Source organism: Mesoplodon bidens (assembly GCF_964165515.1).
Source record: "Mesoplodon bidens genome assembly, chromosome: 19".
Classification (NCBI taxonomy): Eukaryota; Metazoa; Chordata; class Mammalia; order Artiodactyla; family Ziphiidae; genus Mesoplodon; species Mesoplodon bidens.
In genome coordinates this window covers 20754660-20880140 of record NC_138179.1, presented here as the reverse complement: position 1 = coordinate 20880140, position 125481 = coordinate 20754660, and the positions used below count along the sequence as shown (strand labels likewise).

At 51.0% G+C, this 125481-nt stretch overlaps 9 protein-coding genes across 18 annotated transcripts; 4 read left to right on the top strand and 5 right to left on the bottom strand.

The window, feature by feature from the left end:
- Positions 1-20798: 20798 nt before the first annotated feature.
- GP1BA (glycoprotein Ib platelet subunit alpha) lies at positions 20799-22745 on the top strand (the record flags this gene model as incomplete). The annotated part of the gene is made up of 1 exon (XM_081220555.1): positions 20799-22745. One exon carries the CDS (start codon positions 20799-20801, stop codon positions 22743-22745), a length of 1947 nt encoding a protein of 648 aa, XP_081076681.1.
- Positions 22746-24882: 2137 nt separating this feature from the next.
- Positions 24883-27817, bottom strand: SLC25A11 (solute carrier family 25 member 11). Its single transcript, XM_081218740.1, has 8 exons — positions 27580-27817; positions 26827-26979; positions 26537-26743; positions 26261-26351; positions 26092-26182; positions 25906-26005; positions 25774-25825; positions 24883-25637 (listed from the first exon to the last, which is right to left on the bottom strand). Exons 1-8 carry the CDS (start codon positions 27672-27674, stop codon positions 25482-25484), a joined length of 945 nt encoding a protein of 314 aa, XP_081074866.1. The 5' UTR covers positions 27675-27817; the 3' UTR covers positions 24883-25481.
- A 198-nt stretch (positions 27818-28015) lies between these two features.
- RNF167 (ring finger protein 167) lies at positions 28016-32653 on the top strand. Of its 2 annotated transcripts, XM_081218738.1 has the most exons (10): positions 28016-28113; positions 28250-28752; positions 28838-28918; positions 30169-30294; positions 30400-30487; positions 30676-30766; positions 30996-31101; positions 31244-31337; positions 31982-32062; positions 32140-32653. In XM_081218738.1, exons 2-10 carry the CDS (start codon positions 28669-28671, stop codon positions 32436-32438), a joined length of 1050 nt encoding a protein of 349 aa, XP_081074864.1. In that variant the 5' UTR covers positions 28016-28113; positions 28250-28668; the 3' UTR covers positions 32439-32653. The 2 variants fall into 2 exon arrangements, with proteins under 2 accessions (XP_081074864.1, XP_081074865.1); XM_081218739.1 differs by lacking the exon at positions 28016-28113 and having other exon boundaries at positions 28549-28752; positions 30169-30242.
- Positions 32654-33120: 467 nt separating this feature from the next.
- PFN1 (profilin 1) lies at positions 33121-36003 on the bottom strand. The gene is made up of 3 exons (XM_081218752.1): positions 35715-36003; positions 34065-34257; positions 33121-33449 (listed from the first exon to the last, which is right to left on the bottom strand). Exons 1-3 carry the CDS (start codon positions 35844-35846, stop codon positions 33352-33354), a joined length of 423 nt encoding a protein of 140 aa, XP_081074878.1. The 5' UTR covers positions 35847-36003; the 3' UTR covers positions 33121-33351.
- A 126-nt stretch (positions 36004-36129) lies between these two features.
- Positions 36130-43789, top strand: ENO3 (enolase 3). Of its 2 annotated transcripts, none has more exons than XM_081218736.1 (12): positions 36130-37057; positions 39589-39675; positions 39919-40014; positions 40165-40223; positions 40395-40464; positions 40858-40991; positions 41880-42102; positions 42194-42391; positions 42593-42794; positions 43225-43333; positions 43493-43551; positions 43638-43789. In XM_081218736.1, the coding sequence occupies exons 2-12, from the start codon at positions 39591-39593 to the stop codon at positions 43705-43707; spliced, it is 1305 nt and encodes a 434-aa protein (XP_081074862.1). In that variant the 5' UTR covers positions 36130-37057; positions 39589-39590; the 3' UTR covers positions 43708-43789. The 2 variants fall into 2 exon arrangements, with proteins under 2 accessions (XP_081074862.1, XP_081074863.1); XM_081218737.1 differs by lacking the exon at positions 36130-37057 and adding an exon at positions 38601-38736.
- An 800-nt stretch (positions 43790-44589) lies between these two features.
- SPAG7 (sperm associated antigen 7) lies at positions 44590-49497 on the bottom strand. Its single transcript, XM_081218751.1, has 7 exons — positions 48785-49497; positions 46243-46310; positions 45918-46006; positions 45713-45797; positions 45372-45461; positions 45116-45272; positions 44590-45001 (listed from the first exon to the last, which is right to left on the bottom strand). The coding sequence occupies exons 1-7, from the start codon at positions 48867-48869 to the stop codon at positions 44892-44894; spliced, it is 684 nt and encodes a 227-aa protein (XP_081074877.1). The 5' UTR covers positions 48870-49497; the 3' UTR covers positions 44590-44891.
- A 61-nt stretch (positions 49498-49558) lies between these two features.
- CAMTA2 (calmodulin binding transcription activator 2) lies at positions 49559-64740 on the bottom strand. Of its 4 annotated transcripts, none has more exons than XM_081218726.1 (22): positions 64608-64740; positions 63228-63322; positions 62906-63009; positions 62459-62526; positions 62241-62376; positions 61570-61656; positions 61156-61309; positions 60674-60808; positions 59195-60135; positions 58342-58468; positions 56514-56648; positions 54739-54854; positions 53952-54136; positions 53572-53650; positions 53208-53430; positions 52724-53025; positions 51467-51663; positions 51030-51213; positions 50753-50824; positions 50264-50451; positions 50005-50079; positions 49559-49905 (listed from the first exon to the last, which is right to left on the bottom strand). In XM_081218726.1, exons 2-22 carry the CDS (start codon positions 63256-63258, stop codon positions 49842-49844), a joined length of 3603 nt encoding a protein of 1200 aa, XP_081074852.1. In that variant the 5' UTR covers positions 63259-63322; positions 64608-64740; the 3' UTR covers positions 49559-49841. The 4 variants fall into 4 exon arrangements, with proteins under 4 accessions (XP_081074852.1, XP_081074853.1, XP_081074854.1 ...); XM_081218727.1 differs by having other exon boundaries at positions 61570-61641; XM_081218728.1 differs by lacking the exon at positions 61570-61656.
- Positions 64741-64922: 182 nt separating this feature from the next.
- On the bottom strand, positions 64923-72354 carry INCA1 (inhibitor of CDK, cyclin A1 interacting protein 1). Of its 4 annotated transcripts, XM_081218741.1 has the most exons (8): positions 71369-71596; positions 71151-71193; positions 69671-69758; positions 67152-67265; positions 66876-66915; positions 66407-66600; positions 65789-65954; positions 64923-65554 (listed from the first exon to the last, which is right to left on the bottom strand). In XM_081218741.1, exons 1-8 carry the CDS (start codon positions 71501-71503, stop codon positions 65408-65410), a joined length of 927 nt encoding a protein of 308 aa, XP_081074867.1. In that variant the 5' UTR covers positions 71504-71596; the 3' UTR covers positions 64923-65407. The 4 variants fall into 4 exon arrangements, with proteins under 4 accessions (XP_081074867.1, XP_081074868.1, XP_081074869.1 ...); XM_081218742.1 differs by lacking the exons at positions 71151-71193; positions 71369-71596 and adding an exon at positions 72207-72354; XM_081218743.1 differs by lacking the exon at positions 71151-71193 and having other exon boundaries at positions 71465-71596.
- KIF1C (kinesin family member 1C) lies at positions 71634-94076 on the top strand. 2 transcript variants are annotated; one of them, XM_081218730.1, is made up of 23 exons: positions 71635-71828; positions 73528-73648; positions 73910-74042; positions 74452-74528; positions 74868-75047; positions 75676-75741; positions 76499-76677; positions 76779-76890; positions 77341-77418; positions 77569-77634; positions 77725-77800; positions 78299-78377; positions 78577-78722; positions 79721-79890; positions 80005-80084; positions 80213-80288; positions 84620-84699; positions 85433-85527; positions 88928-89011; positions 89434-89620; positions 89767-89839; positions 90642-91256; positions 92843-94076. In XM_081218730.1, exons 3-23 carry the CDS (start codon positions 73937-73939, stop codon positions 93524-93526), a joined length of 3309 nt encoding a protein of 1102 aa, XP_081074856.1. In that variant the 5' UTR covers positions 71635-71828; positions 73528-73648; positions 73910-73936; the 3' UTR covers positions 93527-94076. The 2 variants fall into 2 exon arrangements, with proteins under 2 accessions (XP_081074857.1, XP_081074856.1); XM_081218731.1 differs by lacking the exon at positions 75676-75741 and having other exon boundaries at positions 71634-71828.
- Positions 94077-125481: the final 31405 nt, after the last annotated feature.

The following is a 125481-nucleotide window of genomic DNA, read 5'->3' as shown; positions in this document are numbered from 1 at the left end:
TCCTTTGTTCCAACTGCCAAGAGCTGGGGCAGCCAGTGCACCTTCAGGGAACTTTAAAAGGAATATCCTCAGGACAAGCGGTCCCAGCAGCTGCTAGGGCCTTACCCCAAAATTCCCCAAGCAGAGCTGGCTGGCCACGAGCAGCAAGAGCCCTGGCTGGCTTACACTGCTTGCCGTACGACAGGCCAACAGATGGAGTAACAAGTTGCTGGGGCAGGGAATCGTGACTTTTTTCAGAAAGCCGGCAGACTGAGAAGATGGTGGCCCAGCGTCCCACTAAACCATCTTCCCTGAGTTAGAACTCAGGCTTCTTTTATGCTAAAAGAGGAGGGGTTAAAGTCCTGGTTCTGGCCAGACTCCAGAAGGGATTTCTCCCTTGCTGAAGCTATTCACAGGTGGGCCTGGTCAGGAAGTTTCCTTGTTAGCTAAACAAAGGTATTTTAGCTTCATGCTCATTATGTGGGAGGCAGGGTTCACAGAGGTAGGCCATTATGTCTAATTTAAATTTATAGGCAACATTCCTTTAGTGATTAACTTGTAAGAGAATACAAAGTTTCTTCTCCCTATTACAGTCACACAAGTAGATTGGCAACAATGCATGAGACTTACTAATAAGCACCTACTGTATAGCGCAGGGAACTCTACTCAGTACTCTGTAATGACCTATATGGGAAAAGAATCTTAAAAAGAGCGGATATATGTATATGTATAACTGATTCGCTTTGCTGTACACCTGAAACTAACACAACATTGTAAATCAACTATACTCTGATAAAAATTTAAAAAAAAAGAAAGCACGGGCTTCCCTGGTGGCGCAATGGTTGAGAGTCCGCCTGCCGATGCAGGGGACACGGGTTCGTGCCCCGGTCTGGGAAGATCCCACATGCCGCAGAGCGGCTGGTCACGTGAGCCATGGCCGCTGAGCCTGCGCGTCCGGAGCCTGTGCTCCGCAACGGGAGAGGCCACAACGGTGAGAGGCCCGCGTACTGGAAAAAAAAAAAAAAAAAAAAAGTAATAAAAGAAAGAAAGCATAGAGATTATACCTGATGATATTTACACTGAAAAAATAAAAACAAGAAACAAAAACAAAAAATGCATGAGAATTATAATCAGCTTTTTTTTCTTTCTTTCTTTCTTTTTTCTTTTTCTGGCCATGCCTCGCGGCTTGTGAGATCTCAGTTCGCCAACGGCAGTGAAAGCCTGGAATCCTAACCACTAGACCACCGGAGAACTCCCTATAATCAGCTTTACTGATCATGGATACCTGTGTTCATTTCACAGGTTGCAAAACGCTTTCATGTCCACCATTTTGGGATCTCCTTCTTCTACTTCTGAGCTCCTTCATAACCGCCCCCGTTACAAGCAAGAACACTGAATGTCCACACAGCTTGTCCATTTCGCCACATGTCCTTGAAGCCTTGGCTCCCACTGTTAACTGTCTTTTCATTGCTTGTTTTCCACTTCAGACGCCCAGAAAGAATCTCCTTGGCCCAGCTCACCTCCTTGCACATGGCTGATACGGGTACTGAATCTAAAATCTGTGCTGCTGCTTATTCCACAGCCTCTCGGTAAGGGCTGGGCCAAGGCTTATTGTGATAAGTACAGTTATTTATTTAAACATTAATAGGCACCTACAAGTTCCCTGCACAGGGCCAGATGCTCTGATTAAACAGATGAATAAGCCATGGTCCCAAGGAGGAGGGAGAGACCTCACAGGGTGAAAAGCAGAAACCATGGAGGCTGTAGGTAGGGTCCTTAGCTTCTTTGCATTGCAAGAGTCAGATCCACCAGCTAGGTTTCCTGTAGGTTTCCACATGGACTGGGACAACATGGACCAATGTCAGAGGCCAAGGCAGCCCTGGGGACCCGCCAGTCCTGCCTCTGCTCTGTCTGCTCTGGGCTCCTCTCACACCTGCCTTTCCTCTCTCCTTTGTATATCCTCTTTCTACTGTGTGGTCTATGCTTTCTCGTGGCTTCTGCATCATTTCATCTAAGGTCTTGGCCACAAATTGACCTCGGCTTTTCTCTTCAGGTGCAGCCAATTCAGCCTTTGCTGCCCAACACCATGAGGCTTCGGGTGCAGGCATGGAAGGGTGCTGGGGTGGGCCTAAGACACCCTGTTTACCGAGGGTGGTGTGTGTGGCCACTTGACCAGTGCCTTCCATCCCTTACCAACCCAGCCCGCCTCCTACACATTTAGCTCCCAAAACACCCTGTCATGATTCCATTCTCGCTGCCACAACTGAAGATGCACTGCATCCTTCCTGGCAGGATTGATACGTGATATCTTGCTGCCAAAAGTGATGGTGGCAGGGGCCCTTCCAAAAAGCTCTCAACCTCAGAGTCCAGTGTCCTCAGATTTACATACAGTCTCCTCCAGGTGTGATTTCTGTCCATTCCCCAAACTATGGGCTAAATCCTCAGTTTATTCACCATCACTACATCATGTGTAAATGATACACCACACACACACACACACACACACACATCACATCATATAAGATACGATAGTGGGACAAAACCACGCTTGGACCAACAACCTGCATGTCAGAGTAGTCTGGGGTGGAGGGACAGTGAGTAGAAATCCTAGCCCCTGATGCCCAAACCCAGGTACTGCAGCCTGGGTCGCTGGCCCCAGGCATCTATCACGTTCTACAGGAGAGTGCTTTGCTGCAGTCCTTGGCCAGGTCTGTAACTCGTGGGTGGAGGTCTTGCTCAGACCAGTGAATCCTATGGGCATTTCTTGCAGAGTCAGCACATCAGAAAATCTGGGGAGTCTCCAGGAGGGGCTCTGACCTACCGTGCCCCTCCCCTCCCCCACCCCACAGTGGTCCCTTCCTGCCAGTGCTGGGCCCAGAGCTGAGCCAGCATCTTTCCCGTGTTTGCTCAGGATGACCATTGTCTGAGGGCCTGAGACGCCGACACTGGTGGAATCAAGCACCTGATCTAGGCCTGGGTTCTGTGCGTTATAATGAAAATTCCACAGAACCTCAGTGGGCTGCCTGGCACTTTTGTTTCTGGGGACGCCTTGACTTCCAAGCTGGAGCCAAAGATCTCAGCTCAACAGGAAGCCACTCCCTTCACCTCCCGGCTCTTGGCTGGCAACTCGGAACAGCTGCGCTGCCCCCGGCTGCCAGCTGGGTTCCTTAGCCATCAGCACCTCACAGGGGAAACATCCCCAAGCTGGCCTGCCGAGGCCCCACCACAGGCAACAGAGGGGCTCCTCTTTCTTTCATGAACAGGGAGAGTGGGTCTGGCTGAGCCAGGACAGGGCAGTGATTTCTAGGCCGTCTCCCTCACTGGGACCTAAGCTCTTGGATCGCTGAGACTTTGCTAGGTTCCTGTGTTCACGGCACATAGCACAGAGCCTAGGACATAACAGGCTCCATAAACGTTTACTAGATAAAAGAGTAAGAATAAATGAATGTGTAATCTTCCCAGCACCCTCCCTTCTACTGAGAAGTGTTCTTCTCAAACCATGTGACCCCAGAGGAACTGCCAGGTACTTAGAGACACCGCCCGGCCCGAGTCACGGGTCCAGGGCAGGACACCTGACCCCAGCCAGACTAAAGAAAGTCTTTCCTGGGAATTTTGTTAAACAGGAACTCAGGAAGTCAGTCTCTCCCTGCTGTAGGAGATGCAAGATGTGAAATTCAGATGCATGAGGCAGCCACGTTCATTCCTTGCAGTTTACGTGGAGTAAGAGAGAATGTGGCCGATACTCAAAGACGAGTAGAGACAAGAAAGCGCCTCCAGCATCCCAGCCCCTGGTTCCAGAAATTCCTGAGGCCCAGCTGTGCTTCTCTCCTCCTGCAGGCTGGTTGCCCAACGATTCCTTTGATTGAATGAGGTACCTCAGTATCTTTCCAGTAAATCCCCCTTTTCTTGGCTTAAAAATATTAAGATTTAAGAAAAATAAACTGAGGGACTTCCCCGGTGGTGCAGCGGTAAAGACTCCACACTCCCAATGCAGGGGGCCCGGGTTCAATCCCTGGTCAGGGAACTAGGTCCCACATGCCTACAGATTCTGCATGCCACAACTAAAAAAGACCCTGCATTCCACAACGAAGATCCCGCACGCAGAAACAAAGATCCCGTGTGCCACAACTAAGACCCAGCGCAGCCAAATAAATAAATAAATAAATAAATAAATAAATAAATATTTTAAAAAATTTATTTAAAAAAGAAAGCGAAACAGGTATAAAAGAAAACAAAAATGCCCAGGAAAAACCTCTCTGACAATAAAAAAGCAATACATGCCAATGCTAGAAAAATGGAAGAGTCCAGAAAGAAGCAGTGAAAATCAAAAACTTTCCTCTTCCCAAAGGTTAATAGCTTCCTGTAAATCAAATTCTCCTAGACCAAAGTCCAGCATATGTGTGTGAATATATGTATGTATATATACATACATACATGTTTACTTATTTATTTCACGTATACAAGAAGCATCAGAGTATGTTTACTATTTTGTAGCTTTTTCTCACTCAGCGTATTGTAGAGATTGGCTTGTATCATCACACACAAGTCTTCCCCATTCTCCTTAACCGCTGCAGTGTTCTACTGCATGCATGTACCATAGATAATTTATGCAGTTCCCAATGGATAGACATTTAAGAAGCTAACCATTTTGGGTTTTGCAATCACATACTATGCAACCATATGCATGCATTTCTCTTTGGCAGACCTTTATCCATAGCGTAAATTTCTAGCAGTGAAATTACTAGGGCAAAGAGTTCATGCATTAGAAAAAAGCAACTATTGATGCCTTTTCCCATGTTGTTCTCCAAAAAGCATGCACATACTTACATTCACACCGACATAACATGAGGATACCTGTTTCCTCATACCCTCCCCAGGACAGCCTATTGCCAAACTTAAAATTTTTTGCCAAACCAGCAGGTGAACATTGCTGTCTCATTATTTTGATTTACATGTCTTGATTAAGAAAACAGAGGGTTTTTTCAGCAGTTATCTTGGTCATCTATATGTATATATTTTTTAAAAACTGCTCATTCATATCAATGAACAAAATAATATTTATTCTAATATATGAGAATCTGAAATATAATGAAGATAAAATATTACACCAATGTTGAAAACTAGGGGACTTCCCTGGAGGTCCAGTGGTTAAGACTCCATGCGTCCACTGCAGGGGGAGCAGGTTCGATCCCTGGTTGGGGAACTAAGATCCCACATGCCATGGTGTGGCCCCCCAAAAAAATTTTTTTTTTGAAAACTAGGTTAATCAAATAAATGCTTTGGGACAACTGGAGAACCAGTCATCAAAATAGCCACCAGACCCTCATCTCTTCCACCAGGTGGATCAGATATTTGAATGTAAATTGAAGCCAAGAAAGTCCTAGAATGAAACAAGGATTAATGTATTCGTCATCCTGGAGAGAAGGTATTTCTTCCCTTCCCTGGAGCCCAAAATCAGAGGCCATAAAGAAGAAGAAAAAAAATGCAGAAAGCTTCTGTAGGGTCAAAAAATCAAAGGCAAGCAAATAACAAAGTGGGAGAAAATACCTGCAACCAGTGACATCTCCTTTATTAATAAAGTGCTCATAGAAGCCCTAAAAAGCTGACAAGGTGGTGAACTCACTTGGGCTGTTGGCTCTGTCCTCAAATGTAGACGCTCTGCTATAAAACTGTGAGAAACCCCTGGGGAGAGAGGAGGTGGTTGGTCTTGGTGTCGGAGGGAACTGGCAGCCAGAGTGGAAGGGTGGCTGGCTCCATTGGAAAGAGATGAAAAGGGTAAAGAGTCATAATAAATACCTTCAAAAAGGGAGGGCGGATATGAAGGGGTAGGGGAAGGAGAGGGAGAGAGAGAGCAAGAGGAGGGAGGCAGCACAGCTGTCCCCTTGGGGGACCCTTGAGAAGCCGGGGACACTGAGCGCACCCAGGGCGCCCGGAGGCCCGGGGTGAAGGGTTCGCTCTCCCAGGGCAGCGCTCTCTGTACCGACTTGGGTAAAGAAGAAAAAAGTCCTTGGGACTTGGTACAGGAAAGAAAGTTCATACTCGTCATCTTGTTAAATGAGATCTCCAATCAACTTTTTTAAAATTAATTAATTAATTAATTAATTAATTAATTCATGTTTGGCTGCATTGGGTCTTCGTTGCTGTGCGTGGGCTTTCTCTAGTTGCATTGAGCCGGGGACTCTTCATTGCGGTGCGCGGGCTTCTCATCACGGTGGCTTCTCTTGTTGCAGAGCATGGGCTCTAGGCGCGCAGGCTTCAGTATCTGTGGCACATGGGCTTCAGTAGTTGTGGCTCATGGGCTCTAGAGCGCAGGCTCAGTAGTTGTGGCGCACGGGCTTAGTTGCTCCGCGGCAAGTGGGATCTTCCCAGACCAGGGCTCGAACCGGTGTCCCCTGCATTGGCAGGCGGATTCCTAACCACTGCGCCACCAGGGAAGTCCCTCCAATCAACTTTTCACTTCAGGACAGAAGACAAGAAAATCAATCAGGAAGGAAAGTCTCAGTATCAGCCAAGAACCGAGAGCACCTTCACGGGAAGTTTCTACACCTTGTGGGCCTGGCTTCAGAGGTGATGCCACTGTAGATGCGTAGATGCACCACCAGGATTCCGCCAATTTTGAAGGCCCAGGAGAAAATGATTCAAAGTCAGAGAAAAACCACTAAGAACTCCCAGTTCCTGACAGCCTGATGAAATGGGACTCCTCAAGCCAAGAGGATGCAAAAGGCAATTATAAATGAAGTGTGTTAGATCCAGTGGTCCATACTCCTAAACTCTCACTATTAACACTCTTAGTATTTATACTATTAATATTAAAAGTAGTGGCGGGACTTCCCTGGTGGCGCAGTGGTTAAGAATCCTCCTGCCAATGCAGGGGACATGGGTTCGAGCCTTGGTCGGGGAAGATACCACGTGCCAAGGAGCAACTAAGCCCATGCACCACAACTACTGAGCCTGTGTGCCTAGAGCCGGTGCTCCACAGCAAGAGATGCCACTGCAATGAGAAGCCTGTGCACCACAACAGAGTAGCCTCAAATCGCGGCAACTAGAGAAAGCCTGTGCGCAGCAACAAGACCCAACGCTGCCAAAAATAAATAAATTTATGAAAGCATGCATTTCCTACCTGACCCAGGAATTCCATTCCTAGGACTTTATCTGAGAGAGAGAAAAGCTTATGTCTGCCAAAGATTTGCACACAAACCAGATCAAGCGTTGCTTGGCTGCAAGGACCGATAGGAAGGGGCACAAGGGAATAGATGAAAATGTTGTCTATCTTGATGAGGTGGTGATTACACGGATGGACACATTTGTCAAAACTCATGGAACTGTACACCTCAGATCTGTGTATTTCTCTGCATATATAAATTACTTCTCAAATTTAAAAGGTTATTAGGGAATTCCCTAGCAGTCCAGTGGTTAGGACTCCGCGCCTTCACCACCAAGGGCCTGGGGAACTAAGATTCCACAAGCCACGTGGTGTAGCCAAAAAAAATTTAAAAGGTTATTAGTTTAAAAAATTAAAGTAAGACATTGTTTAAATGCACAACAGAGGACTACTTACAGAGCATTTATAGAGCACAGACCTTGGTATTATAATTCTAAAAGGCCATTTTAAATACAGTCAGCCCTCTGTATACATGGACACAGAACCTGTGGATACAGAGGGCTGACTGTATATACCCCAAAAAAGGGGGAAATATCAGTAAACTGAAGCAGAACGAAGAAGTGATAAAGAATAGCTAGTGATGAAATGGTGAAAGATCGCTTCTCCCAGCGAACCCACACCCAGGTAGCTTTATGGATGAATTCTACCAAACTTTCAAGGAACAGATCATCTGTATTTTATATAATTTGTTCCAGAAAATAGAAAAATAAGGCAAGCCAACCAGTTTTATGAGATTTTTACTCCAGCTAAGGACAGACAAGAAAATAAAAATATAGGCTTCACTCACTTAGGAACATAAATGTGAAAATCCTATATAAAATATGGGCCAACCAAATCCAAAGTTTATTGGAAAAGAAATTATCCAATCCGATTAAGTCAAGTTTGCCCTGGGAATGCCAGGATGATGTGCCACCCCACATTCTTCCTCCCTGACAGAACCCCATCTTTCTGGGAATAGCGTGTGTGCCCCAGACCCAAGGGCTGAGTCACCATTAGTCACAGCCATTCCCTGCTCCCCTGCCAGACACTCAGAATGCAAACCTCTCTTGCAGCCAGAGGCACCGTGATCCGTTTCTGACTAATGACACCAGGACAAGTCAGCTGGGGGAGGAGGCGTCTGGGAAACTTTAACCTTTCTGGTGAAAGGAGAGTCACTTATGGTTAAGCAGTTTTGTGCTTCTTTTCCTGCTCTTTCCCTTTCACCACCAGATTTATGCCTTTGAATGTGGTAGCCAGCTTGCACTCATGAGGTGACTAGCATGAGGACAAAAAGCCAGTGTGCTGAGGATGGCAAAATAGAAAGATGGACCCCTTCTACTGGATGACACCATCAAGCTGCTGGACCAACCTGAGATGGTCCATCTCCAGGCTGCTTGTTAAGAAGTTACTGCCCTTTGGGAATTCCCTGGCAGTCCAGTGGTTACGACTCCGCACTTTCACTGCCAAGGGCCCGGGTTCAATCCTGGTCGGGAACTAAGAACCCTCAAGCCACAATGAGCGGCCAAAATAAAGAAATAAAATTTTAAAAAAATTAGAAGAAGTTACTGCCCTTAGGTTTTAAGATACAATTGCTGGTATTCTGTTACATGCAGCTGAGACCATTTCTACCAATTCAAATGGTTTATCCTCAGAAAATCTACTACTATTATTAATTACATTAGTGGAATAAAGGAGAAAGAGCACGATTGCATAATTTGAAATAGGAAAAGCTCAGAGTGCAATGCCTAATTTTTTTTTTTTTTTTTTTGCAGTACCCAGGCCTCTCACTGTTGTGGCCTCTCCCGCTGCTGAGCACAGGCTCCTGTGTGGTATTGCTCAGTAACTGACAAGAGGAGGAAACTGACCAGAGTGCAGAAACAGCCCATGTGCCTATAGAAGCTTGATATAGGATAAAGGTCGGATGATGTCAGTGGGATCAGGTAGATTAGCAGATAGGGTACATAGCCACCTCATGCTATGGAGGAAAAAAGAAAAAAAAAAAGCTGTATCCCTACCTCATACCATATACAAAAGTAAACTCCAGAGAGATTAAGGACTTTAAAACATACAGTAAAACTACAGAGCTAACAGAAGAAAATGTAGGAGAGTATTTTTGTGACCTTGAGGCGGAATCTTCTTAAACAAGATACCAAACCCACAAACCATAAAGGGAAACATTGATGGATTTGAATACATTAAAATTAAGAATCTCTGTTCAGGAGCTTGGGGTTTCTTTGGGCCTGAGCCACTCATCTCCTTGCATGGTCCTGCAATAAACCTTTCTCTGCTCCAAAAAGTAATAATTTCTGTTCAGACACACAGACATAGAGAACAGACTTGTGGTTGCAGGTGGTGGGGGGAATGGATGGATTGGGAGTTTGGGATTAGCAGACGCAAACTGTTGTATAGAGAATGGATGAACAACAAGGTCCTACTGGGGACTTTCCTGGAGGTCCAGTTCTTAAGAATCCACATTCTACTGCAGGGGACACAGGTTCGATCCCTGGTGGAAGAACTAAGATCCCACATGCCTCGGGACAACTAAGCCCATGTGCCGCAACTACTGAGCCCGTGCAATCTGGAGCCCAGGTGCCACAACTAGAGAGAAGTCCACACGCTGCAACAAAGAGCCCACTAGCCGCAACAAAAGATCCTGCATGATGCAACTAAGACCCAACACAGCCAAACAAACAAACAAACAAACAAATAAAAGAGGTCCTACTGTATAGCACAGGGAACTATATTTAATATCCTGTGATAAACCACAATGGAAAAGAATATGAAAAAGAATGCATATATATAGATACAAAACTGAATTACTTTGCTGTACAGAAATTAACACAACATCCTATATCAACTATACTTGAATAAAATAAATTTTTTAAATAAATAAATAAGAAAAGAGTTTCTGTTCAACAAAGGACATCACAGACCTTACCACTGTTGTCTGCCTCCTCTGCTTACATTCATTCACTATTCGATAAATATTTATTAAACACTATGCCAGGCACTGGCGCTACAACAGTGAACAAAATACACAACAGTGAACATGATCCCTGCAGAAATGTGGCTGGACTGGCGTTGTTGAGTGACAGAGCAGGGCGAGTACATTCTCCAAAAATGGCCTCTTTTTGCTGAAATGTGTAGGTAGTATTTTGGCAGGATTGTTGTTAAGACTATAATAAAAAGACACTAGAGGAAGCATATAAAAGTGAGGTATGAGACACAGAGAGACAAGCCAAGGAGGTGTCTTATTTGATGTGGTCATTCCCTTCAATCCATGCAGCAGTTTCTACCCCTTAGAGCACAGGCCATGTTTCTGAGTGCCTGCTGTCCCAAAGCTTGCCGTCTAGAGGGGTAGACAGACATTAAAACAAAGTATCATCATAGCTTTGGCAGAGTTGTAGGGAACTTACATGCAGTAACAAATCCAGTCTAGGGAGCTCAAAGAACAATTACCCACCCCTCCCAGAAATGATCCAGAGCTAGAGCCACCAAACCATCATAGCCCTCCCTGACGGAGCACTCACACTTAGAGTCCGAGAGGCCGCAGGGGCTGGCCCAGCTAGTGGCTTTACCGTACAAACACTGGATAGAAATATTCCATTCCACCTGCTGACACTCAGGTTCAGTTCCATGAAACCCCACTTCTTTCTTCCTTCCTTCCCTCCTTCCTTCCTTCCTTCTCTCCCTCCCTCCTTCCTTCCTTTCTTTCGGCTGAGCCAGGTCTTAGTTGCAGCACACGGGATCTTCGTTGAGGCATGTGGACTACTTAGTTGCAGCATGTGGACTCCTTAGTTGTAACATGCAAACTCTTAACTTGCAGCATGCATGTGGGATCTAGTTCCCCAACCAGGGATCGAACTGGGCCCCGTGCAGTGGGAGTGCAGAGTCTTACCCACTGGACCACCAGGGAAGTCCCGAAACCACACTTCTGATTCTAATTTTTGTTTTAGTTGGGTTCTTTTTTTTTTTTTTTTTTTTGCGGTACGTGGGCCTCTCACTGTTGTGGCCTCTCCCGTTGCGGAGCACAGGCTCCGGACACACAGGCTCAGCGGCCATGGCTCACGGGCCTAGCCGCTCTGCGGCATGTGGGATCTTCTCGGACCAGGGCACAAACCCGTGTCCCCTGCATCGGCAGGCAGACTCTCAACCACTGCGCCACCAGGGAAGCCCTTAGTTGGGTTCTTTTGGTTACAAGGAAAAGGAATGAAGTTAAATCACCTAAAAAAAGTTTCTCAACCTTCACAGCCATAATTGATTCGTGCAATGGATGATCCTGGCTAAAGTTTGATTAGGAACCCAATATTTACATGCTATCAAAGTGTCTCCCCCAAAAAGAGCTTCTCAGTTACAAAAGGAAAAATAGTATCTTGATAATGGAGACTGGGTGGATTCCCCTTAACCAAGCTCTCAAGGTTTTAACATCACCAGTAATGGGTCAAATTGATATAACATATCTCCTGAAATAATGCAATGAGAAAGACACACCACTCTTGTAATATTCCTGACAGAAAAACAACCCAAATCCAATCGTGAGAAGCATCAGATAGATTGAGGGCAACTCTACATAACTGAGGGATATTCTGTGTAAGTACTGGATGATAGTTTTCAAAAATGCCAAAGTCATGAAAAATAAAAACAGGTTAAGGAACTAAAGGAAAATAAGAGATATCGTCCTGGACTGGGGAAGAAAGCTATAAAGGACGTATTTCAGACAATTGGCAAGATGGGAAAATGAACTATGTATTGGATAATAGTATTGTATCAATATTAAATTTCTTGAAATTAATAACTATACTGCAGTTATGTAAGGAAATGTCCTTGTTTTTAGGAAGTATGTTAAAATATTAGTCGTAAAGGACATGATGTCTCCAACTTACTCTCAAATGGTTCAGGAAAAAACACGTAAGAGAGAAAAAGTGATAAAGTGAACGAGACAAAATGTTAACAAATGGTGAGTCCCAGCCAAGTTGATACATAAAATTAACCACCACAATATACATGTGATGTTTATTGTCAACTACAATAAATTTAGAAGTTTGCAATAAAAAGTTAGCCAAATCCACCTGAGAGCTTTCTGCTCCTGGGATGATGGAATAGATTTACTTTTTCCTATTCCACCTGCTAAGTACAACTAGACATTATATATAAAGCAAACATCAAGAGATGAAGATGGAGAGAAGAAGGCAGAAAGGCTAGGGACCTCAGGATCCAAGGAATAGCATGAAGATGGTGAGTTCCCTGGGTTTTCTTTTTCCCTTGAATGTCCCAGACTTGGAGGTAAAGAAATCAGCAACCTGGAAACACCACAGACACAGCCCCAACAAAAGTCTGCTCTCTCTAGCCAAAGGGGCAGGAAAGGGGCAGCCTGATAAGACAGAAAACTTTGAAAATAACTACTCGATTCCAGCCAAATATTACAGAAAAACTTCGGCCTCACCCACACCCATACCAGCAAAGACCAAGTGATGAGCATAGATTTCCACCCTCCCCAGGCTTGCCATGAGGCACCCCAAGATCTCTGCCAGGGTGGTTTCTAAGAAGGCCAAGGAGGGTGAGGGGACTTTCACCCCAGCCCGCTGGTAATGAGGCCTCTCACACTTAGGGTCCATGGAGACTACGTGGGAGCCTGGACTTCATCCAGACTGGCAGTCGCAAGGCATCCCTGCTGGGGTGGTGTCTGAGGAGCCCTCCTGGAGAGAAAACTTTCACTCATTTCTGCAGTACTGAGGCCATTCTCACCCAAGGGGCAATGGAGACCACATGGGGAACTAGAACTCCCACCTTCATCCATGAGATGTCAAGAGGCTGAATGGGAAACTTGAACTTCTGCCTCCACCTGGCAGTAAAAGTAAAAAGGCAGCAACACGCTTTTCCCTGCTAGAGCAGTGGCAGAAAAAGCCAGCTGAAACAGAAGGGTTAAATAAGATCCAGAGTCTCATAAAATAACTTTAAGATGTCCATGTTTCATTAAAAATTAGTCATCATGGGGCTTCCCTGGTGGTGCAGTGGTTAGGAGTCCGCCTGCCAATGCAGAGGACGCGGGTTTGAGCCCTGGTCCGGGAAGATCCCACATGCCGCGGAGCAACTAAGCCCGTGCGCCACAACTACTGAGCCTGCGCTCTAGAGCCCGTGAGCCACAACTACTGAAGCCCGAGTACCTAGAGCCCGTGCTCCGCAGCAAGAGAAGCCACCGCATTGAGAAGCCCGCGCACTGCAACGAAGAGTAGTCCCCACTCGCTGCAACTAGAGAAGGCCTGCATGCAGCAACGAAGACCCAACACAGTCAAAAATAAATAAATAAAATTTTATTTTAAAAAAATTTAGTCATCATACCAAAAACTGGGAAAAGCTCAAACTGAATGAAAAAACCCAATTCGTAGCTGCCACCACACAAAGGACAGAGATGTTAGGACTATCTGAAAAATATTTTAAAGCAGCTACGATAAAATGCTTTAACAAGAAATTATGCATATGCTTGAAACAAATGAAAAAATAGAAAGCTTCAGCAAAGAAATAGAAGATCTAGAGAAGAACCGAATAGAAATTTTAGAGCTGAAAAATATAATAACTGAAATGAAAGGTCAGGGAACAGGCTCAACAATAGAATGGAGGGGACAGAGAAAAGAATCAGTGAGCTGAAAGATTTAATAATAGAAATCACCCATTCTGAATAACAGAGAGAAACAAGACTAAAAAAACATAGTCTCCCATGGGAGCTGTGGGACTATAACAAAAGATCTACTATTGTGTCAACAGAGCCCCAGAAACAGAGGAGAAAGAGGATGAGGCTGAAACAGAGGAGAAAGAGGATGAGGCTGAAACAGCTGTCAAAGAAATAATAGCTGAAAACTACCCAAATTTGGCAAGAGACATAAACTTACACATGTAAGAAGCTGAGCAACCTCAAACAGGATAAAGTCAAAGAATAACCCAAAGATAAAGCCCCCCCAAATAAACATGCAACTACCATATGACCCAGAAATTGCATTCCTGAGCAATTTTTCCCAGGGAAATGAAGACTTCTGTTCACACCCAAATCTGCACATTAATGTTTACAGCAGATCTATTTGTAATAAGCCAACAGCTGGAATCGGTCCACATGTCCTTCCATTGGTAAACAGATAAACTGTAGAACATACATACTAGGGAAGACTACTCAGAAATAAAAAGAAATGAACTCCTGACGCACACAACAACCTGTACGAATCTCCAGAGAATTATGCTGAGTGGAAAAAAAAGTTCCAAAAGGTTATATACTGTATGATCCCATTTATATAACATTCTTGAAACGACAAGATTATAGCAATGAAGAACAGATTAGTAGCTGTCAGGGGGTAAGGAGGGGTGGGGAGGTAGGAAGGAAGAGGGTGAGGCTATCAAAGGGCAAAAGGAGGGAGCCTTATGGTGACGGAAATGTTCTGACAGAACAATGTCAGTATCATGGTTGTGATATTGTATGTACTACAGTTTTAAAAAAATATTTATTTGGCTGTGCCAGGTCTTAGTCGCGGCATGCAGAATCTTTAGTTGCAGCATGTAGGATCTAGTTCCCTGAAGGGGGATCGAACCGGGGTCCCCTGCCTTGGGAGCACAGAGTATTAGCCACTGGACCACCAGGGAAGTCCCTGTACTACAGTTTTGCAAGATATTACCATTGGGGAAAATTGGGTAACGAGTACATGGAATCTCTGTCTTATTTCTTACAACTGCATGTGAATCAATAATTATCTCAAAATAAAAAGTTTAATTTTTAAAAGTCTACCTGAAATTTAAAAAAATATCTTTGCAAGTAATTCTACTTTTAAAAAAAGAAAAGAAAAAATAGAAAATACAATCTTTAAGCCCATTATGTTGCAAGTAACAATTCCAATACCAATCAGTTTAAGAAATAAATAAGAGGATTTTTGGCTCACTGAACTTCAAAATTGGTTTGATACAACATTTCAATGATACCAAGGAAATTTTTTTTTCATTATACCTCTCCTGACATTAGCTTCATCCTAAGGCCAGATCCCCTTGTGATAACAAGATGGGTGCCAACAGCTCACCTGGGGTTACATATTTCCTTGTCTACAGCCAAAGAAAGTATGTATACCTCAAGCATCCAACAGAAGTCTTGGGCTTCGTTATGAAAGGACCAACTTACTTCCTGTGACTGTGCTTGGACCAATCACTCTGACCATGGAATACCCTGACCAGCTGTATCAGGGTACTTGTCAAAGGGGAGGAAGTCTAGTGGCTGACTTAGGTTCACTCATGCAGCTGGGATAGAGTCATTCGCACGAAAAATTCTAAGGATGGGGTAGGAGTAATTTCTCAAAAGAAAAAAAAGAGGAAAAGCTGAATAGGTCTTGAGTAGACCTCCAACTAACGACTTCTGCTCAAACTCTTTAAAAATGAACCACAACCAGAGCCCTGAATTGGATTTCTTTGGATGCATGCAACAGAAATCAACTCTACCTACCTTAATCCAAAACAGACTTCTTGGAAAGATGCAGAAGCTCATGGGGTACAAGTGAACACTGGAAATCCAGGACTGCTCAGGGATTAGGTAGGCTGAGGAGTTAGTAGCAGGAACTATTCTACAGCTTTTCCTGAGCACTTTGTTGAAATGAATCAAGTCCAGTTCTATTTTCTCTTCTTTTGTCCCCTCATTCACCATTTGAAATCCTAGGAGAGGGAGTATGGTTGTCCATGATTAGGTCACATCTCTGGGCTGAACTCAGGTGGTAACAGGAAGGATCTAGTGGAAGGAACTTCCAAAGACATTTTGGTTTCCAAAGCAAGAGGCCAGAATACCTACTGCCATCAAGTTTGCACTAATCTGGGGAGGTGTAATCTCTTAAAAGGAAATGGGGGTCCTCTTATTTTAGAGGAACAGATGCTGGATATATAAATTGCAAATATTCATCTTAGGTATTAGATGATAAAAAATGTGAGATGGCACAAAGCAGCATTCAAATGAAAAGTATAAAGTGAATTTCCCTGAAAAGCAAGAAAGATTGAAAATAAGTAAAAGAAGATTTCAACTCAAGAAGGTAGAAAGGGGACATGAAAATAAGCTCATCAGAAAATAAAAAATGTTGTAAATCAACTATACTTCAATAAAATAAATTTTAGGGACTTCCCTGGTAGTCCAGTGGTTAGGACTCTGTGCTCCCAATGCAGGGGGCCCGGGTTCCATCCCTGGTCGGGGAACTATATCCCACACGCCGCAACTAAGAGCCCGCATGCTGCAACTAAAAAAACAGGTCCCACATTCCCGCATGCCACAACGAAGATCCCGTGTGCTGCAGCTAAGACCCGGTGCAGCCAAGTAAATAAAGAAATAAACAAAAAATTTTTTTTAAAGACAATGCTTTAAAAATAAATTAGTTAAAAAAAGAAAATAAGCTCAAAGTATGAGAAATTATTAAAGATAAAGGTAGACATCTGTCATCAAATAAAAAACCCCAACAATTGACTAGTAAAAATAATAAATCTGGTTCTTTAGTCCAATAAAATAGACCAATCTTTGGCAAGTCTGCTGAATAAAGAAAGAAGGGCAGGGAGGAAGACAGAAAAGAGAAAGAGCAAAAATACAAATAAACAACATTAGGGGTCATAACTACAGATATGGAGATTTTAACAAATGATAAAAGTATAAAATGCTCAAACTTGCAATAATAAATTGAACTGCCACATGAAATAGATATTTCATTAGAAAAATATCAGTTACCAAAATTGACTCAAGATGTAGAAACTGCAATAGACAAACAATTAGAGTAGGAATTGGAAAGGTATTCAAGGAGCTTTCCCCCAAATGTCATCAGGTCCAGACGGTTTCATAGGTGAATTCCACCAAAACTGCATGGAAAATCCCTATGATCTCTAACTTTTCCAGAGGCTCTAAAAATTTCCAACTTATTTTACAAGGCCAGTATAACTCTGACAACAAAACAAAAGAACAGAATAAGACAGTCCCCTCAGAAGAAATCTATGGGCCACTCCTATCTTCTAACTTCGATGTAAAAGTTCTAAATAAAATGTGAGCAAACCAACCTATAATTTTATTTATTTATTTATTTATCTATTTTTGCGGTACGCGGGCCTCTCACTGTTGTGGCCTCTACCGTTGCGGAGGAGCACAGGCTCCAGACGCCCAGGCTCAGCGGCCATGGCTCACAGGCCCAGCCGCTCCGCGGCATGTGGGATCTTCCCGGACCGGGGCACGAACCCGTGTCCCCTGCATCGGCAGGTGGACTCTCAACCACTGCACCACCAGGGAAGCCCTATAATTATATTTAAAGAATAATTCATAATGGCCAAGTAGGATTAATCCCAAACATTTAAAGATGCAAAATTAGAAAGAATTCAGGACGTCGACATGTGAAGAAAATAAAACATTAGGACCATTTCAGTAGGTGCCAAAGTATATGAATCTCTTCTCTATGTCTGCAAAATCCTTCAACTTAGAAATCTTTGGAGAAGCAGAACCTGCTTCCTATTACAGAAGCTGAAAATGCCAGATACTTGCTTTCCCAGACTCCCTTGCAGCTGGGTCACAGGTACAAGACCAATCAGACTCACACCCAGACTCTGAATCAGGAGCGAGTATCACAAAGGGGTAGGGATGATGCAGGATTCTCTCTCTGCAGCTGGGAGGTTGTGGTAACACTGAGTTCCTGGCTCAGCAGCTGCAGTGGAGCAAGCTTCAGCGAACTGGTCTTGCAGCAGGAGCAGAGATTTGCTCACCAGACTGGTTCTGCAGCCTGGTTCTGGGCACTGCTCCTAGCTACATAGTCCCACGTCTGGTTCTGTAGCCCTCACTGAGAAGTCTGTGAAGTAGCCAACATATTTTTATTTTTATTTTGGCCGCACCATGCGGCATGCAGGATCTTAGTTCCCCGACCACTGTCCCCCACAGTGGAAGCGTGGAGTCTTAACCACTGGACTGCCAGGGAAGACCAAAATGTATTTTTAATAAATTCCTTTTCAACCTAAATTAGGCAGAACATTTCCTGTTACTTACAACTAAAAATCCTAATTGGTGCCAGAGTGGCAAAAAACCCAACTGCCTTAGGGGCCTTACTCCAGGTCAGGGCTTCTGTCTACGCAGCTCTCCCCCTCACTTCTTGCTGCTCAGTGCCTCATTTCCTCCATGTTTTCAAGTACTTTTTGCAGCCGGCAAATTATATAAATGGCAAGTCTATGGATTAACTGCATCTGGCTCAAGTGTCCACCCCTTGTCCAGTCACCAGTCAGCAGATAGGGGCAGGCTCATGCGCCTGCATGGTTCCCCTTCTAGGGACAGTTGATAGGACATTTTCATCATTGGAAGGGGCCATGGACCAACAGATATGATGCCTGACTTTCTGAAACAGGCACCTAACCTGGTCTTGGGAAATCCTAAAAGGCTTTCCAGAGGAAGAAATTCTGGGCTGGAACTTTCCAGATAAGTAAGAGTTAGGCAGAAGGGGATAAGGGGTGAGAAGAAGGGTCCAGGCACAAGAAAGAGAATAACCTAGAGTGAAAGGTGGAGTGTAAGAGATGGGTCTGGACAGGTGAGCAAGGGTCAGATCACGTAGGACCCTGTAGGCCATGTTAGGGACGTTAGACTCCCTCCTGAGGGCTACAAGGAGCCATTGGTGACTTTCAGGCAGTGGAAGGATATGAGCAAATCTGCATTTCTGAACGACCACTTGGGTGGGGAGAAGGAGGGGAGTTAGAAAGTTGGGAGAGTATCGGGAAGGCTGCTGCAGTGAAGCAGTGGAGAGAACATGGCACCCTGGACAAGGAATGGTGGCAGGGGGGATGGGAAGGGGTGGGTTTGAGGGGCATTAGGAGGTAAAATCAGAGACTTCCCTGGTGGTCCAGTGGTTAAGACTCCACGCTCCCAATGCAGGGGGCCTGGGTTCAATCCCTGGACAGAACTAGATCCCGCATGCCACCGTGAAGATCCCACATGAGGCAACGAAGATCCCGTGTGCTGCAACTAAGACCCAGCGTAGCCAAATAAATAAACTAATTAGTTAATTAAAAAAAAAGAATTCTTAAAAAAAAAAGGAGGTAAAATCAGCTGGACTTGGTAGCAGGTTGCATGTGGGAATGGAGGGGTGGAGTTAAAGATGACTATCAGGGAGTTTGTTTGTACTGGCTGAAAGGCTAGATAAACGAGTGGATGACAGAACCGCTCACCAGGTTGGACAACTGCAGGAGGATTAGCTGTTTGGAGACACATGATGAGCTCAGTTTTGAACATATTGCTTCAGGGCCTTTGGGAGAGCCAAGAAATCCAAAAGGCAGTGGGACATATGTGTTCAGGTCTCAGGAGAGGGGTCTGGGCTAGAGACAAAGATTTGAGAGTCACTGGGGGACAGGTGGTGGTCGAAGGCAAGGGAATGGATGAGGAGACTCTCAGGTGTTTATGTAGCATAAGAGAAGAGGAGGGCCAAAGACCGAATAATTTTAACTTATTAATTTTTCATGAAGGGCAGGGGAAGAAGAATCCACAAAGGACACTGAGAAGGGTCAGCCAGAGAGGCAAGACGAAAACCAAGAAAAAATTACTCTCAGATAAACAACAGGGTCTTACTGTGTAGCACAAGGAACTGTATTCAACACCCTGGGATAAACCATAATGGAAAAGAATATGAAAAAGAATGTGTATATGTGTATAACTGAGTCACTTTGCTGTAACAGCAGAAATTAACACAACATTGTAAATCAGTTATACTTCAATAAAAAATAAGCTTAAAAATAAATTTAAAAAGAAAAATCTAAAAAAGGAAAAATTACTGTCATGAGTCCCAAAGTGGGAGTGGCCACAGGTGTTCAGGCTTCGGAAAACAAGATCATGTGGAGGAGTGCCCAGTGGATGGAGAGGCTTGGGGGTCAATGGTGACCATGGTAAGAACTGAGTCCGTGGATTGGGGGTGGGGGAGAAACAGCCTAGAGTGGGATGAGGAGGGAGAGGGAGGTGAGGGTAAAAGTTAGGCAGTTTGAAGAATGCCGCTGTGGGACTTCCCTGGCGGTCCAGTGGTTAAGACTGCACTCCCAGTGCAGAGGGCATGGGTTCGGGGAAGATCCCGCATGCCCTGTGGTGTGGCCAAAACAAAGAAAAAAAAGAAGAAAAAAGAACGCGGCTGTGAAGCGGAAATGAGAGGGGCAGCTGGAGAGGTTTTTTTTAAAGCTGGAAGAGAGTGGTGGTTGGAGTCCACTCCCAATCTCCTGGTGTAGAAGGACAGTAGGCAAAAGCAGGACCAAAGGAGGGCTTGGGGAAAGCTGTGGAAGGAGGTGATAAAGGCCTGTGTCCGGGAGCGAGACCGTTCCCCGGGTCCCAGGAGCCCCTATCAGGCTGGCATTTCCTCCCCATCTCCACCCCCTTCCTGCCACTGACCAGGCCCTCCCTGGAGCTGGAAGAGAGAAGGACCAAGTCACACCCTGGAAGAAGCTCTGTGGCTCCGGAGGTCTTTCTGCTGGCCTGTAAGCTGGGGCCGGGGGAGGAGGGAGCCTGAGGGATGGATACCAGCCAAAGACCTGGAGCTAGCAGTTTAGGCTTTGGGGGGCAAGGGGAGGAGAGGGGAGTGGATGGGGGGAGGTGTGGAAGCTGAGTTTCTGGAAGGGATCCTGGAGGAGTACTGCCGGGGGGCGGAGGGGTGCCCACTCAAGCCCCCCTTGCCCACAGGTCCCCATGCCTCTCTTCCTCTTGCTGCTCCTGCTGCCAAGCCCTTCACACTCCCACCCCATCTGTGGCATCAGCAAAGTGGCCAGCGAGGTGGAAATGAACTGTGAAAATAAGGGGCTGAAGGTACCACCTCCAGATCTGCAAGCAGAAACCAACATCCTCCGCCTGGGTGGGAACCCCCTGGGCACCTTCTCCATGGTGTCCATGGTGAATCTGACTCACCTCACTCAGCTGCACCTGGAGAAGAGCCAGCTGACCAGCCTGCTGACTGACGCGACGCTGCCCCGGCTGGAGACCCTGATTATATCCCACAATACGCTGAGAAGCCTGCCCTTGTTGGGACGGGCGCTGCCAGCACTCTATACCCTGGACGTCTCCTTCAACGAGCTGGCCTCATTGTCTCCTGATGCCCTGAATGGCCTGAGCCACCTCCATGAGCTCTACTTGCGTGGCAACGAGCTGAAGACTCTGCCCCCTGGACTCCTGCAGCCCACACCCAAGCTGAAGAAGCTCAACCTGGCTGAAAACGGGTTGAGTGAGCTGCCCCCTGGGTTCCTGGATGGGTTGGACGAACTTGACACCCTCTACCTCCAGCGGAACTTGCTGCGCACGATACCAAAGGGCTTCTTTGGGGACCTCCTCCTGCCTTTTGCTTTTTTCCACGACAACACCTGGTTCTGTGACTGTGGGATCCTCTATTTCAGCCACTGGCTGCAGGACAATGCCAACAATGTGTACATATGGAAGGAGGGTGTGGACGCCAAGGCCATGACCCCCAACGTGACGAGCGTGGGGTGTGTCAATTTGCCCAACACATTTGTCTACACCTACTCAGGAGAGGGCTGCCACACCCCTGGCGACAGGGACAGCATAGACTACGATGTCTACGAAGAGGATGACAAGGTGCCTACCACAAGGGCTGCGGGCAGCTCCTCTACCCACACCAGTGCCCACACCACCCACTGGGGCCTGCTTTACTCAGTGCCACCTGCTCTGCTAGGCCCCCAAGTGTCCTCCTTGCCTCCAACTAAGGAACAGACCATGTTCCGAATTTCTACAGGACCCATCACATTCTCCAAAACTCTCAAACCCACCCCAGAGCCCACAAGCCCAAGCACCCCAGAGCCCACAAGCCCAAGCACCCCAGAGCCCACAGCCCCGAGCACCCCAGAGCCCACAGCCCCGAGCACCCCAGAGCCCACAAGCCCGAGCACCCCAGATCCCACAGCCCCGAGCACCCCAGAGCCCACAAGCCCGAGCACCCCAGAGCCCACAGCCCCGAGCACCCCAGAGCCCACAAGCCCGAGCACCCCAGAGCCCACAAGCCCGAGCACCCCAGAGCCCACAGCCCCGAGCACCCCAGAGCTCACAAGCCCGAGCACCCCAGAGCCCACAGCCCCGAGCACCCCAGAGCCCACAAGCGAGACCTCAGAACCCACCATATCCTTAACCTCCACAAAACCCACTTCACTTCCCACTATCTTAGAGTCCGCCACAGCCACCATCTCTGAATTTGGTAACCTCCTGAAGGCCCAGGGGGTGGCTCAGTGGAATGCGGAGAGTTCCAGAAACGACCCTTTTCTCAACTCTGACTTTTGCTGCCTCTTCCTGGGCTTCTATATCTTGGGTCTCCTCTGGCTCCTGTTTGCCTCTGTGGTCCTCATCCTGCTGCTGTTCTGGGTCCAGCACGTGAAACCACAGGCCCTGGCCACAGTCACGCACACCTCACATCTAGAGCTGCAGAGGGGAAGGCAAGTGACAGTGGCCCGGGCCTGGCTGCTTTTCCTCCAAGGCTCGCTCCCCACTTTCCGCTCTAGCCTCTTCCTGTGGGTGCGGCCTAATGGCCGTGTGGGGCCCCTGCTGGCAGGACGGCGGCCCTCAGCCCTGAGCATGGGTCGTGGTCAGGACCTGCTGGGGACAGTGGCTGTTAGGTACTCCGGCCACAGCCTCTGAGGGGGGGTGGTTTGGGGACCTCGAGAGAGACTCTGATGGGCTTTCCTATTGGGATCTAGCTGGGGGCGGGTGGGTACAGAGTACAGGGTCGGGCGAGGGCTTCGTTACTGCTTCTTTGTCAGGAGCCTCCTCTGCACACCCCGGGCATACAATCCCAGACCCAGCATATCTGGAGAGGTAGTGAGATGGAGAAGTTGGGTGGGTCACAGAACAAAGAGAGCTCCTGATGCTGCATGGACGGCGGGGTTCCCAGACCACTAGGTTGTTACCATCACTTTGGGGAGGTTTTAGGAAAAAGCAAACAACAAACAACATAGCACGGTTCCCACATGTATCCATGTATTGAAGGAAACTTGGGAAGAGATGTCAAGATATGAGCCCTGATTGTCTCTGGGTGGTATAAATATGGGTGGTTTTATTTTCTATTCCTCTGCTTAGCATTTTCTGGTTTTCCACCATCATATATTATTTGTATCATAAAAATAATTTTAAAGTAGAATGTTCGTTCTTTTGAAGAGGGAAACGAGGCTAGGGCACCGTCACCAGCATTCCCAAGGCCCCAGGTGCCCCACCCTGGTTGCACTGCTCACCCCCAAAAGCTCTAGTCTTGGCCTGCACTTCCCCTGCCTGGGCTGCCTTTTCCCTCCTCCAGGGGTAACCACCCACCAGGCCAACCACAAGCAAGTTCCAGCTCAAGATCCAGAAGTTTCCTGGGAGCTCAGTGGTACTACTGAGGCTATCTGCCTGCCACCTGCAGTACTAGGACGGGTGGGTGCCTCCCGGCACCTGTGGCCTCAGAAACACAGCTCTCCTGCTTTGCCCAGGGCAGCAGGACAGGGGAGGGGAGGGCCTGGCAGTGAGTGCCATCTTGGTGGGTTTTACTGAACTACTCTCGGTTTCCTGCTGTCAAGCCTGCAGGTAGGCAGATGGAGCCCAGTTCTCTCCCCTGGTGCCATGGATTCTGCCATTCACCTGACCACCTTGGGTAGGGCTTTCTCTCCTGCCTCCAGCCCAAGCCAACACTTAGGGCCCAGAGAATGGGAGTGAGGGCTGAGCCTTTCTGGCTCCATGGAGACCCCTTCCTCCAGATGGTGCAGGAAGAATCCTCCTAATCTGAAACCCTGACCGCATCTTTCTCCTGCTCTGAACTCTTCCCGATATAGAGGACAACTCCCGAGCTTGGCGATCGAGGACTTCCGTGCACCAACCCATCTAACAGTGTAGCTTCCCCTCCCACAGCAGACACTTCACAGCCTGTGCTCCAGCTATTACAAACTTTGCAGAGATCACCTGCTCCCCCGCGTTTCTCCTCTAAGCCTTTGCTCTCAGTGGGCCAGTAGTGCTGCCCCGCCCCACTTCCCTGGCCAGTCGGGTACTGTGCACCGTCTCCCCTCGCCCAGGCTGGCCCGGGTGCCCCACATCACCCTGCAGCGGTCTGTTGCTGACTCCCAGTTTCCCTGTGTCATCCTCCCCTCTGGACTTGGCACTCCTTAAGGACAAGGTCCAGGCTTCAGGTGGCTCAAAGCGGGCCCTGTGGCCCAGGCCAGCATGTGCACGGAGAGGGTAAGAAAAGAGGCAGAGGTGGGAAGGCCCGGCTGCACCGCCAGGCTGCTGAGCTCAACTTCTTCTACTGACGAGGTTCTGCCAAGGCGACAGTTCCCACCTGCCGTCTGCCTGTCCCCTGGCCTACCTGTCCCCTGGCCTGGCTCGGGAGAAGCCTTCGGGCCTCGTGCTGCCCAGCCCTCCTTCCCATTGACCTTCCTATGCCCTTTTATGCCCCAAGAGGTTCCTAAGCTCCTTGAGGGCAGGGCCTGGGAGTCACACATCTCCTAAAGAAATGGAGAAGGCAGTCACTCTCCCCAGCTTACAGCCCACATCAAGCCTCCAGGCTCTGGGGGCCCGGCTCCGTGCCCACTCTGCCCCTGACAGGTCAGCCTTCCCCTCTCAGACTCTATTCCCTCCCTCTTCAGGCCGCAGAAACAGTCACCAGACCCCAGAGGTTTTTCCTGGGGATTACATGAGATGACCTGGGCGTCTGTTGCATTCTTGAGCGAGGGGCTGGGAAGCAACACACAGGGCCTGGAGTTTGGGTTTTTCTCACCCTTCAGCTGCTGCAACATGACTGATTTACATAACATTTGCATAAAAACAGCGGGAACTTTTTCTTTAATAATTTTTCTTAAAAACTCCAGTTCCTGTTCTCCAGGGGCATCCGCTTCTTTGTCCAGTCTCCTCCCCCTCCTGCGCCCACAGCTCTCCAGATTTGGGGGTGGTGTCATCAATCCAATTTATTGATTACGTCCTCAGTGAGGTGGAGGAAGGAAGGGCCATGTCCTCCCACTGCAGACCTTTGATCATCTTGACAGCTTCGGCTCTCTCCTGTCCCCTCAGCTCTGCCTTGGTTTCCCCACTGAGAAGGGGGACCTTCTGCTGTACTATGTGCCCTGAAACTAATACCCAAGAGGAGGCCAGAAATCTGCAGGGAGCTTCCCACCTCCGTGCAGGGCACAGGCAGGGACAGAGAGATCATTATGATTAGGACAAGGAGGGCAAGCTAGAGCAGGGGCAGGACAGACCAAAAGTCCTTTATCACAGAGGAGGGAACCATACTGTGGAGGGAAAATAAATAGAGGGGCCCAGGGCAGCAGAGTCTAGGTCCGCTGGGGGGCACACTGACTGTAGGAGCAGCGGGCGAGTGGGAGCCCCGGCACAGCGGCTCCAGGCCCCTCACTCGCCTCAGCCACTGAGGAAGAGACGCTTGTAGGCCTTGTTCATCTGCTCCAAGAAGATGAAAGTGAGGACAGTGTGGGGACCCAGGCGGGCATAGTATGGTGTAAAGCCCTTCCACAGACTGAAGAAGCCCTCGTAGCGGACGACCTTCACCAGCACATCCTAGACAGCCAGGCAGGCACAGCACTGAGGCTGGGACCTGGCCTCTGGGACCCTCTTCCTCTTACCCAGCTATCCCCCACCCCCACTCCCAGGACATCCAATCCGGCAGCCCAAGACCCTAGCCCTGCTTCCTCACCAGCCCGTTCTTGTATTCTGGCTTCCCGTCAATCATTCGCATGTTCTGGATCCTGAAGGAGAGGAGGCAGGGGCATGAGAGACATAAGGAGGGCTCTCCCGTCCTTCTCCAGGCCCAGGTCTGCATACTCACCGGGTCTTGGCAATGTCCACAGGCATAGAGGCAGCAGTGGTGACCAGGCCGCTGATCATGCTGGCACAGAAGTGGCACAGGATGTTGTCAGAGAAGTAGCCTGGAGGAGGCGGAGCAGGGGGTGGCAGTCAGCTCAGAGCTGGCCCAGGCTAGGCTGGGAGCTGAGGGCCCAGCTCTGGGTCTCACCTGAGTCCAGTAAAAACTGCTTGGACTGGGAGTAGGAGGCGAGCTGGGCGGCATTGACGACGACGGCCCGAGCCATGGTAGGGATGCAGCCCTGGGGTGGGGGGGATGGAGAAGTCAGAAATGCCCAAGACCTGACCCCACATCCCCAGTCTCCAGCCCCTTCACTCACCCTCCATAGTGTAGGAACGCCCTCTTCCCGGGTAATTCGAATCAGGGCATTAAACACGTTTTTGTAGCCACGGCGCTGGTCAGCTGGAAGCCTGGTGGGAAGGTAGGGAGAGGCCAAGTTTGGGATAGACCACCCTGCCCCCACAGGAGCAAAGAAAGGGAGGCCAGAATGCTGTGAACAGGTGAATGTTGTGCTCTAAATCTAGAATAAGAAATCAGTTCTTTCATTCTAGATTCCAGGGAATGGGGCTGGGGCAGGCTCAGACCTGGAACTCACCGGCCATCAGCTGTCATGCGGATAAGAGCCACCTCAGCTGGTGTTCCCACAAAGGCACCAGTTGCACCTGCAGTCATGCCAATCAGGGCCTTCAGCAGAAAGCCAGGGGGTGTACCATCAGCCCCAGTCAGGCGCTCAAATAGCACGGTATAGATACCAAGGCGAGTAGTGGTATAGGTGGCCTGGCGCAGCAGGCCAGCTGACAGCCTGGGAAGTGAAGGAGTCAATGCATCAAGCCGAAGTCTAGAGCTGTCAACCCACACCCTACCCCCATCCTTTGGCCCCAGTACCCGGTGTAGATGCCCCTCAGCCCTTCTGCCCTCAGAATGCTGGTGAGGGCATGGAAGCTGGTTTTGTACTCTCGTGTCTTGGCTCCTTCCCCACTCAGCTGCATCCGGTTCTTCACCAGGTCCAGGGGCTGCACAAAAACTGTAGCTCCCATCCTGGGGGAAGACAGGGGTGGAGTCAAGAGCTAGGTGTCCCAGATCTACCAAAGCCCCCTGGAGCCCAGCAACAAGAGATCACAAAGGGCAGGGCCTGCCATGCGATTGACTACATGTTCAGGAGGCTGCTGGGCATGTGTACAAGAGTCTCTGCGTGTACCAAGAGCAATGGGTCTGAAAAGTCCAGCGGTCCAGTAGAGGCCATGCAATGAAAGTGTTCCATACAGCTCCCAGGATGTCAAGCAGTGACCCAGAGATTGCATGCAGTCCGACCCAAGGAGGAGAGGTGGGCATTCATGACCTGGGACTCCACGTAGTCCAGCAGGAGCCATGCAATGACCTGAAACCTCAAACAGCCCCGCAGAGCCAAGCAATGGGTTGGAAAACTCTGGTGGCCCGGTGGGGGCCGTGTATGCAGCCCAGAAGGGGCCCTGCGATGGGTGAAAAGATCCTAGCAGCCTATCAAGGACCTCGTAATACGATGGGGACAGCAATGACCCCGTGTCACCTCGGTTCACTGCAACACACCCAAAGAACAGGGCCCGGTTCCTGGCACCCGTCCCTGAATCCTCCTGTCCCATCCCTGGGGCCTGAGCTTACCCGGCCAGGCCCCCAAACAGGAACTTGACGGACTTAGGGGAGGTACGGGGCTTCCCGTTCACCCCACTAGCCCCGGGACTCGCCGTCGCCGCCATCGCCACTCAATGGCCCTCAGCTCCCGGACCCGTGCGCGCGCGGCCCCGCTCGCGCCCAAGGTGACACCGCGCGCGCAACAGAGGAGAGGGCGCGCGCGCACGCCCCGGCGCTCAGGTCCAGCGCCAGCTGGAAGTTGGCGCAGGCGCAGGCGCGAGCGCAAAGGCGTCCGGGAGTAAGGCGGAGCTGAAGGAGGAGCTTCAAGAATGGGTGAGGGGATGGGGTGCAGCATAGGCGCAATTTTTATCGAATTGGAGTCGCGGGAAAATAGAGAGGAGGGTATTTGAAGATCTCGCGAGATCGAGTGAGTTAGACTGGCCAGAGTTAGGCGGTCTCTCGCGATAGATACAGGAAGCTGTCAGCAGGTGGGAGGGAGTGTGGTGAGGACTCTCGCGAGAGTTGAAGGTACGGCGGCGGCGGCGGCCAGAGAGAGGAGGAGAGGTTTGTAAACCGGGCAGCTGAGGGATCCCGGGTACTAGCGGAGAAGCGGCTGAGTCGTCTTCTGGGGCCTCGGTGCTCCTTTCATCTCCACAGGCACTCCCTCCACCTCTAACCCTTCTTTTAATCGGCCTTTTAGGACCGGAAGTCCTTCGTCTTGAGCGTCCATTGCTGGAAGCGGCCTGACTTTCTTTGCCGGAAATCCTCTTCCAGGGGATGGAAAGACGGCCCACCTGGCCGGAAGTCCCACCTTCTTGAGCTCCCCCACCCTTCCAGAAGTTTTTCTGTCACCTGTGCTTGCCTCCGTTCCCCTTCCTCGTATTATTCCTGTACCAGAAAGGGGTATTTTTGGTGTCTCCCTCCCAGCTCCATTAAACGGGTTGGCTGTCTCACTCCCCGAGTCGGGGGTCCTTCCCCGCGCCCCCATGTAGCTGGGAAGTGGGACCTGGGGGTGGTTGGACCCCTGGGATCCTGAAGGAGGGCAAGAGAGGGCGCAGAACTCCGTTTCTGCTCCTGTTATCGGGACGCGGCCTCCTCCGCCTCTCCCCTCCCGCTGCCATGCACCCTGCGGCCTTCCCGCTTCCTGTGGTTGTGGCCACTGTGCTGTGGGGAGCAGCCCCCACCCGGGGGCTCATTCGAGCGGTGAGTCTGAGGGGACGTTAGGGGAAGGGCGCTGAAGGGAGAGCTTGCAGGCTGAAGGGCAAACATGGACTATTTTTGTCCGCAGATCTCGGACCACAATGCCAGCATGGACTTTGCAGACCTCCCAGCTCTCTTTGGGGCTGCCTTGAGCCAGGAGGGACTTCAGGTGATTTTCTTCCCTCTTTCCTGTTTCCCTGAATTCTCTCTGCTGGGTAGGGGTTGAGGAGCCTTTCTTGGGGGAAGCCGGAGGTAGGAAGAGAGTCAAGTTAGGAACTAAGTGCAAGAACACATCTAGTGTGGTGGAATCCAGAATCTGGAGGGAGAATACAAAGTCTCCTCTTAGAACTCTGAGCCTTAGAAGGGAGACTGAAAGTGGACTAAGATAAAAGGCAGGACGAGTGGTGCATATCAATAGGGTCTCTAGAGCCAGTTACTGGTTTTATGACCTTGGACAAATTATCTCTCAACCTTAGTTTGTTTTACTGTAAAATGGGATAATAATAGAAATTATCACATGTATTATTGTGAGAATTAGATAAGCAATTTTGTAGTTTTTCACAAAGACTGCCACATAGCAAGAACTCAGTTGGGCCATAGATGTCAGTATAGTTGTTTGTGAAATGGGTAATTGGAAAATTAAAGGGAGGTGTTAAAAAAATTCAACTGAGTAAATTTCAAAGCTCTTACTGGCTTTTATTTAATGACCCATGAATCAGGCAGCATTCCACCTAGCAGATAGAAAGGATCTCTGAAGAACTATACAAAATGAAAGACTTATAGCCAGAAGGGGGTGGGGCAAGGAAGTTATACTAGCAAAGATTTGATTGTCTTTGCTAGTGGCAAAGATTTCCTTTCTTTAGGGGACTGCAGGGGTCTACCAGGCAGATTACCTCACTAGTGCTGACCAAGTAATTCCAGATAGAGTGGTTTAAGATTCCATTCCTGGGGGAGGCTAAAATTATAATGAAGTATTGAGTTGGGTGACATGGGGGTCACAAATAACTCCATTTGGGTTTGGTCTTGTGTTTTTTTTAAACAGGGGAATATGTTCCCTAAGACTATGTATTAGAGCAGGGAATGTGAAACAACTTGAGAAAGTGACATGGATGAATGGAGAATTGAATTACAATCAGTGGGAACCTGGAAGGCACAATAATTAGCTAGGAGTGTGGAGTATATATCAGCTCATCTGGGAAAGGGAGAGGGATGATGGGAGGGTCTGGTAAAGGGATGTTGTTTGATGTGATTGCATCTTCAGGAGGCTAAGAGAAGAGGTAGACGTCTGACTGGTGGGATGCTCGGACCCCAGTGGGCTCAGACCCCACTGACCTGTGGGGGCCACTGTGCTTGGTGGGACCTGTGGGGAGCAGCACCTAGGGAGATGAAATCCAGCTGTTGTTTGCTTCTCTTCTTCAGGGCTTCCTTGTGGAGGCTCACCCAGACAATGCCTGCAGCCCCATTGCCCCACCACCCCCAGCCCCGGTCAACGGGTCAGTCTTTATTGCACTGCTTCGAAGATTCGACTGCAACTTTGACCTCAAGGTTGCTGAATGTGGAGTGGGAGCTGGGAGGCTGAGGGTAAAAAAGGCACCAGGAATGAAAGGTGGCAAGGCCCATGATGGCTCCTTATCTGCCTTGTCTCCCTAGGTCCTAAATGCTCAGAAGGCTGGGTATGGTGCAGCTGTGGTACACAATGTGAATTCCAATGAACTTCTGAATATGGTGTGGAATAGTGGTAAGGTTGGAGGATCTGGACAGCTGGGTTTTCAGTAGAGCTTAGACTGAGAGGTGGCGGGAGGGCTGAAGCCTTAGGGAAAAGAAATCGGTCCTTTAGGTGGAATGGGGCAAGAAAGCCAAATGCCAGGGTTACCAAGGATTCGTATGGAAGGTTGGGTCCCCAGTGTAATGCCCTAATCCCTGCAGAGGAAATCCAGCAGCAGATCTGGATCCCGTCTGTGTTTATTGGGGAGAGAAGCTCCGAGTACCTGCGTGCCCTCTTTGTCTACGAGAAGGGGTAGGACGTGTCCCTCCTTCCCACTCTTCCCTCAGCACTTCCATGCCACCCTGGAGTCCGAGCCCATGCCCCAACCATTCAGCCTCAGGCCCATCACGCTCTGCCTCTTGGTACTTGCTTCCCATCCCCTTCCCCCTCTGTGGGCCCTGTCCAGAGCCAGTTACTTTGTCCCTCTTCCTCTGTCCCTTTGCCTTTCCTGCCCCTCTGATATTCGTCTTCCTTTTCCCAGGGCTCGGGTGCTTCTGGTCCCAGACAATAGCTTCCCCTTGGGCTATTACCTCATCCCTTTCACAGGGATTGTGGGACTGCTGGTTTTGGCCATGGGAGCAGTGATGGTGAGTAGCTCAGGGACCAAGATGGGAAGAGCTGAGGCCTTTAAAGCCACACTGGCTCTGGGGTTGCAAGATAGGGCTGGTTTGTACGGGATTGTCCAGATTTGTTCTCTAAGACTGACCCATCCACTCCCCCTTTCACCAGATAGTTCGTTGTATCCAGCACAGGAAACGGCTCCAGAGGAATCGACTGACCAAAGAGCAACTGAAACAGATTCCTACACATGATTATCAGAAGGGTGAGGAGGGTGGAGGAGAGAAGGCCTTTCCCACTATTTCCCTGGTTCTGAAGGAGTTGGAGCCCAGGAGAAGAGGCAGAGATGGCAGGGAGGTGTCAGCTTGAGATGCCACCTCTGCTCCTCTTTTTACGCATACATACAATGAGGACAGGACAGGATTAGAGCAGGAAACGGAAAGCAAAAATGATTAAATGTAGTAGTTGCGGGGGGCGGGGGGAGATGGAGGACCTTGCTCATAAGAGAGAAGGTGGAGAAAGCAGAAAAATGGAAGGCGTGGGGAAGATTCCTCCAGAGAAGGCAGACACAGGTAAGGAGGGGCTGGGTCTTAGGCGCTGGAGCCTCCAGTGCCCATATAAGGCTATGGCAGAAGCCCTGCCCCGTTTCTGCTCCTCCCACCCTCTCTCTCTCCAGCCGCACACCTCCCCCCAAAAAACCCACTTCCCTTCTTACCTGTTTCTCTTTACTTGTTCTAACCCCGGATTCCTCATGTTCTACCCTGCTCCAGTCTCAGCTCTTCCACTGGCTCTGTAGAACCAGAGAAAATAACTTTTGCAGGGCTTAGCTCCACCACAGGCCTCCCAGAGTGAGTTCTTGTGGGCCCTGGTCCAGGATGGCTCAGTAAAAGAACTTTCTTCTTTCACCAGGAGACCAGTATGATGTGTGTGCCATCTGTCTGGATGAATATGAGGATGGGGACAAGCTGAGGGTGCTCCCCTGCGCTCACGGTGAGGCCCTCACTTCCTGTGCCCGTGCCCCCACCCCCCGGCAGGCAGCACGCGCTTCACCTCATTCCTCTTGGCAGCTTATCACATCCGCTGTGTGGACCCCTGGCTCACTCAGACCCGGAAGACCTGCCCCATCTGCAAGCAGCCTGTTCATCGGGGTCCTGGGGATGAGGAGCAGGAGGAAGAAACCCAGGGGCAAGAGGGTGATGAGGAAGGGGAGCCTAGGGACCACCCTGCTTCCGAACGTACCCCACTTCTGGGCTCCACCCCCACCCCTCCCACCTCCTTTGGCTCTCTAGCCCCAGCTCCCCTCGTTCTTCCTGGGTCTTCCACAGATCCCTCACCCTCTACCTCTGCAGCTGCCATCCTGGTCTAGTAGTCCCCTTTCCCCTCTCCCCTCCACCTCTGATGACCTATTTGCACAGCTCCTCTTCCTCTCTACTGTCTTCTACATTGAGGGATAGGAGACGAGGAATAGGAGTCGTTTCCACCCCAGGTTTCTCCCTTACCCAACTCTATCCTCTTGAAGGGGTTGGGGGTACAAAGGGATGGGGTTTTCATTTATTGGGTTAATAAAATTGTTTTTGTGGACTAAGGGTGAGATCATTCTCACACAGGTAAACTTCTTATCCTTTTGGGGCATTGTCCCTTTCTGCCATACATGGGCAAGGGAGTGCTGGGAGGCTAACCTGTAGTCTACAGGGCAGCCCCAATAGGCATCTGTTGTGACTCCGAGAGGGGGAGCCCCACCCACATGTGAGGATGACTCAACTGGCCTCTGCCTTGCCCGCAGGCCTGGACCCATTCTCTTGGTCTGGATGGCTCTATCCCATTATCCACCAATTCAGTTAGCACATTGAGGACCTAGGTAGGGCTGGCCCACCTGGCCAGGTAGGCCGGAAGCAGGTGTTTAATCCTGGACATGAAAGCAAGCTCAAAATCCTAGACTTTGTAGTGCCTCAACCCTTCTGCTGCTTCTGACCCCAAGCCAGGATGAAGGAGGCAGATCACAGTGGCTGTCCTCCATCCTGACACCCAGGCTAAAACCACACAGCACCTTGTCAGTATAATCTTTTTTATTCAGGAAAAAAAACCAAAAAAAGTTTTCCAACCACACACAGGAGGGGTATGGGTTGGGGGAAGGGTGTCTGTCCATCCAGCCCAGGCCCCCAGCCCATGTGGTTTTGGCAGCAATAAGGGGTGTGGGGTAATGGCCCAAAAAATAAAAATGGTGTATGTGTGTGTGGGAAGGAGAGGGGTGCAAAAGCAGTGGGGAGTGACAGACGAGGTCAGTACTGGGAACGCCGCAGGTGGCAGGCCATTTCATGACATTTCTTGTTGATCGTACCACCGTGGATACCTTCTTTGCCCATCAGCAGGACTAGCGCTGGAGGAAAGAGAAAGGAGGCTAGGACCCAGGTGTCACAATCCCACCCCCGGCCAGCTGTTCAGCAGCTGTCCAGGCCTGGGGGCTGTAACCCAACCTCATCTCTCCCACCCCCACCCCCCCCACACAGGCAGGCTGTCAGTCACCCTGAAACAATAGGGCTTTTCAAAAGAGGAAAATCAAGCTTAAAGGCTGGAAAGGAACACAGTAAAATTTAGGGATCAAAGGCTTGTGGACAGTTGACCTCGTGTTCAGGCTAGAAATGGCTGTGGATGAGTCTGCCACCTCCGTTTTAAGAAAAGAGCTCAAAACACAAGAGCTAAGTTCTGGCTTATGACTAACAGTCTACCTCCTCCAAGAAAATAAGTTTCTCATCTGAAAAGGCTCAAGACAAAAAGGAACTTAAGAGGTAATACAGTTCAACTTCTTTACATTGTAAAATGAGGAACTGAGAACTGAAGGGACAATCCAATGTCCCAGCTTCCAGCAGGCTGGGAGTAGAAACTGGTCTGGTCCCTTCATACTGGGTGATCCACACAGAAGAACCCAAAAAATTAATAGAAGGAAGTACATTAGAGATTTTGGAACTAGAGAAAGGGTAAGACTCAAACTCACTCTTGGAAGTCAGGGTGACAGTGATATTGAAGGTGGGGGCTCCGGAGGTGCTCTTGGTACGAAGATCCATGGTAAATTCCCCTTCCTGCATCAGTGAGTCCCGGATCACAGAACATTTCTGGCCCCCAAGCGTTAGCCCATTCACGAAAAAACTTGACCGGTCTTTGCCAACCAGGGTACCAACCTCAGCTGGCTGGAAGGGGAATCAAGCACCCATCAAGTTAGTCAGTACACCAAGGTTCCCACCTTCTTCTCCAAGGACCCACCTGCCTTCCATTTCTCCGGGAAGCTAAACCCCCTGGGGGGGAGATGTGTATGTTATCTGCTTTGTACACACCCGTGAAATTTGAAAGACTCAGGACTGTTGGAAGTTAGTACACAAAAAGATCATGATCTTCAAACCTAGAGAACGGTAATAAGAAGGGACAACATGTTCCTCTGGAAACTTAGATGTCGTTTAATAGGGAAAGCAAACCCAGGAAATAAAGGGGGCCAAAAAGCAGTTAAGAGAATGGAGTGGGGAGCCTTTGGATGCTCAGAACTCCTTCAGGAAAAGCAGAAGCGAAGAGGGGAAGGGAGGGGGCGGGCAAAGCAGGCGAACCAACTTTGCCCTTATTTGGTCAAAGGTTCTGCAGGAGTTGTTAGGGGCCCGGACGCCTGGGTCTCCAAGTAACCTAGAGTTTAGGTCCAGGTATTTATGCTCTAAGATGAGCAAGCAGATGCCTGGGGGCTTTCCGGGAAAGTTGAAAACTTTTGGAGGGGACCTGGGACTAGACCCGGCAAGCCAGCTCTCGGGTCCAGATACCCCAGGGAACGTATCTCCCCCTCCCCCTTAACACCCCAAATCCCCACATCCGGTCCCCTCCCGCCCGGAAATCCCCTTCCCCCCCATTTCGAACTTCCGCTCCCCCTCCCCACTTCCGGGCAGTGTGGACAGAGGAGGTGGTGATGGGGACAGCAGTAGTCGTCCCATATTCCTTCACTTATATACTGTCCTAGAACTTCTCACAAAGTTCCCCTGCTCCAGGCCCCGCCGAATGGCGGGAAGGGAGGGCGAGGGGACTTCCGGGGCTGGCCTCACAGGAATGTTGAGTCCAACGTGCCGACTTGGGGTTGGGGGAGGTCGTGTGGCGGCCTAGCCCTCTCTTACGGAGTTGGGAGGGGCAGGGAGCCCACGGAGGACGGGCATGGGACCCAGGCCATGCGACTGGGGCTACCTCCCCCATAAGGAGGAACAATGGTGGAGGGGGCGCGAGCTGGCGGCCGGAAGTAGAGCTAGGGGTCCAGGGGTCCCCAAGTCCCTTCTCAATCACAATCCCGAGCGGAAATTGCGGTGCGTGCCCGACCCACCCTGGAGGAGGCGGAAGTGGGCCGCCGCACCGGGCGGTGCGCCCCTCCCCGCCCTGTGTCCCGGATGTAACGCCCCGTCGCGGAAAGCGGAGCGGCGGGCTGGCTGGGCGCCGCCGCCCGGGGCGTAGGACTCAGGGGGCCACGGAGGGACCCGCTCACGTGCAGCCGCCATTCGCGCCACTTCCAGGGCAAGGACCGGGTCACGGCCTTTCGCTGCCCTCCCCAGACCGCGCCCGCCACCACCCAAGTCCCTCCCTCAGGGTGCAAGCCCGGCCAGTCTCCGCGCAGGCCTCGCAGTACCGTGATGTTGACGAAGGTCTTCCCGGGGACGGCGGCCCAGACGGAGGGCGAGTCCTTATAGCCCACGATGGCCGCGTCCTGACACACCCCGTCCGCCATGAGGTTTTCGATGTAGGCGTTCCAGCCGGCCATGGCGCTGCTACTGGGGTGCTCTCGGGGCTGCTGCTGGGGCCACGGGCTGGGCTCGGGCTGCCTCGGGCTGGCGGGCGGGGGAAGGCGGAGAGCTTGGGGCACGCGCTGCTGTCCGGACCGCGGCTCTGCTAGCAGTGCAGCAGCCCTCGCACCGCCACTTCCTGCTCCTCCCCACCCCCCTAGATTTTTATTTGCAAAGGGCGGTGGGGGCGGGGCCTGCTCCCCATTCCCTCCCTCCCTCTCTTCGCCTGCCCAGATAGCGAACTTTGCAAGTGCAATTTAAAAAATCCCTCCCCCTACTGCAAAATTTGCAGAGTTCGATGGAAAGCGACGCAAAAAGGATGGGGGGCGGGGGTGGGTTAGGGTTTAGGGCTCCCTCCACTTCGCATAGAATATCAGACTTTGGTGTACGGAGAGGGAGTGAGCCAGAGGGAGGAAGGAAAGTGAAAAGAGAATTAGCAAACTGCAAATTTAGCAAATTAAAGAGGATTCGGGTAACTCAGGGTTAAACGGAATGACTCCCCCTTCCCCCACCTCTGCCGGGGGGGGGCATGTTGGGGGAAAGGAACGGCGGGCGGCGGCGGCGCCTGCGCCCGCGCCTGCGCCCGGGCCGGGAGGGAAAGCGCGTGGCGCGGTTGGGGTTGGCGGCTGGCTTCGCGGGCGCACGCCCGGGCGCACCGGATTTGGACCCCCTGCGAAGGAAGGCCGGCCGGGGACGTGTCTCCCGCCGGGCGGAAGGGGCGGGGGCGAGGCGTGCGCATGGCCGCTTCTGCCCCCCCCCTTGATTTTATTTATTCAAGAAATAAGGGAGTAAAGGGAAATTTGACAAAATACCCCGGCCGTTTTCAGAGTTGAAGGCATCCACCAGGGACACTTCTGTCCCCAGCATCTACCCGGGCGGCACAAGTGGCACTGGCTGGAGCCCACCTCGACTCCAGGGGATTATCCCTCGCGCTGGATCAACTCCAGCCTCAGGCCTCACCTCCACGTCCCAGCTCCGCCCGTCCCCCGGTCAGCAGTTTGGGTCACCGGCCGTGCCCCTTGGCCCGTCTCTGCAGAGGTCACTGAGGGACCGTGGGGCGAGACGGGCGGGCTTATTTTTCAAGGCGGAAGAATACTAAGCGGTTTCAAGATTGCAACTTTTTCAAGAGGGGAAAGTCCCTTCTACGTTGGCCCGTTAAGGTTTTTCTTCTTTTTCAGTTAAACTTATGGTAAGAACTTGTGTGCGATTAGTTCACTCACCGCCCACCGGGAAGAGGGTGGGGCAGGACCCGGCGGCCTGCTTAGGTGAACTAGCCCTTGCTGGCCGCCCGGGCAGCTGAGGGGCTTGGCCACTTCCGGTCCCTCGGGGGAGGGGCACCTCCCGGGCGGGAAGGGGCTCCGCTCCTCTCCGGTCCTCGCCAGCGGACGCGGTGCCCTCGCGGCTACTCCGAACCCCAGGGGCATCCACGGTCCCCGAACCCGTGTTCCTCGACAGCCGCGGTGGCTGAGTCACTGGCCGGCTCGGGCGGGGCCGCATGCGGGCACGTGGCGGCGCTCCCCGCTCGCCGTCTCCTGACCCTTGGCCTGCCGCACCCCCTTCCCCAGGGTGGAAATCTCCGGAGAGGGAGCGGCCAGAGATAAGGGGGGGAGGGCGAGATGGAAGACCGGGGGTAGGGATCCTGAGGTGGGGGCTGGGAGACACACCGCGGGGCAGGCAGGGCAGGGAGGGGAGCTCGGGAGAGAGCCCGGGGCTGAGTCACTGGGCGCCGGCTGCTGCGGCGCCGGCGGGAAGGTCTTCCGAGTCGGGGGCGACGAGCAGGGAAGCCGATGCTCTTCGTTCGCCGGCCGGCCGACCGGAGCCCGGGCGTGCCCTCAGCTCCCGGCAGGGGCTGCAGCCAAAGTCGGGGCAGACCTCACTCCCGCCAGGCCCGCCGAGGCGGAGAGAGTCACCGAGTGCAGAGACCCACTTCCCTGCAATGCTGCTAGCCGACCACCCGACTGGCCCCCGGCGGTCAGACGCTCGGAAAGGGCCACCCCCTCCTCTCGTCCATTCATTTTCTTCACTTTTGATTCAGCATCATTCACTGATGGGCTGGGATCACGACCTGAAGCGCCCGCGGTTGGTGGGGAAAGGGCTCCTGACTGTCTCCACGCAGGGCAATAAGTGCTGTCCTAGCGCTATCAGTAGGGCGCCGCGCCAACTCTGAGGGCCTGTCTAAATTCGTCAGCCTGTCCCCTCCCCCACTGCCCTTGCGGGCCGAGAGAGGGTAGGATGGGGTGGAGCCGAGGGAGGCCGCAATAGGGACCCTGAGAGGTGAGACTCTCTCACCTTCTGAGTGGGGAGTTCAATTTTAGAGCTCAGAGCTTGCCCAGAACCCCCTGCCCCTGCCCCCATTGAGGACAGAGGCAGTCCCCCGCCCTCCAAGTGAGCTGAGCACGTGTGGATGTCGTTCCTGCAGCCCCTCTTCCAGGCCCCCTCCCCAGCCCTGCAGGACTCAGGTTACCCCTGGCCTTTCCTAAAGGGCAATAGTTCCTCTTTAACCTTTGCAAAAGAGGAATATAATCCTGGGGAGAGGAGAAACACCCCCGCCCCATTCTGAAGCCCCTCCCCTGTTTCTCCCCAGGAGTGGAATTAAAAATAAGGACTTTTATTGGGGAACAGAGAGAAAGGAGGGGGTAGTCATTGATCTTTTGGGAAGGAGGCAGGTGTCTAGGGCCAAAGGCTTCTGTTTTAGGCTATAGTGGGCACTTGGCTGCCAGCCGGGCTGGAGGGGGAAGCTGGAGAGGGTGAGAGGCGGGGCTGGCTGGGGTACAGGGTGGCTGGAGGATAAATGCCCAGCCTGAGAGGGGGTGAGCTGACACTGTCCCAGCTGCCACCTAGACTCGGAGCCCAGCGAAGAAATCCCAGGTCTGGTGAATCTTTCAGCCCCGGGGGATAGGGGTGGTAAAAGGTGAGGGTGGTGCCGCTTGGAGAAGGGGGGCGGGGAATAGCATTCTTTTCCTTCTGGGACTGGGGGTGCTTGAGAAGCCTGGAGGGGTTGGAGCAAGCAGGATGGGGGTGCCCAAGGACAGGGAAACAAATGAGACTGTGAAGAGAGGCAGGCAGAGACGATGGAGAAGCGTGGTTAGAGTTGGAGCCAGGTGGGGGAATCTGGGGCCCCTGAGGATTTGGTGAAGGCTGAGGAGCAGGAAAATGAGGTAGACTAACAGGAGAGCATCCGAGGGCTAGGAATCCGTGGAGAATAGAGTACTTGGCCAGAGGGTGGAGGGAGAAGGCAGAAGTGCATCTTTGCAGGAGGTGGGGTTGAGCAAGTAGTGGTTTTAAGAGAGGCCTCCAGGGCTTCCCTGGTGGCGCAGTGGTTGAGAGTCCGCCTGCTGATGCAGGGGACACGGGTTCATGCCCCAGTCTGGGAAGATCCCCACATGCCACGGAGCGGCTGGGCCCGTGAGCCATGGCCGCCCATCCTGCGCGTCCGGAGCCTGTGCTCCGCAATGGGAGAGGCCACAACAGAGAGAGGCCCGCATACCGCAAAAAAAAAAAAAAGAGAGGCCTCCAGATTCTTAAGACGGGAGAGTGGAATAGGAGCTGTTCTGAGTGGGGGAGGGGCTGCGCCTGCCACTTTGGTCTGTGACCTTTTTGTGGGATATTTTTAGCTCCAGCACCTGCCTTCTTGGGGCGGGAAGACTCTTAAAAGGGCAAGGGATTTCGGGTTCCTTAAGGGGTCACCGTCCGCACTCACTCACACTTCTCGCCCTGCAGCCATGGCCATGCAGAAAATCTTTGCCCGAGAAATCCTGGACTCCAGAGGCAACCCCACAGTGGAGGTGGACCTGCACACGGCCAAGGGTAACACAGGCCCATTGAATGGGTTTACCTGGGAAGACCCCAGCTCCATCTGCCTTTGCCCTCCAACTCTATGCCACATCCACTCCTTTCTCTGGGATCCCCTCTCCCAGCCTGCTCCCCAGCAGGGAGCAGCGCAACTCCCTCTACACTGCCTCCTGCCCCTGGGCTCAGAGAGGAGACAATCAGTCCTTTGGGGGTGAATGGGACTGACTCTCTGTGATCTTCCAATTCCTCCCACCTCAGGCCGATTCCGAGCAGCTGTGCCCAGTGGAGCTTCCACAGGTATCTATGAAGCTCTGGAACTAAGAGATGGAGACAAATCTCGCTACCTGGGGAAAGGTGAGGAAAGACCAAGGGGGTGGTTTCAGGATGTGGTATGCGATGTTTGCACAGGGTAGAGGACGGGAACCCAAAGCTCTTGAGGAGCTGGGGGCCACGGGAAGAGACCTAATTGAGTAGAAGATCTGAACCCCCTGCTTCGGCCTCTAGGGGTCCTGAAGGCCGTGGAACACATCAATAAGACTCTAGGCCCCGCACTGCTGGAAAAGGCAAGTGGAGGACCCTCTCTCCCCATCACCTGCTACCTGGTCCCAGGCAGCTCAGGCTTGGCCAACCATCCCATCTGCTCCAAATACCTGCACTTCTCTTTCCTCCAGCACATACCCTGACTCCTGAGAAATCTAACCTCTGTTCTCCCCTCCTCAAACCTGCCCTTCCAGAAACTAAGCGTGGTGGATCAAGAAAAAGTTGACAAATTTATGATTGAGCTGGACGGGACAGAGAATAAGTGTGAGTGAAGGGCTAGGGACAGGGGACGGGATGGGCTGTGGGAGGGGCAGGGGAGAGACCGCAGACCGAGGTCTGGTTAGGATTATTTCTGTGTCTCGCATTTTGGGGCACACCGTAACTGGCTGGATTTGTATTCATCGCACAGGCATTTCCTGATGCCTGCCCTGTGCCAGGCTTGGGCCAGGCTGTGGACACAACCGTGAAGCCAACACATTCCCCTGGGCTGGGTGTTCCCAGAGCACCTCAGGCTGTTGGGGAGAGATCTGTTAACAAACTCAGTGCCCAGTGGTTTGGAGTTCTGGATTCCTTCTGGGGTGACCAGAAGGGACGTTCTAGGAGCTGACCCTAAACCCTGTGCGAGGGGCTTTCACTCTTTGTATTTGCTTCCTCCAGCCAAGTTTGGGGCCAATGCCATCCTGGGTGTGTCCCTGGCCGTGTGCAAGGCCGGAGCAGCTGAGAAGGGGGTCCCGCTCTACCGACACATTGCAGATCTCGCCGGGAACCCAGACCTGATCCTCCCGGTCCCTGTGAGTGCAGCTGCCCCGGCGCATCCCACAGTGACCCCACCCAGCAGGGAGAGCATAAGCAGCCCCTGGAAAGTCCACCTTTCAGACCCAGCTCCAAAGAAATGGTTTCCTGAAATGGAACCCCTCCTGCTGCAGTCCAGCCCTCCCCCTTTCTCACAATCCAAACCTTCCCTTTAACCTCTCTCTGCCTCTTTCCCTTGATGTAACCGGCTTCCTTCACATTGCAATCCCAGGCTCAGTAACTCCAATTCCTCCTTCTGCCCTGTGCCCCAACCCCAAATCAGATCGAGAGCTTCTTCATGGCAAAGATCTTGGCATTTTATTTTCGTATCTTCTTTAATACTTATCAAACCAAATTTGCTCTTTATGGAAATCCTTTGAATTTCATTGCAATAATAATGTTACCATTTATTGTTACTTACTAACTAGATTGTATAAGAGCCTGAGCTCTGGAGACAAGCTGCTGGGTTCGATGCTGGTTTTGTCCCTTTACTAGTTGTGTGATTTTAGGCAAGTTTATTTAATCTCTCTATGCCTCAGTTTCCTTATCTGTAAAGTGAGGGATAATAAATTGTACCTAGTTACAGGGTAGTTTTGAGAATGAAATTAGCCAATAAAATATATGTAAAGCACATAGAGCAGTGCCTGGCCTGTAGTAAGTGCCCTATCAGTGTTAGCTGCTACACCAGGCACAGGCTAAGAACTTTACATCCAGTTGCTCTAATTTAACACATAAGATTCTGCAGGCAAGCAGGTGGTGTCCCCATGTTATGGAAATGAGGAAAGAGTCTCTGAGGAGTAAAATTATTCATCCTAGACCATTCAGTAAGTAGGGGATCCAGGATTCCACATCGATGCCCAGGTCTAAGCACCCTCTCCCCATCTCAGGCCTTCAATGTGATCAACGGGGGCTCCCATGCTGGAAACAAGCTGGCCATGCAGGAGTTCATGATCCTGCCCGTGGGAGCCAGATCCTTCAGGGAAGCCATGCGCATCGGAGCCGAGGTCTACCACCACCTCAAGGGGGTCATCAAGGCCAAGTATGGGAAGGACGCCACCAATGTGGGTGATGAGGGCGGCTTTGCACCCAACATCCTGGAGAACAATGAAGGTCAGTGTGAGCACTCAGAGGGGCAGAACCCCTGGGTCCCCATGGAAACGGGGTGCACCAGAGCCTCAGGTCCTCTCTTTCCCTCCCCCAGCCCTGGAGCTGCTGAAGACCGCCATCCAGGCGGCTGGTTACCCCGACAAGGTGGTGATTGGCATGGACGTGGCAGCGTCTGAGTTCTATCGCCATGGGAAGTATAATCTCGACTTCAAGTCAGCTGATGACCCCGCACGGCACATCACTGGGGAGAAGCTGGGGGAGCTGTATAAGAGCTTCATCAAGAACTATCCTGGTGAGACCCTGGGTGTTCCATCACTCCTGCTTGAGTCTCCAGCAGCTGCCCTACATGCTGGCTTCGGCATCTCCACTGCCACCAACTCAGTCCTTCCAATCCTTAGCGCCATTGCAGTCTCCACCCAAACTCTTCTGACCTGTCACTCCTCTGTGAGGCCCTTCTGACCTTTAACCCGAATCTGCTCCCCTTTCCCACCAGTGGTCTCCATCGAGGACCCTTTTGACCAGGATGACTGGGCTACCTGGACCTCATTCCTCACGGGGGTCAGCATCCAGATCGTGGGGGACGACCTCACAGTCACCAACCCCAAGAGGATTGCCCAGGCCATTGAGAAGAAGGCCTGCAACTGCCTGCTGCTGAAGGTCAACCAGATCGGCTCAGTGACCGAATCCATCCAGGCGTGAGTGCCTCTGGCCCTGGGGCGTCACGGCCTCCCTCCACCCATACCCAGTCCAGCTACAGTATTGCCCACTAACTCCAAGTCTGACTTTCCCTTGGCTCCTGACCCACCCCACCCTTTCGACCTCAAAGCTTTGATTAACTCTTGACCTCACCCCAAGAGCTTTGCCATTGTTGCCTTGCCATGCCTCGTCCCCACCCCGACCCTATGACATCCCTGTCTCCCAGATTCTGCTTCTTCCCACCAGCATTCAGGAGCCCAAATTCAAGATCAAGAATCTCCCCTTCTCTCCTGCTTCCCAAAGAACTTAGTCACCACCCTCCCCTCAAATCTCCCACTCCCCAAAACAGAAGGGAAAAGCCCCACCTAGCCCCTGGCTTTCCCACTGAGGAGGTCCCACCGGACCTTATTGAGTGTCCTCTCCACCTAGCTGCAAACTGGCTCAGTCTAACGGCTGGGGGGTGATGGTGAGCCACCGCTCCGGGGAAACCGAGGACACATTCATCGCTGACCTCGTGGTTGGGCTCTGCACGGGACAGGTACTCGTGGTCCCCCCTCTGCCGACTGTCTGAGTTTTCTTGGGATCCCTGGCCTCCTGCCCTGGAGTTGAATGCCACCACAGGGTGCTCCCTCACGGCCAGGCCCAATCCCTCGTCCCTAGTCTCATGCAACTCCTGGAATTCCTCTTCCCTCTTCAGATCAAGACTGGTGCCCCCTGCCGCTCAGAGCGTCTGGCCAAATACAATCAGCTCATGAGGTACAGTGGGTGCAGTAGGCCTGGGTGTAAAGAGCTGAGGGCTCTTGGGTTGGAATATCACAGCCCTGACTTTGTCTGCCTTCCAGGATTGAGGAGGCTCTCGGGGACAAGGCTGTTTTTGCTGGACACAAGTTCCGTAACCCAAAGGCCAAGTGAGAAGCTGGAGGCCCCAGGATCCCACAGGACAGATCTAGGCCTTCAAGCCCTTCCCCCTGAAATAAACACTGGTGCCAACCAAGGCAGTGGCCTGCTCATTTGTGGGAGGGAGGGAGGAGACGCTGGTCTCTGGGCTGCATGAGACAGGACGTGGAGAAATAGGGGCAGGATGGGAAAACGGACATGGAACCTGCTGGGACAAGGAGGAAGTGAGGGACTGGCCAGAAAGTTGGGCTGGATCTAGAACCACACAGCTCACATTATGGAAGGAGGCTGGGGGAAGCAGGTGTATTATGTGAAATGAAGCTGAAGAGGAACTGGCAGAACACTGAACCAGCTCTGGAGAAGGGGAGCAGGGTGGGGGGCCAAGGCCTGACATCACCCTGAGGGGGCAGCGGGATCAGACCTGCCCATGAGTTGAAGTGCACGGTCTGCAGAGGGCACCGCAGTGTGAAGTCTGAGTGCTCATCCTTATGAAATCGAAGTGCTTGGTGAGGATGAGAGTGTAACCAGAGCAGCTACCATTTCCATGGAGCTTGTAGAATGTGAAACCATTCTAAATATTTGACATATACCAGCCTGTGTAATCTTTGAAACAGTCCTATCAGTTACATTATCCCCATTTTACTGGTGAGGAAACCGAGGCACAAAAAGGTAAAATACTTTAACCAAGGTAACAGTAACTGGCAGAGCCAGGATCCAAACCTAGGCCATTTGGCTGTGGTGACTGTGCTCTTAAAATACTATCTCTTATAAATTTCTACAAAAGTGCCAATATTTCACCATCTTTGGCCCACAAAAACAATCTTATACTGTTCAATCTATAATTGTTTCTCTTCCTCTCCAGGACCCACCTTTCTCTGTTCAAACAAACCAAGACATTGGGTCAAACAGTGTTTACTGAATGTAAAGTAACCCCAGCCCCATGGGGAAGAAAATTCCAGGGAGAACAGAGAATAATACAGATTAAATACCCACCTGTACATTCACGCACGCGTGCGCGCACACACACACACACACACACACACATCCAAGCTCCAACAGTGACAAATCAAACACCTGCTTCCCCCAGCCTGAGTGACAGCTGTTAGGAGGTGCTTCAGAGGTGGGGCTCCAGGATGGGTTCTAATAGCAGCAGCCTCGTCCCTCCCTGCCCTCTGCCCTGCCCCAGGGAGCTGGGGTGTCTAGGAGGTAGGTGGCAACTCTTCCCCGCTCTGCCGCAGACGCTTCTTGGCCCGGATCTCATTCATGGCCTCTTCAATAGAGCGTGTGTCCCTCTTGTTGGCCACAGGCACTGGGGGCAGAGGGGAGGGTGGGAGGGCCTAGGAGCCCTGTGCTTCGGCTTCCCTCCCCTCCCCCCATCCTGTGCTCCTCTCCCCTGCCCTCCCAGCCCCCACTGTGGCCTCACCACAGCCGTAGGTCTTGTTGGCCTGTAGCATGTGGGCCGCATCCTTGGCTGCCCCCTTCCCAATGAGGTGGCTGTACTTGTCCTTGTAGTCGCTGGCAGGGCTCACCACCACAGGTCCCTGCCGGGCTGCCTCCTCCTCCTGCCGCTGGGCCAGCTCCTAGGGGTGCCAAGGTGGGGCACCAGAGCTCAGGGCCTGACCCCAACCCCTCCCAGGTGGGGGGCTGCAGGACCCCAGGGACTGCCAAGCATAACTCACCTTCAGCCTCCGTTTCTCCTCTGCCTTCTGGGGGTCCCACTCCTCGCCACGACGGTAGGAGTCCAGCTCTTCATCTGAGGGTGCAAACTCCTGGGAAAGAAGGAGATGATGGGGTCAAGGTTCCACATACATGTTTCATCTCATTCCTCTCCCCCAGCGTGGGGCACAGGCTGAAAAGGAGAGAGGAGACAGCGGGGAACTCAGGCCTTTTACCTTTTTTTGGGGGGCAGTGCGGCGTGGCACACAGGATCTTAGTTCCCCGACCAGGGTCGAACCCGTGCCCCCTGCAGTGGAAGCTCAGAGTCCTAACCACTGGACCACCAGGGAGGTCCCCCTTTTACCTTTTTGAAGATCATGACATAGCGACATTCGTCATCTTCCCCAAAGGAGAAGGATGTCAGGCCAGCCACTTCCACCACATCGTGTCTGGGAAGGGGGAGCAAAGGGGAAAGACTATGTAGAGCCACGAAGGGGCCCAGCGCCCTCCTCTGGAGGGTTCTCCCGTCTGGCCCTTTCATGCCTCCTTGGCCACCCAGAGACACTCACAGTATGCTCCTCTCTATCTTGTTCATCGGCTGAAACTTTTTCTTGATCTGCCCACTGTCTTGGATGAAATCTGACACCTCTTTCTCCATCTTGGTAAAGGAAAAAGGGAAGAAGGTATGAGATGATGGCCCCACGCCAATATCCCTCTCCCCTGCCGGGCCAACAGGCCTTGGCCTCCCACGCCTTTCCCAGCCACCGTGCCACTGGCTTCCGGGTTTCACCTCTCTCAAGACAGTTTCCAAACAAACTGACTCTTCAACCTTCCAATTCTAACTTATTGGAAGTCCTTTCTGAGGCTGTCTTTGATCTCTCCAGTTGTTCTCACCCTTTTACGAAACTCCACTTTCTGCTGTTTCTCTTGCTCCTGTAGTTTCTTCAGGCGGGCTGCCTGCTCTGGGGGTGAGAAATGGCAGCATGAGGCCGAGGTGGAAGCATGGGTGGGGAGAGTTTGTAAGGCTTCAAAAGGGATCTCATTTCCACTGGGAGGGTATCAGGCTAGGAAGGTAGGATTACTGTTTATTTGCCAAGCATTTATTGATAGTTCCTCTATACCTGGCACTGTGCTAGGACCTGGAGTACAAAGAGGATTAAGACATAGGTTTGCCCTTTAGGAGCTCACAGTTTAGTGGGAGCACCAAAGATTAGAATCATGCTCAACCCTGTTTCCCAACCTACTGGGGAAACCAACTAACAAACATTTATTTAATGCCTGCGACATACCAAGAACTATAAAGCACTTGGGGAGGTAACGAGAACAAACCAAGCCCTGGTCTCAAGGAGCTTATCATCTCAGTGTCTGCATAGGGAAGGGGAAATTATTTAACTTCCTATATTGTGTAACACCCCCACTTCTTACTTCTACAGCCAAGATGAAGCTGAAATGGCCAGTCTGACACTCTTCTCCTTTGGGGGTGTAGCTGTCTGAGGTGAGCTGTAAAGGGAACTCCCTACCCTTGGGTCTCACTGTCCCCTCTTCTCTCTTCCGCCATTTCAAATTCTTTATATCCTTAAGGCCCACTTCTTCCACAGGATTGGAATTCCTTCAGCTGCACTGAACCTCTTCCCATTTTCTTAATCACTTCACGTCTTTGCACATGTTGTTCCTACTGCTTGAAATGCTCTTCCTCCTCTTGCAAACTTTGAGATCCACCATGAGTCAGAGTTACTCACTTCTTCCTCTGGGGCCCAAGCACATTCGGTTCAGACACCCACTACGGCATGTGCTGAGAGCTAACCGAGTGTGACTTTTGTCCTCCCTACCCCACTATGGGCTCCTAGAAGCTACAGACCCTGTTCATCTCCTGTCCAGTTACTCTCTGTGGCCCCAGGGCCCCGACAGCTCAGGAGCTCTCCTCTCTCCCACCCCAAGGGCTCTGACCATCAGCACACCCCATACTGGCCACTGACTGTTCTCGAACTGGCTTATGAGTCATCTCTCTGCATCTGAGGAGGTGGCATAAGACTATGGTTAAGAACGTAGCCTTAAAAGTCACACATGGGTTTGAAACCCCACCACTTAGTAACAGTGTAACGGCAGGCAACTGACTAAACTCTGAACTTCAGCTTCCTAGTCTGTCAACGGTCGCTGGTGAACCCACCTAGTCAGTCATGGTGTTAAATAATTCCCGTTCCCAGGTCCCATTATGCTCCCTCCTTCCTCAGAGCTTTCAAATCTCTGTCTGGAGCACTGTGCTCCCCTCTCACTTACTGACTTACCTATTCTTCACATCTCAGCCCACTGCAGACTAGGTTAGGACCCCTAGGTAGCCCCTCTCATAACAGTTATTTTTCTTTCAGAGCACTTATAAAGTTGGTTATTAAACTCCTGTGTGATCGTTTCATCAATGCGCATTTCATCGATGCTCCAGACTGTGGGCTCCTTGAGGGTACCCTGGCCCCTAGCAACCATTCAGTAAATATGGATGTTAGTACGATATTAAGCAGCTTGAGCCCTTTGAGCCCTTTGAAGGCACCCAGGCAGCCCTGGCCTCCCTCGGACGGGTGGGGAGCCGGTGTCCTCCCCAAGGTAGTCAGTCATTCTGTCAGACTCATTCACACTCCGCAAAGCGAGCAAGAGAGGCCTGTACCACCCGGCGGGCCGCGCCCTAAGCTTGCAGCCCAACTTGAGCCGCCTGCTGGGAAGTTACTCGGAGAACACAGGCGGGGAGACCATGGCCAATCGGACCGGGTAAGGGCATTCTCATCCCTCCAATCAACATTCACGACCCGCCCGGGGAGCTCGGAAATTTAAGGGGACAGATGAGAGAAAGGTTGGAGGGCGGCCCCAAGTAGGAGGGGCATAAGAGCGCCGAAAGGACCCAGTTAGAGGTGCTGAGGGTAGGGTGGGCTAGAGGAAGGTCGAACAAAACTTAATAGGTAGACCTTTAAGTTGAGGTGGCCAATAGGGGAGAAAGGACTGCGGATGGGTGTGTCCTGAATCCAATCGGAAGGGCACGAGGCTCAGGGACTCGCGCGCCAGGAGGTGGGCGGGGCCGAGCGGTCGAACTCAACCCCCCCTCCGATCCGAAGGCGGGCCGAGGAAAACCAAGGGGTTGGGTGGGGTTGAAGGCAGCCTACCAATCAGAGCACGCCACCGGCGGACAGGCGGGCCCATCGGCGAATTGAAAACAAGGACTGCGGAAGGCCAAGGTAGAGCGAGCCAGGGGCCTGGCGCTGGGCTTCAGGTAGCCAATCATCGTCCGCTAACAACAGCGGGCGGTTTGGCACCCCTTTTAGGGACTCGGGGGGTCTCTGAAGGGGCCCGTGAGGGGTCTTTCAAGGTTGAGAAGGCGGGGTCGTCCAAAAGGGTAGGAGTGCGGTCCTGAGAACCGGGCGAAGAAAGCCGGTTGTGAATTTGGGATCCTCACCTCGGGCCTTGCGCCGAGTCTCCTGGTCACCGAGGCTGGGTGGCTTCTCCATGGAGCTCAGGATGGAGCCCAGTAGGTCCGCCATCTTGGGAGTGACTGAGAGGGGGGCGGCGCGTCTTAAAGGGAAGGGCAAAATGCCTTTAAGGCCGGAAACACGTCGGAGGCGGAAAACCACGCACCCGCCCCGGCGCGGCTTAGATCCCTGCCCAGCGCGCCCGCAGCCTCCCGCCGGCCGAGGCCCCGCCCCCCGCAGACAGAGGCCGGAGGCTGGCTGGTGCAGCGATGTTTAATGGCAATTCGTAGAAACCAAGCCCATGCACAAGTAGAAAGTGCTCGTGGAGCCGGCAGGAGGCCCCCGCCGCGCCTGGAGCCACAAGCCCGGCCGTGCAGCCCTCCCTGCGGCGCCTTAAATAGATTCTTCACTATACTCTGTATGTTACATTATGTACAAGCCCCCTCCCCTCGGGGACGGGGCGGGACTCCGCAACGCGTTCCTATATACACCCCCCTTTGGCCCGGAGGTTGGTGGCCAGAGTCGGTCGGGGTGACTGGGGAAGACAGGGCCAGAAAGGGAGGAGACAGACGCAGACATGCGGAGTCGGGGTGGGGGCACGGTCAGCCCTGAAACACAAGGGGCGTGCGCGTAGCGAAGGCAGAGGTGGGACCGAGGCGGATACATTCAGAGACGCATCGAACAAATAAATAAGGCAAGTCAGGAAGGGGCCGAGGTGGGTACAGGCAGGGAGGGGGTTGTGGAGAAGGGGCAGGCAGGGCTCCGGAGGTCACAGCTGAAGATGCAGGTATGTGGGGCGTGGGTCTTCTGGAGCCAGGGACTAAAAGAGGGGGGGCACGACCCGGAGGGAAGAGGAGAAGGAGCCGGGGGTGGGAAAGGGAGTTCAGCACTTCGGAGGGGGAGGGGGTGGAGACCGAGGACGGGCTCCAAGAGAAGTGACGGGAAAGCTGCCGACAGGGGGGGCTCCCCCTCCCCCAGAGAGCCCTGTCCCTGTTAAGACTGCAAGAAGCGGCCCCCAGGGTGATGAGAAAGGCAGTGGAGAGGTCAGGTGGCCAGTCCGGGCTGGGGAAGCCCTTCCAGCTCCTGGTTCTGCTTCAATTCCCTCATCCTGCGGAGAAACAAGGAAGGAGTCAGAGGAGACCCGCAGATCGGGGAGATGGGGTGGGGGAGGGGGCAGGCCCAAATCCAGTGAGGGAAAGGGCAGCACCTGTGCCGGCAGCGCCGCAGGAATCTCATGATCTTCCGGGCTGCCTGGTCCTGCTTCTTGGTGAGAAAGGAGCCTCTGGTGGAAGAAAGAAAAGATGAGACCTCACACGACACTCAGGCATCCCCTGCCGTCCGCCCCTTAGGGACCCTGGCAAGTAAAGGCAGGGGGGCAGGCTGATGAGTCGGGAGTCCACGGACAGTGGGCATGGACACAGTGGGTGGGCAGAGAGGGCCGAAGGGCCGGAGGGCTAGCGCCGTACTTGTTGCGGGCAGGCAGGGTGCCCGTGGGCCGGTGGGGAGGCCCTGGCCGGCGGCGGTAGGAACGGTAGTGCTGCTGGATGAGCACCGCCGCCCTGCGGCTCTGCTGAAACCGCTTCTGTTCATAGTAGCTTCGGAACTTGCTCTGGATCAGGATGGCCGCCTGGGTCATCTTCTTATAGAGTGCAAACTGCAGGAGTGGGGAGGAGGGGCAGGGGCTGAAGTGGACAGAGACCCAAACCCCTGAGGGTCACCCCCAAGTTCAGTTGATGCAAGTCTATTTCTCTAATCCACACGCTCATGGAAAGGCTGAATCATCACAGACAACCTCACACCCAGGTCTCACGCCTAATACCTTAAGTGCAATCCAGGTCAGCTTGTGGAGAGAGAAGGGGAGTTAGGGCTCCGGCAGCATTCTGGATGCTCTGGGCTGGAATGGGTGTGTGTGGGTGTGGGTTGGCGGGTATGCTTTCAAGAGAGGACCGTCTCACCTGCTTGTACTTCCGGTAACAGCGCTGGATCACAGCTGCTGCTACCTCCTGCTGCTCCTTCAGCCGCCGGCCCTAAGGGGAGAGAAGGAGGTCTCAGCACTTAACTGCCCACCTAACGGGCATCTGACCTAACCTTCCGACTTGCCTGGGATCCCCGACCCTTCACCCCATCCCAGGCCTGTGTGGATGACTGTTGTCCCTCCCAAAGTCCTGGGAACCCATAATCTCCCTGTCCAAGATTGTGTAATTCATCCCCTGAAACACCCAGCCCCCTGACCTTGTACTTTCGGAAGGCCGTCTGGATGACTCGGGCTGCCTCGTACAGTTCCCGCTGCTCGTGATCCGATAGGGTCAGCAGGGCAAAATCACTCTCCATCTTGCCACTGGCAGACGCAGAGAGAAACTCTGCCCAGGAAGGTGCCGGAGGGATAGCCAGGCGACCCCGCTCAAAGGGCAGTTCGCTGCAGGGACAGGGAGAAGAGAGGCCATGGGGCATCTGCAGTCCCTCTTCTCCCACCTGGAGACTGCTGTGAAGGCACAGCCCCAGCAGCAGAGCCTGCAGAGTGACTTCAGAACTCAGCAGCCAGTGCCAATCCCCTTTTCAAAGGCTCTGGGGCCTGAGCCAGGATGGAGCCCTGGCCATGAGGAAGCTTCCTCCCTCCCTCCCATGTTCCTCTGAAGAAGGATCTGGAGGCTTTGTCCTGAGCTGGTCACCTGGGAGGGGCTGAGCTGGGGAAATGGTCCACATTCTCCAGGTAGCTGGCCAACCAGGACATGGTCTCGCTGAGCCCTGCAGCCCCCGTCCGCTCCCGCATTGGGGCTCCGGCCTCAGGCAGCCCGACAAAGTCCTCCCGTTTAATCCGCTCTGGTGTGGCTTCAATGATCTGCTTGGCCAGTGAGATCATGTCCACCTGGATGGAGGAGAAGCTGGGTGAGCCTCGAGGAGCCCCGACTGCCAGCTGTTCCGGCCTGTTCCGGCCAAGGCCGTAGCGTCAGTCCACTTCCTATCTTGTTCCTCCTCTCAGCACCAGACGATGAGGCCTCAGGGACGGCTGTCCCTGCTAACCCTGTCTTTCTCCGCCAGTGTTCCAGACTCATTTATACTTCTTGAGGTCCCACTCAGGAGTACAGCCCTCTGTGTTGAGGCATGGAAAACATAGGCTAGGAAGGACATATACCACATGGGGATTCAGGAGCTGGGCAAATGAAGGGCTTACCCTTCCAGGCTGACTGCCCCATGCCAGCTCCCACAGACCTGGCCATGCCCGCCACCCCATCCCACTCTCCAAGAATCAGCTCAGAGCCTGCCAATCACATGACACCTTATAATGGCTCCAGCCTTGCCTTTGCTCCAGGCCTGAAGCCTGCAGCACTTCCTGCTGGCCACACATAAAGCAGCCTACCTTGTGGAGCTGTCTACATTTTTTGTACTCCAGTGCTACCCAGTTAATCCATTAGCCTCTCTAAAGCGGATATGTCCCCAGTCCTAGTGGAGGAGTATGCTGCTGCACTTGAAGATTCACTCTCTCATGTGTTCATTCATTCCACAAGACTCTCTTAGCTCTTACCCTGTGCAAGCATTCCCCCCCCCGCCCCCTTGCCCCAGGTCATTGCCAGGTGCTTCCACCTTGCCAACCTCTCTGCTCCTCACTCCTCCCCACTCCCTGCCATTGCTCTCGTTCCCAAAGAACCGTGTCCCTTCGTGGATCAACAAGTAACCCCTACAACCCGACTCTAACTGAAGATATTCCCCAGAATTTTTAACCCCCGATGCCTCATGACTCCTGAGTCACAAGCTCTGACAGGAGCTAAGCAGAGGATAAACCTGCCTGTCCCTAAATGAGAGTAAATGGCCCCTTCTTCCCAAACTGCAGCCAGACTCTGATTCTGTTTCATGGAATGGTCGGCATCACCCCACCCCGCGCCCCACTCTACTTCTAGCCCTCATAATTCCATCAGCATAAGTGGTACCGGGATCACATCCACAGCTGGTGGGCTGTCAGTTTCCGCTGGAGCAGCCCCACCATCTGGGGCCGGTGGGAGAGGAGGCGGTGAGGGTGGGGGCCCTTTGGGGTTGGTGGCTTCATAGTCCATGAGGAGTAGGGGGGCCTCTGGGGCACCAGAGGAGAGCTGGCCTGGGACCATCTCCATAGTAATCTCAGAGGTTGGCAGAGGAGCAGGGGGAGGACTCCCATCCGGGGCACTAGAATAGGCTGATGTGACGGAGAAAGTGCCATCTGATAGCTCCGAAGGCGAGGAGACACTGCTCAGACCTGCGAGGTGAGGGAAGGGGGTGAGGGCAGAAGGCGCCACCTGCCCCCTTGCTGCTCTCAAACTCCCTGGCCTTGCTGCTCTTACCTTCCCATCCCCGCCGCCTCTTCTCGCACTCTGTCTCCCACCCTCTGGCTTTCCCCTGGCCTGTCCTCCCACCCACGGTCCCCTCTTAAACCCTCACCAGTGTCTGGGCTGGAGGAGGGCGGCGACAGGGCAAGCGGGGGCTCAGCTGAAGCTTCCTGTCTCTGCAGTTCCTCAAGGCAGCGGGCGAGGCGCACGTGACCCCGGGAATGAGCCACGGACAGGGGCAGGCGGCCCAGAGAGTCGGGAATGCTCAGTGCCTGTCTGTTCCAACGGAAAAGGAGCACGGCAGCCTCCAGGTGGCCCAGGGCACAAGCCCACATCTGAGGAGAAGAGGGTGGAGGTGGAGGTGAGGCCTGGGGCCCGTCCTCACTCCTTCCCTGTATCCCTCAGAGGATCTTCCCTTTGAAGAACCGTTCCTGTTTCCCGTTGCCCACGTGCACTCAGGAACCCAGCATCCTCACCAGAGGAGTGCAAGAGAAATGGTCCACGTTGAGTGGGTCAACCTCTTGCTCTAAGTCCAAGCTTCCGGTCTCCACACTCCTGGAGGGTTTGGGAAAGGGACAACAGGGTCCAGTCAGGGAGAAAGGGCGCCCGGTAGGAACTTCAGAATCGAAGGGACTGGGAAGCACTAAGGTCAGTGGGATAAGCAGTCAAAGAGATTAATGAATGTAAGGAGGTCAAGAGGTCAGCGTTGTAAGTCAGGGGACATTAAAACTCCCCCAAGTGCAAACCCTCTTCCAGCCCCTCTTCCTTTCCACAGTGACCCCAGCTCCCATGGCAGGACTCCAGTTCCTCCTCAGTCCCTGGGCACCCCCGCCCTGCACCCACGGCCCCGGCTCACCGCCACTGGCTCAGGGTCTCGATGAGGCGGGCGTAGCCCTGGGCAGCAGCCAGGTGCAGCAGGCTCATGCCCCGGAAGGGGCTTCCATGGGCCAGACGTTCAGGACCCCTCCAGGTGGAGCGTGGGATCATGCTCTCTACCAAGACTACCACCCGTGCCTCGAACCCGGGCCCCTGGCCTTCATCCTGTGGTGCACACAACCTTAGGTAGAGACCTTAGCCACCCCACGCCTGTCCTCTCAGCTTCCAGTTCTGCCCTCTCCCCACACGTCCCAGTCTAGGTTCCCACCACTTGGATCTCTGATGGCCCATCAGTCCTCCCAGTTCAAGTTCCTGGGTGTCCCCCACCCCCACCCACAGGCAGCTTCCTTCAGGTGCCAGACCTCACACCCACTTGCCCATGTTGTGCCTTCACTTTGGCTCAGATCAGTGCCATATCCACAGATGACTTCTCCCCCTCAGAACTCAGAGTCCTCTCCCAGCCTTCTTCCCTCCCGAGACCTGGGACCCCCAGAGCACTGAGCCCCAACTCCCTGGATCCCCTCCCCCACCCTCTCCCTCACCTCCACCCTCCTTCAGGCCAGAAATAGTCTGAAGCCTGTCATGCCAAGAGGGTGCCCAGAATAGCCAGTCTTGCCGTGGGGCGGGGGTGGGAGCAGGATGGCGTCAGGGACAGGGAGGAGGGCTGGCTGGGGCTGGAGAGTGAGGGGAGTCACACACTAGAGCCTATTTCTAAGGAAGACCCTCCCCCTGCTCCCTACCGTCGAGTGCCCTCCTCGTGGAGGTACCTGAATCGGAGGGGCATCAGGACCCCGGTAGGGGGCCTGCCCAGCTGCTGCAATCTCTGCCATCCGCTTCTCCATCTGCTCCAGTCGCTCCAGGATGGACATCCGGAACTGGTTGTCTGAGAGGGAGTGGACATGGGGGGCTTAGTGGGCAGAGTCTAGGGGATGCCCTGGACACCAAAACTGGACCCTGTTCCAGAGTCTGGGTGGTGAAGACACAAGCATATCCTTTCTTCCTCTCCAAACAACGGCCCTTTACCCACCCACCTGAATACAGCCCCCCAGGACCAGTCCTCAAACTAGGGGTCTTCATACTATCCATCGACCTAGGACCTGAATCCAGAACCAAGACTGTGTCCTTCAAGACACACGGACAGTAGGACTCCCCACAGAGAATCCAGCCCTAGCTGCCCCAGATCTCTCTCTCTCTCTCTCTCTCTCTCACACACACACACACACACACACACACACACACGCGCGCGCGCGCGCGCGCGCGCGCGCGCTCCCAGCCTTCTCCCAGGTGACGGTTCTGTCCCTTCTTGCCCCAGACACTACCTCTGTAGTGGGCTGGGGCTCAAGGCCTCCAGGGTCCCTCCTCTCTGTTAACCACTGCCCCAAAGAGCTCAGAGACTGTGATTTGAGAAGCACCACCCCCTCCTCCTGGCCCCCCGCAGCTGTCCACAAAGAGAATGGCGGGGAGGGGAGGTGACAGAGAGGGATGGCCACGTCCATTCCTCCTCCTCCCCCCACCACCCCATGCACAAACGCACACGCACACATGCACACGTCCCAAGCTATATCTGTTCCCTCCTGCGATCACACAAGGACAAGGAGAGGAGGCAGGAGGGGGTCAGAGCCATGGGGAAACAGAGAAACCGGTGCAGGCTGGGTATGTTCTGAGATGCCAGGACAGAAGGGCATGAAGGTAGAGAGGGGACAGTGGGGAGGAGGTGGAGAGGGATGAGCAGAGACTCAGGTGTGACAGGAGAGTGTGGAAGAGATAAACAAGGAGAGGAGAGAAAGCGCAAAGGAGATCTGGGGGACATACCGAACAGGCGATAAGGTAGACGGGAAGTGAAGACAAGGGTCCAAGGAGAAATGGAAAGAAGAGGGAGGCAGGAGACCCACAGGAGAGACGGTAAAGCACAGATTAGATAGGGACAGGAGGAGACGGAGACAAGCAAACCTTGAGAAAGAAGCAGATGCGGAGAGAAACAATTCTGAAAGCCACAGGAGGGATAGCCAGTAAAAGGGACAGACACAGTTCTGGATTTAAACAAATACATACACGTACACACATACACATGTATGTATGTGCACCTCTGTATAAGAAAATATGTTAAAGGTGCTGTATGTTACTGAGCAATGTTATAGTCAATGTTCATTTTCTACTTTGTGCTTTTCTGTAATTTCAAAATTTCCTATAATAAATGCTTATCTTTATGATTAGAGGAAAAAATGATAAGAAAGTTTAAATACGTGTTTAGGTACATATATACACTCATGTTTATCCCACGTATGTTGCTCTACACCCTGTCGCTGCCCCCCCCCCATCCTTTGAGATGCAGAGGACAGGACAAGCACTGGGACAAAGCTGGCTCCAAGATTTACAGGGAAGAGGAGATGAAGGAAGTTTGCTGCCTCATTCAGAAATGACTAATGAAGCAGGAGCTGGGAAGAGTAGTAAAATAGGGGCAAGGCAGTGGCTGCCTGAGTCCTGAGGGGTCTAGGAGCATGACATGCTCAAAGGTTGTGGGGTCAGAGGGCTAGGTACTCACCGTCCAGTGACAACCAGTCAAGCTGAGTACTAGGCAGTGACAGGAATCGGCGGGCTCGATACTCAAAGAGAACAGAAGCAGAAAGGGGTCCCTCCCGCCCTGCCACCTGCAAAGACACCAGCCCAACCTCATGGGCTGGGGAGGGCAAGGATCAGGGAGGGGGCTCTCTTTCCTGGGCTCTTTCTCTGACCGCCTGTGTCAGGGTCACAGGTGATCATTTCACATCTACCTCCCCTACTCCCCCTGCTGTGGGCCCCAGAGGCTCCTGGCTTCAGTGGCCTTGGCACTAACTGGGGAGGGGTTCCCTTCATCTGAGAACTTAATACCTACTATAGGCCAGAGACCCCTTGGACTCTAGACCCTGTACTTAAGGATGCTGTTGTTCAGCACCAAGGTATAGAAGCAGAGGATCCAGAAACACCTATACTTAGAAACAACTTGATGGTGGTGAAATCTCTTGATTCCCCAAGATCAAGGTCCAGAGGTCATAACCCTGTTACTAAGATGCAGGAAAGGAATTATCTGCTCACCAACAGGGTCTAATAAGAGCTCTTTCCCAGGGTCTCAATGTCTATAGCCTGGAGAATGAAACCACCAGGCCCTGGCCCCAAGACCAGAAGCTGAGACTCCCAATTCCTAGCTTCTCTGGTCTCAGCCCCTCTCCTGAAATCCACCATTGAACAGGGCTGTTGAGACTGGGGGAGGACACACTCATAGACAGCAAAGCTGTCAACCTGTCACTCTAGTGGTCCTTAGGGTCCCACAGCAACATTGCTGAGTGCCGGGTAAGGGGCAAAGTTGGTGGCAAAAGGGCAGAGATGAGCCTTGGCAATGACATCTAGACCGGGGCTGTCCAAAAGAACTTTTCCTCAGTGACAGAAACATTCTGCATCTGCACTGTCCAATAGGGTAGCACTAGCACATGTGGCCACTGAGCACCCAAAATGTGGTTAGTGTGATGGAAGAAGTGAATTTTAGGGCTTCCCTGGTGGCACAGTGGTTAAAAATCTACCTACCAACGCAAGGGACAGAGGTTCGAGCCCTGGCCCAGGAAGGGCATCCTACATGCCACGGAGCAACTAAGCCCGTGAGCCACAACTACCGAGCCTGAGCTCTAGAGCCCGCAAGCCACAACTACTGAGCCCGTGCACCACAACTACTGAAGCCTGTGCACCTAGAGCCCGTGTTCCACAACAAGGGAAAGCCATGACAGTGAGAAGCCTGTGCACCACAACGAAGAGTAGCCCCCTCTCACCGCAACTAGAGAAAGCCCCCGCACACAACGCAGACCCAACACAGCCAAAGGAAAAAAGAATTAATTAATTTAAAAAAAAGAGAAGTGAATTTTATATTTAATTTAATTTTAATTCATTTCAATAGGCACTTGTGGCTAATGGCCACCATATTGGACAGCACAGGTCTAGAAGCCAATGTCCTTCAGTCCCAAGACTGGTTGGAGGAGACCAACATCTCTCCCTTCTCATTCTCCCAAGAACTCCCTGGATTGGGGCCAGAGGGCCTGGACAGACATTAGAGACTTGGGTCAAATGCCTAACCTTACAGGAGGGGAGGCCAAGGACCTAAAAAAGGAACAGACTTACCCAAGGTCACCAGTCAGCTAAAAAGTAGATTTCTTAGGCCAGAACTAGACCTTCTGACACCTAAGCCCAGAGTCATCTGCCTGCTGGCGGACTACAGGGCTCAGCCCCCGGACTGGATGAGGTCCTTCCACTCTCAGGAACAACCCAACACATTTGTTTCCAGTGCTTCCTGGAAGTCCTAACTGTCCTATCTTAGTCCCTTCCCCTACCATTCCCAGTCCCCATACCAGGACAGTAGCAGCGTAAGACACCAGGCTGGACAAGTGAGGCTGGCACTGCGATGTGATCGAAGACACAGGAGTAATGCTCGGCGGCCTCTGTCCAAGGTCCTGTGATGAGCACCTTGACCCCACCCTGCAGACGGAAGTCAGAGAGCAGTGTGACTGGAGCTCTCTCTGTTGAATATCCCTTCACTCACTCACTCATTCATTCATTCAGACCCTGAGAGAGTATCTACTGTCCTCTGTACACTCCTGGGTCTGGGGTGCAGGGATTGGACAGGACCCAGTAGAGGGAACTCAACCCACTGTCCCTTCTTCCCACACTCCTGTCCTCTACCTGAATCTGCCAGAAATGGGGAACTCGTTGCCTCCCCCAAGGCTACCAACCCATTCGCAGATAGCTGTCACTGGAAGGAAGTCCTTTTCTCAGGCTCCCTCTGGACCCCCACTGTAGTTCCTGCTTTCCCTCTCTGGAGCAGCAAAAAGCAGAACTTCTCCACTGCTGAACACAGGCTTTCAGCTTCCCAAAGTTTGTGATCACATCCTAGTTGTATTTTCTCTTCTCCAGGCTGAGTCGTCCCAGTCCCTCCCCGGCCCCACCCCACCCCGTGAAACAGTCACCAAGGAATGAAGTCCCCTGGGACACTTGAGGGACTCACACAATCACAATTCACAGGTAGAAGGAGGAGGGAGGGAGAAAGGGTTAGTCAGAGGGCCTATGAAAACAGAAAAGGAGCTACACTCTACGAAAAACAGAGGTTGGGAAGAGAACTAAGCAGCCGTGGGAACTGAGGGAAACTAGGTCACAGACCACGGGGTAAGAGGGATGCAGGAGGGAGGAGAGAAGCCTGAGACTCACCTCAGGGTAGGACCACTCTGGGGAGAAGTCTGTGATGGTGCTAAGAGCAGGAGAGAGCTGGGGGGCTGGGGCAGGGCCACTCGGAGCTTCGTCACTGATGAGCTCTCCCATGAGGTCAGGGAATGATGAAAGACTGAAGGGCTCCAGTTCACTGGCCCCGCCAGCTCCTCCAAACAAGGCCTCCCCTCTTCCTACTCTGCCTGATGGCTCCAAGGGGGCAGGCGAGGGTGCGGGTGAAGGAGGGGGTGAAGGTACAGGTGGGGCAGCCCCCTGGGCCTTGAGCTCCTCCCCACCGTTGTCATCTTGAATGAAGAAGCAGTTTCCTCTTCTCCCGCCTGCTCTGGGCTGTGGAGGGAGACCCCGAGCAGCTGCCTGGGGCTCCAGGGCAGCAGCGGGCTCTAGGGCAGGACAGGGGGTATGGGCGGCCTCTGTCTCAGGGAAGTCTGGGCTTACCCCCTGCCCTCCTCCATATGTCTGGCCCCTCTGTGGGCTGTTGAGAAAACGATCCGGGTCAAAGGCAGGGCTGGGAGGAGCTGGCGGGGCAGAGGGCTCAGAGCCTACGACTACAGCCAAGCTCATGGAAGGCCTAGGATCGGCCTGGGAAGCCAAGTGCCTGGTGGGCGTCAAGCCCCCAGTTCGCTGCTCCAGTCCCCTCAGGAGGAGGATAGCGGTGCCTCCTGTCGAAGAACCCCCTCGGGAAGTGGGAGGGCTAGGTCTGATCTCTAGGGGTTCCGCAAAGCCGGAGGAAGAGGAGGAAGAGGAAGAAGAAGATGGGGAGGTATGTGCCTTGGGGAGCTCTGGGGGAAGTGGGGCTATCAGTGGAGGGGGTTCAGGGGGATGGGGATGGGGGACAGAGGTCAGGGTTAAAGCTCGGGGCTCCACTTTGGGAGAGATGATGCGGTGTTTCGTGCTGCTGCATTTGTGGGTAAGGCTCCCAGAACCTGCAGTGGAAGGGGTGGTGGGGAGAGAAGGGATACGACACATCTTTCTCCAGCCTTCCCTTACTGGAAAGCTTTCATGCATTTCCTGAGATGTCACTAAATACCAGAGGTGTCATACTGATTATGGCCACTGGGAGGCGGCAGAAATATTTCTCCTCCCCCTGGAGAAGCACCACAGGAGAGGATTGAGGGCTTGGGGGAATAGCTCAGAGAAATAGGTAAAGGCACAGAAAAAGGACAAGAGAACAGAACCAAGTGGGTACCAACTAAGAATAAAGCTAAGCCTGTGTGTAAGTGGTGGTGCTAGGGTGGCCAGGAGCCGCTATATGAAGAAAGCAAATAAAGAGCCTGGGCTTCCAGGAATCAAGTAAAAGGAACTGGGCAGTGTGCAGATGGGAAGGCCTCTGCTCATCTGGCCCATCTTTCTGGAACATGCAAAAGACATGCAAATAAGCATGCAAATCCCAGCCATCCCCCTGGTGTGAGAAAGAGCAGCACACTAGGAGGGAGGAGGGTTCCAAGGTCAGGGGTCACTAACCAAGGCCTCCACTGCAGAGACAGGCGTGAGTTCGGGGTGCAGGCTTGGTTGGGTGGGTGTCCAGGATCTGCTGCACCAGCTGCTCTACAGAGAACTCCTCTGTCCCGTTCCCACAGCTCCACTTGATGCCATGAACTAGAGGAGAGTTGGGGGGAAGTGCTGTGGGACCCCCACAAAATAGTCACCAGGGAACCTTGATGGCTCTTCCAAGCACCTGAGATGCTCTAAGACTTCTGGCCAGGTGAACAGAGGCCAGCAGCCTCAAGACAGCTCCGACCTGTAGCTCACAGCTGCCCTCCATATTCCAACACCTTAGATCACACCAGGGACCCTGGTACCCACCCACCCACCCAGGAAAGACCCCTCCTGGCTTGGGGGGAAATGGTCACCCCACAGACTCCTGAGTATAGAACCCTGGCCCCTTTGGGAGCTCCCTATGTCCACTCTCCCCATTGACAGCTGTCCTAGCCCTGCTGCCTTACACATGGGCTTCAGCTGTCCCAACAGCTCCTCCCGGGACCACTTGAGCCACTCTCGACGGTCGCTGCTGATGGAACAAAAGATGGGGCTGCAGCCCTTTCCACAATCCTCCAGGGCTGGGACGTTCAGGTAGTGCACAAGGACGATGTCAGGGTTCTGAGAGCACAAAGGTACACGCAGAGTGCTATGGGGTCCTGCCGCCCAGGGGTTCAGCCTCCTAGTCCTCACTTTCTTCCCAGGCACCCCCAACCTCACCCCCCAAGTTCTGGCTCTCTCCATCCCCAAACCCCTTTCTCTTCTTCCCAGTCTCCTTTTCCCACTCAGTACCTAGTCATCCTTCCACTTCATTCTTGCAGGCCCCCACCTCCCTCCAAGAGCCAGGTAGACTCTGTCTCCCTGAGCTCTTCCATCCTCACCTGGAGCAGCCAGTAGCAGCGCCGATGGAATGTGGGGACGATGGAAGAGTGAACGTAGCAGCCATAGAGACACTGCCAGGAGACAGGCTGGGGTGGGGGGAGGGCTAGTCTGCTCCCCAACTCTTCCTCTGTTCAGTCCCTTTGCAGGAATCCCAATCTTTCCACCAGTTCCTCTTTCACCCTCACCCACCCCCACCTATTCCCCACACCTTTCAAATCCCAGCACCCCAAGTCACCCTGGGACGGAGAGGAGGGAACAGTGGGGCCAGGGCCTTACAACAAGGACCAGATTTGCCATATGGAACTATCCAAAAATCAGAGGGCATGGCAACAACGCATCCAAGATGAGGAGCAATGATTTGAGGGAAGAGAAACCTGTGCTTAGAGGGTCAGTACTCGGACCCCTGCAGGAAATGCAAGAGAAGTAAGGGGGTTGGGCATCTGTGTCCTCCAGAGGGAGGTGTGGCCTAAGTCCTGGAGAATTGGGTCATGGAGGGAAATGGGAAGCAGAGAGTAGGCTAAGCAACCACCTAGCAGATCCAAAGTGAGTGAGAAGGGAAGAGTGACTGGGAGGGTGGTAGACAGAGAATGTCACCAAGCCCTGGCAGGGCTGGAACCCAGCTAGTGGGGAGAAGGAGGACCAGGGCAGGTGAGCTGGAGGCCTCGCTTACCTCCATGCCCTGGACCTTCAGCTTCATGTGGTCCTCTCGGGTGGTCTTCCCGTCCTTCCGCTTCTTCCAGAGGTAACCATCCTTCCGGTATTTCACCTTCTTGCGGTTGTAGAGGATAATAGAGCCATTCTGAGGCCTGAGGAGGGAAGGATTGGCCTCGAGTTCTGTGTACAGAACCCAGGACCCCTGCCACACCTCACCTTCACAAAATTTCTCACCTTGTCTTGGGTGCACAGGATAGCCACTCATCATGCTTCTCGAAGGTGATCAAGTAGGATGCAATCTCCTGCAGGAGAAGAGGCACTCAGGTGGGTGTCCCCTTTCCAAAGTCTCAGGCTGGCCTCTTGGTCTTTCCCATCTATACCTCGGGGATAACAACAGCGTCTGTTCTACAGCGTCCTTGGAGGACTGAATGAGATAATGCAGGACAAGTACTGAGCACAGTGCTTGGTTTGTAGGAAATACTTTGTAAGTGGTAGATAGTATCTTCACACAGGTGGATATGCCAAGGAGAAGCGAGCTACTACAAGATGCAGGGCTTTATACCTCTCCTATGATCCTCAAAGAGCCTAGAGAATGTCGACAGGCACAGCAAGACCCCCATTCACACTCCTCCAGCCCACCAGGCCCTGCTACGCCCTAATCCCCCAGGCGCCCTAGACAACCTCGTTTGTATTCCACCGGAGCCGCTCTGGAGGCAGCAGCGCACAGCGAGGAAGACACTCCAGCAGCTTCCTGGGTAGAAAGATCTTCAGGTGGTGGCTGTTCTCTAGAGGGGATGAGAAGGGAGGACTTAGGGTGCTGCTCCTGATATCCCTGTGATAATCCAGGGGAAAAGGGCCAAATCCAGAGCATGGGGCGGGGCGGGGTGGGAGGGTGGGATGAAATGATGACAAGGAGAGCAGGGATCCAAGAATTAGAAGGTCACCACCACTTGGGGAGAAAAAAAGGCTGTGCCCAAACTGGGAACCTGGATTGTGAACTCACCAGCAACCTCGGTGGTGTCCTTGGTATTCATGGTGAGGGCTCCAGGGGGCAAGGTCACCCCCGGCCTGAGGGGCCGGGGGGAGGGGGAGTCTGTGCTGGGATGGGAGAGAACAAGGTCATGGCAGAAGCCTGCACACTATCCAGGATGAGGAGGATGAGGTGGGAGACCAGGTACAGAACTGGGTCGTGATATCTAAGAAAGATGAGGAAGCGAGAGGAAGGGGCTGGACTATGATGTCAGAGTACAGCCAGGGAATGGAGGATTGGGAGAACCCAGACATGGTGCCAGGAACCAACACGAGTGGGAGACACAACAGAACAGAGTAATCAGGAAGAGACCGGCAGGGTGGGGGAGGGGAGAAGGCCAGCTGGGCTGGCGTTGGGCTCTTGCGGGTCTGGGGCTACGGTGAGGTCAGGTCCTGGGGCTGGGACTCAGAGCATCCGGTTCTTGGAGGATGCTTTGGCAAATGAGAGCCTGGATGCTGGGGGGAGGGCAGGAGATCTAAGTCCGGGTGGAGAGCTAGGCCTTAGAAGACACACCCTGAGTTACTTCTCTATTTGATTTTTTCGAAGGTGAAGGGCAGATCTGACAACTGATCTTAACCTACACCCTTCCCTCCAGATTGGTCAGGGCCTGGTTGAATCTGGGCTAGACGCCAGGACCCAGCAACCCACCTTCAGGACAACCCATCCTCCACCCTGAGGCTGACCGCCCTGTGCACCCCGCCGCACCTCTCTCCCCAAAGCCTCTGCCTCCCTCGGCCTCCAGGCCTATTCTAGCCCATCTACCACTCTGGCTCCAGCCTGAGCCCCCACCCTCCTGGGGGAACAGATGGAGGCTGGAGGATGCTCTCAGCGCAGGCTCCACCAGGTGTCCGGGGATGGGGAGGGGAAAGAGGCCCGTCCGAGCTCGGCTGTGAGCACTGGAGCCTGGGGTGGGGTAAGGACTCCGCCCTAGGGCGCAGGTGCGCAGTTCGGGATGGGGAGCCGGCCAGGGTGCGAAGCGGGCCCGGGGGCGGCCCCCCCACGGCGGGGCGGTGGTCCCCGGAGACGCTCCGAGGTGGGAGGGTCCCGCCTCCCTCCCGCACGGAGGGATGTCCTGCAGGAGATGCGGAGCAAAGTCCGCGGACGCGTGGCGGGCAAGGAGCAGTGCGGGTGCCGGGGTGCGGGGGTCCCCGGGACGGTACTGCCCGGCAGGTCCGCCGTGGGGCCCTGCGCCGAGCTGCGCCCCCTGGCGCGGGGAAGGAGGACGGAAGCGGGGAGTGGGGGCGAACCGGGAGAGGGCCGGTGGTCCCCGGCGCGGCGCGCAACGTCCGGGCCGGTGGAGCTGCGCCCCCTGGCGCGGGGGCGGAGAGGCAGGCGAGAGGCCCCGGCTCTTACCTCCCGGGGTCCCGCGGGTGACGGCGGCAGCGGCCATTCTACCCCACACCGACCCCCCCCAGCGCCGGCTGACAGCGGCGTCCGACGTCACTGCGCACGGGGCGGGGCCTCCCAATTAAGGGGATGGGGGTCGGGACGGGAACCTGGGGTCAGCACACGTAGGGCGCTGGGTGGGGCGCTGGCTGGAGGGACTTGGCTTCCAGGGCCCCGAGCCAGGCGGAGGGACGGACTGCCGGGAAGTCCCGGAAGGGGCAGCAGCGCTGAGGGGCAGGATGCGGGGTCCCGGAGGCGGAAGCTGGGCCGGTTGACGTGACCTCGGCCGGGGGAGTGGGGCGCGGGCGGCGGGCAGCGGTGGGCGGGGGACGCTGGAGCCGGCAGGACTTTTTTCAGGCACAACTCCTTGAATTTGGGGGACACAGCCCGACTTCATTTAGCGGGGTCCTCACGAAGGTGAAAGGAGCCCTCCCGCCCCACGAGCCTCTCCATCACTACTTCGCGGAGAGAAAGACAACTCCGGACTCAACTTGCTTGCTTTTTAATAACAGAACAAGAAGAGAACACAGTGGCAGGGAGCCGGCCTGCGGGACGACAGGCCTTGGGGAGCTCCTGTGAGACGGGCGGGTAGAGATGGGAGGCCAAGGGAGCCCCGTTCGTGCCTAGTTCAGAGAATGGGAGAGGAAAGTGAGAAAGGTCAGGGAAAAGGGGAATGCCTTGATGTCAGAAATGCTGGAGATTCCAGCGCCCAGAGCTAGTCGTGGGCCCTGGAGCACGTTAGCACCTTGGGCGTGGGCGGTTTCTCCTTACTCCTCAGACTGCCACTCCACCCCCCAGGGATTGTAAAGGGGGTCCCTACTGACTGTGACAGTGCTGAAGGAGGCCAGAGAGCTCGGCCGCCCGGAGAGACAAGACCCCTCCTGGCCCAGGGGACTCCAGGGAGACCAAAGCAGCTGTAAGGATGAGAAATTGAAGGGAAAAAAAGGAAGAATCAAAAAATAGGTCTCTCTCCAGATTTCCTAGTCCCCAAACCCAGGCACTCCCAAGTCTCTGGCTCTCGTCTACTTTGTTTTTGTTCCTCTCAAATCCAGCTATCCAACGTGCCTCTTGGCTCCCGCTGTCTCTCCATGCAAGACCACGCATCCACATCACCCTCCACCGCCCATCGAGTTCCTGTTCAACCATACCTGGGCCCTGCCAGGAGCGAGGAAGTGCTCCTCTTCGCGTGGAGAGTTTGCCCTCTCCTCTTCCAGACCAGGGTGTTCGGTGGTGTTGGGGAGTCCACAGCCGTCGTCGCCAAGCACCAGGGGCTCAGGCGCAGCCCTAGAGCTGCCCCACTGGGCCTTCTTCAGTCTGTGGAGACTTCCGACTTAGGAAAGAGGTGCCTGGAGGCCAGGCTTCCTTTCTCTCCATTCTTCACCTTTCTGCCCTGAAATACTTCCTGCTGGGACCCAGGAGTGTTGTCATCTGACTTCCAACTCTCCACCCCCAACTTTCTGCTTCCCTCAGACTGAAGTATTTTCAGTTCAGGGGCTCAAGAGGTGACCTCTAGCTCTGCACTATCCTCCAGTTGTATGGAGTGCTTTCCTGTCTTCAGTGACCTGGTTTCCACTCCTTTCGGCTCATGTGGCTCATCCCCCATCCCTCCTTCCCATATTATAGAAATTTTGCTTCAATCTCACCAAGACCATGCCACATTCCCAAACAACCTCCAATTCCTTCAAAGCTCTCCACTTCTTCTTTAGTTCAAACCGTCCTATCCCCATACCCTGTTTCGCTCCCAGAGCCCAAATGTCTCTCCTTACTCATTGATGATTCTCTGTCGCCTCCTTAGATCCTCCAGGTGATAAGTGACAGCCCTTACCCGGGCTGGGATGCCCCCAGATCCCTGCTGCATTCCCACCAAATGTGGCCTCCTTCTCTTTCTTCTGCAGAGCACCTCAGGGGGTGGGAGCCCCCCAGGGGGGTACAGGCCAGGCTGGGAGCAACCAGCGGCTCTCTGTGCCAGAGAATGGGGAAAAGGAGCTAGAAGGCAGAACTGAGTCTCTCAGGGGAGCTGGGACTGAAATAGGGAGTCAGGGGTCTTGGGAAGCCCAGATCACAAAAACATAGCTGTGATCTGGAAAACATGATGACTGGACTAGGAAGGAGGGCCTTGTCAGTGCACTGGCTGGAGGACACCAGAGGGAAAGGGTAATAAGGAGAGCTGGGGCTAGGATAGCAGTGGGTGCAACTTTAACCGAGAGGTGTCAAAGGGCAGAAAGTTTGTCATACCAGCAGGGGTGGGATGTACTGCTCCTCCATCCAGGTGGGGCTGTGAAGCACAAAAAGGGGGCTAAGTACAGAGAGAACACCCCCATCCATACTGTTTCTCTAACAACCTCTCCCAACCACCTATTTGGCATTAGGAGCTAAAATGTCCATCAGCTGGTGGGGCAATTATCCCCAGGCTAAAGCTTATTGCTACCATAAGGCTTTATGGTAGTTTAAAATTGTAGAGCTTCCCCTCCCTCCCCCCAGTTAATCCCCATTTTCTCCATTTCTACCCACCTGGGCCTTTGACTAAGGTTCTCCCAGAAGGTGTCTCCATAGCACTGGGTCGTCAGTCTGAGGCTCCGGGAAGGCAAGCTGGGTGGTGGAGATCGGCTGACCACACTGGAACACCTGAGGTGAGGACAAGGTAGGCTCAGGTCTGGCTCTTCCCTTACAGCATTTACTCACTCCAAGAATTTAGGAGTCTTATCTTACTACGGGACCATACAGCTGCCCAGGCTCCCTCAGACCTTGTCCTCCCTTATCCATTTTAGCTGAGGAAGGTGGTAAGGCCTTTGATTTGAAAGGAGATTGGAGCTGGAGTGAGCATGGCGATTAGCAACTGTTTGAGCTTCAGATCTCACTGAATCTCAAACGAGTACACCTCACAACCAGGGAACATCATATTGAGCAAGCAGGGCTGTCAAAGACGAAGGCCCCCACTACTCAAGTGATGCGACAGGTTCCTTTTAGTCAATGCAAGTATCCAGGAGAGCAGGGCCCCTGTTCACCCCTGCTTTATCTCCCCATCTCAGAAATACTAATATCCTTTAGGTAGGGAGGGGTGTGCAAAGCTGTTTGAGAACAGTTCTCATCACTCCTAAAGCCCCCAGACTGATGTCTGCTCTCCTGCTCTCTAGAAGAGTGTCCTAGGGCTTCGTCCATCACTTTATCTTCTTTATCTCCATTCCTCAGGTGATCTCACCCAGGCCATGACTTTATTTATTATCATCTTTTTTAATTGAAGTATAATTGATTTACAATGCTGTGCCAATCTCTGCTGCACAGCAAAGTGACTCAGTTATACACATTCTCTTTTTTAAATATTCTTTTCCATTATGGTTTATCACAGGATATTGAATATAGTTCTCTGTGCTACACAGTAGGACCTTGTTGTTTCAGGCCATGATTTTAAACCACCAATGCGCTTACGACTCCCAAATCTGCATTTCTTGCTCTGGCTCCTCCCCTGGACTCCAGACTTGCAGGTTCAACTGCCCACTCAACATCTCCTCCCTAGCCTTCCCCCATCTCGCTGAAAGGCACCCCAAATGCCCAGCTGCTAGAGCCAAAAATCTGGTATGCCTTACCTCCCTCACCTCCCATATCCAATCTATCAGCAAGTTCTGTGAGTTCTACATCTAAAATACACTAAAAAAAAAAAAAAGAAAAAAAACCATTTTTTCTTTTGGCTGCCCCACACGGCTTGTGGGATCTCAGTTCCCCAACCAGGGATCAAACCCAGGCCCTTGGCAGTGAAAGCACGGAGTCCTAACCACTGGACTGCCCAGGAATTCCCCCCTAAAATACACTCAAATTTGACTACTCCTCACTATTTCCATTCCCACCATCATATTCCAGCTCATCTTCCCCTCTCTGGACTACAGAGATAGCCTCCTCCTCCATTCCCTGCTTCCATCTGAATCCCTCAATAATCTATTCTGCACAGAATAATCTTTTTTTAAATTTATTTATATTGGCTGCACCAGATCTTAGTTGCAGCATGCGGGATCTTTAGTTGCAGCATGCATGCAGGATCTAGTTCCCCCACCAGGGATCAAAATCGGGCCCCCTGCATTGGGAGCACGGAGTCTTACCCACTGGACCACCAGGGAAGTCCCAAGAATAATCTTTTTAAAATGCCTATGTGAAATGATATATGGTTTAAGATTTGCTTCAATATAGTCTGAGTAGCAGGAGGCTGAATGGGTGTATCAATAAAAAGATTATGTAATGATAATTACTGAAGCTGACTAAAAGGGATACTCCAGGTTCATGATTACTATTTTCTCTACTTCTGCAGTTGTTTGAAATTTTCCATAATAAAAAAGTTGAAGAAAAAAAAAGGTCTGCTTATGTCATTACCTTACTAAGAACCTTTCTACTGTCCTTAGAATAAAATTCAAACTCTTTTCAATGGCCTATAAGATCCTATAGATCCTATATGATCTGGCCTCTGCCTGTCTGACTTTACTCCACTTTTCCCTTAATCACTAAGTTTCAGTTACGCTAACCTGCTTCTTGGTCCTAGAAGGCAGCAAGCTAGTTTCTTTCTTGGGCTTTTTTTTTTAAACCTACTATTCCTTCTTTTGCTCCCTGGTTCTTATCAGACTGGCTCCTTCTTATTTTTCAGATCTCAATTCAAACTCACTTCCTCCTCCTCTTCCACAATCACCCTATATAAACTTGTGTCTCCAAGACAGTCTGTTTTACATTATGTTGTACGTCTATTTTATTTTTCTCGTGTACTTATTACTATTTGGAATTATATTTATTTGTATGCACATTCTATCTCCTCCCCCTAGAATGTAAGCTCTATGAGCAGGACCCCTATGTTCTAATTGCTGAATTCCCAATGCCTAATATACAGTGCCTAGAACATTGTAGTGTTCAAAAGCAATTTGCTGAATAAATTAATAAATCACCAATCCCCTGAGACCAGGCACTGAGCTTCTTGTTCCTTATTTCCTACTCCTCTTAGGGAAGAACCCAGGCATGCAGTCTTCCCTCCTCCCCACTGGGTGGGGAGGACTCACGTGACAAAAGGGATAAGGTTGTCTCCATCTTCCTGCGCTTGCATGACTGGACTGGGCTGGGTGGCTGGACTGAGTCTCCTCATTGGTGCTGGTGGGATAATGGAAAATGAATTATTCACTCATGTAATGGCTGTAGGAATGAACCTGTAGCAGGTCTAGAGATTGGAAAGAAGATGTATGGGGTCAGAAAAAAAGAAAGAGAGCTGAAAAGGTATTTCAAGTACTGAACATTTCTATTAGTTGAACATACAAGTTCAAGATGGCAGACACAGGAAATGTGGATGTGGTAAAAGAGAAAAGAGAAAATAAATGTTCTGAAGCCAAACATACAGAGTAAGTGAAATTTACAGATGGCAGTGGAGTGAATTAACTGGCAACATGGGATAATGAAATGAAAAAGGGTGACAGGTGGACTAGATAGGGCAGAGGCATTTGGGGATAGTTGGTACAGAACTGGTGGCTGGGGTCAGTTAGAGAATTCAGGGTTGGTAAATAAACCAGGTATGAGGGGTTAATAAAAGGTAAGTGTGGACACAGTGGTCAGTTGGTGACAAGGAAGGAGGAGGCAGTTGGGAATGTCTATAGGTGAAGGTGAGCAGAGAGGTCAGTTACACAGAGCCAGAATTCGGGACAGCCAAAGGTGACCTGACAGCCAGTGGGGGGTTGGCAGAAAAGGCAGATAAGAATGTTAGATGAGTTAGGAGAGTGCCTGCAGGCAGCATAAATGTCAGAAAGTTGGAAACTGTTGCAGGTGAATAAGTATCCAAAGGCAACTGAGGATGGGCTGAGAAAGGAGTTAGGCGAAGTGAAGAATGGAGAGAGGAGTATTTAGAGCTGAGGTGGCAAATGCCGTAGTTAAAATCTGGCTGAAAGGGCAGATGGGGTCTAAATTGGATGTCTTGGGCCAGAGCACGGGAAGCTGGACTAGAGGGCAGGTGGAAGCTGAGGGGCATTCAGACCTCAGGTAATTGGGTCTACGTGGGTGACCCAGATCTATGAGGAGAATGGGCCTAAGGAAGCTAGAAAGAGGACTGAACAGTTGGCCCGGGAGCAGCCAAGTCTGTGAGGGCAGCCTGAGCCTGACGAGGCAGCTGAGGACCTGAGCGGTCCGGCTGGTCTGAGGAGCTGGTCAGAGCCTGGGGTTCTTGGGGGGGTAGGTCCCTGCCTGGAGGGAAGGCCAGGCCTTAGTGGGCTCAGGGGACCCTTGGTAGGTGGACTGGGGCGTGGGGAACAGCTAAGCCTGAAGGCACAATTGGGGGCCTGAGGAGTCGATGTGGCCCCCAGGTGGTGGGCCCGCGCCTGAAGGACTGCCTGAGGCCCGCGGGGGCCAGGCTGGGTAGGCAGGGGTGGCCTGGGCCTGAGAAGGCACCCAAGCCTGAGGGGACGACCCGGGCCTGCGGGGCCTGTCGAACGTGAGGGCCAGACAGGGACCCAGCGCCTGGGTGGCCGTGCCGCCGCCGACTGCATTTGGTCAGGGTACCTGCGGCAGCTGCGCGGCGAGTTCTAGAACTATACGCCGGGCGCTGAGGAGGAGCGAGGCAGCGTCGGGAGCCGAGGGCGGAGCCGGCCGGCGCCGCGCGCCTGGGGGCGGGGCCTGCGCCGAGCCACCTCCTGGGCGGGGCCCTGCGGGCGGGTCCGCCCCCTAAGCGCGCCTCGGACGGCGGCGACGTGCGCGGGTCCGGGTCCTGGGTCTCCTACCGGGGTCGGCCTCCACTTTTCCCGGCTCTCTGGGCGCTGACCACCCTCCTGAGTGCCTGCGTCCTGCTCGCCCTCCCGTGTCCGCAGCTCGGTTACCCCGTCTCCGCCCAGTGGGCCCCGCAGTCCTGAGGACATGGCCCCTTTAACAGTTGACCGGGTCACTGCCTAGCCCTTCTCGGGACGGCGCGCGCCCGCCCGCCCAACCGCGCGCGCGCGCCCGCCGGTCCCCCGCCCCTCGCTCCCGCCCCAGCTCGTGCTGCCCGGGCGGGCGCCGGCCGCTGGCGCCGCTACTGCTGCCGCCCCCGGGGCGCGAGTCCGCCGCCCGCCGCCCGGGGACCCGGCGAGGGGCGGGGGCAGCCCCGAACCGGCCCCGGATTGCCCCCGCTCCCGTCTCACGCTTCCCGGAAAATTTGTCCCTTTGCACTCTGCCCAGCCGCTCCGGGAGCCCCGCCGCGACGAGGTGAGAGCTGTGGGAGAGGGGGGGTGAGGGAGGGGACGCCCGCGGAGGAATGTGCCGGGCTGGGGGGCGGGGAGCCGGGGTCCCGGTTTGCACCACCCGGCGGGGGCCGGCTGGCCGCGGGAGCCGGGATCATGTGCTATTTGTCCCGCGGAGGCGCAGAGAGGTGCCAGGCCCGGGGCGGCCGTCGGTTGGCTGGACCGGAGGACACTGTCCGCATGGCCGCCCAGAAAGGCCGGGACGGGGGCCTGTGTGAAAACTGCTAGGTGAGCAAGGTGCAGGTGGCCCTAGGCCCCCTTTCGGGTCGCTCGGCCTCACCCCAGCCGCGGCTACTCCCTGTACCCCACTGACCCATTACGCTGCACCAGCCGACCCCTGTACCTCTCTCCTGGTCCATTACCCCGCCATCCACCAGCAGTGCCACCTCATTCCCTGCCCTGTTAGCCACAACGGCGTTACAATTGTGTGTCTCCATCAGTGTCCTTTCCCTCCCCTGATCAGGGTCTGGGGGTCAGGGCTGTTCTTCCTGAGACAGCCTCTGTGGTTTCAGCTACTCCCTTCCTGTCCTGGGACAGACCAGCCCTCTCACCCCTCCCATGCCCTGGCCAGAAAGGCTGGTGAGGTGAGGCCCAGCAGGACAGGGGTTTGAGGCCCTTTGGGGCCACAGAAGGGGGCTCAGCATCTCTGATCTCTCTTCACAACCCTCCCACCCTGTTGTCCGTGGGTGTGGGCTGCTCAGCCTCTCCTCCCAGGGTGTGGGCACCGGATCACCCACATTCCTGGGCTCCAGACTGGCACTTTCCCCAGGGCAGTGGATGCCATAGCACTAGCCCCAGGCTGGAGCTGGGACCTGCCTGCTTCCTTTCCCTTCTCTCCCTCTTCAGGGGGACCCTACTGCTATCCTCCCTTCCCATAAACACAGGTATTCTGGATCCTCCAACAGAGGACCCTGGTGGTTGGTAGGATGGTTACAGGATGACCCCACCCTCTCCTGCCCATTGTCCTGGATCCTAAGGAGGAAGTGCTGGGGGCTGGTCAAGGGATTTGGGGCTTATAGGCAGGCCCTGTGGATCCCAGTTCTGGGCTGTACCTCCAGCCATTGGACTTTGCTCATCAGCAGTCCCTCCCTCTGTGTGGAGGTTATGGACCCTAGGTGGGAGCTGGTTTCTACTTCTCCCTGGCTGACCCTGTGGGGGAATTTTAGGGCAGGTCTTATGTTTGGGATTTTCTCGCATCTTGTTTCTCTTCTGGGCTTCCAATTTGTGCTTTTCCCCTACCTGTTTAGCGTTTCTGTGTTTGCTGTCCTCTGTGTGTCCCCTTACTTTTCTTCCGTTATTTCCTTCGTAACGTGACCTCAGTCTTCTTTTCTCTCTCATTTTTTTGGTGTTTGGGACTTTCTGCCTCTCCTCTCCCCGCCTCCCACCACGCTCAGTGTCTCTGCCCGTGTGTCCCTCTCTCTGAATTGCTCTGTCCAGCCTCTTTCTCTCTTCTGTCTCTGAATGTTCAGTTCACTTGTGAGTGACGAGGAATAAAAATATCACCGTCCCTGCCCTTGGATTCACATTGCGTTGGACCACTCCAGAGGAACAGCCATCCTCACCTTTCCTAGCATTACCCCCCACCCCTTGTCCTTCAACCCTGGAACCCCAGACACACGTCTGGAGCCACGGGTGCCTCCTAACCACTCTTCCCCCTCAACCAGGGTTTCCCCTACAGCCCCAGCTGGCGTGGCCAGGCCCCCAGTGTAGGATGGGGCTCCTCCTACGAGGGCCGGTGGCAGCTAGAACTGATACAGCCCCCCTGGTCTGGGGCCAGGACACCAGGTAACTCTGGGGTGACATCCCAGGTCCCTGCCTGCTGGGAAAAGGCTGGGGAGAGAGGCAGGACCACCTCCAGAGTCCCTGAGCAGAGTGCCATTGGGGAGGAAGGCCAAGGAAACGGAAACTGGGTCCTTCAGGGGCTGGGTAGCCGGGGAAGGGGGTGTGGAGAGACTGGTTCCTGGGAGAAGTTGGGAGGCAATGTCTGGGTAACCCAGACATTGCCTCCCAACAGCTCTGACCTCCTCTTCTATCTCTGTCCTCCAGCTGAGGAGGGTGGGAGTATCTGGAGCCATGGCTGGCGCCTCGGTGAAAGTGGCAGTGAGGGTTCGGCCCTTCAACGCCCGTGAGACCAGCCAGGATGCCAAGTGTGTGGTCAGCATGCAGGGCAGCACCACCTGTGAGTGAGTCCCAGGGGCCTGTCTGGGCACAGGCAGGGCAGCCCGGGCCCACTGTACGGGCCAGCCCTGGCGGGCCGAACCAAGAGGAGGGCTGTGCTGGGCACGGAGCAGGTGCTAATTGTAAGGAAGGAGGCTGGGACAGGCTGGCCTTTCCGTGCTCCCAGTCCCTGGGAGGGGGAATGTTGGCCTGGAGCCCTCCATTGCCCAATCCAGGGAGGCAGCCGGGAGGGGGGCGGGTCCTGGGAAGCCAAAATTAGCTTTGGTGGCTGGAGGGGGTGGGGAGTATTAAAGGGGAGAGATGAACTAGGATAGAGGTGGGGGGTGGGATGCCCGGCTTCTGAGGGCTTGTGGGGAGTGGGCAGCGGCCAGGAGTACCTGACCTTGGTCTTCGTTCCTTTGCTTTCTCAGCCATCATCAATCCCAGACAGAGCAAGGATGCCCCCAAAAGCTTCACTTTCGATTACTCCTACTGGTCACACACTTCGGTGAGGTTGTTAGGTTGGGGGAAGAGCTAAGCAAAGAGGGACGGGGGATTTAGGTCCTGGGGAGGGGGCATTGCTGGGAAATAGGACCTCCAGGGAATTGGTTGGGAAGACCAGGACCCTTGGGTGGGGGTGGGTAGGACCCTGAACTTGTGACTAGGACCAGGATGGGGGAGGCAGAATCCCTGGGATAATTTAGGGCTGGCAGGAGACTAGATAGGATCCTCAGGGATGATTAGGACCGTGATCGGGGTGGGGGCACACAAGACCTTTGGGCACCTAGATACCGAGGACAAAGTCATCTAGGGTTCCTGCTGTCCTTCTTGCCCCCCTTTTATCTAGGCCGAGGACCCCCAGTTTGCATCTCAGCAACAGGTGTATCGGGATATTGGAGAAGAGATGCTGCTCCATGCCTTTGAAGGCTACAACGTGTGCATCTTTGCCTATGGGCAGACGGGGGCTGGGAAATCCTACACCATGATGGGGCGGCAGGAGCCAGGGCAGCAGGGCATCGTGCCCCAGGTATACTCAGGGCCTGGCAGGGCGGCCAGGGCTGAAGCATCTTCAGCTGCCCCCAGGGGAGTAGGCTGGGTTCTAAGCGTTGTGGAGCAGAGACCTGGCTCTCTGAGGTTGTTAGTACTAGGGAAGGTGATGGGGGATGAGGTTGGCTCCAACCTGGACATCAGGGCCAAGAAGGCTCAGTGAGAACAGCCACACCTTTGGCGGCAGAGCGCCCAGGGTTTGAACCTTGTTTCTACCACTTGCTGCTGTCTTACCTTGTCTCGTAATTACTTGTGACTGTAGTTCTCATGTAGGCTTGTGTACCGTAGTCAAGGTGTTTACTGTAGGAAAAGCCAGTTGTGGCTAACTGAAAGTTGACCATAATCTCTCTGACTGCAGCATAGTGACCTTGCATACAGGCTCCAGGCTTGCATTTTGGCTCACTGAATACTAGCCTGTGACCCTGGGCAAGTGTGAACCTCTCAGAGGTTGCTTTCCCATCTGTAAAATGGGAACGATCCCATCCCTCCCTTGGGGCTGTGGTAAGGGTTAAACAGGTTCACTTGAGACCTGGCCTGGCCTGGGTGCTGGGTGCCACAGGTGTGCCATGAACAGCAGCATCTTTGTGCTTCTCTGTGTCCCCCTCCAGCTCTGTGAGGACCTCTTCTCTCGTGTTAGTAAGAACCAGAGCGCTCAGCTATCCTATTCTGTGGAGGTAAGCCCAGGTCTTGGGAGGGGGCTGGGAGGGGAGCCACAGTGTCCCCTGGGTAGGGAGGAGGTGAGCAGAGCGATTAAGACCAAGTGCAGTCTCTGGAGTCAGGCAGCCCAGGATCTGCTCTAGGCTTTACCAGTTAGTAACTGTGGCTTTGGGCAGACGATCTCTCTCTCGGCTCCTGAGCGTGTTTATCTGAAATGATAATGATCAGGGGTCCCGTCCTAGGGTTGTTGGAAGGCTCAGTGAGCTTGCACATGTAAAATGCTTAGCAACACATAGTAAACACTCAGTGTAGGTTACCTGTATTGTATCCAGTGGAGTCCAGGTTAAGTTTCACATTGGGTATGGTTGTTAGCTTTTTTACTTTTTAAAAAAATTTATTTATTTATTATTTATCTTTGGCTGCATTGGGTCTTTGTTGCTGCACACGGCTTTCTCTAGTTGCATCGAGCGGGTGTTATTCTTCATTGCGGTGCACGGGCTTCTCGTTGCGGTGGCTTCTCTTGTTGAGGAGCTCGGGCTCTAGGCGTGCGGGCTTCAGTAGTTGTGGCACGCGGGCTTCAGTAGTTGTGGCCCGTGGGCTCCAGAGCGCAGGCTCAGTAGTTGTGGCGCACGGGCTTAGTTTGCTCCGCGGCATGTGGGATCTTCCTGGACCAGGGCTCGAACCCGTGTCCCCTGCATTGGCAGGTGGATTCTTAACCACTGCGCCACCAGGGAAGCCCACCTTTATTGCTTTTTATTTGCTTCTCCCACTCAGGTGAGCTACATGGAGATCTACTGTGAGAGGGTACGAGACCTCTTGAACCCCAAGAGTCGGGGCTCTCTGAGGGTCCGAGAGCACCCCATCCTGGGCCCCTACGTGCAGGACCTGTCTAAATTGGCTGTGACCTGTTACGCAGACATTGCTGACCTCATGGACTGTGGAAATAAAGCGCGGTGAGGCAGGCGCTGATGGGGCGGAGGGCAAGGGAGACGGGGTTAGGAAGATGAGGGGCCGGCCCCACTGACCATTCCCTCCCCCCCGCCCCCCCCGCCAGGACTGTGGCCGCCACCAACATGAATGAGACCAGCAGCCGTTCCCACGCCGTCTTCACCATTGTCTTCACACAGCGCTGCCACGATCAGCTCACTGGACTGGACTCAGAGAAAGTAGGCCCCCCCCACCCGCTGCCACCCCATCCCACCTGGTAACAGAGACAGAGATGTGATCAGCGGGCCTTGCGTCCTCCCTCCCCGTCCAGGCTTGGTTGAGTGCCTCCTCTGAGCTTCCACAGCCCCCCGTGCTTCCCCTGTCAGATCAGTGGGATAGTCTCCTTTTGCATGTTTGTTCTTCTAGCTAGCCTCCTTGGGGCAGGTCTTGGAGCCCACTGTGTGCCTTGTGCCGGCACACAGTGGGCATGTGAATATCTGTGATTGAATAAATGAAGAAACAGACAAGTAACCAAACCCTCACTGTCATCTTATGTATCCCCCTTCCGTCCCCCACTTCTGGCTTTCTCCATCCCTTACCAACTACCTAGTCCCCTTGCTGGGTGTTCCCTTGATATGCCTGCCCCACACTGACCCAGTCACCTCCTGTCTCTTTCCTCTCTGACCCAGGTCAGTAAGATCAGTTTGGTGGACCTTGCTGGCAGTGAGCGGGCTGACTCCTCAGGGGCCCGGGGCATGCGCCTGAAGGTGAGGGGCTTGGGAGGGTCGGACAGGGCAGTGTTGGGGGCTGTGTGCAGTGGTCTCAAATTATAATGTGGGACTCTGGCTGTGGGGGGAGCGGGGGAAGGGGATCGGAGTGGGAGAAGAAGGCCTCATTCCCCATGTTCCTCTTGCCAGGAAGGTGCCAACATCAATAAGTCCCTGACCACTCTAGGGAAGGTGATCTCGGCCCTTGCGGATATGGTAAGACCTGGGCGTGGGAAGAGAAGGGGCTCTGGGAAAGCGGACAAAGCGGGTGGCCCACCATAACCCCCTTCCCCTTCCGTCCCTCAGCAATCAAAGAAGCGGAAGTCGGATTTTATCCCTTACAGGGACTCTGTGCTCACCTGGCTGCTCAAGGAGAATCTGGGTGAGGGGCTTCTCCTCTCTGTCTCTCTCTGCCGACCTGCCACCAGTCCTGCCAACCCCCTTTTGATACCAGTCCCATTGACACCCCTGGAACCTCAAATCCTCCAGTGGTCCGTTGACTCTCCCCCTGATCCCCAGGGGCATCCTTTGAAGGTGTCCTGATGCTGAGATCAAGGCCACACCCTCCCTGCCAAGCCAAGGGCCTCACTGACTTGGCTACCCATGACTGCTCTCTGACCTCACACCCACCTTTGACTTCATCCTCCGCCCACTGATCTCTGACTGTCCCACAGATGTCTGATGTCTCCCTGACCTCACCCCCACTTCCTCTGACCACCAGACTTCACGATTAGCTCCACAACTCTTAGCTTTACCCTACCTTGGACAGTGACCCTATTGGACCCCTGCCTGAGCAATGAGGCCCCCTGACCCTGTGACCCAGTCTGACTTTTCTTAGGACCCTGCCCAGCTCAAGCTTTCCCCTCCTTTCCATTCATAGGTGGGAATTCACGCACAGCAATGATTGCGGCCCTGAGCCCCGCGGACATCAATTACGAGGAGACTCTTAGCACCCTGAGGTGGGGCTCTAATAGGGGCGGGGTGGGACACGAAAAGTGCCAGGAGCTCAGTGGCTGGTAGCTCAGGACCCTCCCCATGAGATAGGGTTGACCCTCAGCTCTACTGCACTATGATGAAACCTGGGAGGGAGAGGGAATTGGGCAGCAGACCAAGGTCACCCATGTCTGGGCCTCACCGGTCCCGCTCCTCCTCATCCAGGTACGCCGACCGCACCAAGCAGATTCGCTGCAATGCCATCATCAATGAGGACCCTAATGCCCGGCTGATCCGGGAGCTGCAGGAGGAGGTGGCCCGGCTGAGGGAACTGCTGATGGCCCAGGGGCTCTCCGCCTCTGCCCTGGGAGGTGGGACTCCGGGAGGGGCAGCTCAGGGAGGCTCCTTGGCCCAGCTCATCCCTCCTCATTTGCCTTTGCCCAGGCCTGGAACCAGGGAGGGACCACTGCCCAGAAAGCCCAGCAAGTGCCCCTTGACTTAGATGCAGATGTGGAGAGGGGACAGGTCACGCCTTTAGGTGTTACAGAGCTGGGAGGGACTGATCCTCCTGGGGAGAGGCAGGCAGGATTCAGAGGGACCTTGACAGGCTCCTGGAACTGCTGAAACGACAGGAGCAGGAGTAAATGGCAAGTCATGCGTTTATGGTGTGAATAGTAAGTCATTAAGCATAGGCTGCTGGGCACCTGCCTTGACAGAAGTTCTTATGAAACATTGGGAACTAAATTGACCGTAAGCTTAATAATAGTCAACAGTGGACTAATTTCTGAAACGTAAGGCTCAGCCTCCTTACTGTGAAGTGGCATCTGTATTAGAGAGTCTATGATCCATGTTGGCTGTGTCCAGTGTGGACTCTGCATTCAGACTTGGGGTCCATCCCATTGAGGAGTTGGGGTGCTAAGGGGAACGGTGGGGAGAATAAGGGTTCTTGGGAAGAGAAGGTAGACACAATGTTCGCCTCTGTACATTTGAAGGGTAGTCTTGCAAAAGAAAAAACTAGTGTAGTCTTTCTCATCCCAGAGGGCAGAACTAGAAACAGAGCTACATGTAACATGGGGCAGATTTCAGCTAAGAAAAGTTGTCAGCTAAGAACTTTCTGATGGTACGAGTCATCCTGCAATGGAAGGAACTGGCTACCTTGTTCAGTAATGAGCTTTCCATCCCTGGAGGGGAACAAGCAGAGACTTGGTGTCCATTTGTCAAGGCTGCAGTAGGAGGGCTCCCTGTTTTGTGGAGGTGGACCATGGGTCTTCTGCAGTCCTTCCAGGCTGGTCCCCTGTGAGACCTTCTCTGTTTCCGATCAGTTCCATCTCTCCTTGGCCTCCTCCTTTTACCTCCTTCTCCCTCCTAGGCCTGAAGGTGGATGAGGGGAGTCCCGGAGGTGCTCTGCCAGCTGTACCGTCTCCCTCTGCCCCAGCTTCGCCCTCGTCCCCCGCAGCACACAACGGGGAGCTGGAGCCATCGTTCTCCCCCAATGCCGAGCCCCAGATTGGGCCTGAGGAGGCCATGGAGAGACTGCAGGTGGGAAGCTGGAGCTAGCAAGGGGTGGGGCTCTGGGGGCTGCTGGGAAGTGCATCACCCCTGGGAGGTGCTTGTCCCAGACTGTCCTGATCCCTGCCTGTCTTGTGCCCCCAGGAGACAGAGAAGATTATAGCTGAGCTGAATGAGACCTGGGAGGAGAAGCTACGTAAGACGGAGGCCTTGAGGATGGAGAGGTGTGAGGGTGGGGCCGACAGCTGGAGCCCTGGAAGGAGTGGGGTGGGGAGGGAAGGTCAAGCCCTGCAGGGGAGGGGTTCGTGGGTACCGGTGACAAGACCAATATTTGCCTTTCCTTTGCCTACAGAGAAGCGTTGCTGGCTGAGATGGGGGTGGCTGTCCGGGAAGATGGGGGAACCGTGGGCGTCTTCTCTCCGAAGAAGGTGAGTGAGGAGGCCTCGGAGACTCTGGATGCTGAAAGAAGAGGGTTGGGGTGGCAGGGTCATGAGTTCTACCTCTGATCTCAGGTCTCTGAATTGTCCCTCCATCACCTCTGTCCCCACTCCTGCTCCTCCTCTCTCTGTTGTCCGGCCGTCCCTGTCTTCTCCCTCCATCTAGGGACCACAGGATGCCAGGGTCTCTGCCCTTAGGGGGATTTCAAGAGCTGCTTAGAATCTAGGTATTTATAAACAGAAACCCACACACGTGCGTGTATGAGTTCATGCGTAGAATGTACCTCTGTATTCATAAGAAACTGGTTACGGTGTTTACCCCAGGGGGAAGGGAGAGGACCCTGGGAGATGGCAGGTTGGTTGGGATAGTGACTTGTCCACCGTGTGCTCTTCTGTATCATTTGGATTTTGTAACCTGTGTATGTGTTAGCTATTCAAAAACAAGCAAACAAATGCAAAAAAACCTAAAAAGTACGTTTCGAAAGGATAACTTGGGAAGACAAGACTGTAAAAGGAATAGAAGAGTAAGCGCTAACCTGTAGGATGTTGCTTGTAAACGCAGCGAGAGGTTTAAGGATGGAAGCGTCAGTGCAGCCTGGAGGTGTATGGAAACTGGTTTCCTGGAGAAGGTGGTTTGGAAAGTGGAGCCTGAAAGATGGACGGGGGTGGTGGTAGAGAGGAGCAGAGAGAGCATCGGGCCGAGCAAATGTGGGGTATTGTCGGCCGAGTGGGGCGCACCAGCACCTGTCATGTGCCCGCTGTGTAGTAAGCGCTCAGTAAGGCTTTGTGGAGAGGAAGGAAGGAAAGAAGCAGGGCAGGAGTGATCAGGCTCAGTTGGAGGCAGGAATGGTATTCAAAACCTTTAGCAACCAGCACAGCACGGGGACCAACCAGTCAGAGTGGACGCTGGCTTCCGACGGCCAGCACAGCTGTAGTGGTGCACACTGGTGAAGTGGTGATGCAGAGGCCAGTTTGGGCAAAGCAGGAACTTCCAGTTCCAGCCCTGGAATGGAGCCAGCCACGCCTGTCAGGGCCGTGGTACGAAGCATCATAGGATCAGGCTCTAAGTGAGATACACCTCTTCCAGGCAGTGGGTTACTGGAAGGAGACCCCTCCGATTTTCATACGGATAAGGCGTCTGGGTGACTGAGCAAGCAGGGACCACTGAACAGGGATCTGGACAGAGGAGAGGGGTTTGCCTGGCCTGAGGCACGGCCAGGGGCGAGAGGGCTGTCGGTGGGTGATTGAGGGTGGCAGGCAGGGCTGAGGGGTCAGGTCCGGGGCTGGGCACCCAGGGCTTTGGGATCCCCCAGAGGCGCACATCTGGGAGGAGGGACTGCAGGGGGCTCTCTGCGTGGCTTGCCAGCCACCTGGGGGTGCCAGGTACCTGCGGAGCTTCTGCCACAGCTGCAGGGCTAGGGAAAGGTAGAAAGGGATGGACAGGCTGATGGATGGGTTTTTCTTTCCTGGGGAGGCTCACACTGTGCAGGGTGCCACCTGCTAGAGCTTGGGACCAACAGGAGGGGCTTCTGTTTTGTTGTGTTCTTAGTTGTTCTTGTAAAGGTGGCACACCCCGCCGGGAACGTTTACTTCGTACAGTGAGGTGAAAAGGAAATCTCTTTCCTTCCCACCCTCGAGTTCCCCTCCCAGAGGCGAGTCCTGTTGCTGGCTCCTGATGTGTTCTTCTAGAGGTAGTCTCTGCACGTACAGGTGTGTGTTAGAATCATCCACGTACACAGGCACACATCGCCCCTCTTTGCCATGGTGCTGGTTCCATACTTGACATGTTACTTTTTCACATATCAGTGTATCGCAGTTCTGTCCGTTTTGGGTTTTTTTTTTCCCCACAGTGTCAGAATATTCTATTGTATAGACGTAGGATAATTTTTTTTAACCAGCTTCCTACTGATGGACATTTAGGTCGTTTCCCATTCTTTGATACTATAAACAATGTTACAGAAGATAGTCTTACTAATAGTCTGCTGTCTGTAGAACATATTCCTAGAAGTGGAGATTTGGGGTCCACCAGTAGCCAGGTAAAACTTTGATCTCTTTTGCCAGCGTGCCTCCAGAGATTTTAACCATGCCCACTTATACTCCCAAGAGCATCATACAAGAGAGCCCGTGTTCCCTCATCCTCTTCAACTTTTTGATCTTTGCCCATCTGATTGGTAAAAAAAAAAAAGTGTCTTAGGGGAGGTAACTTCTGCATTTTCTCCAGGTGGCGAGAATGAACCCATTCTCATAAGTTTAAAAGTCACGGGGATTTCAGAGAGAAAGCTGTTAGGCTCACAGGAGAAACGGGTTTGGTGGGGGTGACTCCAGCCTAGGAAACGTCGAGTGGAGAATTGGGTCCTTGGGGCAGAAGCTCCAGTTTGTCCCGGAGAGAGCCAAGGGCCTTAGGGAAAGCCCCTTCTTTCCTGAGACCTCACCACCAGGCCTAAGGACTTCCTAAGTCAGTAATTTTCAAACCTGGCTCAGAGCTTCCTTCACAGGGAATGGGGAGTGGGGAGCAGGACTGGACTACGGGTCCCCTGCCCCCACCTCGGCCTGAGCAGCTCTCTGCTTATCTGCTTGACGTGTTAGGCTTCTAGGTAAGGTTTCCTGTGAACAAAGGGTTCCAGGGCTGAATAAAGATTGAAAAGCACTGCCCTAAATCATGTCCCCTCTCCCGAGGGATAGATCGCTTTCTGCTTCCAGGACCCATCCGCGTTTGCCATTCCCAAGCATGCCTGACACTGCAGTGTCGGGAGGGGCGTGGTCATCCCTCAGGAGAAGAGGAAGTGTTGCAGAGTCATCGTTGGAGGGGCCGACGCACAGATATACAACGCATCCACTGTGGACATAGCCTTGGGCTTCCTGTTCAGGGGGCTCCCAGAGAAATATTTGACCTTGACTGCTGGCTGTCTTGCCCTACACCCTGTGCTCCCCTGCCTCCGTGCCTTTGTTCAGACTCTTCTTTCACCTGGAATACTCTTCCTTCTTCATGTCCACATCCTCCTCATCATCAGAGACCAGCTCCCATACTGCCTTTTCCCTGAAGCTCCCCTGACCCCCATGAGCTCCCATTGGTCTTCATTTTATTCATTTTTGTATATGAGCCCCTCCCAGAATACAGTGGGATGAATGAATGAATGAATGAATGAGCTACGTGAGGGCGTGAAAAGTTCAGGAAGTCTATTATGAGTCATGTGTTTCTCACCTGCAATGGTGTTTCCACGCCAAGTCTTATCTCCCCAAGTTGACTCTGATTTCCTGACCAACGGGGCAGCAGCCTCTGGGTGTGACTCATCTCTGTGTCCTGCCGGGCACCTCAGTGGCGTCTTGCACATAGAAAGGCCACGGTATATCCTTGCAGAACAGAGGCAGGGCATCTTGTGTTCGGGTGGAAGGCTTGGGAAAGCTTTGTGGAAGAAGTGGCATTTGAGACAGACCGTGAGGGACCGGAAGTGAATGATTTTGACGGGTGGAGATGGAGGTGGGGCCAGGAGGGAGGCTGTTCCAGGCGAGAGGATGGGCAGGGATGAGGCTGGCTTTTTGGAGTGAGTGCTCAGAGTCCACGGGATATGAGCACAGAAGGGGAGAGGGGGCCCCGGAAAGGGGCTTGGATAAGTGGGCTGGGGCCCTGCCGTAGAGGAGGCCCAGGAGTACCGGCATAAAAAGCAGACTCAGGGGCTTCCCTGGTGGCGCAGTGGTTGAGAGTCCGCCTGCCGATGCAGGGGACACGGGTTCGTGCCCCGATCTGGGAAGATCCCACATGCCGCAGAGCGGCTAGGCCCGTGAGCCATGGCTGCTGAGCCTGCGCATCCGGAGCCTGTGCTCTGCAAGGGGAGAGGCCACAACAGTGAGAGGCCCGCCTACCGCAAAAAAAAAAAAAAAAAAAAAAAAAAAAGCAGACTCAGGTCAGGCAGGCGTGCGGTGCGTGGGCTGGAGAGGTCTGAGCAGTCCCTTCTCGAAGTGGCAAGATATATTTTGAGGGAAGGAGTGATGAGCCCTGGGGCCAGAGGGAATACAGGGAAAGCAGAGAGGGCAGGTGGCTTCTAAGGTTTCGGGTCAGGGAGACTGGTGTGTCCAGGTGCCTGTGAAGAAATGGGGCCTGGGGAGGGGCTAGAAGGGTGGGGGCATCTTGTGTGAGAGGAGAGGGTGGGTCAGGCTGCCCCGAAGGCATTGGGGTGAGTGGGAGCAGGGGGTGGGAGAGCTCGCCCTCCGAGTGAGGGGGAGGGGCGCAGCGGGGAGCCTGCAGGGATGTCTGTGAGCGCCTTCCCTCCCTCTTGGCTGTACCCCTGGCGGCTCTCCCCTGACTGCCGCCCCTTCCCCCTCAGACTCCACACCTGGTGAACCTGAATGAAGACCCCCTGATGTCTGAATGCCTGCTCTACCACATCAAAGATGGTGTCACCAGGTAGCGTTTGCTCGGCCTGTGGGGCAGCCTCTCCTTTTAGGGTGTGGTTGTATAGGGAGGGCCACGCTGGCGACTTCCTTCTCTAGTGATCTCCTGGGACCAAACCAACCCAGCGCTGGCAGGGATAGGTCCTGATCTACTGGGGCAGAGAGTGGGTGGGAGCTTGGACTGCTGCGTTCTTGGCCCCCAGCACCACTGCCTGGGCATCGCTTAGTGGGACCCTCCCTTGGGGTGGGAGAGAGAAGGGAAACATAACCCTGGCCCCATGCTGTTGAGGGCAGTGCCCACATGACAGGTAACTTCACTGGCTAATGCTAATGAACCCCTGGGGCTCAGCGCCTCCAAGGTCACCTCCTGGAGTTAAAGGGGTGAGGGTGGTCCTTCTTCTTCCGACACAGGCTGTTCAGCTGTCCTTGGTGATCATCACGGGAAGGATGCAGGAACCAAGGCTGAGGGCACCCACCCCCCTCCAGGTTCCCTTCCTCCTTTGCTGTATAACAGTGAGGATGTGGGCTTTGGAGCCAGGCAGATCTGGGCTCACATCCCAGCTTCACCGCTGCCGGGCCGCATGACCTTGGGCAAGTTACTTACCTCTCTGAGCCTCAGCTTCCTCATCTGTGAAATGGGAATAATTATACTTGGCTTACTGAGTTGGTTGAACTTGTGTTCAGAAGGGGCTTGGTGTATGTATGACTGGCACATGCTCAGAAAATGTTGGCCATTGCTTCCCCAGGGTTGGCCAGGTCGATGTGGACATCAAGCTGACTGGGCAGTTCATTCGGGAGCAACACTGTCTGTTCCGGAGCATCCCTCAGCCAGACGGAGAAGGTAATGGCTAAGGGGGCGAGACTGGAGTGACCAGACAGAGAGAGAGACAGGTCCCTCACTGAATACAGAGCCCTGGCTCGGGCACTGGGAGTGCAGCCGCCGCGTGAGAGGATGTGTCCTCGCCCTGAGAGGGGGCTTTGAACTTCTGGTCAGCAGTGGGGGCCCTGCTATCTGCACCTGCCCTCAGGGTGCAGACTCTTGTTATGAGCTGGGAGTGGTGAGGGTCCCCAAGGCAGAAACAGAAGACTGTGGCTTCAGAGGGTGAGGTTTTGGGAAGAGAGATCCTGCCCTCTTCCTTAATTTTTTAGCCTCAAATAGCACCCTGGTCATTTTTTATGAAAACCTGTAGGTTTTTCAGTGGGATATCTGAATTTATCTCTGAAAACCTGATTATCTATGTAGCTATGACTACAAAAGTTTCAGGCAGTTAGTCAGCCCATGTCTCCCTTTGGTTCCAAAACTTTCAGAGGTTTTTAGCTGTTTCTGGCCACAGCAGCAAAAGCTTTTAGGAATCACAAGCCCTCAGGGTGTAGGTAGTAGTCTGTCTGACAGGTAACAAAACAATGTTCGTGGTTAAGTACCACTTAGGGCATATTCTGAGGTCACCGTTTTGTTCTGGTTCGGTCTTTTTTTTTTAAATGTTTATTTATTTATTTGGTTGCGTCAGGTCTTAGTCGTGGCAGGTGGGCGCCTTAGTTGCGGCTCGAGGGCTCCTTCAGTTGTGGCTCTCCGGCTCCTTAGTTGCAGCAGGTGGGCTCCTTAGTTGTGGCTCACGGGTGCCTTAGTTGCAGCTCGCTGGTTTCTTAGTTGTGGCACGTAGGCTCCTTAGTTGCGGCAGGCAGCCTTCTTAGTTGTGGCTCGCCGGTTTCTTAGTTGTGGCACATGGGCTCCTTAGTTGCGGCAGGTGGGCTCCTTAGTTGTGGCTCAAGGGCTCCTTTAGTTGTGGGTCGCTGGCTCCTTAGTTGTGGCATGTGGGCTCCTTAGTTGCAGCAGGCGGCTCCTTAGTTGTGGCTCATGGGCTCCTTAGTTGCGGCTCACCGGCTTCTTAGTTGTGGCATGCAAACTCTTAGTTGCGGCACATGGGATCTAGTTCCTGGACCAGGGATCGAACCCGGGTCCCCTGCATTGGGAGCATGGAGTCTTAACCACTGCGCCACTAGGGAAGTCCAGGTCATTTTTTTTTTTAATGGACTGATTTGGGTTCAGTTGTGCCCAAGTGAAGTTAAGCTCTGGGAAGTGAGTCAGGCAGGGAGGTTGGCCGTGTCACACCTGAGCTCTCCCTCACCTGGAGCCCGTGCTATGTGCCTCAGGTCTGATGCTTCTGGGGGACAGGAGACAGGGCACCCGTGGTCAGCATGTGTTTTAAAATAAGAAAAGATGCTCTCGTGTGGCCTGCAGCTCAGGTTGAAGACCTGCCCGGTGGACTTCAATTCCATTTTCTGGTCAGTGGATTAATGCAGTTGTTCTGGTCTCGTTCAAGTCCCTGGCGGCAGCAAACGCTTCCGGCCCTGTGGGCTGCGAGCTATTGAATCCGTTCAGCCCAGTGAGTTATTGCCGAGTTCCTGTTCTGTGGTTCCCTCAAGCCATGTGCTGGGGTGATACCAAAACCACACAAGGCCTGTGGAGGCAGCCCACCCTCGGGAACTCAGGGTGTGTTCAGGGAGGTGATGGGCCTGAATAGGTTACATCACAGTGGAAGCAGCAGATGGTTCTGTGCCCCAAATGATGGAGGCTATATTAAGGGTTAGTCCACTTGGGCCTTTAAGATTTAATACTTGACCAAAGACGCCTAGAAGAGCAGGCAGCACGGATAGAGGTGTGAACACAGAAGAATAGTTATTACTTACCATCTACTTTGTGCCTTTGCATTTTTGCATGTAGCTCACAGGTGAGGGAGCTGAGGTTCCCAGGGGTTAGGGAATTTGCCCGAGACTGCACAGCTAGAAGATGGCAGAACTGGATTGGGACGCAGCATGGCAGACTCTAGGGCCTGTTCTGTGAGTCCTGGGCTGCCTCGGTTCAGATTGCTGTGGGTTCGTGTGGGTTCTCACCTGGCCCCATTTCCCTCCATAACAACTATCCCCGCCCAATCCTGACTTTAGATTACTTGCTCAATTACTTGTTTATCATCTTTCTTGCCAAGTGGAAGTGATCTCTGTAAGAGCAGGCATTTTGGTTTTTATCTCTCCTGTATGTCCAGGACCTAAAATAGTGCCTGGCATATTACAGGGGTGCAATATATTTGTGGAACGGATGGATGAATTTGGGGCGTGGTGGGAAATAAGGGCGGGGCTAGACTGTTAACCTTATAGCCAGCTCGTCCTCTTCTCTGCCACCTTCCTCCATTGCTGGGCACCGACGTGGTGATGCTGTAGCTCTGTCTGACATCATCTTCTCCATCGTTTCTGCCCCTTCATCCAGGTTTCCCTTTGAGCATCAGATCAGGAGTTACCACTTTCCCATAATCATTTCCAGCCCTCTGCCCCTAAGCCGAGTTACTCTTTGCTATTTTTGTACTCCTACAGCGTCCGTAGGCTCGTCTCTGCCTTACGTTACCATTCATTTTGGTTTCCCTGTTCCTTGTAAGGTAAATAAGAACTCTCTTTCCCACATCACTTTATTTGAGCCTTTCAGCCACTCTGTAAATAAAGACTTTGTTATCCCATTTTATAGCTCACAGAAATCGGGTGACTTGCTTAATGTCCCTCAGCTAAGGAGTCATAGAGTCTGGGTCTTTGGAATACGGGGGCCCCTCTGTGACAACGGGGCACTGGTCCTCAAGGACAGGGAAGTGCCTCAGGCAACCTCATGTCCCAGCAAGCAGCAGGCTTGGTGATTTGTACAAGGAGCACCTTGAGAGATGTTTGGGTTGGGTTGACTTTATCTCCTCCCGTGAATATAGTGATCTTGACTGAAGATAGTTGACTGTGGACTGTGGCTTAAGATTAGTTAGGTAGCAGTGTGCAAGATGCATCAGACAGAAGTGGGGCTAGGAGCCTGCTGGAGGAATCCAGACCTGGCCAGTAGCAGTGTTGTTTGGGAAGGAAGGAGTGGTCATCTGGAAGGCAGAAATGACAGGTCCTGCCGACCAGCTGGACCTGAGAGACCACACCCTCTGAGAATTCCGGGTTTGCTAAGCCGCTGCTGGGGAGGATGGCAGAGGGTGAGAAGGGAGCCCCCTCAGAGGCTCCTGGGAACTGTAGCTGGGGCTCTAACCCTCCTTCTGCTCTTCCTTTCCCGTGCTGCCTGCCACCAGAGGGGCCATGGCACCCCTGACAGGTACTGGGTGGTGGGACTGGGGGTGTATGTGTGTTTTGGGGGGAATGCAGGGTGGGAATCTCTGACCATACCCCTCCTCCCCCAGGGTCTGATTGCTCCCTCTCCTCTCTCCCTGCCTCAGTGGTGGTCACCCTGGAGCCTTGTGAAGGAGCCGAGACCTACGTCAATGGGAAACTTGTGACTGAGCCCGTGGTGCTGAAGTCAGGTAGAGGAGGGGGCAGTGAGGGTCCTGGGCCCTGGCTGTGCAAGGAAGAGCTTCTTGGGTGACTCCTGGGCAGGACCCAGAAACAAATAAGAAACAGCATGGGAATGTGAAGATGGAACTGGGAAGGGAAGAGAGAGGGAGTCAGGTTTTGGTTTGTCTTGCTGCCTCAGGGCAACAGGAAGAGGATGCCAAGCTCCTGATTTCCTTTGGCTGTCAGGGATAGAGCGGTTCCTGGGGTCAGCTAGGGGAGCCTCAGCTCCAGCCGCTCTTGGATTTGGGGTGATGGAAGAGATTGTGTTGGGGCTCCTGGGATTTGTGGGCAAGGCCCACATGTGCATGTGCTCCGCATGTGCACCTCGGGCATGCGGAGGGGTGTGCTGCCGTGGGCGAGTGAGTCCACTTCTCCATCCTCCTATCTCCAGGGAATAGGATTGTGATGGGCAAGAACCACGTTTTCCGCTTTAATCACCCGGAGCAGGCGCGGCTAGAGCGGGAGCGAGGGGTCCCCCCGCCCCCAGGACCGCCCTTCGAGCCCGTCGACTGGAACTTTGCCCAGAAGGAACTGCTGGAGCAGCAAGGCATTGACATCAAGCTGGAGATGGAGAAGAGGTGCGTGGGGAGGGTGCTTGCGCCCAAGGTCCCTGCTGATCGTCCCTCCCAGGTGCCCAGCCCCCAGCGCCCTCCTGTTGTCAGATGCCCTATTGAGGTGGCTCCAGAACCTCACAGCTCTTCCTCCCCTCCTCACCCAATCCCAGGCTGCAGGATCTAGAGAACCAGTACCGAAAAGAAAAGGAGGAGGCTGATCTTCTGTTGGAGCAGCAGCGGCTGGTGAGGGGCTGGCCAGGGGTGCGGTGGGGCAGACAGAGGTGGGAGGTGGGCTGGTGGGCACTGGAGCAGCCGGCCTGGCAGAGCTTCAGCCTGACTCTGATTTTGGTCACACTGCCTGAGCCAGAGTGGGGAGTGGGCCCGGGGCAAGGGGGTAGAGGTGGCATCTAGGAGGAGACAGGAGAGAAATGTGACCCAGGGAGGAACCCATGCAGGGAACTAGGGTTCCTCCCAGGTGACTGAGGCTTCCTGGACTCTAGCTGAACCTGTGCCACCTTTATGATTTTTACCAAATCCAAGTACCGCCCGTGTTGTTATTTACTTAAGATTGTTCTTTGGGGACTTCCCTGGTGGTCCAGTGGTTAAGACTCCATGCTCCCAATGCAGGGGGTCTGGGTTGGATCCCTGATCAGGGAACTAGATCCCGCATGCCACAACTAAGACCCGGTGCAGCCAACCAAATAAATCAATAAATAAATATTAAAAAAAAAAAGATTGTTCTTTGAATGGACTTACTTTTAAATGTTTAACCGCATCCTGAGCGATATATACACACGAAACCCATACTTGGTACGGCTACAGCTAATACTCACTTTCTCTGTGCCACACGCTCCGAGCGCATTAATCCTCAAAACGTATGTGTGAGGAGGTGCCGTCATTACCTCCGCTGTGCAGACGAGCAGAGGTTAAGCCGTGCACCCAGCACCGAGCCACTCTGACCACGGTGTTTCCATGTCTCTGGGACACATGGCTCTGGGGTGCCCTTAGCCCTCTCCCCGTCTGTCTTCCCTCTCTGTGGCCCCAGTACGCGGACTCTGACAGCGGGGACGACTCCGACAAGCGCTCCTGCGAAGAGAGTTGGCGGCTCATCTCGTCCTTGCGCGAGCAGCTGCCGCCCACCACGGTCCAGACTATCGTCAAGCGCTGCGGCCTGCCCAGCAGCGGCAAGCGCAGGGCCCCCCGCAGGGTGTACCAGATCCCGCAGCGACGGCGGCTGCAGGGCAAAGACCCCCGCTGGGCCACCATGGCCGACCTGAAGATGCAGGCAGTGAAGGAGATCTGCTACGAGGTGGCCCTGGCCGACTTCCGCCACGGGCGGGCCGAGATCGAGGCTCTGGCTGCCCTCAAGATGCGGGAGCTGTGCCGCACCTATGGCAAGGCTGAGGGGCCCGGGGACGCCTGGAGGGCCGTGGCCCGGGATGTCTGGGACACGGTGGGCGAGGAGGAAGGCAGCGGAGGTGGAGGTGGCGGCAGTGAGGAGGGAGCCCGCGGCGCAGAGGTGGAGGACCTCCGGGCTCACATCGACAAGCTGACGGGGATCCTGCAGGAGGTGAAGCTGCAGAACAGCAGCAAGGACCGCGAGCTGCAGGCCCTGAGGGACCGCATGCTTCGCATGGAGAGGGTCATCCCCCTGACCCAGGTAGGACGGGCCCTGCCCGGCTTTTCCCCGCCTGCATCTCTCCCCTGTAGCAACCTGAACCTCCCACCTCAGAGTCCAGCCTCCTTCCTCCTCTTCCTTTAAAAAATCTTATCGAAGTTGAACACAGCATAGTTTGTGAATCACCTGCCTCACAATCACCAGGGCACTAACTGAAAATGCAGATTCCTGGGTTCTGCCCCAGACCTACTGAGTCAGCATCTTTGGGGACACATCTGCATTTATAATAAGTACCCCGGGTGGTTCTGAAATACAATGAAGTTTGAGAACCACTGATAACAAAGGGTACAGTCCTTAAGTTACCACTTAATGAGTGTTCCCATAGGTGTCCACTCTTAGAACCACCCCTCTCCTGGGTGACCCTTCCTTTACTCTGGTAGCCGCTGTGCTGAGCACTTCTCCTGTGTCACCATGTAAACCTTCACAGTGGCCCTGCGAGTGGGAGTGTTATCACCTACCCGTTTTCCAGGTATTCACTCAACAAGTAAACAGTTGAGTGTTTACTGTGTGCCAGGCATCGTGCTAGCTACTAGGGTTACTCACAACAGACAGAATTTCTGCCGTGCTCCCGCTTGCCTTCTAAGGGGGGATGACAGGCAGCCAGTCATAACAGCAGTCATGATTGTTGAAGGCTTACAGCTCCAAATGCAGCTCTTACCCCTCTCCTCACTCTCCCCTCTCCAGACCCTTGGGCTTCCTTGCTGTTCCTTGAACTTGCTGGGTGCACTCCTGCTTCAAGGCCTTTGCACCTGCTGTTCCCTCTGCCCAGAACGCCCTTCCCTCTCAGAGCCATAGAGCTCGTCCCTCAGTTCCTTCGGGTGTTCCCTAAAATGGTAACTTCTCCATAAATCTCTTCTTGTCCTTTCACTGCATCTACCCCCACCCTGGCCTCCTGTCCTTTTCCTTGCTCTGGTTTTTTCCACGTGAATATATATTTTTATATGTGTATAAAATATATACATATATACACATTTATATAAAATATGTAACATGGTACTTACATATAATGTAAATAATATATATTAAATAACTTAAATACATATATTTAACATTTTATGGAAGTACAGCTTATGTACCATACTATATATTTTTCTTATTTATTTATCAACTGTGCCCGTCCACTAAAATGATGGCAGGTACTTTTCTTCCCTCTTTGTTGACTGCTGTATCCCCAGGGCATGTCATTTATTCAGCAGTATTTGCTGAGTGCCCACTAGGTGAGGCATGGTAGAATTTCTCAGGTAATCTTACAACAGCCCTATGTGATAGGTACTGTTATTGTTGATGTCATCTTACATGTGAGGACACTGAGGCACAGAGGCTACAAGCTGGAGATCCAGACCCACAGCTAGGAGGTGGCAGACCTGGACTGAGTCGGCCACCTGACTCTGGGTCCGGGCTCCTAAACCAGTGTCCCTCCAGCTTCCTCATCCCCATGCCCCTCTCTCTCAGGACCCCGGACGTCCAGCTGCTCCAGGGCCTTCCAGCTTATCCTCCCGAATCTGCACGTCCTCAGGACTTCACTCTCCTCACGTGACCCCTTTTCTCTCACCTCCTCTCCCTCCCAGGATCACGAGGATGAGAATGAAGAAGCCGGTGAGGCCACGTGGGCTCAGCCCCAAGGGTCTGAGGCAGCGGAGCAGGAAGCCCCCAGTGACCGAGCGCCTCCCGCGCGGCCCTCCTCGCCGCCCCTGTCGAGCTGGGAGCGGGTGTCAAGGCTGATGGAGGAGGACCCCGCCTTCCGTCGGGGGCGCCTTCGCTGGCTCAAGCAGGAGCAGCTGCGGCTGCAGGGACTGCAGGGCTCCGGGGGCCGGGGCGGGGGGCTGCGCAGACCCCCCGCCCGCTTTGTGCCCCCTCACGACTGCAAGCTTCGCTTCCCCTTCAAGAGCAACCCCCAGCACCGCGAGTCCTGGCCGGGGGCGGGGGCCGGGGAGTCCCCAGCGCCACCCCAGCCCCCTGAGGAGCTCACCCCCTCTCTGGCCACCCCTGCCCGCAGGCCCCCAAGTCCCCGCAGGTCCCACCGTCCCCGCAGGAATTCCCTGGACGGAGGGGGCCGGTCCCGGGGAGGGGGTTCTGCACAGCCTGAACCCCAGCACTTCCAGCCCAAAAAGCACAACTATTATCCCCAGCAGCCCCAACCATACCCAGCCCAGAGGCCCCCAGGGCCCCGCTACCCCCCATACACTACGCCCCCGCGGATGAGACGGCAGCGCTCAGCCCCTGACCTCAAGGAGAGTGGGGCGGCCGTGTGAGCCCCGCATCTTGGGCAGAGAGGGCCTGGCGGAGCCCCTCGCTGGGAGGAGATGCTGCTTCCCCAGAAGCCCTGGGGCAGGAGGCCCTAGAGACCAGAGAGAAGGTCCGAGTAGGTGATAGAAGATGTAGGGGTAACTGGGCCGGAGGCTGAGGGAGGAAGGAAGAGGGCACGGAGCTGCCAGGAGCGAACCAAAGTGAAGGAGAGCGACGGGAAGCTGCCTCGGGGCTGCCCCTTGCGGGGTGGGGGGTCCCACAAACGCTGCTAGGGTGGGTGGGGGGCGGGGGTGCCACGTAGTCGGTGTTTGACTTTCTTTTCAAGTGGGGGCAAAGGGGAGAGGACCTAGAGGAGGGTAAGGTCTCCCGCACTCCGGCCCTGTCTGTCTGTCCGTCTGTGGTGGGTTCTGTTTCCAGGGAGGTGTGGTGGGATCATAAGTCATTCCTCTCCCCTTTCAGGCCTCCTGCTATATTTGGGGGGCCTGTCTGGCGTCTGGTTTGCCTGGGGTCCCTGAGGATGTGGGACCTTTCAATAAAGGATGGAAAACAGAGGGAGCTTGCGGCTGGTGGTCATTTGGTTTTGGTTTTCAATGGAGGTTTAGATTATATAAAAGTAAAGTGCGCAGGTCTCAAGTGCGGCTCAGTGAATTTTTGCGTAGGTCACCACTCAGGTTAAGGTAGAAGAATGTTTCCATCATGGTTTCTGGAATGTTCAGCATCACGTTTCCTCTTGAGTGTGTAACCCATTCCTTATATCCCTTTCATTTTTGCTTACCCAGTGTCTCCATTTCTGCCCCCAAAACTGCTGTCATTGTCCTGGGGGGAGGTGAGGGAGGGATGAGAGGGGAGGAAGAGGGAGTCTCAGCCTGGCAACGCCCAACTGGCCATTTCTAACAGGAAATAGAGGGATTTGGGGGACAGGGCAGTGGGGGGGTTCTGCATCTTTGAATCACTTAGCTACTTGAAAGGTCTCCCAAGCAGCCACAACTTCCCCAGGTTCTGTTCTGTCTTGGGCGTGTTTTACAATGAACGTGTTAATCAAGCTTACTGCACCCACCTGGTTATTTCATCCCGTTTGTGTTTCCTGCCTTTTATCAGGGCGCATTCAGTATTCGAAATAGTATTTTGTCTTAAGATTGCTTTCAAGGAGGATGCTGCCTGCTTGTTTTAACGTTCTGGCTTGGAGGAGCCTGTCCATGGCAGTGCCGTATTGTACATGTTTTGCAGGTTAAATTGCAACACTGCTCTGCCTGCACCAGGCCAAACCCCAGAATCCCCATGTTCTCAACCTTAGGAAAACACTTCCACCCATTTGAAAATTTGAGCTGCTTGCCCGCAGCTTCCTGATGTCAGTCTTGAGGTGCAAGCAGCCAAAACCATAGACATTATCCCAGTTGCAGCCAAACCGCAGCCCTGGGCAAGGCTACAATTGTTTACTCTTGGTTTCTGCACCCTGATGCTGGCTACCTTTATTTTGGCAACTTTGAATGCCAGGTCTTAAGGGATCTGTTGACAGTGACCCAAGATTTGGAATGTAATGGATGGTTTGTCGACTGTGTTTATTTGAGCAGTTTATAATCTGGTCAAGGAGACTAAATGTGAGCAAGAAAATGATAGACTACAAAGTTCTCTGCATGTCAGAGCAAGCTGAGTGGTACAGGCAGTTTGTGGGATTTGAGATGGGAGAGAGAGCTCACTAATTTAAAGTACAGTGAGATTATTTTCCCCTCAAGACTACCTTGTATAAATGTATTCTACCATTTTTATCCATTTCTCTCTTCCAGCTCAATCTTTTTTTTTTTAATTTTTTATTTGGCTACGTTGGGTCTTCGTTGCTGCGCGAGGGCTTTCTCTAGTTGTGGGGAGCGGGGACTACTCTTTGTTGCGGTGCAGGGGCTTCTCATTGTGGTGGCTTCTCATTGCAGAGCATGGGCTCTAGGCGTGCAGGCTTCAGTAATTGTGGCATGCAGGCTCAGTAGTTGTGGCTCGCGAGCTCTAGAGCGCAAGCTCAGTAGTTGTGGCTCACGGATTAGTTGCTCCGCAGCATGTGGGATCTTCCCGGACCAGGGCTCGACCCCATGTCCCCTGCATTGGCAGGCGGATTCTTAACCACTGTGCTACCAGGGAAGCCCTCAGCTCAGTCTTTTAAAATGTGATGAATTTTAGATTTTATTCAGAGAATTGCCCACTAATCTCTTATCTGTTCTACACATGCTAGCATCCCTTATGCATATCAGACTTAAAACTGTAAAGGACTCTTTTTCTCTCCATTTTTCAGATGGAAAGACTGAGGTTTGAATAGATTAACGAGTTGCCCAACGTGATACAGTTCTTAAGAGGCAAAGTTAGGATTCCAGCTCAGGTCAACTTGACTGAAGCTCAGACTGTCTCATGCCTCTAGGACGATCATCTTTCCTTCTAGAAACCACGTTGCCTTCTCCTCACATGAGTCTGCCTCTAGTTTCTGGTCTCTTCCAAAGCTGCCCTGAGAAGAAATGAGAACCACTATTTGTAAGCCTCCTCCAGGATCGTGGACAAAAGTCACGCAGACAACCTGCCAGCTTTCTAGCTCCCTCAGTTTTACCCTTGGTTTCCTTGGAAATTCAGGCCAGCAGCCTCTGCCTCATTATACACATTCTCACTCCTCCCACCCACTTCTGTCTCTCTTGAAAGGCAAGAGGAGACTGTGGCATCATCTGGATAGTATGTCTGTCCTAAAGATCTGGTCACCAGATGGATGTTGTAGAAGCTGCTTCTCTCATCCCTAAACAATCCCACAGTTGTAGGAGCTGACATTAACCTGCAGTGACCCGATAGCCTCATCAAGGAGGATTTCCATCTCGACTCTTCCAGGTCTTTTCTTATGCTCCCTCTGCCCCCGAACCTGGAGAAGGACTGTGTGTTCCTATACCTGGGACGGTCTTGCCCTGAGCTCCCGTAGTTCTTAGGCTGCAGCTGGGGTCCTGCCTGATGCCCCAGGCACGTGGACCAGCCTGAAAAGTTCTCATGCCTAATGAGCTAAGCTTCTTTAAAATGACCATGGAAACGGTTCTGGCTGTTCTTACAGAGACTTCTCAGCCAGAGAGGAGAAGCAAGGTCTCGTTCTTTAAGCCCAGGACCCCATCTCCAAAAGGTTAGGGCTGCAGTCAAACCCTGAGGCACACAGACCTGGGTTCCAGACTCATCACTAGTTAGCTGTGTTACTCTGGGTAAGTCATCCCCTCTGGGCCTCAGTTTCCTTCTTTGTAAACAGGACTAATCAATGGGAAGATTTAATGAGGTAATACAGGAAAAGGGTCTGGCACATATTGGGAGCTCAAGGTTGGTGCCTTCCCTCTTCCCTTGTTATGAACTGGAAATGAAGACTGGAAAAAGAAGAGAGGTGTCGCAAAATGAGGTCGGGTCCCCCAAAATGTCAGAGGTGTTCTCCAGCTCAACCCTCCACGATGCCTGGTACCCCGTATCCACCAAAGCCTCGCCCCCAAGCCCTGTTGTTCCACTGTTGTCCGCCAGGGGGAGAAAGGGCGCACGTTCGCTTGCGGGTAGCTTTTCGCTAGCGCGTTCACAGAGCCTTGAGACAGCGCGGCCTTGCGCGCTCCTGAGTCTCCGGGGGGCGTGCACGCGCAGGAGGCTGGGCGTGACGCGGCGCTAGGTTGAGCTTCCCTTTCCCGCGTGCTTGGAGCTGCCCAAGGTTGAGGCTGGGGGACTCGGGGGCCCGAGGAGAGCGGCACGGGTGTGGAGTGTAGGGCCTGGAGCTCTGCGGGCATTTCTTCTTCCGAGACCAGCTATCATCTTCGTTTTCCAGAGGGAACGACCTGACTCCCTTCAGAGTTAGTATTTTCTTCCCCATCATGGATGATCAGGAATTCCAAAGAAAGGAAAGAGAAGGGACGTTCATCGGGCACCCTCTGACAAAGGGACAGTGCAAGGGAAGTGGACCAACCTTAGGGGCAACGATGCCCCCATACTAGAGGAGCTTTTGGATTGGGGTTTGCTTTGTTCGAAATTTGGTAAATACAGAAAAGTAGAAGGAAGAAAAGGGTAATAATCCACATTTCCTCACCACAAAGGATCTCTTGTTGTCTCCTATAAATGTACCCTAAAATGTTTGTTCAACAAGTATTTATTGAACACCCACCAACTATGTGCTTAGCATGTTAGGTTGTGTGGGACTGCAGAGGAAAAAGAATGATGACCAGGAAACAGGATTTTCAGAAATCTGCAAATGAGTGCATGTTAGTGTCTTAAAGGGAAATTCCCATAGCAAAAGCGAGACAATCACCTTAGGAAGATTTCAGAGAAGAAAACCCACAGAGGGAATTCCCTGGTGGTCCAGTGGTTAGGACTATGTGCTTTAACTGCTGAGGGCATGGGTTCTATCCACTGCTCTGGGAACTGAGATTCTGCAAGCCCTGCAGGGAGGGGCGGGGGAGGGGGGGACAAAAACAAAATAAAACAACAAACAAAACCAAACCACACACACACACACACACACACACACAAGAAAACCCACAGAAGAGAGAAGCTGTGAAAATGATAAAGGCATTACAACCTGTATTTGAATTGAATTGCACATGAGAGAATATATATGGGAAAATTATTTAGCCCAATTCTCTGATTTTTTTCTTGTAAGGTTTTTATTTGACTTTAAGTCACAAAATAATGCACGTTAATTGTATATGAAATTGTAAACACTATCAGAATTTTAATACTCATGAGGGAAATGAGGCCCAGAAATTCTAACTAACTTGCTTAGAATCCAGTAAGTCTGGGACCAGATCTCAGATTTCCAGGCTGGTACTGTTTCTGTTGTATCATAATAGGCAAATGTCGTTCTGGCTTTAAATGAATTTCTCACATTATTGAGTTTCAGAGAATTCATCCTGGAGGGAAAAAGTCTACAAATTTAATCAAAGCTTGAGTTCTCAGATAATAATTAGTTCTTGGATAATTCTCACTAAGGAGATAGTCTGTAAACATAATGAATAGCTTTTGGCTATATCATAACTTGTAGTAGACAGCAGGAGCTGTATTGGAGAGTAACTAAATACATTTAATAAATATGGTAAAAAGTCAGATGGATTCTTATCCTTGTTAAATTCCAGGGCAGGGCATCCACACTTGAATTAGCTCCTGTGAAAGTTTATGCAGAACCAGGTGGGTGGCTGTCACTCCCATGATGGAGGAAACACCCAGCTTGCTTCCTCTATGATTCAGAACATCTTGATCATTCTTGAGTCATGAAATGGGCAGGATGTGGGACTGTGAGACCAGGACCCAGCTAGAAGCCCTTACTGCACACTACATGGTAGGGGAAAGAAGGCCTTTGGAAATATCCTTTTTTTTTTTGGCAGTACGCGGGCCTCTCACTGTTGTGGACTCTCCCGTCGCGGAGCACAGGCTCTGGACGCGCAGGCTCAGTGGTCATGGCTCACGGGCCCAGCCGCTCCGCAGCATATGGGATCTTCCCAGACCGGGGCACGAACCAGCATCCCCTGCATCGGCAGGTGGACTCTCAACTACTGCGCCACCAGGGAAGCCCTGGAAATATCCTTTAGAAAAGATTCTAGACAGAAGATCCAGAGTCAGACCTTTGAGGGGAAATGATTAGGATGCTATTGAGTTCTTAATTTGGTTGTACATCAGAATCACATATGAAGCTTCTTAGAAATAAAGCTTCTGGGGCCCAACCTCACAGCCTCTCTCCTCTTTCAAATCTGTGGTTCCCAGGACACTTACATTGAGAGCCAGTCTCCTTACCATGGCTCATGAGGCCCACAGGATCTGGTCTTCACCCAACTTTCTCACCTTATCTCTGAGTGTCTAAGCACTTTCTTTCCCCATCTTTGTGTATCATTTATGTCTCAACTGAATCCTGTTTCCTCAGAGAACCTTCTTTGATTTCCCATCATGTTACCCAGAGACACCCACACTCTCTGGTGTATTTCACCGTTTTATTTTCCACATAGCCTTCCTCTCTCTTTGAAAGGCTACTTTGTACTTCTTCACTTGTTTATTGTCCATCTCAGAGGTCTCTCTAGCCAGCCACCTTTTTAAAAAAAATTTATTTAATTTATTTAAGTTTTGGCTGCATTGGGTCTTCCTTGCTGTGCGCGGGCTTTCTCTAGTTGCGGCGAGCAGAGGCTACTCTTCGTTGTGGTGTGCGGGCTTCTTATTGCGGTGGCTTCTCTTGTTGTGGAGCGCAGGCTCTAGGCACACGGGCTACAGTAGTTGCGGCACACGGGCTTCAGTAGTTGCAGCACGCAGACTTCAGTAGTTGTGGCAGGCGGGCCCAGTAGTTGTGGCTCATGCGCTCTAGAGCGCAGGTCAGTAGTTGAGGTGCATGGGCTTAGTTGCTCAGCAGCATGTGGGATCTTCCTGGACCAGGGCTCGAACCTGTGTCCCCTGCGTTGGCAGGCACATTCTTAACCACTGCACCACCAGGGAAGTCCCTGCCGCCTGTTTTTGTATGGCCGAAGAGCTAAGGGCAGTTTTTACATTTTTAAATGGCTGGAAAAAATGAGAAGAATGTATAGACAAAGTCGCCTATGGGATAGGGGCCTTGCAGAGCGCGGAAAGGAAAATAATTAAGTGCAGATGCTTTTCTGGGAATGAGTTTAAGACTAAAGAAACCTCTGTGTCTTAGAAATGAAGCTCTGTAACTGAAGAGAAGCAGATGCTAGAAAGACTACAGGAGAGGCAAGACCCACAAGATGGGGGTCAAGGAGTGGGCTTTGAACAGGTATTATCAGAAATAAGTGTGCCTGGGGACTTCCCTGGTGGCGCAGTGGTTAAGAATGCGCCTGCCAATGCAGGGGACACGGGAAGGAATATTCCTTAAGGAAGAATATCACTGGGCACCTGCAGTGAGCCAAACGCAGAGACCCCGAGGTTTACAGCAAAGTGTTATTCACGAGGCAGGCGAGGAGACAGGGGAACAAATCTCAGATCCGCCTCCAGGAATGAGAGGGATTGCGGTGTTTATGGGATAAAGAAGCAAGGCCGTCTGAGGCCTGGGGAGCGTGGGGAAAGGTGATGGGAATAAGAAAAGGCGAGGTAATCCATGTTCTGTTCTGCGCAGGTGCAACTAAGCTACAGGGTTCTTCCTGGGCCGGGTGTTGAGAAAATGGCGCCATTAGCACGTTCTGAGGGTGGAGTTGGGGGCCCGCTGACGTCAAAAGGTCACCGCGGGGACACTTGGGCGTGCCCAGATGGAAGGCCCGCGGTCTCAACCAGTCTTAACCAGCTAGAGCTCAAACTGGACACAGCTGACTGGACGACAACTCAGGCAAACTTCTTATCGTTTAGACTACGTGAAGCTTAGAGGACATGGAAGTTTTGTAAAAACAGTTAAGGTGAGCCTGATCAGTGAAGGTAGGTTACAATGTTGTTTTTTTTTTTTTTTTTTTGCGGTACGCGGGCCTCTCACCGCCGTGGCCTCTCCCGCTGCGGAGCACAGGCTCCGGACGCGCAGGCTCCGGACGCGCAGGCTCAGCAGTCGTGGCTCACGGGCCCAGCCGCTCCGCGGCATGTGGGATCTTCCCAGACCGGGGCACGAACCCGTGTCCCCTGCATCGGCAGGCGGACTCTCAACCACTGTGCCACCAGGGAAGCCCACAGTGTATTATTTATTAAGGAAGTTAGAGTTTCATGGATCTGACTGAAAACCACCCTCGGTTTCACTTGTTCACGTCTCGGGTGAAAGGGTGGACGTAGATGGAAGGAAGGTCACCGTAGGTCTCAGTGGGAAGTGCTTCAAACCTGGGATTCACCATGAATTTTCACAGAAGAGCAGAAGCTGGGGGACAAGGCATAGGAGTGGTGGCCCTGCGGAGGGGATGGGGGCGGGGGAATGACCAAGGGGAGCAGGGGTCTAACATGCCCATCTCACCTGGAGAATCCCTGTGCTTCTTGGTGGACGAACTCACGGTGCCTAAACAGCCCTAAGGCTCTTACCTGCCAGGCGGAATAGCACTTCTTTCTTTTTTTCTAGTTTGAAAGTTTTGTTTTTTTTTTTTTTTTGAGGTACGCGGGCCTCTCACTGTTGTGGCCTCTCCAGTTGCGGAGCACAGGCTCCAGACGCGCAGGCTCAGCGGCTATGGCTCGCAGGCCCAGCCGCTCCGCGGCATGTGGGATCCTCCCGGACCAGGGCACGAACCAGTGTGCCCTGCATTGGCAGGCGGACTCTCAACCACTGCGCCACCAGGGAAGCATTGTTTTTTTTTTTTTTTGAATAGCACTTCTTAGATAGGGAGTCAGTGAGTTAGGGGAACCTAACACTGTTTTCCTTCTGCAGCCAAGAAAGATGATGTTTCCTCGTGGTCCCTCATAATATTCAGTCCAGATGGCTGAGAGGGGCAAGTGGTAAGAATTCTCCATCCCCTGACTTTTCCCTTCCTGTAATTTCCTTACCTATTAGCCACAAAGTACAGTAAGTCCCCTACATACAAACGAGTTCTGTTCCAAGAGTGTGTCTGTAAGTCCAATTTATTCGTAAGTCCAACAAAGTTAGCCTAGGTACCCAACTAACACAATTGGCTATATAGGACTGTACTGTAATAGGTTTATAATACTTTTCACACAAATAATACATAAAAAACAAACACGAAAAGTAAAACATTTTTAATCTTACAGTACAGTACCTTGAAAAGGACAGTAGTACAGTACGACAGCTGGCATTACAGGGGCTGGCGTCGAGTGAACAGGCAAGAAGAGTTACTGACTGGAGGAGGGAGGGGAGGTGGGAGATGGTAGAGCTGCAGGATCGCCAACAATAGGAGACGGAGGGCAAGCTGCAGTTTCACTCATCCCTGAACTCACGTTCGCATCTTTGAAAGTTCACAACTTGAAGGTTCGTATGTAAGGGACTTACTGTACCTGGGATCCTAGACAATTGCTAGGGTTCCTATTGTGAAGACCTCACAGCAGCATTTAACATTCTAATATTGTGGGTGGGTAGGAAGGGTGGACACAAAATCCTCATTGCCTTGTGAAGACTGGCCTTGGGGTGGGCACTGTGAAGGCCCTTAATTCGTGCACCATTGTGCGTGGGGTAAACCCTTTGTACTGATTTTGGTGATTTATCCCATGTCTGAGTCGCCTAAGAAGGAGATCATAGGTAAGTGCTGCCACCTTCCTGCTGTTTGCCTTCTGCTCCGGCAGCACAGTGCCCCCGTCCCCTCCCCTCTATCTCAGGAACACTGGCCTCAGAGGTCTGAGGAGATAAGCCCAAATCAGCTTGATGCTTATCTTGCTTATTTATTACCTCTGCTTCAACGTGGTGGTTTTAAAGGGTCACAGTTCTTACCCCTCCCGTGTGGTTGTCCCCAGTCCAGGGCCTTCTTTTGACAACTCACCCAAGGGCAGAGCAAACCCAGCAAACAGTATAGCTTACCTTTAAGGTAGGTTTCACATCCTTCCCCCTCACCCAAATAGATACTTCTATGGAGAACACTTTCTGGAAAATAAGCCCATAGGTGAGGTTTGATATCTCCCATTAGAAACTCGCAATCTTTGGAACGCAAATCTCAAAGAGGCCTTGAGCAGCAGCATTGACTTTGGGGGACTGCAAGGAACTTTAGAGAACATTTAATCCGTCATCTTATTGTATTTATTAAAAAAAAAAACTATGGAGGGTCTACTGCTTAGGACGCATTTTCCTATGTGTTTTGGATGACACAAAAGTCATATTAAATATCTCTATCTTCCTCTCCTGCCTTCTTTCTGGAGAGCTCTCTGCCTCCCACCAAGTTGTTCTTTACAGACCCCACACTTTGCTGCCTCTGTGTTTTTCCTATAGAAGGTCCTCCACACCTGACCGCCCCCTTCGACTGGCTTCCTCCTGTCACCCAGGAGTCTCAGCTTAGCTGCTGTCATCTCAGGAAACGTCAATTCCCTCAGTCTGGGTTGGGGACCCTTTTCTTTTCCAGCTTATCCTGGACACATCTCTGTTACTGCATGTACCATGTGATGATGCAACTGTGAATTTTGTCATCTCCCCTTGACTGTGGACTCTTTGAGGTTAGGGACTGAACCTGTTTATCTCTGAGTCAGACCCAGATTCTCCTTGAGCAAAGACTAGCAGGAGAGAGAAACCATCATGAGGCTTATAAAAGGAGTATATCAAGGTGGGTGTGGCAGATACCACGAGAACAGTAAAAGAGTAGCATTAAGTCACTATCGGCTTCTTGGCACTAGGCTAGAGCTAGAAGTCCACCTCCAGCTGAAGGAATTAGCCCGGGAAGGAGTCACTTCTTTCTAAGCTAAAGACCTTGAGTCCTGGGGAGGTTCTATCAAGCGTAGAAGCCCGAGTCATCAACAGGTGAATGTTCTGATTGACAAGGCGGTGAAGAGTAGGGGAAGGAGCCCAAGACGGGGTGTCAGGAGACCTGCTTCTAGTTCATACTTTGTTCCATCTGATCCACTTTGGTCCACATGAGAACCCACTGGCCAAATGGGACTCCCCAACATGTCATATCTTTTCCTCGGCCTAGAACAACTTCTGTCCTTCCGCAACTGTCTTCTGGTCAGAATACTGCTCTCCTTTAAGATCCAGCTCAAATCCCATCTCCTGAGTGAAGCTTTCATCTTCCAAACCAGATATGAGGTGAGGGTGTATCCTCTTTGCTCTGAACCCCTATGGAAAAATGTATTTACCTCTTTTAGGAAACTTAATCTTGTTCTGCTTCACTATTTATTTATGAACGTCTCTTGTTTCTCCTACTAAATTACCCCCATTAATTTTCCCCTCCTTGAGAGCAAAGATCATATTTGTGGAGCTCCCTTATTTTATTACCTAATTTATGGTAGATGCTCAAATATTTGTCGACTGAGAGAAAGATTCCCTTTTATTCAGTAAAGAGTCGTGGCCAGTGGCATGGACTCTGAGCCACTCACAAGCTGTGTGACTCTGGGCAAGTTACTTAAGCTTTCTGTGCATCAGCTTCCCCGACAGTAAATGGGAATAGTAGTACTTACTTCATGAGGCTGTGTTAAGGAGTCAGTGAGCGCTTAGCCTGGAATACTGTGTTAACCATTAGTCCAGTCCTCCTTCGAAGAGTGTCAGAGCAGGAAATGCTGTCATCAGTATGGAAACACCAACAGGTAATTCGAATTTTTCCCTCCCTGACTTAGTGACTTCTTCCCCCATCCCCAAATCTGCTGTGACCGATGAGTTGTAAAATCCTCCCAGACGGCTTTACATTGTTCTAGATATTTGCATGGATTCCTTGGTTTGGGTATACAAGTGAGTTTGGAAAAGCAAGATTCTGCATTGTGTTTTCCAGTTAATCTTATATATTTATTTGTTAATTTGCATTTGTTTTGTTTTTACAAGAAGGAGTGCCTTTAGATAGGTTCCTGAGAACACACAGAGGTTTTTCTATTAGTGGAATTAATTAGAGATAGAGCAGTGATGTCCCAGAGGGTTAATAGTGACCAGGTCCCTGAGCAAAGTCAACGTCTTGTGATGATTAACACAGTTTACAACTTAAGTGAACAAAGACAGCTTTCTATACCAAACACTCAAACAAATGAAGATTCCTGTAACATTCACAGGCTCGAGGCTACAGACAAATGATTCTTAGAATCATGAAAACAGCCCTTCTAATATTGGTGGAAAAAGCTCTTTGACCCTTTAGAAAAACTAAAGGAAGGACCTACTGTATAGTACAAGGAACTATACTCAGTATTTTGTAATAACATGTAAGGGGAAAGGATCTGAAAAAGAATATATATATGCCTGGTCTTAGTTGTGGCAGGTGGGCTCCTTAGTTGCAGCATGCATGTGGAATCTAGTTCCCTGACCAGGGATCGAACCCAGGCCCCCTGCATTGGGAGCACGGAGTCTTAATCACTGCCCTATCAGGGAAGTCCTGGTAACTGAGTCACTTTGCTGTACACCTGAAACGTTGTAAATCAACTGTACCTCAATTTAAAAAATAAGTAAATAAATAAAATGGGAAGGTTAAAAAGAAAAAGAAAACTAAAAGATCCTGAACCCCAGTTTTTGCAGGACAGGATACAGAACAAGTAAAATTTAACTTACATTTTGTGGTCCCTAATATGTAAATATTTCCTCACCTATTTCTTATCTTTCCGGAAAACCAAGGTTAATGGCTAGCCCAGGGCTTGCCTTTCTTAAGCACTTCTATCTACACCAAAAGTATTTGGTGTTATAGGTTTTTTAATTCCACCGGCTAAGGATGGATTATCAGATGAAAGAGGTTGAGATGCTACAGGGAGAAGAGGTGAGATAACGTAACTAGTGGAGTGAAAGGGAAAAGAAACATGTTCTGATTGCGATTCTCTGCTGTTAAGCACGGCGAAGTTGGGTCCTGCTGGCCCTCGGCCTGTTTTGCTGCCCTCCACCACAAATAACTTGTTTCCGAAGCTTTTCCTGTTGTAAGGCCTGGGTTGGAGCGGTGCTTTTCACAGTACCTGCATCTGGCACCAGGGGGAGGCCTGCAGGGCAAGGGAGCCTTTTCAAGCCCTGCTTTCTTTCAAGGAGGGGACAGACTACAGACACCCTTCTTTGGGATCTTCCCCGGCACGGACCCAAGCTTGTCTGCCTGTCCCCTGCTCCGTACAGGCTGGAGTGGGGTGAGGAGGAGGCTGCCTGGGCGAGCGTTGTCCTCCTCTGCAGTTGCTTGTTTCCTTTTAAGGACATTTGTTTTGTCTCTGTTCTGACAAACAATAAGATTTTCCATGGAGGACTGGACAATCAGAGGAACTTTGAGACAGGGGGCCTGTTCCTGCTTCTGTACAGCTTTGCAAGGGGGAACGGAAGGAGAAGGGGGAAGAGACCTTAGAAAGCTTAACTGCATCCTGAACAGGTTTTATATTTCCATTAAAAGAACACTGCAGTTTACCATCATCACTCACTGAGTGCTCCCCTGCAGCTGAGAGGGAGTTCAGGACAGTAACCATGGAGACATGGCACTCCCAAAAGCAGCATTCCAGTGTTGGAATGCCGAATCCAGATTGAAGACTAACAGCCTCAGGAGGTTCAGAGGTTAGGCTTCTTTGAGCTTTACACATTGGACTAAATCGTTGAGTCACTGAGGTTATGAGAGGCATAAAGCAATCCCAACATATTCTCTGGTCCCATTTCTATGAACTATTCAGAACAGGTAAATTTCTAGAGACAAAGTAGACCAGTGGATGCCTAGGGCTGGGGTGAGGTATAGGATGGAGAGTGACTGCTAGTGGGTACATACAAAGTTTCTTTTTGGGACGAAAAAAATGTTCCAGAATTAGGTTATGGTGGTGATTGCACAACTCTGTAAAACCACTGAATTGTACACTTTAAGGAGTGAAATTTACAGTATGTGGATTGTATCTCAATAAACCTATTAAATAAAAGCTTCCCCTACCCTGTCCCCCAAGAAAAGCAAATTCCAAATCTAACTGTAGTTAAGGAGGCAAATGTCCCCACTGAGGATGGGGTTATAGATGAAATAAGATTGACTGTGAGCTGATGTTTGCTGAATGAGGGTGATGAGTGCTTGGAGGTTTCTTATGTTATTCTCTCGACTTTGGTATGTGTTTGAAAATTTCAATAGTAACAAGTCAAATGAATTTTTAAAAACTAAAACACACAAACCACCTAAAATGCTGTGAGAAATGAAAGGACAGAAAATGGGCGATGGTAAAAGCTGAATCCCACAGTTACCACCTAAAGAAGGGTTATCTCACGTGTCAGGGAAACGTGAAGAGAGCAGGTTCTGTTGTAGGCATTGAGAACTTGGCCGACCAACAAAGAAATCTAGAAGGTCTATAGCTGATAATTTGCATCATCGCTAGTTTTTCTTATCTTTATTCAAGTTTTATTTTATAGATACCAAAAAATGGGTGAGAGAATGGCTGGGCAAGAGAATGCCAAAGTGAAAATCTGTTACCTTTTTTGAGACTAAATAAAGATTTTAAAACAATCACTCTGAAAACAGCACAGTAAAAAAAAAAAAAAATTCATGTGAATATGAAAGGATATGTAAAAGGAAAAGTAGGTCTCCTTCCCTTGGTGGACCTCAAGTTGTTTTTTTCTTTTTTTAATCTTTTTTTATTGAAGTATAGTTGATGTAGGGCCTCAAGTTTTATTCCCCAGAGTCAATTGCCAAAACTACCAGCAGTTCTTATAAATGCAGAATGTGTGTGTTTGTGTGTGCGCTTGTGCACACGCGCATACAGGTATACACATACACACTTACCTTTTTTCTTATATATATGAGTATATGTATATATAAGGCATACCTCGGAGATAATGCGGGTTCAGTTACAGAACACAGCAGTAAAGCGAATATTACAATAAAGCGAGTCACATGAATTTTTTGGTTTCCCGGTGCATATAAAAGTTGTGTTTACACTATACTGTAGTTTATTTAATGTGCAATAGCATTATGACTAAGAGGATATACGTATCTTAATTAAAAAATACTTTATTGCTAAAAAATACTAACCATCATCTGAGCTTTCAGTGAGTCATAATCTTTTTGCTGGTGGAAGGTTTAAAATATTGGGAGAATTACCAAAATGTGGCTCAGAGACACAAAGCAAGCAAATGCTCTTGGAAAATGGTGCCAATAGACTTGCTCGAAGCAGGGTTGCTGCAAGCCTTCAATTTGTAAAAAATGCAAGCACAATAACGAGAAGCACAATACAATGAGGTAAACCTGTGTGTGTGTGTGTGTGTGTGTGTGTATTCTTTTGCACCTTGCTTTTTTTCACTTATTTTATTTTATTTTATTAATTTTTTTATATATATATTTTTAATTTTTCTTAATTTTTTATTTTTTTTGCTTTATAACAAATTTAATCAGTTATACATATACATATGTTCCCATATCCCCTCCCTTTTGCGTCTCCCACCCTCCCTATCCCACCCCTCCAGGTGGTCACAAAGCACCGAGCTGATCTCCCTGTGCTATGCGGCTGCTTCCCACTAGCTATCTACCTTACGTTTGGTAGTGTATATATGTCCATGCTGCTCTTTCACTTTGTCACAGCTTACCCTTCCCCCTCCCCATATCCTCAAGTCCATTCTCTAGTAGGTCTGTGTCTTTATTCCTGTCTTACCCCTATGTTCTTCATGACATTTTTTTTTCTTAAATTCCATATATATGTGTCAGCATACAGTATTTGTCTTTCTCCTTCTGACTTACTTCACTCTGTATGACAGGCTCTAGGTCCATCCACCTCATTACAAATAGCTCAATTTCGTTTCTTTTTATGGCTGAGTAATATTCCATTGTATATATGTGCCACATCTTCTTTATCCATTCATCCAATGATGGACACTTAGGTTGTTTCCATCTCTGGGCTATTGTAAATAGGGCTGCTATGAACATTTTGGTACATGACTCTTTTTGAATTATGGTTTTCTCAGGGTATATGCCCAGTAGTGGGATTACTGGGTCATATGGTAGTTCTATTTGTAGTTTTTTAAGGAACCTCCATACCGTTCTCCATAGTGGCTGTACCAATTCACATTCCCACCAGCAGTGCAGGGGTGTTCCCTTTTTTCCACACCCTCTCCAGCATTTATTGTTTGTAGATTTTTTTGATGATGGCCATTCTGACTGGTGTGAGATGATATCTCATTGTAGTTTTGATTTGCATTTCTCTAATGAGTAAAGATGTTGAGCATCCTTTCATGTGTTTGTTGGCAGTCTGTATATCTTCTGTGGAGAAATGTCTATTTAGATCTTCTGCCCATTTTTGGATTGGGTTGTTTGTTTTTTTGTTATTGAGCTGCATGAGCTGCTTATAAATTTTGGAGATTAATCCTTTGTCAGTTGCTTCATTTGCAAATATTTTCTCCCATTCTGAGGGTTGTCTTTTGGTCTTGTTTATGGTTTCCTTTGCTGTGCAAAAGCTTTGAAGTTTCATTAGGTCCCATGTGTTTATCTTTGTTTTTATTTCCATTTCTCTAGGAGGTGGGTCCAAAAGGATCTTGCTGTGATTTATGTCATAGAGTGTTCTGCCTATGTTTTCCTCTAAGAGTTTGATAGTATCTGGCCTTACATTTAGGTCTTTAATCCATTTTGAGCTTATTTTTGTGTATGGTATTAGGGAGTGATCTAATCTCATACTTTTACATGTCCCTGTCCAGTTTTCCCAGCACCACTTATTGAAGAGACTGTCCTTTCTCCACTGTACATTCCTGCCTCCTTTATCAAAGATAAGGTGACCATATGTCCGTGGGTTTATCTCTGGGCTTTCTATCCTGTTCCATTGATCTACCTTTCTGTTTTTGTGCCAGTACCATACTGTCTTGATTACTGTAGCTTTGTAGTGTAGTCTGAAGTGAGGGAGCCTGATTCCTCCAGCTCCATTTTTCGTTCTCAAGATTGCTTTGGCTATTCGGGGTCTTTTGTGTTTCCATACAAATTGTGAAATTTTTTGTTCTAGTTCTGTGAAAAATGCCAGTGGTAGTTTGATAGGGATTGCATTGAATCTGTAGATTGCTTTGGGTAGTAGAGTCATTTTCACAATGTTGATTCTTCCAATCCAAGAACATGGTACATCTCTCCATCTATTTGTATCATCTTTAATTTCTTTCATCAGTGTCTTATAATTTTCTGCATACAGGTCTTTTGTCTCCTTAGGTAGGTTTATTCCTAGATATTTTATTCTTTTTGTTGCAGTGGTAAATGGGAGTGTTTCCTTGATTTCACTTTCAGATTTTTCATCATTAGTATATAGGAATGCCAGATATTTCTGTGCATTAATTTTGTATCCTGCTACTTTACCAAATTCATTGATTAGCTCTAGAAGTTTTCTGGTAGCATCTTTAGGATTCTCTATGTATAGTATCATGTCATCTGCAAACAGTGACAGCTTTACTTCTTCTTTTCCGATTTGGATTCCTTTTATTTCCTTTTCTTCTCTGATTGCTGTGGCTAAAACTTCCAAAACTATGTTGAATAAGAGTGGTGAGAGTGGGCAACCTTGTCTTGTTCCTGATCTTAGTGGAAATGGTTTCAGTTTTTTACCATTGAGGATGATGTTGGCTGTGGGTTTGTCATAGATGGCCTTTATTATGTTGAGGAAAGTTCCCTCTATGCCTACTTTCTGCAGGGTTTTTATCATAAATGGGTGTTGAATTTTGTCGAAAGCTTTCTCTGCATCTGTTGAGATGAACATATGTTTTTTTTCCTTCAATTTGTTAATATGGCGTATCACATTGATTGATTTGCGTATATTGAAGAATCCTTGCATTCCTGGAATAAACCCCACTTGATCATGGTGTATGATCCTTTTAATGTGCTGTTGGATTCTGTTTGCTAGTATTTTGTTGAGGATTTTTGCATCTATGTTCATCAGTGATATTGGCCTGTAGTTTTCTTTCTTTGTGACATCCTTGTCTGGTTTTGGTATCAAGGTGATGGTGGCCTCGTAGAATGAGTTTGGGTGTGTTCCTCCCTCTGCTATATTTTGGAAGAGTTTGAGAAGGATAGGTGTTAGCTCTTCTCTAAATGCTTGATAGAATTCGTCTGTGAAGCCATCTGGTCCTGGGCTTTTGTTTGTTGGAAGATTTTTTATCACAGTTTCAATTTCAGTGCTTGTGATTGGTCTATTCATATTTTCTATTTCTTCCTGATTCAGTCTTGGCAGGTTGTGCATTTCTAAGAATTTGTCCATTTTTTCCAGGTTGTCCATTTTATTGGCATAGAGTTGCTTGTAGTAATCTCTTATGATCTTTCGTATTTCTGCAGTGTCAGTTGTTACTTCTCCTTTTTCATTTCTAATTCTGTTGATTTGAGTCTTCTCCCTTTTTTTCTTGATGAGTCTGGCTAATGGTTTATCAATTTTGTTTATCTTCTCAAAGAACCAGCTTTTAGTTTTATTGATCTTTGCTATCGTTTCCTTCATTTCTTTTTCCTTTATTTCTGATCTGATTTTTATGATTTCTTTCCTTCTGCTAACTTCGGGATGTTTTTGTTCTTCTTTCTCTAATTGCTTTAGGTGCAAGGTTAGGTTGTTTATTCGAGATGTTTCCTGTTTCTTTTTTTTTTTTTTTTTGCTTTACGCGGGCCCCTCACTGTTGTGGCCTCTCCCTTTGCAGAGCACAGGCTCTGGACGCACAGGCTCAGCAGCCATGGCTCACGGGCCCAGACGCTCCGCGGCATGTGGGATCTTCCCGGATCGGGGCACGAACCCATGTCCCCTGCATCGGCAGGCGGACTCTCAACCACTGCGCCACCAGGGAAGCCCTCCTGTTTCTTAAGGTAGGATTGTATTGCTATAACTTCCCTCTTAGAACTGCTTTTGCTGCATCCCATAGGTTTTGGGTCGTCATGTCTCCATTGTCATTTGTTTCTAGGTATTTTTTAATTTCCTCTTTGATTTCTCCAGTGATCACTTCGTTATTAAGTAGTGTATTGTTTAGCCTCCATGTGTTTGTATTTTTTACAGCTCTTTTCCTGTAATTCATATCTAGTCTCATAGCATTGTGGTCAGAAAAGATACTTGATACAATTTCAATTTTCTTAAGTTTACCAAGGCTTGATTTGTGACCCAAGATATGATCTATCCTGGAGAATGTTCCATGAGCACTTGAGAAAAATGTGTATTCTGTTGTTTTTGGATGGAATGTCCTATAAATATCAATTAAGTCCATCTTGTTTAATGTATCATTTAAAGCTTGTGTTTCCTTATTTATTTTCATTTTGGATGATCTGTCCATTGGTGAAAGTGGGGTGTTTAAGTCCCCTACTATGATTGTGTTACTGTCGATTTCTCCTTTTATGGCTGTTAGTATTTGCCTTATGTGTTGAGGTGCTCCTATGTTGGGTGCATAAATATTTACAATTGTTATATCTTCTTCTTGGATCGATCCCTTGATCATTATGTAGTGTCCTTCTTTGTCTCTTCTAGTAGTCTTTATTTTAAAGTCTATTTTGTCTGATATGAGAATTGCTACTCCAGCTTTCTTTTGGTTTCCATTTGCATGGAATATCTTTTTCCATCCCCTTACTTTCAGTCTGTATGTGTCTCTAGGTCTGAAGTGGGTCTCTTGTAGACAGCATATATATGGGTCTTGTTTTTGTATCCATTCAGCCAATCTGTGTCTTTTGGTGGGAGCATTTAGTCCATTTACATTTAAGGTAATTATCGATATGTATGTTCCTATTCCCATTTTCTTAATTGTTTTGGGTTCGTTATTGTAGGTCTTTTCCTTCTGTTGTGTTTCTTGCCTAGAGAAGTTCCTTTAACATTTGTTGTAAAGCTGGTTTGGTGGTGCTGAACTCTCTCAGCTTTTGCTTGTCTGTAAACGTTTTAATTTCTCCATCAAATCTGAATGAGATCCTTGCTGGGTAGAGTAATCTTGGTTGCAGGTTTTTCTCCTTCATCACTTTAATTATGTCCTGCCACTCCCTTCTGGCTTGTAGAGTTTCTGCTGAGAGATCAGCTGTTATCCTGATGGGGATTCCCTTGTGTGTTATTTGTTGTTTTTGCCTTGCTGCTTTTAATATGATTTCTTTGTGTTTAATTTTTGACAGTTTGATTAATATGTGTCTTGGCGTATTTCTCCTTGGATTTATCCTGTATGGGACTCTCTGTGCCTCCTGGACTTGATTAACTATTTCCTTTCCCATATGAGGGAAGTTTTCAACTATAATCTCTTCAAATATTTTCTCAGTCCCTTTCTTTTTCTCTTCTTCTTCTGGAATCCCTATAATTCGAATGTTGGTGTGTTTAATGTTGTCCCAGAGGTCTCTGAGACTGTCCTCTGTTCTTTTCATTCTTTTTTCTTTATTTTGCTCTGCAGCAGTTATTTCCACTATTTTATCTTCCACCTCACTTATCTGTTCTTCTGCCTCAGTTATTCTGCTATTGATCCCATCTAGAGTATTTTTCATTTCATTTATTGTGTTTTTAATGATGCTTGATTCATCTTTAGTTCTTCTAGGTCCTTGTTAACTGTTTCTTGCATTTTGTCTATTCTACTTCCAAGATTTTGGATCTTGGAAATAGAATCTTGGATCATCTTTACTATCATTATTCTGAATTCTTTTTCAGGTAGACTGCCTATTACCTCTTCATTTGTTAGGTCTGGTGGGTTTTTATCTTGCTCCTTCTCCTGCTGTGTGTTTTTCTGTCTTCTCATTTTGCTTATGTTACTGTGTTTGGGGTCTCCTTTTTGCAGGCTGCAGGTTCGTAGTTCCCGTTGTTTTTGGTGTCTGTCCCCAGTGGCTAAGGTTGGTTTAGTGGGTTGTGTAGGCTTCCTGGTGGAGGGGACTAGTGCCTGTGTTGTGGTGGATGAGGCTGGATCTTGTCTTTCTGGTGGGCAGGTCCACGTCTGGTGGTGTGTTTTGGGGTGTCTACAGACTTTTTATGATTTTAGGCAGTGTCTCTGCTAATGGGTGGCGTTGTGTTCCTGTCTTGCTAGTTGTTTGGCATAGGGTGTCCAGCACTGTAGCTTGCTGGTCGTTGAGTGAAGCTGGGTGCTGGTGTTGAGATGGAGATCTCTGGAAGATTTTCGCCGTTTGATATTATGTGGAGCTGGGAGGTCTCTTGTGGACCAGTGTCCTGAAGTTGGCTCTCCCACCTCAGAGGCACAGCACTGACTCCTGGCTCCTCAATTTGGGATGATTTGTTGTCTATTCATGTATTCCACAGATGCAGGGTACATCTAGTTGATTGTGGAGCTTTAATCCGCTGCTTCTTAGGCTGCTGGGAGAGGTTTCCCTTTCTCTTCTTTGTTCTCACAGCTCCCGGGTCTCAGCTTTGGATTTGACCCCGCCTCTGCGTGTAGGTCGCCGGAGGGCGTCTGTTCTTCGCTCAGACAGGACAGGGTTAAGGGAGCAGCCGCTTCGGGGACACTGGCTCACTCAGGCCGGGGGGGAGGGAGGGGCACGGAGTGCGGGGTGAGCCTGCAGCGGCAGAGGCCGGCGTGACGTTGCACCAGCCCGAGGCGCGCCGTGCGTTCTCCCAGGGAAGCCGTCCCTGGATCCCGGGACCCTGGCAGTGGCGGGCTGCACAGGCTCCCGGAAGGGCGGCGTGGACAATGACCTGCGCTCGCACACAGGGTTCTTGGCAGCGGCAGCAGCAGCCCCAGCAGCAGCCCCAGCGTCCCACGCCCGTCTCTGGGCTCCGCGCTTTCAGCAGCGACTCGCGCCCGTCTGTGGAGCTCCTTTAAGCAGCGCTCTTAGTCCCCTCTCCTCGCGCACCAGGAAACCAAGAGGGAAGAAAAAGCCTCTTGCCTCTTCAGCAGCTCCAGAGTTTTTCTGGACTCCTTCCCGGCTACCTGTGGCGCATTAGCCCCCTTCAGGCTGAGTTCTCGCCGCCAGCTCCAGTCCTCTCCCTGCGCTCTGACCGAAGCCCGAGCCTCAGCTTCCAGCGCCGCCCGCCCCGGCGGGCGAGCAGACAAGCCTCTCGGGCTGGTGAGTGCTGGTTGGCACCGATCCTCTGTGCGGGAATCTTTCCGCTTTGCCCTACCCAGGTATGTGGGGAGTTTCTTGCCTTTTGGGAGGTCTGGGGTCTTCTGCCAGCGTTCAGTAGGAGTTGTTCCACGTGTAGCTCTAGTTTATTTTAAAGGAAACGATGGTCACATTTTATTTTATTTTTTTTTGCGGTATGCGGGCCTCTCACTGCCGTGGCCTCTCCCATTGCGGAGCACAGGCTCTGGACGCGCAGGCTCAGCAGCCATGGCTCACGGGCCCAGCCGCTCCGCGGCACGTGGGATCTTCCCGGACCGGAGCACGAACCCGTGTCCCCTGCATCGGCAGGCGGACCCTCAACCACTGCACCACCAGGGAAGCCCAACTTTTTTTTTTTTTTTCTGCACCAGGCGGCATGCAGAACTTCCCCAACCAGGTATCAAACCCGCGCCCCCTGCAGTGGAAGCGCAGAATCTTAAACCACTGGACCGCCAGGGAAGTCCCTGGTCACTTTTAAAATATCACTAAAATATCCCCCTTGCACCCCACAAGTTAGATGGTGATTTTCAGTGACCAAAGAGAAGTCTCAGCCCTACAGCAAAATAAATCTCTAAGTTAGGCAAAGGACAATTCTCCCTTTGCCTTTCATGAAAGAATCATAGGCCCCCAGTAGGTCTGAAATCAGGTCTGGAGGCAGGACTGGGAGAAGAAAGAAGGAAAGACATCAAGGAGCGTGGGGCAGTCAGATCAGAGTCAGGCTCCGTGCTCTTAGTCTGACTGTCCACAGTCTTGTGTTCTCCCCGCCCAGGCACCTTTGAACCCATGGGGAAAAGTCCCGATCCATTTCTGAGTGTTGTAGACCCTACTTCTCCTCTATTACTGCAGGAGTTTCCAAACACAACCTGAACGTTGGGGTTTGCCCTGGACCCGAAGGAAGTGCTTGGGTACCCCGGACGGTGTGTGTGCAATGTGTGTGAGAAGGTTACCTTTGTTGGGAAGGCTTTTCCTTCATTCTGAAATTATTTCCTTCCTTGTTTTCTTCTTCTTCTTTCTTTCTTTTTTTAAAAATAAAATGATGTTGATAGTGTTCCCCTTGCCAAATGTCTTTATTGACAAAATTAAAAGACAAGTATTTGTATTAGAAAAATGTTCTAAAATATATGTTGGGCTCCACAATTTAGATTTCCCGGGTAGTAAAATTGAGAATAAAAATGTTGGGAAGCACCATGTTGTCATACAGTGAGCCCCTTTGTCAACACAGCCTGTCCACCCTGTTCCTACAGACTGCTCTCCTTGCCCCATTCCTGTTCGTGGAAATTCTCATCATCCAGGCTCAGCTCAGAATGCCACGCCTGCAAGCACAGAGAGGTTAATAAGAGAAGAGACATACCTCAGAGATATCCCGTAGTAGTATGAGAATGACAAAGGTCATATTACAAAATTGTGGGAAGGGGGAGAGTGGAAGCATTATTCAATAAATAAATGGGAAGTACAAGTGACCAATAAGCATATGGAAAAAGTGCTCTCTCTGAATAGGTATCAAAGAAAGACAAAGGAAAACAAATTCTATAAGTATTTTTGGTTGTTTAGAATTCAGGGAAAGTCTCAAACCCTGCTGGCATGAATTGGGAGATGAAAGAAGGATCTAGTTACCAACAAAAGGATAAGAAACACTGGGTAGGTAAAAACAGCAAGGGCCCATTGCAAAAGTTTTCAAATTCTGGTCTTTTTTTTTTTTTTTTCCTGGGTAAATTCCCAGAAATACAGTTATTGGGTGAAAGGGTATTTAAGGCTCTTGTTTCTTTCCCAAATGATGCTGATTTATCCTCCCATTAGTACAGGAGAAAACCAAGCTTTGAAAATTAAAGATGAAATAACCTATGAACCAAGTGAAAAAGTATAACAGAACTATGACTATATCTAAGCAAACCGTTGAGTGCTTGGGAATCTTGGGGAGTCTAGTCCTGGCTCTGGTTTCTGGGCTTGGCTTGGACACCAAACTGAGCTGTGAGCAAAACTCCTGCTTTTTGTGTCTCATCTTGTGCAAGTACTAAAAGAGAGTCTTGGACTAGCTGATTTTAAAAGTCTCTTGCAGCATTAATATTTTATAACTCTAGGGACTTCCCTGGGGGTCCAGTGGTTAAGACTTCACTTTCCAATGCAGGGGGTGTGGGTTTGATCCCTGGTTGGGGAGCTAAGATCCCACGTTCCTCGTGGCCAAAACACCAAAACATAAAATAGAAGCAATATTGTAACAAATTCAATAAAGACTTTAAAAATGGTCCACATCAAAAAAAATCTTTAAAAAAATTTTATAACTCTATAATAGCAGTTTCTACACAGCTTTCAAAGCTTTGGAGCATTTAACAGAGGAATAATAGCTGACATTGTTTGTTTCTAGGAGCCAGGACAAGTTGATATCCAGTGGAAGGAGTCCTGAGCAGGAGAAGTCCATGAAATGTCTGGTGTCAGTCTGTGGATGACCAGCCTTGTCCATTGGTACATGTAAGACCTCCTTTGGGGACCCCCACAATTACCTGGGGGAGCACTTAGCCTGGATTTGTGGGTCCACATTGTGAAGTAGAGGCAAGATCTGCTACTGAAGACAGAAGAGCAAGCATATTGATTAGGTATGTCCTAACTGTGCTTTTAGTCAACAATTATTCATAGAACACTTGTTCTGTGCCAGGCACTGTCCTAGGCTCTAAATATTTAGCAGTAAGAAAAAAAGCCTTTCCCTCAATGGACATTCTCATGGAAGGAAAAAGCAATTAAGAAAGCAAATAAGTGAAATAAATAGTATGTCAGATGGTGACAAATTCTATGGAGAAAAATAAAGCAAAGAAAGAAAATGAGGGAGCTGTGGGAAAGATCACAATTTTTATTTTTTTTAATTTTATTTTTTAAAATTTAGTTTTGGCTGCATTGGGTCTTCGTTGCTGCGCATGGACTTTCTCTAGTTGTAGCGAGTGGGGGCTGCTCCTTGTTGCGGTGCTCAGGCTTATGGCGGTGGCATCTCTTGTTGCGGAGCACGGGCTCTAGGCACATGGGCTTCAGTAGTTGTAGCACGCAGGCTCAGTAGTTATGGCGCACAGGCTTAGTTGCTCCGCAGCATGTGGGATCTTCCCAGACCAGGGCTCGAACCTGTGTCCCCTGCATTGGCAGGTGGATTCTTAACCACTGTGCCACCAGGGAAGTACACAGTTTTTAAATTTTTTAGAGCAGTTATAGGTTAACAGCCAAGTTGAGAAGAAGGTACAGAGATATCCCATGCCAAGCCTCCCACATTAACAGCATCCCCCATCAGCTTGGTACATTTGTTACAATTGATGAACCTACATTGACACATTATCAACATGTTCCAAAGTCCATAGCTTACATGAGGGCTCACTCTTGGTGTTGTATATTCTGTGCATTTGGACAAAGGTATGATGACCTGTATCCACCATAGTATCATACCGACTTGATACAGGGAGGAGGAGGTATTGAATAATATCCTCCAAACTGAGAAGGAACTTTGAGACAGAAAAACGAAGCAGGCAACTCCGAAGTACAATTATGAAGTTTATTGTGGGGAACTTACATATGCGTAGGAAGGCTTGGGCAGATGGACAATCCAGAGGGTACAAGGGGATGTAAAGTGGCCAAAGCTAAAAATAGAATCTGACTACCAAGTGAGAAGCATGGCTGCACAGACTGAAACCTGGGTTTTTCCTCTCCCCGGGGGGTATCATGACCATTAACTATCTGCACCAGCAAAAGACATTCTTCCAGCTGTCATATCAGATGAAGGTAAGGGTGAAAGTTGATAGGGAACTTATCTGGCTTGGGCGCATTCTTTGTGAACACAGAAAGGCGAGGGAATAGAACTGCGGTCCTAAGATGGAGCTGACAGAATGGAGTCAGTGTGGTGTGGTTCAGCCGCACAAAAGCATTTTCACTGCCGGAAAAATCCTCTGTGCCCTGCTTATTCATCCTGCCCTTCCTCCTAACCGCTGGCAACCGCTGATATTTTTACTGCCTCCATAGTTTTGCCTTTTCCAGCCTGTCATAGAGTTGGAATCATACGGTATGTAGCCTTTTCAGATTGGCTTTTTTCACTTAATAATATGCATTTAAGTTTTCCTCATGTCTTTTCATGGCTTGATAGCTCATTTCTTCCTAGCAATAAATAATATTCCATTGTCTGGATGTGCCACAGTTTATCCATTCACCTACTGGAGGACACCTTGGTTGCTTCCAAGTTTTGGCAATTGTTGATAAATTTATTTTAAGCACCCACGTGCAAGTTTTTGTGTGGACATAAGTTTTCAACTCCTTTGGGTAAATACTGAGAACATGATTGATGGATCATATGGTAAGGGTAGGTTTAGTTTTGTAAGAACTGCCAACTGCCAACTGTCTTCCAAAGTGGCTGTACCGTTTTGCATTCCTATCAACAGTGAGTGAGTTCCTTTTGCTCCACATTCTTGCCAGCATTTGGTGTTGTCAGTGTTCTGGATTTGGGGCATTCTAATAGGTATGTTAGTGGTATTTCATTGTTGCTTTAATTTGCATTTCTCTGATGACATATGACATGGAGCATCTTTTCCTATGTTTGTCACTTGTGTATGTTCTTTGGTGAGGTGTCTGCTAAGCTCTTTAGCCCTTTATTTATTTATTTATTTATTTATGGCTGTGTTGGGTCTTCGTTTCTGTGCGAGGGCTTTCTCTAGTTGTGGCAAGTAGGGGCCACTCCTCATCGTGGTGCGCGGGCTTCTCACTATCGCGGGGGGTGCGCGGGCTTCTCACTATCGCAGTCTCTCTTGTTGCGGAGCACAGGCTCCAGACACGCAGGCTCAGTAATTGTGGCTCATGGGGTCAGCTGCTCCGTGGCATGTGGGATCTTCCCAGACCAGGGCTCGAACCCGTGTCCCCTGCATTGGCAGGCAGACTCTCAACCACTGCGCCACCAGGGAAGCCCCTAACCCATTTTTTAATCAGGTCTTATTCTTGAGTTTTAAGAGTTCTTTGTATATTTTAACAGTCCTTTATCACATATATCTTTTGATTTTCTCACATTCTGTCACTTGTTCTTTCAGTCTCTTGACAGTACCTTTCACAGAGCAGAAGATCTTAATTTTAGTAAATTCCAGATAATCAATACTTTCTTTCATGGCTCATGCCTTCAGTGTCATATCTTTAAAATCATCACCAAAGCCAAGGTCATCTAGATTTTCTCCTATGTTGTCTTCTAGAAATTTTATAGTTTTGCATTTTATATTTAGGTCTGTGATCCATTTTGAGTTAATTTTTGTGAAGAGTGTAAGGTTTGTAGATTCTAGATTCATTTTTTTACATGTGAATATCCAATTGTTTGAGCATCACTTGAAAAAAACTATATTTTCTCCATTGTATTCCTTTGCTTCTTTGTCAAAGATTGGTTGACTATATTTATGTGGTTCTATCTGGGCACTCTGTTGCATTGATCTAATTGTCTATTCATTTATCAATGCCACAATGTCTTGATTACTTAGCATTATAGTAAGTCTTGAAGTCACATCGTGTCGGTCCTCCAAATTTTTTCTTCTCCTTCAATATTTATTGCCTCTTCTGGGCCTTTTGCCTTTTTAGAATCAGCTTGTCAATCTTTATAAAATAACTTGCTGGGATTTCGATCAGGTTTGCATTGAATCTATAGATCAAGTTGAGAAGAACTGACATCTTGACTATATTGTCTTCCTATCCAGGATCATGGAATACCTCTCTGATTATTTAGTTTTTCCTTGATTTCTTTGAACAGTATGTATGCAGTTTTCCTCATATAGATCTTGTATGTATATTTTTAGATTTATATCTAAGTATTTAATTTTTGAGGTGCTAATGTAAATGGTATTGTGCTTTTAATTTCAAATTCCGCTTGTTCATTGCTGGTATATAGGAAAGTGATTGACTTTTGTATGTTAACCTTGTATCTTGCAACCTTGCAATAATAGCTTATTAGTTCCAGGAGCTTTTTTTGTCAATTCTTTCAGATTTTTCTACATTAAACAACCATGCCATCTGTGAATAAGGACAGTTTTATTTCTTCCTTCCCAAGTGGTATATCTTTTATTTCCTTTTCTTGTCTTATTGCATCAAATTTCCATTACAGTGTTGAAAAGGAGTAGTGAGAGAGGACATCTTTGCCTTGTTCCTGATCTTAGTGGGAAAGCTTCAAGTTTCTCACCATTAAGTATGATGTTAGCTGCAGGGTTGTTGTTGTTGTCGTTGTTGTTTAGATATATATTTTTTAAATTAATTAAATAATTTTTTTACTTTTGGCTGCACTGGGTCTTCCTTGCTGTGCACAGGCTTTCTCTAGTTGCGGTGAACGGGGACTATTCTTTGTTGTGGTGCATGGGTTTCTCACTGCGGTGGCTTCCCTTGTTGCAGAGCCTGGGCTCTAGGCGTGCGGGCTTCAGTAGTTGCGGCATGCGGGCTTCAGTAGTTGTGGCTCACGGGCTCTAGAGCACAGGCTCAGTAGTTGTGGTGCACGGGCTTAGTTGCTCTGCGGCACGTGGGATCTTCCCAGACCAGGGCTCAAACCCCTGTCCCCTGCACTGGCAGTTGGATTCTTAACCACTGCACCACCAGGGAAGTCCCAGGTATTTTTTATTAAGTAGAGGAAGTTCCCTCTATTTCTAGTTTGCTGAGGGTTTTTTTTTTTATCATGAATGCATGTTGGATTTTGACAAATGCTTTTTCTGAATTTGATATTAATATGATCATGTGATTTTTCTTCCTTAACCTGCTTATGTGATGCATTATATTAATTGATTTTCAAATGTTGAACCAGATTTGCATACCTGGAATAAACCCACTTAGTCATGGCATATGATTCTTTTTATACATTGTTGGATTCTGTTTGCTAATATTTTGTTGAGGATTTTTGCATCTATGTTTATGAGAAAAATTGGTCTGTAGTTCTCTTTTCTTTGTCTGGTTTTGCTTTTAACGTGATTCTGGCCTCATAGAATGAGTTAGGAAATATTCCCTCTGCTTCTATCTTTTGAAAGAAATTGTGGAGAACTGGTGTAATTTCTTCCTTAAATATTTGGTAGAATTCACCAATGAACCCAAACTACTTTCTGTTTTGGAAGGTTATTAATTATTGATTCCATTTCTTTAATAGAAACAGGCCTATTTCTATTCTTCTTGGATGAGTTTTGGCATATTGTGCCTTTCAAGAAATTGATTCATTTTATCTAAGTTATCAAATTTGTGGGAATAGGGTTGTACATAGTATTCCTTTCTTATCCTTTAAATGTCCATAAGCTTTGTAGTGATGTCCCCTCTTTTACTTCTGTTATTAGCAGAACACTCTTTTTTTCTTAGTCAGCCTGGCTAGAGGCTTGTTGATTTTATTGATCTTTTTACTTTTTAATTTTTTTTGGCTGTGCCACGTGGCATGCAGAATCATAGTACCCTGACCAGAGGTAGAACCTATGCCCCCTGCAGTGGAAGTGCAGAGCCCTAACCACTGGACCACCAGGGATTTCCCTTTATTGATCTTTTTAAAGAATCAGGGGCTTCCCTGGTGGCGCAGTGGTTAAGAATCCACCTGCCAATGCAGGGGACATGGGTTCGATCCCTGGTCCGGGAAGATCCCACATGCCACAGAACAACTAAGCCTATGTGCAACAACTACTGAGCCTGCACTCTAGAGCCCACGAGCCACAACTACTGAGCCCTTGCGCCACAACTACTGAAGCCCGCGTACCTAGAGCCTGTGCACCATAATGAAGAGTAGCCCCTGCTTGCCACAACTAGAGAAAAGCCCGCAAAGCCAAAATAAATAAATAAATAAATAAAATTAAAAAAAAGAATCAGCTTTTGTTTCATTGATTTTCTCTATTGATTTCCTGTTTTCAATTTTATTGATTTCTGCTCTAATTTTTTTTTTTGACTGTTTTGGGTCTTTGTCGCTGCACGTGGGCTTTCTCTAGTTGTGGCCAGCAGGGGCTACTCTTCGTTGTGGTGCGTGGGCTTCTCATTGTGGTGACTCCTCTTGTTCCAGAGCATGGGCTCTAGGCACGTGGGCTCAGTAGCTGTGGTGCACAGGCTTAGTTGCTCCATGGCATGTGGGATCTTCCTGGATCAGGGATCGAACCCATGTCCCCTGCACTGGCAGGAGGATTCTTAAACACTGCACCACCAGGGAAGTCTCTCTGCTCTAATTTAAAATATATGTATTTAATTAATTTATTTATTTATGGCTGCGTCAGGTCTTAGTTGCGTCACTTGGGATCTTCGTTCAGCAGGCAGGCTCTTTGTTGTGGTGTGCAGGCTTCTGTCTAGTTGTGGTGCACAGGCTCCAGAGTGTGTGGGCTCTGTAGTTTGTGGCACACGGGCTTAGTTGCCCCAAGGTATGTGGGATCTTAGTTGCCCGACCAGGGATTGAACCCTTGTCCCCTGCATTGGAAGGCAGATTCTTAACCATGGGACCACCAAGGAAGTCCCTCCACTCTAATTTTTATTAGTTCGTTTCTTCTCTTACTTTAGATTTAATTTGCTCTTCTTCTTCTAGTTTCCTAAGGTGGAAGCTTAGATGATTGATTTTAGATCTTCTTTTCTAATATATTCATTCAATGCTATAAATTTCCCTCTAAGCACTGCTTTCACTGCATCCTATACATTTTGATAAGTTGTGTTTTAATTTTCATTCAGTTCAAAATATTTTTAAAATTCTCTTGAGATTTTTTCTTTCTTTTTAAAAAAATTAATTTTATTTATTTATTTTTGGCTGTGTTGGGTCTTCGTTGCTGTGTGCGGGCTTTCTCTAGTTGCGGTGAGCAGGGGCTTCTCTTTGTTATGGTGCGTGGGCTTCTCATTTCAGTGGCTTCTCTTGTTGCAGAGCATGGGCTCTAGACGCATGGGCTTCAGTAGTTGTGGTGCAGGCTCAGTAGTTGTGTGCTCCACGGCATGTGGGATCTTCCTGGATCAGGGCTTGAACCTGTGTCCCCTGCATTGGCAAGTGGATTCTTAACCACTGCGCCACCAGGGAAGTCCCACCCCTAGAGTTTTTTAACTCTTAAGACTTGTTCACACTCTCAGAATTGCCTCCAGTAATTCATCAATTTCAATTGCGGCTTCCCTAGTCCAGCACTGGTTCCAGTGGAGGTTTCTGCTCCATTATGTTGTGATTCTCTGTATTTGCCTGTCTCTCCAATTTTGGGGGGCAGTCGTTTGCCCTGTGAACTCACTTCTCTTATGGATCTTAGGAGAGTTTTTGATTTTTCAGCTTGTTTAGCTCTTTACTTGTTGTTAGGATGGAGTGGCAATTTCCAAGCTTTGTACGTGTGGAACTAGAAACTGCAACAGATTACAGTTTTAAATAATGAACTCTCTTGACTTCCTTGCTCTATCATAACCTTATCGCCTGCCTGAATTCACATCTCTTCATCTGTCTCTTTTCTAGATTCCAGGATTTTTTCAATTTAATTTTTAAAATAACCAGTACATTTGTGTGGTACAGAAAACAAAACAAAAGGGCATCAGAACAAAGTTTTTCTCCCTAGAATAAGGATCTCCATCCTTTCAGAGACAGGCTGTGCATATACAATCAGATTTGTAGGGTTTTCCTTCCTTTGTTTTTGTTTGTGTGTTTTTGGTTACACAAATGGTAATGTTCAGTAAAGACTATTCTGAACCTTATTTTTATTTTTAAGATAGTTTCATATTGGGTTATAAAGAGCTTCCTCATTCTTAGCTGTGGCTACAAGGTATCCCATTTTATGCATGTATCATAATTTGTCTGACCACTTCCCTGTGGATCAGTTTAGACTGTTTCAAACCATTTGCTATTATGAACAATGTTGCACTAAATAACTTTGTACAATTGTGATTTTACACACAATAAAGCCTATCTAAGCATACATTCTTAGAAATAGAATTGTTCAGTCAAAGGTGCATGCATTTTTCATTTGGGAAAATTTGCTCTCCTTGGAATTTGTACCAATTGGCATTCTTCCAGCAGTGAACAAGGGCTCATGTCCCCACCCTGCTTCACCAACAAAGTTTTATGAGGGTTTTGTTTTTGTTTTTAATCTTTACCAATGAGTTACGTGAAAATGTGACATGAGTGGCCGAAAAATGTATACCATACTCCATATAGAGTAATTCATACTGGAGAAAAATCATATAAGCCTAATGAATACCAGAGTTTTCAAAGGGAAAATGGAATTCGTTAGGTATTATTGAATTCATAGTGGAAAAAACCTTAGGAATGTAAGGAATGTGGGGAAACTTTTTTAGGTGGCAATCTTGACTTGCTCAACATCAAGAGAATTCACAGTGGAAATACGCCATAGGAATGTAATGAGTGTGGGAAAAGTTTCTGGAAGAGTTCATACATTGTTCAACATCGGAAAATTCATTTGAGAGAAACCCCTATGAGTACACTGAGTGTGGAAGAACCCTCAGCTACAGCTTAGGTCTCATTGAACATCAGTGAATTCACACTGGAAAAAAATCTTATGAATGTAAGGAGTGTGGGGGAACATTTAGATATAGTTCAGCCTTACCAGTTCAGAGACTTCATTTTAGGAGAGAAACCT

Excerpts from the sequence above, each read along its gene's own strand:
- SLC25A11 (XM_081218740.1), bottom strand. The coding sequence starts at position 27,674 with ATGGCGGCGACGGCGAGTCCCGGGGCTAGTGGGGTGAACGGGAAGCCC. Across the intron at positions 26,183-26,260 it reads GCGTTCCTACACTATGGAGG|GGCTGCATCCCTACCATGGC; the intron begins GTGAGTGAAGGG and ends CCCCCACCCCAG. Across the intron at positions 25,638-25,773 it reads CAGAATACAAGAACGGGCTG|GATGTGCTGGTGAAGGTCGT; the intron begins GTGAGGAAGCAG and ends CTGGCTGTCTAG.
- RNF167 (XM_081218738.1), top strand. The coding sequence starts at position 28,669 with ATGCACCCTGCGGCCTTCCCGCTTCCTGTGGTTGTGGCCACTGTGCTG. Across the intron at positions 30,295-30,399 it reads ACTGCAACTTTGACCTCAAG|GTCCTAAATGCTCAGAAGGC; the intron begins GTTGCTGAATGT and ends TTGTCTCCCTAG. Across the intron at positions 30,488-30,675 it reads GAATATGGTGTGGAATAGTG|AGGAAATCCAGCAGCAGATC; the intron begins GTAAGGTTGGAG and ends TAATCCCTGCAG.
- PFN1 (XM_081218752.1), bottom strand. The coding sequence starts at position 35,846 with ATGGCCGGCTGGAACGCCTACATCGAAAACCTCATGGCGGACGGGGTG. Across the intron at positions 34,258-35,714 it reads AGACCTTCGTCAACATCACG|CCAGCTGAGGTTGGTACCCT; the intron begins GTACTGCGAGGC and ends TTCCCCTTCCAG. Across the intron at positions 33,450-34,064 it reads TGTCACCCTGACTTCCAAGA|CGCTAGTCCTGCTGATGGGC; the intron begins GTGAGTTTGAGT and ends TCTTTCCTCCAG.
- ENO3 (XM_081218736.1), top strand. The coding sequence starts at position 39,591 with ATGGCCATGCAGAAAATCTTTGCCCGAGAAATCCTGGACTCCAGAGGC. Across the intron at positions 40,224-40,394 it reads GCCCCGCACTGCTGGAAAAG|AAACTAAGCGTGGTGGATCA; the intron begins GCAAGTGGAGGA and ends CTGCCCTTCCAG. Across the intron at positions 43,552-43,637 it reads AAATACAATCAGCTCATGAG|GATTGAGGAGGCTCTCGGGG; the intron begins GTACAGTGGGTG and ends TCTGCCTTCCAG.
- SPAG7 (XM_081218751.1), bottom strand. The coding sequence starts at position 48,869 with ATGGCGGACCTACTGGGCTCCATCCTGAGCTCCATGGAGAAGCCACCC. Across the intron at positions 46,311-48,784 it reads GACTCGGCGCAAGGCCCGAG|AGCAGGCAGCCCGCCTGAAG; the intron begins GTGAGGATCCCA and ends TCTCACCCCCAG. Across the intron at positions 45,273-45,371 it reads AGGAGAAACGGAGGCTGAAG|GAGCTGGCCCAGCGGCAGGA; the intron begins GTGAGTTATGCT and ends TGGCACCCCTAG.
- CAMTA2 (XM_081218726.1), bottom strand. The coding sequence starts at position 63,258 with ATGAATACCAAGGACACCACCGAGGTTGCTG. Across the intron at positions 50,080-50,263 it reads ACCCTGCCTGCCCGCAACAA|AGGCTCCTTTCTCACCAAGA; the intron begins GTACGGCGCTAG and ends TTCTTCCACCAG. Across the intron at positions 49,906-50,004 it reads CTGCGGCGCTGCCGGCACAG|GATGAGGGAATTGAAGCAGA; the intron begins GTGCTGCCCTTT and ends GTTTCTCCGCAG.
- INCA1 (XM_081218741.1), bottom strand. The coding sequence starts at position 71,503 with ATGTCCTCAGGACTGCGGGGCCCACTGGGCGGAGACGGGGTAACCGAG. Across the intron at positions 71,194-71,368 it reads AAAAGTGGAGGCCGACCCCG|CGCCCGGCGTATAGTTCTAG; the intron begins GTAGGAGACCCA and ends GCTCCTCCTCAG. Across the intron at positions 65,555-65,788 it reads TCGCTCCTGGCAGGGCCCAG|CTGCTTTGGTCTCCCTGGAG; the intron begins GTATGGTTGAAC and ends TCATCCTTACAG.
- KIF1C (XM_081218730.1), top strand. The coding sequence starts at position 73,937 with ATGGCTGGCGCCTCGGTGAAAGTGGCAGTGAGGGTTCGGCCCTTCAAC. Across the intron at positions 77,635-77,724 it reads TCTCGGCCCTTGCGGATATG|CAATCAAAGAAGCGGAAGTC; the intron begins GTAAGACCTGGG and ends TCCGTCCCTCAG. Across the intron at positions 78,723-79,720 it reads CTCCGCCTCTGCCCTGGGAG|GCCTGAAGGTGGATGAGGGG; the intron begins GTGGGACTCCGG and ends TCTCCCTCCTAG.